Source organism: Sarcophilus harrisii, chromosome 4 (genome assembly GCF_902635505.1).
Source record: "Sarcophilus harrisii chromosome 4, mSarHar1.11, whole genome shotgun sequence".
NCBI lineage: Eukaryota > Metazoa > Chordata > Mammalia > Dasyuromorphia > Dasyuridae > Sarcophilus > Sarcophilus harrisii.
In genome coordinates, this window is record NC_045429.1 from 457,206,043 (window position 1) to 457,308,565 (window position 102,523).

At 41.2% G+C, this 102,523-nt stretch overlaps 3 protein-coding genes across 8 annotated transcripts; all 3 read left to right on the forward strand.

Moving 5' to 3' along the window:
- Positions 1–4,114: 4,114 nt before the first annotated feature.
- Positions 4,115–26,326, forward strand: LOC100919870 (zinc finger protein 271). Of its 6 annotated transcripts, none has more exons than XM_031968202.1 (6): positions 4,115–4,177; positions 4,617–4,779; positions 6,122–6,210; positions 11,072–11,198; positions 13,338–13,433; positions 21,873–26,326. In XM_031968202.1, the coding sequence occupies exons 2-6, from the start codon at positions 4,728–4,730 to the stop codon at positions 24,485–24,487; spliced, it is 2,979 nt and encodes a 992-aa protein (XP_031824062.1). In that variant the 5' UTR covers positions 4,115–4,177; positions 4,617–4,727; the 3' UTR covers positions 24,488–26,326. The 6 variants fall into 6 exon arrangements, with proteins under 6 accessions (XP_031824062.1, XP_031824068.1, XP_031824065.1 ...); XM_031968205.1 differs by having other exon boundaries at positions 4,124–4,160; XM_031968204.1 differs by having other exon boundaries at positions 4,143–4,194.
- Positions 26,327–32,530: 6,204 nt separating this feature from the next.
- On the forward strand, positions 32,531–48,675 carry LOC100920131 (zinc finger protein 569-like). The gene is made up of 5 exons (XM_031968209.1): positions 32,531–32,843; positions 33,184–33,260; positions 41,128–41,254; positions 43,123–43,218; positions 45,850–48,675. The coding sequence occupies exons 1-5, from the start codon at positions 32,786–32,788 to the stop codon at positions 48,147–48,149; spliced, it is 2,658 nt and encodes an 885-aa protein (XP_031824069.1). The 5' UTR covers positions 32,531–32,785; the 3' UTR covers positions 48,150–48,675.
- Positions 48,676–61,159: 12,484 nt separating this feature from the next.
- On the forward strand, positions 61,160–90,354 carry LOC100920392 (zinc finger protein 208-like). The gene is made up of 6 exons (XM_031968210.1): positions 61,160–61,260; positions 61,579–61,654; positions 61,861–61,937; positions 63,993–64,119; positions 66,254–66,349; positions 79,633–90,354. Exons 2-6 carry the CDS (start codon positions 61,621–61,623, stop codon positions 86,754–86,756), a joined length of 7,458 nt encoding a protein of 2,485 aa, XP_031824070.1. The 5' UTR covers positions 61,160–61,260; positions 61,579–61,620; the 3' UTR covers positions 86,757–90,354.
- The last annotated feature ends 12,169 nt before the right edge of the window (positions 90,355–102,523 follow it).

Consider the following 102,523-nt stretch of genomic DNA (forward strand, 5'->3'; position numbering starts at 1 on the left):
ACTAGATGTCCTTGTATTTCTGCAGCTCAGGTCAATCCTAGGATTGCTCCGGACATATATGCAAACTCTCCCTCCCAGGGATCTGAGATGGCCAGGATTCCCCTGTGGAGGTCTCCCTCCCCAAGTTCATTTCTTCAGTATCCTTCCAATTATTCCAAACATTAGGGGAAGGTTCTGTCTTGCCAATTATAGGGTTACTAATATACCAAAGAAAGGGGAGGCCATGCTAGTTTGGTTAGTAACAGGTTTGGGTTTAATAGGATAAATTGGATTAACTGGGAAAGCTAATTCACAAGAGTCCAGTCCTCCGGAGTAGCAGCAGGAGAAAGTAAAATATATCCCTGCACTAGAGGTCAGGCCAGGTATCATACAGAAGCACAACAAAGAAGGCACAGTGCCAGAGATGGCCCAAGGGCACATGCAAGTTCTTTTATGGGAGAGTTGGGATTTCTTTAGATGTTTACATTTACTTCAGTAAGTTTTTTTTTTTTTAACATTTTTTTTACATTCCTTGTGTAGTTATAGGTCAGGTTTCCCAGGTTCTGATTCCCACTATACAAATCTCCATCATTCTGATGGTATAATTATATATAATTGTACATATTATATATATGCCATAACTTATCCATTCTTTGGTTTTTGGAGATTCCCATTATTTGCCACCTCAATAAGACCTTTAAATATTGTGCATATCCATACAGTTTTAAAGCAATCTTTGTTTTGAATCCCTCCAAGATCAAGCTGTTTGAAAAATATATCAAGGCAAGGATTTTCTTAGTCAAGAAGAATGGGACCTACTGGAGAAGTACAGCCATCATTGGGTACCTGTGAGTCCAAGAAAGAAGGTCAAATGTAAAGCCAAGAGACTTTGTATTATACTAAGGAAGTCTGTTCATTGTATAGCAGCCTTCAGTTTCCTAGGGTAAAGATATTTTTTCCCTTTAAATATTCAAATCCCCTCAAAAGAATCCACACAGCCAATCAGCAACATTTTCTTGAAACTTAGGATAGATAACTAAAATAGAAGTAGTAGGATAAAAAAAGATGGAAATCATCCAAGGGAGAAAAGGGGATTACTGTATTTGGAATGTAACTGGCATAATTTATTACAAGAAAGTCTTTCCCATTCAAGGGCCAGAGATAATTGGGAAGTATCCAAATCGGTTTTACAATTTTGAAAGAAGTCCTTTGAAACAAATTTGCAGCGTCTCTTCTACAAGGACAAATAATTGTTACAGCAGTAGATGAAGTCATTTGCTTTACTATGTCCTTGAACAATTTGTCCCATTTTATTTCTCCTTCAGTAGGGGTTGGAGACTTTCTAATATTAGGCCACCAGGGGGTTGAGATTAGTCCAAGGAGGTGTTATTTATTTATTTATGTTTATTAAAGCTTTTTATTTTCAAAACATATGCATGGATATTTTTTTTCTTCTCTTTTTTTTAATTATAATAACTTTTTATTGACAGAATCCATGCCAGGGTAGTTTTTTACAATATTATCCCTTGCACTCACTTCTGTTCTGATTTTTCCCCTCTCTCCCTCCACCCCCCTCCCCCCCCAGATGGCAAGCAGTCCTATATATGTTGAATATGTCGCAGTATATCCTAGATACAATATATGTGTGCAGAACCAAACAGTTCTCTTGTTGCACAGGGAGAATTGGATTCAGAAGGTAAAAATAACCCGGGAAGAAAAACAAAAATGCAAACAGTTTACATTCATTTCCCAGTGTTCTTTCTTTGGGTGTAGCTGCTTCTGTTCATCCTTGATCAATTGAAGCTGAATTAGGTCTCTTTGTCAAAGAAATCCACTTCCATCAGAATACATCCTCATACAGTATCATTGTTGAAGTAAATAATGATCTCCTGGTTCTGCTCATTTCACTTAGCTTCAGTTCATGTAAGTCTCTCCAAGCCTCTCTGTATTCATTCTGCTGGTCATTTCTTACAGAACAATAATATTCTATAACATCCATATACCACAATTTACCCAACCATTCTCCAATTGATGGGCATCCATTCATTTTCCAGTTTCTAGCCACAACAAACAGGGCTGCCACAAACATTTTGGCACATATAGGTCCCTTTCCTTTCTTCAGTATCTCCTTGGGGTATAAGCTCAGTAGGAGTACTGCTGGGTCAAAGGGTATGCACAGTTTGATAACTTTTTGGGCATAATTCCAGATTGCTCTCCAGAATGGTTGGATTCATTCACAACTCCACCAACAAATGCATTGATATTTTCAACATGGACCCTTGCAAAACCCTGTTTTCCAAATTTTTCCCTCCTTCCCCCCCCCAACCCTTCCCCCAGATGACAAGTAATCCAATATATGATATACATGTTAAAATATATGTTAAATCAATATATGTAAACATATTTATACAATTATCTTGCTGCACAAGAAAAATCCGATCCAAAAAAAAAAATGAGTAAGAAAACAAACCGCAAGTGAACAACAACAAAAAGAGTGAAAATGCTATGTTGTGATCCACGCTCAGTTCCCACAGTCCTCTCTCTGGATGCAATTGGCTCTCCCCATCATAAATCCAATGGAATTGACCTGAATCACCTCATTGTTGAAAAAAGTCATGTCCATCAGAGCTGATCATCCCTGTTATTGCTGTGTATAATGTTCTCTTGGTTCTGCTCACTTCACTTAGTATTAGTTCATCTAAGTTTCTGCAGGCCTCTCTAAAATCATCTCGCTGATCATTTCTTACAGACCCATAATATTCCATAACATTCAGTTTCTGGCCCTACAAAAAAGGCACAAACATTTTTGCACACGTGGGCCCCTTTCCAAGGAGGTGTTATGGGATATGGCTCTTCCTCCTCTCCTCCCCCCAAGCCGATTCCACATTGTTCTCCAGAATGGCTGGCCAGGTTCACAACTCCACCAGGAATCCTCCATGACCTGCTTTCCTACAGGCCCTCCCGCATTTGCCATTTTCAGGACTCAGTTCGTCCCGGAGGCTGAAGGTGGTAGAGCAAACCACCCTGGGAAAGGACTCCACGATAGCGGAGGAAACAAACCCGTGGACCCGTCACCAGAGCTGAAATACAAGTTCTGAGGCCAAAGAAGAGATCCCCAAATGGGTGGCAGAACAGCAATTTCTGTCCTTCCTAAATGCGCAGAGAGGAGGAGTGGCTGGACAATGACCAGTAGGGAAAGTACATTCTGCTTCCCTTGCGGGGAAGGAGCCCGTTATACCCGCGAACCCCACATCATTGCCCTTCTCTGCACACTCCGGGCCAGCTCAGCTTCGCCAACACTTCTTGGCCCCTGAGGCCATTCCAATCTATCAGCTGGTCATCAATCGACATTTACTGAATTCAAATAGTGTCCACCTGAGCAGACACAGTTAGGGAAACTGAGGCAGACTAAGGTTGGATCCGTTCTGGAGAGTGTCCCCCCGCACTACCTGCCTCCATAATGGCTAGCGATGGCAAGGCCTTGGGGTCACCCACTTTCACGATCTCCTTTCCAAGCTCACAAGCCACCAGGAGGGAAATGCCATTCTGTCCCCACTTGTAATCACAACGGGGAGGGGGAAGGGGATTCCCAAAGAATCCGTAAGGGTCTTGGGGGGAAGGGGAAGAGTGTCTGACTCTGCTCCTTCCCTTCTAGGAGTAGCAGGATAGACTCTCCCAAAGTGCGGGGCGGCAGTGGCGGGAAAGGAGGGGAAGGACAGTTATTACTGCTTAATTGACGGTGACCGCGGATTCTTCTGGGAGATAAGGTCCAGGGCCCGGACTCCATTTCCCAGAATGCTTCGAGAGGCTCTTCCGGGCGTAGGGCACGTCGCTCTTTTTGCCTTTCCTGTGAGGGTTGTGGCAGAGCGCGTTGCTCTGTGATACTTTTCCGGTCACGCTTTGACCAAGTTTGGTACCTGACGGGGCTCTAGTTCCCTAGAACCGCTGGTTGGGTGGGTGAGTGAGAAAATCAGCGCACACAGCGAGCCCAGAACTTTCCTAATTGCCCTGACTTTAGCTCCCGAGCCCACACCAGAGGACGTAGGACTTAACTGAAGAAGAGCGCAAGCGCCGAGTCTCTGCTTCCGTTTCCTCTTCCTCCTTTCTAACTGCGGGAGAGCGCTTCCTGGGGGGGCAGGGCAGATTGAGTGCGCAGGCGCAGCTCCTGGCGCGCGTTGCACGTGGGTGCGAGCCAGAGGTTGTTTGGGGACCAGGGTAGGGGGCGGTGCGTGGAGGTTGTGTGAGGCGGTGGGTGTGACTGTTTGTGGGGGGTGGGGGAGGCGATTGCATGTGTATGGGCCAATGCGTGTGTGTGTGTGAGAAAGGGACTCGGTGTGTGGGGGAGGCCGCAGTTTTTGTGTCCGGGTGGCTGTGGCTGCTGGGGGCGCTGGTGGAGCCCCTGAGGGCCGCGGGGGAGGGGGGTGGCCACCCCCGCACCCTCTCCAGCCTTACGCCGGGGGCTTTGCCGTGACTAAAAGCCTCCCGCGTTCTGGTCATTTCTGGGCCGCCTCTCATCCTGTAGGGATTGGGGGCGGGGGGAGGGGTGGTAGCTCTCGAGGAGCCCCCCGCCCCGCTTTCCTAGACAGTGAAGCCCCTCCCCAGGAGGAGGAAAAGAGCCTTCCCCCCCCCAAACCCAGGATCCCGCCATGCAGAAGGAGCCCATCCTGGCAGGCTCCTGACCCTCCTAGCACCCAGTGGGCTACAAGGCTGAATTCAGAACCCCGAGAAACAGCGAGGAGGGGGCGGCCATGGAGGCGGGGGCGGCCCTGGAGGCGGGCGCCCTCGTGCTTCGGGACCGAGGTGAGAATGGCTCGGGGGCGGGGAGGAGAGGGAGGATGACGTAACTGTCGCCCCTCCGGCCCCGCGCTCGGGCTGCCTCAGTCTTCCTCCTGGACAATAAGCACGCGTCGCGTCGGGAAGCGCCTCCTGGGCTGTGTGCAGGCCCCTGGGTGAGGGACCCTTTTGTCTGGTGCATCCTCGCAGTAATTAGCATCTGGAGAAGGGCAGAGAGCCGCGTGGGGGGGTGACCCCGACCGTGGGACGGAGGAAGCGGAACGACTTTGTGAAGGGAGACGGGGCTGTGCTTTACAGGAGGACTTTGTGTAGGGAGACGGGGCTGTGCTTTACAGGAGGACTTTGTGAAGGGAGACAGCGCTGTGCTGTAAAGGAGGACTTCGTGGAGGGAGACAGCGCTGTGCTTTACAGGACTTTGTGAAGGAAAACGGGGTTGTGCTTTACAGGAGGACTCTGTGAAGGGAGACAGCGCTGTGCTGTAAAGGAGGGCTTCGTAGAGGGAAACTGCTTTATAGGAGGTCTTTGTAAAGGGAAACTGGACTGTGCTCTATAGGAGGACTTTGTAGAGGGAAATTGGGCGGTGTTTTACAGGACTTTTTAAAAGGAAACTGGGCTGTACTTTACAGGAGGACTTTGCAGAGGGAAATTGGGCTGTGCTTTACAGGAGGACTTTGTGGAGAGAGACAGGACTGTGCTTTACAGACTTTGTAAAGGGAGACAGAGCTGTGCTATAAAGGAGGACTTTTTTTTTTCTTTTAATTTTAATTTTTTAATCAGCTATTTTTATTTTTTAATAAAGCTTTTACTTTGAAAACATATGCATGGATAATTTGACAGCGCTGACCCTTGCATAGCCTTGTGTTTCAGATTTTCTCCTTCCCCCCACCCTTCCTCCAGGTGGCAAGTAATTCAATATATGCTAAACCTGTTAAAATATATGTTAAATCCAATATGTATAAACATTTTTATACAATTCTCTTGCTGCACAAGAGAAATCAGCTCAAAAAAAGAAAGTAAATGAGTAAGGAAACAAAATAACAAGTGGACAACAAAAAAAAGTGAGAATGGAGGACTTTGTAAAGGAGATCTGGGCTGTGCTTTCTGAGTGGACTTTGTAGAGGCAAATTGGGCTGTGTTTTACAGGACTTTTTAAAGGGAAACTGGATTGTGCTTTACAGGAGGACTTTGTGAAGAGAGACAGGGCTGTGCTTTACAGGACTTTTTAAAGGGAAACTGGACTGTGCTTTACAGGACGACTTTGTGGAGAGAGAGAGGGCTGTGCTTTATGGGAGGACTTTGTAGAAGGACTTTACACTTAGAATGACTTTGACTTTTTTTCTTGGAGCAGCTCATTCTCAAGCATTGGCTCTTCCCCAAAATGGGACTACAGAGAGTGAGGCGGGAGTGACTTTTGGGTTCCTGACAGCAAAGATTCAGGTGAGTTAAAGTTGACTCAGGCTTTCTTTCCTGTGTACTTTTTCATGTCATGTATCTATTCTAAGAGTAACATTTCTTTCCTTTCACCTCTCAGTGTATCCAGTCCTTCTGAAGCCTCTAACTGTTCTGATCACAGACAGAGAAGTCAGATCAACAGAATTGGAATATCTCCAAATATATTATATAAATTAGGAAGTTTTAGGACAAATGTATGTGATTTGAAAAGCAGTTACCTCTTATGCTGGTAGATGAATGGTGAGAGATTAGCATATAAAGGTTAGTCAAAATGTTGTACTAGTTGACTAGATTTCAATTAAGATTTTTGTCCTTAAAATTTAGCAAACATTTATAAAGTTGATCCACAGGCAATACCCTGATAAAAATGAAACTGCCCTTGCCCCCAAGGCTCTCACATTTTGCTGTAGGATAGACTTAAAAGCAGGAAAGATACAGGTGAAGGGGTATAATAGAAAGAAGGAGACAGATAGGGAGAATGCAGGAGAGAGCAGGGAGGAAGGAAGGAACTAGATCTGAGACAAGGGGAAATAAAAGGCATTCTTCATTGGTACTTCATGCTGGCACTGCCATTCTGGGTATCATGAATTTCGTGGAGCCCCACTTTTTAGGTAGAGGATTAACAAGCAGGAGCGTATCCAGAGGAGAGTATACAGAGTGGATCTCGGTGATGATGATGTCAAATATTTACATCAGTTGAATGGGTTAGTGTTATTTGGGTTAGAGTAGAGATGACTGAGTTAGAATGGGAATGTTTTGCTAACTCCTTTGAAGAGATTTCATAAAGAAAACTTAGGCTTGATCTGCTTGGGCACTGAGTACTTAACTAGAAGCAGTTTGGCTTTTCTGACAAAAATATCAAAGTATGGAATGAGTTGCCAAGACAGAGTGGAGCTCGTAAAGAAAAGGCAAGGTCACCTTCATCAGCAGTGCTGTATAGTGGGATCTTAAACAGGTGTTTCTTGAACTTAAGGCTTCCAGGTCTTAATCCAACTCAATGATTCTTTTATTATGAGGATAATAGGAAACCATAGCCATTTCATAGCCAACAGGGACATTGGAGCCACCATATTCATACTCTAAATTTACAAACTATCCCATGGAGCATGGGGAAGTAGAAATTACAGTGAAGAAAATTTTAAAAAAGCATCTGGAATAAGTCAGATATTGACATCTATTCGGGAGGACATATGGTATTGTGAGCATTGAAGGATAGGCTTCCAAGAACCCCATGAAAAAACATTTTCTAGCTACTTGGAAAAGTCACCAAATATTCTAGAAAAAGCTAGACAGAAGATTTTAGGAAACATCTACAGACCTATAGAATTACTTTCCCATCTCTACAAAATATGTGAGAAAAAAAATGCCCACATAACAGGGTGAGAAAGCATGAGAAGGGAACAAGCAAAGTCTAACCCAAAAGTACTCTGCAGGAATGATTGCCACCTCAGTTTAAAATAGAAGTCATTAAACTGTAGACATAAGGATCCCTGTGGGCCACATGTTGAATTAAAAAACTACGTATGAACATGATTCACAATCTGTTATATTTTTGTTTTTGGAAATAATCAGATTAAGTGACTTGCCCAGGCTTGTCATCCAGCTAATAATTGTCTTGAGGACAGATTTGAACTCTTGCACCTCCTGATTACAGGCCTGGTGCTCTCTCCACTGCCCATCCTGGCTGCCCCTTGTTCTCTTGTCCGATTACATTTTAATCTATGTTTGCCACAGTGTAGCCTGGCTGCAAGTTTGGTACCTGTCTTATAGTATACAACGTGTCGCTTTAGTGAAAGATGCAGAATAAAAAGTCTCCCTGAATTGATTGTTTACTATAAGTTAGTGTTTCATCCTATAGAGTAAAAATGTGACATTGAAACCTCTTAACAATGTGTGTACATCAGAGAGGCTAAGGGAATAGAAGCTTATTTGGTTGATATAACAATAAAGATAATATTTGGATGATCTCTGGGTTATTAATGTCAAGCATGGCTTCAGAGAGGGAGACACTATAATCATAGGGATTGTCTTGCTAAAGATTATCAACGAAATATAATGTATAGAAAGTTTGAGATGTAATTTCTGTATAATAATCATATTAATACTAGCATATTATTAGTAAAAGACTGGTAGTTTGGCTGTCTCTCTTAAACCAAAGACCAGTGTGGAACCCATTCAACTCTTATATGCCCTTGGAAGAATGGGTGTTCCTGGAAGAATAGGTGTTCCTGAAAGTAGCAATTGACTCTGATTGGTTAACACATAAGGAGAAGAATAAATGTTATGAGAGTTGGGGCCAGGACTATAACATTCAGTTTTAGTTGAAGAGAATTACTTGTATTGATATCACCCATCTGACCCATCTTATGTAAAACACAATGGGCTGGAGTCTATTTATCTTTTGAAAAAAATCTGAGTTCTTCCTTTCAGTATCAGCCCAGTGCTTCAAATTCTGCCTGAATAACCTACCAGAGCTGATTTCTAAATGAAGAAATAGAAAAGGGGAAAAACTTGGGTCCTAATTCATTAATTAGTTATTAATACAACAAAGAAATAATCATTCCTGTCAAAAAGATATTTTCCAAATACTCTTTCTCATAGCACATTTTTCTCTGGCTTCATTAAGACTCGGCACATTGGGCAGCCTCCTGAATGACTCAAAGTACTTTGACCTAGATATTCCCACCGGAAAAGCCAAGGCTGGGAAAAATGACTGTTGTCCAGAATGTGAAAAGCAGTTACAGTTATTGGCCTTGGTATTAGGCCATAAATTAATATAGTATGTTCAGATAGTGCAGTTTAAAAATGAAATAAATCTATACTTAAGCAAATGGAAGAGGGCAGCAGAATAACATTTGGGAAACTGTTGTAAATAAAATGGAACTAAAATTATATTTTCCAATTACATGTAAAGATAGTTTTCACTGTTCTTTTTTCTGTAAAATTTTTGAGTTCCAAATTTTTCTCCCTCCCATTATACAAATGCAGTCATGTTAAACATAATTCCACATTAGTCATGTTGTAAAAGAAGAAACAGAAAAAGGAAAAAACCATTTTAAAAAACCCCACAAAGTGAAAATTATATGCTTCAATCTGCATTCAGACTCCATCAGTTCTTTCTCTGGATGTGGATAGTATTTTCCATCATGAGTCTTTTGGAATTGTCTTGGATTATTGTATTGCTGAGAAGAGCTAAGTCGATCATAGTTGATCATCACACGATGTTTCTGTTATTATATACAAGGTTCTCCTGATTCTGCTTACTTCACTCAGCATCAATTCATGTAAGTCTTTCCAGTTTTTTCCCTGAAATCTGCCTGCTCGTCATTTCTTATAACACAGTAGTAGTATTCCATTCCATTCATATACCACAGCTTGTTCAGCCATTCCCCATTTGTTGGGCATCCCCTCAGTTTTCAATTCTTTGCCGCTACAAAATGAGCTGCTATAAATGTTTTTTGTATTTGTGAGTCCTTTTCCCTCTTTTATGATCTCTTTGAGATACAGACTTAGTAGTGATATTGCTGGATCGAAGGGTATCTGTGCAACACTTTTAATGACCTTAGGCTTCTGCATGAAATAAAACATCACCATTGTTTTCCTAGTGGTTCATTATGGCTGTGAATCATGCACTACCATTGTCTCAGAAGAATTCATATTTTGAGAAGACTAAAGGGCTACAGAAGGACATGAGATGGGTAAACATTGCAGCATATTACCAGTAAAGAATTGTGCCTAAGAATCACCGCAAGAGTTGTCAACCCAAAAAGTATGACTGGAAATTGAGGTGGACAAGTCACGCAGGGAGAATGAGGGATGAGAGAGGGCTGTCTCCCAGGCTGCCCAGGTAAACCTATGTGAGAAGAGAGAAGAAGGTTCCTGCTTATTGGTTGGAGCATTTGTGGAGGTCTTTGGATGATGGAAACAAAGACAATGCACGCTGAGGAGATGTGCTTGGATTCCAATTGTGGCCATTGCAGAGAAGTATCCTTACCAAGAAAGTCAGAGAACCCTGACATATTGGAGAAAAGCTTTTCCTTAGAACTGGGCACTGTTTGATCTCTTTATATTGTAAGTACTTAAATGTTGTCATAATAAGGAGGGCAGGATTTTATTCCAGGTCTCCACAGTACAAAGGAGATGGTGACCCAGGAGAGAGAACAGCATGTTATTAGTGCTTGGAACCAGGAAGAACTCTTCACTTGTTAAACCCTTTCTGGTATACCACCACTTGAATAAATCTCTCTAGAATTAGTAGGTGATCAGTGAAGGAGAATGAAAACCCAAAGGGTAGACATTAATATTTGGAGTTTGATCGCCATTGTAAGTGTTATGTATGTAACAATCAGGTGTTTGTGAATCCTCTGGTATGATTTGGGGATCTTAAGGTGTGACTTCTGACCTCCCTGGCTTCTTTTAAGTCCCAACTAAAATTCCACTTTATAGGAAGCCTTTTCCAATCCCTCTTAAATCCAGTGCCTTCCCTTTATCATTTATTATTATTATTGGTTATTTATTCTTGATATAGCTTGCTTTGTTCGTATTTGATTGCATGTTGTCTCCCCCATTAGATTGTAAACTCCTTGGGGGCAGGGTTTTTTTGTTTGTTTTTTGCCTTTTTGTATCCCTCGTGCTTAGCATGGTGCCTGGCATATAATTGGGGCACAATAAATGTTTATTGTTTATTGGTTGAGGTCATGATTTTCTTGGGTTTACTTGCAGAAGGGATTTGCGAATGTGAATTTGAGCTACTGAATCTAGTCCAAATGGAGACACTCTAGAAGTAGGTAATGAAAAAGCATTTGGAGGAATGTTTTCTGGTTAAGCAGTTATGGGTTTGATTTAGGAATCAGTGACATTCAAAGACGTGGCTGTGGACTTCACTTGGGAGGAGTGGGAGCATCTGGATCCTGCCCAGAGGGACCTGTACAGGAATGTGATGCTGGAGAACTACGAGAACCTTGTCTCAGTGGGTAAGCGCCCTGTCTGTCCCAGGACTCCTATTCTTCCATAAATTTGCTATGTCAGGTTCAGCCCATGAGCTTCCACTCTTATGATTTAATAACTAGCGTTTGTGGGAACGCCTGTATTTTTTCACTCTCATCATGTGACCAGCTCAATGTCTTTTCTGCTCACGTTTCCTTGATTGTGTCTTTTATTCCTATTCTTTGGAATTTCTCTTTGAGTATGTGTGTTGTACCTGTTCAAACCCACTGCCTCTGGTGTGGGATTCACCTTAAGTCCAAAAATAGTGCTACATATTAAGAGTAAAAGGGTGGGCCTTTCTTTCCATTAAAGGAACTTGGGAATTCCCCAAGACAGAAGAGCTCGGCTTCCCTCTCTGCTCTCTGAGGATGTTCGGCCCGGGTTTGAGGATATGAGCCAGAGGAGATGGGTGGACCTGCCCTCTCCTGCTCCCCCACTTCTTGCCAGCCTCCTTCACTGGTTTTTTGCCAGGGCTGCGCCTACCCGTTGGGAATTTCTCCCAAGGCTCAAGCCTCCTCTTCTCCCAGCTGTAAGATGTGGTTGGATGCTCTCACCAGCTCCGAGGGATTCAGTGTCCTTTCTCTATACTGATCATTCTTGGATCTATCCAGCCTCTGCTGACCTCCAGGATCTTTTCTCCAGCTGCTTATTGGAAGCTTCTAGTGGATGTCACGTGGACGTTTTAAGCTTCCAAAATTGAACTCCGATTTCCCTTCACTCCCAAATGGAGAAACAAAGGCAAAGCTCTGGGCCAAAGCTCTTTATTAAAGGGACCTAGATCCCTCTAAAGGAGGGAGCCGCAGATCTTGCTGCTGTTCCGAGATGTCCACTCTTTCTTGGGTCTTATGTTTATGGGATTGGGCAGCATACTTACTTTCCCCAACCATCGAGAACAGCTGCGCAGAGTGCAGAATTCCTGGGCTGATTGTGCTGTGTGAGTAGAAGATTCTCGCAGGTCCCACATTGGGTGGAATCTGCTGGCCTTGGTGGGCCCCTGCCTAGGGAAGGTGGACCCCGCTAATGCTGCGGGAGCTTCAGTGGGGTCCTCCTGCCACCTGGACCTCCTCCTTTGTCCCATCCTGTGGGCCAGTTGGTTCTGCCTTCAGATCCTCCCTACTCCAGCTCTCCACCCGGGCAGGCCCTGCTTCCCCCACACCAGCACTGCTGGTGCAGCAGCTTCTCTTGATTTCTCTGCCTCCAGTCCATCTATTTCTCCGAGGTCCAATTAGGTTTTCTTCCTAAAACTCGGATCTGATCCTGTCCCATTCCTTTTCCCTCCCCAATTGAGTAAACTCCAGGCTCCTTGTTACCTCCAGCATCAATCCTCAGAAAATCCCTACATAATCTGGCCCCCAGCCCCTTTCTGGTAGTCTTATTCTTCACTTGGGGATCCCAGGGCACTGGCTGCCTTGCCACTCCTCAGACAAGGACATGCCATCTTCCGCCTGTTTTCAGTGGCTGCCCTGCATGCCTAGAACTTTCTTCCTCGTCTTTGTTTTTTGGCTTCTCCAGCTTCTTCAGTTCCCAGGATTTTAGCCGTTTTCAGCTAAAATCCTCCTGTTCAAGAGAAGCCTTTCTTGATCACCCTTAATTCTAGGGCCTTCCCCCTTTTTTATTTTGTGTGCATGTGCAGCTCATGTATTTATATTCCCCCATTTGTACACAGCTGTTGTCTTCTTCCATGGGATTATGAGTCGGTTTTTGCTTTTCTTTGTATTCTCAAAGGTTAGCACAAGAGAAAGCTTGATATATGTTGGTTGGTTTGATTTGACTTGAAGGATGGTTCACTGCGGGTGGTGAAGGCTCCCCATGCTTTTGTCCTGGTTGCATCAGGTCTGGACCATTTTGAGTCTTGTGAGCTGATTGTCACACAGAAAAAGGACACAGGGAAAAAGACCATAGTCTGTTGTCCAGATTACGTTTGGGCAAACCACCCAAACACCGTTCTCTAGCATCTGGGACAGACAGTACAGGGTAGGGAGGTGAGGAATTTGGCCTAGAATTATAATCCATGTTCTCTTAGAATACAGAGGGAGTTAGTACCACCCTCTGAGCTTCCTCTGCCTCTTATTAGCTCTTAGATGTCTTCCTGATGTGATCGTGTTCTCTTTTCTCCCCATATATAGGAATTCCTGTCTCCACAATGGACATGGTCTCCCTTTTTGAGAAGCGAGAGGCGCCATGGATGCCAGAGGGAGAAGTCTCCAGTGGCACATGTCCAGGTGAGTGAAAATCAGGCAAATGGGCCTTGTTGCAAGGAACCTTGAGCTAGATTGGGTGGGTTGCTGAACTTTTGTGATGATATCATGAGGATATGACCATTTTATAGTTCTTGTTTATTCCTTTCTAAAGAGACGTCTCCATGTAATGTCTCTTCTCTCTGTAGCCCTGCTGGCTTACATTTTATAACTCCTTGGAATTAAATGGATTTGATGTATCCCAGAAATGTATTCATCTGAATTCTTGAAATTATTGGAGAGTAAGAAGAGGGTTTGTTTTTTTTTTTAGCTTTTGTTTTTTGTTTATCATCTTTTAAAATTCTGTTTTTTTAAAATGGCTTTACATTTTTAAATTTATTTTTTCCCTGCTAAAAATTTCTTTGTGTTATTCTACACTTTACACCAACAACAGTGAACATTTACACAAACAACTGCAAAAGAGAACATCTTATGAAATGGCAAGTAGATGTTCTTCAAGTTTCCAGGGTTTTTAAATAATACGAGAAATTTAGCTTTTCATTCTCAAACTTGTGCTTGTTTTCCCCTAAAAGAAGGTTATGTTTTGTGTGTTCTTTTAAGTTCTCATTCCTCTCCTTTATTCCTTTTTTAGGTATCACTCTCAATATTCTACTATCCCACATACTCTATAATAAATAACTGAAATCACACAAAACAAATTTATGCACTCACCCACCATGTTTGGAAGTAAATGTATGCCTCATTCTGATTTTCTCACATCAATTTCATGCTTCTCCTGCTCTCTCACCTGCCACCATAAGCCATCCATCTATGAATCTAGAAAAGTAACACATCAATTTAGTATAAAAATAGTGTTCCACATTTGTCTCCTATTGCAGTGAAGAAGAGAGGCAGCAGACACATTTTCTCATCTCTTCTTTAGGCCCAAATTTAGTTATTATAATTATGCAGTGTTTGATTTGGGGTTTTTCTCCTTTCTTCCCATTTATCTTGTTTATTCACCAAATATTTTGTTTTCCTGGTTCTGCTTATCTTACATGGTATCAATTCATGTCTTTTCTTGCATCTCAGAATTTTTTATCATTTTTATCGTTTTCATGGAATGTTCAATTATATTAACATACCATAATTTTAAAAAACATTCTTCCCAGTCAGTGAGCATGATCTCTTAGCTCTTAGATGCTGTTAGGAATAATTTGTATATGGCACCCCTTCTGTCTTTTACTTCTTTGAGATATTACATAATAGTGGGATCTCTGATTCCAAGGAGATGCATTTTCTAACCCTCCTTCCAGGGTACTCTCCAGAATGGTTGAGACAGTTCAAAGTTCTTCCAGTAGTCAAATAGTGTGGGCATCTTGCCATAAAAAAACTGAGAATGTGACTAAAATGCATATACACGTTAGCCCAGAGACCCCACTACTAAGCATATATCTCAAGGAGGTCAAAGACAGGAAGAAAGGTCCCATATATAGTCCTGTTTTTGTTCCACAGTTTACCTTAAGATCCTCAATCTTTTGTTCCTTCAAATGAAGTTTCTTTGTTGCATTGCCTCTATTAAAAATGCCCTGCATGCATAAATGTAGGTACATATTCATACAGCTATACATATACATGTGCATATACATACAGCTCTCCATATATGTTTGTGTTTCTATATACATACAGCTCTCTGTATATGTTTGTATTTCTACTATTTATAGTATTATAGTTTTTATGCATGTTGCCTGATTTAATTGATTTCACTTTGTTTCAGCTCATATAGTGTATAGATATATTTATGTATATGGTGATATACATAGATTAAAGGTATGGCCTTGAAGTCTCTTCCCATATTGATGTAGGGTTCTCAACAACTATACTTTGAGACCAGTCATTTCTGAGTCTTGATTATATTTTAAGTCCTAATCTTAAATTCTCCATCTTTCCTACAAGAATAGTATGACTTGTTTTTTTTTTAAATCAAACACTAGGTTTCAAACTAGGTAAAGCATACTTAAAGCATTCCCCTAATTTATTGATTAATAGGTTTCCCGTCTCGACTTTGTCCTGCCATCATAGGATAATGGTGGCTTTAGAGGAGAGAGTGAGGCTGACTACTTCGTGCAACTTTTGTCTCATTTAAATCCAATTTATGCAGAATCAAAAGACATCGCTATTATTTTAGCAGTGCCTGGCATGACTTCTTTGTGAAACCTTGCTATCTCTTTTTTCTGTAATATTTTATTTTTCCTAATTACGCGTAAAACTTTTTTTTCAATATTTTTAAAACTTTTAAGTTCGAAATTCTCTCCCTTCCCCTCCTCCTCACCTTCTCATTGAAAAGGCACATGTGTATTTATGCAAAAATTTACATAACTCATATTGTAAAAGAAAATAGAGCTTCCCCCCCAAAAAAGGCCTCAAGAAAAATAAAGGTTTTTTTTGTTTTTTTTTTAATTATACTTGAATGTTCATTCAGACTCCATCAATTCATTCTCTGGGATATGGATAGCATTTTTCATCAGAAGTCCTTTAGAGTAGTCTTGGATCATTATACTGCTGAGAATAGCAAAGTCATTCACAGCTGGTCATCCCAAAACATTGCTGTTACTTTGTATTTAGTACGTTTCACGTTGCTTGAGTTCATGGAGGACTTTCCAATTTTTTTTTTTTTTCTGAGCGCATCCCATTTCCCATAGAACAGTAACATCACAAACACATACTGCACTATATTGAGCCATTCCCCAGTTGATGGGTATCCCTTCAATTCGTACTTTGCCCTGAGAAAAGAGCTGTATAAATATTATCATATATATGGGTCCTTTTCTCTTTGTAAAAAAAATATCTTTTGGGATACACATCTAGTAATGGTATTAGTAGATCAAAGAGTAACTTTGATTTTATAGCCCTTTGGGCATAGTTCCAAATTGCTCTATCGAATGGTAGAATCAGTTCGCAATTCTACTAACAACGCATTAATGTCTCATTTTTTCCACATTCCTTCCAATATTTGTCCTTTTCCTTTCCTGGCCCATTAACTAATCTAACAGTTATGAGGTAGTATTCATAATGGTCTTAATTTGCATTTCTCCAATCAATAGTGAGTTGGAGTGTTGGTTTTTTAATATGGCTATAAATAGCTTGATTCTTCCTCTGAAAACTTCATATGTTTTTCTCATTAAACAATTTGGGTGTGGCAGCTAGGTGGTGCAGTGGAGGACCTGAGTTCAAATGTGGTCTTAGATACTTAATACTTCCTAACTGTGTGACCCTGGGCAAGTCACTTAACCCCAATTGCCTCAGCAAAAAAACCAAAAAACAATTCTGGAATGACTATTTTTTTATAAATTTGACTTAGTTCCCTATACATTTGAGAAATGAGGCTTTCATCAGAGAAATCTGCTTTTTTAAAAAATGTGATGTCCCAAATGCTGTCATATCCTTATATCTCACATACAAATCTAACATGGAAACAGTGACTATTTTTTTGCATTTGTGGCTGTATTTGTATACCACTGAGTCACTATGGATGATAATTGAAAAGTCATGGAAAATAGAAGGGGAATGACCAAAAGATTGAAGAAGAGCAAATGTTATCCTAACCTTCAATAAGAGGAAAAGAACTGTATGTAAACAATTTGCCCTTCAATTCCTCAAAAAAACTAGAAAATATTATTCAAGGAATTAAGCATATATCTAGACAGAAAAGCAACAATTAAAAAGAAACAGCAAAATTTGTGATGAATAGATCAGAGATGAAGAGAAAATGTGACCCTCAAATACAGGACTCAGGAGGAGGATGGGGGAGAGGGGGTGGTAATCAGAAAAATCAGGCAATTATAAGAGACAATAAAAGTTAATTTGTTTATACTCCCCACATGGGAGGATACATATAGATCTAAAGAATTCTCATTAGAAAGAATATAGGTAGATAGATAGCTAGAGGGCATATGTACTTGTACAAAGTAACAAGAATATTATAAGAATGATCAAGTAACAGGAATATAAGAATGATCAACTGTGAAAGACTTAACTACTCCGATCTAAACAATGATTTATGACAATTCCAAAGGACTCATGATGAAAATTGCTTTCTATCTCTAGAGGAAGAATAAAGAATTCAAGTACATTATGAAATGTATGTGAATGAAAGGATAATATCTAAAAGGAGAAAATTAAAGGATGAAGAGGGGAATGTACTAGAAGAAAGGAAAAGGGAGAGGATGGAATGCCATAAATTATCTGTTATAAAAGAAGTTAAAAAAAAAAAAAGCTTTTATAATGGAGAGGAAGAGAAAGGGGATTGAGGGGGGCAGTGAAGTGAATCTTACTCTCATCAGAATTGGCTCAAAGAAGAAATAACATACACACTCAATATAGGTAGAGAAATGTACCATCCTTCAGGAAAGTAGGAGGGAAGGTGATATGAGAAGGGGAAGTGAGTAATAGAATGGAGGGCCTACAGGGGGAAGGAGTGATCAGAAGCAAAACACTTTTGAGAAGGGATAAGGTGAAGGGAGACAGAATAAAGGGCAGGGGGAGGGGGGAATATAGTTAGCAATAGTACTTGTGAAAAGTATTTTGAAGCAAGTTTAAATCTTGTGAAAAGGCACTTTATTTTTATATTATCAAACATTGTTCTCTTATAATGACTTTTTCCCTCCAAAATAGATAGGAATATTCTTTCTTTCTACAGTTGTTATTTATAACTATCATTTTCTTTAACTGTATATATGTTAGATTTTACAGATACACAGCTCTCATTGGAAGAGTGATTTGGATAGATATCTTTGCTGTAGCATGTACATGTAGGGAATCTATAGGCCATGACACTCCAGCCATGAATACGTATGTTAGAATCGGTGCATTGAGGGGTATCTCATACTTCTAATATTGCAGTCTTGCAACTATCTTCCACTGCTGTTATCGTGTCTCTTTTTTCCCCTCACCTCATCACTTCTCTGCCACTGTACTGGTTATTGCATTTCCACTATTCTTTCTTCCTTGCTTATCATCAGCTTTGATCTTTTCTTACACTCTGTTGAAAATCCACAGGAATAGTAAAACTTTGCCCTGAAGAGAGGATCCAAAGGAAATCATCCAGCTCTTTGAACTCTATCATCTTTTGGGTTTGTATGATTAGTAAGCCTGTCCTTATCAAAGGAGGACTAGAGGTATTTTCAGCTAGATCTTCCATTTGTTGACTGTTTTCATCTGCTTGTCATCATGCCTTTCTTGTTCATACAGACCACATGGTTGAAGAAGGAGAAAAGGCTTGTGAATTTGTCCCATTACTGTCCAAGACACAAATCACTCACTTCTTTCTATGGATAAGTTAAAACATTTATATGTAATTATAATTTTTTTCATTTTAATAATCCATATGAATTTTTAGAATTTATAACGCCTTTCTTCAAAAGATTAGTAAAATAGCAATTCCACATAATTGAAATTCATGGAACTTTAGAGAATCACTAAACTTTAGTTTTTGGACAAGACCTTTCCATTTAGTTCATACTGATAAAAAAAATGTAATCTGTAGCACAGTGGATGAGTGACCATTCAGATTGTGCCTAGAGAACTTCAGTGAGAAGAAGCTTGTTACTTTTTTTTTTAACTTTTTATTTTTCTGACTAAATTCTTGCCCTTCCTCCAGTCTTTCCCCCATCCATTGAGACTACAAGCAGTTTGCTATCCCATATATATATATATATATATATGCAAAACATATTTCCATATCAGTCATGTTGCAAAAAAAGGAAGAAAAAGGAAAAGAAGTAAAGTGGGAAAAAATGCTTTAGTCTGTACTTGAATTCTTTATTCTTCCTCTAGAGATAGAAAGCATTTTTCATCATGAGTCCTTTGGAATTGTCATAAATCATTGTTGAGATCTGAGTAGTTAAGTTTTTCACAGTTGATCATTCTTATATTCCTATTATTTGATCATTCTTTATAATCTTGTTACTTTGTACAGTGATCTCCCCTTCTGTTCATTTCATTTGACGTCAATTCATAGAAATCCTTCCAGGTTTTTCTGAAAGCATCTTGCTCTTGATATCTTACAGAACAATAGTATTCCATCACAATCACATTTCACAACTTGTTCAGCCATTCCCCAGTTAATGGGCCTCCCTCTCAATTTCTAATTCCTTGCTGCCACAAAAAGCTGCTATATAAATATTTTTGTACATGTAGGCTCCTTAACTTTTTCTTTGATTCCTTTGGGGTACAAGACTTGGTAATCCATTATATCTTTAAGTGTCCTGTGACACTTTGAGAATGTTTTATTAAGAAATTTTATTTATTTGTTTTTGGGAATTTAATGCAGATTTGCCTTTTTGCCAGTGTATTCACTGATTCCTAATTTTGAACTTGGGATCACGCAGACGAAGTTTAATAGGTTTTCTACATGAGAGCTCTTCGCTAAGTTTACAACAATTATGTTCAAAAGTCAAGAATATAAAGGGAATTAATGAGAAAAAATGCAAAGGAAGGTGGCCTAGCTGTACCAGACCTAAAACCATATTTATAAAGTAACAATCATCAAACAATTTGGAATTGGTGAAAAAGTAGAGTGGTGGATCAGTGGAATAGGTTAGGTGTACAAAACAATAGTCATTAACTGTAATAAAGTCAAAATCTTACAGAAGTTGAGGGATATCTTAATATGTAATTGAAGAGATAAAAAGCTATTAAGTTAAAAAAAGACAATAATTATTATATATTCCCCATAAATCTTTTACAGAGGCAGTGTAACAGAGAGGTCTTAAAATATGGTAGTCCTAGGTTTTTGTCCTGCTTCTGACACATCTGGTTTTATGTCCCTGTAAAGGTTGCATTTATTTTTTGGTGCATCAGATGGTTTTTCATTAGTAGTGGAAATTTTTATGTGGCTTTCTCATTATCCTAACAAACATGTCTGGTGGGGGAAAAAATTGTCGTCCAGGGTAAACTTACATCCCTTATTCCTTCATATTCTTTACAAGATCCAAGGTAAACTCACTATGCTTATTACTCTTGTTTATATCATTATTCTTTTGATAACATAGCTCCAGAACTAAGTAAAATATTACAGATGTGGTTTGACTGGGGCAAGACTTTGACCTTCATTTTTTTGCTTCTCAGAATATCCTAACATAATATTAGCTTGATTGGTGGCCATGTGTACCACATTTATTCTGTTGAGTTTTCAAGTTCCTAAAGTCCTTATACCTTTTTTCAGATGCACCTTCTGGCTACATCTTCCTTGTTTTGTACCTTTCTAAATGAGTTTTTCACTTGAAATGGAGGACTTGACATTCATATCTATTAAATGGATTAGTTTTAATTCCTTGATTTAGCCTATTAATCTCTTTAATTCCTAATTTATATATATATATAGCTATCCCTTCCAGTTTTGTGTCATTTATAAATTACATTTGCTAATTGTATATTCCTTCATTCAAGACATTGGTGTAAACAGGCTGGTATTTTTGAAAATAATGATCCCTTATTACATTGAATGATAATATTAATCACAGCAAGCAGTCATGTTTAGGTTTTTGTCATTTCTTATTTTTGTTTAAAACCTTTTGCATATTAGATATGTGATATGTGATACTTTTCTGGACTGCTTTTAAAATTATGTTGAAATATTGTATCTGAACAAAAAAATAATGGTTCTGTGAAAGTTGTATTTGATGTAAAATAAAATTTTGGAGACTAATAAATATTGGGGTTAATTTCCCTTTTCCCTACTGTTTTTTTTTTTTTTTTTTGGAAAAACAAAATACTTTCCAGAAACATTGTTTTTGTTCTTTGAAATTTTGAAGAATCTCAGTAATAAGTTGTTCCCAGAAGTTTAGATTTTGAGATCTTGTCACTTGTGTCTGCATAAATTACAAGTTGAATAAATTACCAAATGAATAAATTTTCTGAGCTAATTCCCCTCATTCTATGTGTTTTTTCTATTCTATATTACCAAAAGTACTTATGTTTTTTTTACTGAGTGTTGTTTTTGATAACCTCTTTAAGTGCTTTCTTATGCCCTTGCATGTAATTTATTTCGTTCTGCTTAGCTAGTTGCTTTGTTGGTAACTTCTCATCTGTTCTTATTATTTTTTTTTAAACATAAGTGAGACCTTAATTTCTTTAAAGATCCAGATAAAGTATAAACTCTTGGGCAGGAAACCTTTCTATATCTGCTACTGTTTTCCATTGAATTTATCCTTTTTGTAGCTTATATTTATAATTTATGTCTGTGTTGTTGATCCCATTATAATCTAAGCTTCTTAAGAACAGGAACTGTTTTTGTTTTTTCTTTGTATCCCCAATACTAAGCACAGTTCTCCATAGTTAGTAAGAACTAAATATATTTCTGGACAAATTGAACATCATCAGTCTCAATGATGTAAGACAGAAACCAGAATTTGCTCTTAAGATTCTCTCTCTCAGAAAAGCAAACAATGAATATTGACTTAATAAAACTTTTTTTTTTTTCAGATTCCTGTAATGAGAAGACCAACTTTGAACCCAAAGATTCAAATCCAGGGCAGGCCTTTCGCGTGGGAATGTCATCCAAGATAAGACTGGGCAAGGATACAGAAGATTGGCGTTACAAGATGAGAGAAGCAGGTGAAGGTGATGTTAAGATAGAGGAGCTGAAGCCTACCCAAGAGGGACAGTGGAGACAAGAAATAGTCACTCCCAGAACAGTGTACAATCAAGTACATGTACCTCAGCACAGTGCTCGAAATGTTATTTTTGTGTCAGACTTAGTTGCGACATCCAAAGGGATAATGGGAGAAAATCTCTACAAATGTAAGTCCTTTGGAAAGAATTTCAGGGGTGATTTTCCTTACTTAATTACATATGATGCATTCTCCCTCCGAAAAGAACTTTTTAAATATACCAAATGCAAAAGGCCCTTTAGTTACCATTCAGACTTAATTAAATTTCATAGAATTCACGCTGGAGAAAAACGACATGAACAGAATGAATGGGGAAAATCCTCTGATAGAAGGTTAGATAGTATTGAATATCAGAAAATTCATAGTGGGGAGAAAAACAACAAATATAAAGATGAGAAAGTTTTTGGCTATAGGGAAAGTTTGAATAAACATAATGTAATTTATACTAGAGAGAATTTCATTGCATATAATGGATGTGGGAAAGCTTTCAGTGATGAAATCCTTACTTCACCTGTAAGGATTCACACTGGAGAGAAAATTTTCTCTGAAGCTAATGAAAGTGAGAAAACTTTCAGTGTGAGGGGAATTAATAATAGAGGGAAATCCTTTGTGTATGATGAATATGGCATAAGCAAAAGGGAATCGCTTATTATGCAACAAAGTATTCATGATGAAAAGAAACCCTTTGCATATAATAAATGTGGAATAGGCTTCCAAAACAGCATAAACCTTAATTCCTATCAGAAAACTCATGCTGGAGAGACACTTTTTGGATATAATGAATTCAGGAAAGACTTCAAAAAGAGTGGGAATCTTACCACACAGCAGGGATTTCATATTGAAGAGAAACCCTTTGCATGCCATGAGTGTGGGAAATGCTTCAGACAGAGTGCGTATCTTGTTATCCATCGGAGAACTCATACAGGAGAGAAACCTTTTACGTGTAATGAATGTGGGAAAACTTTTACCCAAAAGGCAAGCCTTATTACTCATCACAGGACTCATACTGGAGAGAGACCCTTTATATGTAGTGAATGTGGGAAAACTTTTACACAAAGGGCAAATCTTATTACTCATCACAGGACTCATACTGGAGAGAAACCCTTTGCATGCAGTGAATGTAAAAAAACCTTTACTCAGAAGTCAAGCCTTATTACTCATTACAGAACTCATACTAGAGAGAGACTCTTTGCATGTAATGATTGTGGGATTGCCTTTACCCAAAAGGCAAACCTTGTTGCTCATAGAAGAATTCATACCAGAGAGAAACCGTTAGCTTCTAATCTACGTGTGAAAGGCCCTCAAAAGAAAAGACTTAGCCATCAGGGGACTCACACTGGAGAGAAACCCTTTACATGCAGCGAATGTGGAATAAGCTTCCGATACAAAGTAAACCTTAGTATCCATCAGAGAATTCATACAGGAGAGAAACCCTTTGCATGTCACGAATGTGGGAAAGGCTTCAGACAGAGTGCACATCTTAATACCCATCAGAGAACTCATACAGGAGAGAAACCCTTTGCATGTAATGAATGTGGGAAAAGCTTTACCCAAAGGTCAAACCTTAATAGCCATCAGCGAACTCATACTCAAGAGAAACTCTTTGCATGTAATCAATGTGGGAAAACCTTTACCCAAAAAGGAAGCCTTGTTACTCATCAAAAGACTCATACTAGAGAAAAACAGTTTATATGTAATGAATGTGGAACAGGCTTCCTACATAGAGTAAGTTTTATTGTTCATAAGAGAATTCATACTGGAGAGAAACCATATATATGTAATGAGTGTGGAAAAGGCTTCAGGCAGAGTGGACACCTCATGATCCATCAGAGGACTCATACTGGGGAGAGACCCTTCTCTTGCAATGAATGTGGGAAAACCTTTACCCAAAGATCAAACCTTACTAGCCATCAGAGGACTCATACTGGAGAGAAGCTCTTTGCATGTAATGAATGTGGGAGAGCATTTACTCAAAAGGGAAGCCTTGTTACTCATCAGAGAACACATACTGGAGAGAAACAATTTGTATGTAATGAATGTGGGACAAGTTTCCTTCACCGAGTGACCCTTATTATCCATAAGAGAACTCATACTGGAGAGAAACCATATGCATGTCATGAATGTGGGAAAGGCTTCAGGCAGAGTGGCCACCTCATTACCCATCAAAGAACTCATACTGGAGAAAAACCCTTTGTCTGTAACGAATGTGGGAAAACCTTTACACAAAGGGCAAACCTTACCAGCCATAAGAGAAATCATGCTGGAAACAAACGCTTTACATGTAATGAATGTGGGAAAACTTTTACCCAAAAGTCAAACCTTAATACACATCGGAAAACTCATGCTAAAGAGATGCATAATGAAAGGGAGAGATCTTTTACTCAGAGGATGAACCTTAATAGCTATCATAGAACTTTGACAGGATAAAAGTCCTTTGTATAATTAATATAGAAAGGGTTTCAGGCAGATTAGATATATTATTACACAATAGAGAATTAATCCTGGACAGACACTTTATATAACAAATTTAGAAATGTCTTCCATGGGAGGGAATAATACCTCCTTGTATATTAGAGCACTTATACTGGAAAAAGCACTAAAATGTAATAAATAGAGTTGCACCAAATTTTCATTATCACTGTGTTGGGTGGAATGTCCTGGGTATCTGTGCTTCGCTTTGAATTGTGTAACATTTTAATGATGACTTGTATAAATAGTATACTCATCAGATTTTCAGATGACTTGTAACTGAGATAGATAGCTAACACTATATAAGAGAGCTACCTAACAACATTGTCACACCATTGGGCTAAAAAATGAAAATCAGTAGCAATAAATGCAAATACTTAGAGTAAGGTACAAAAAACCCTACTTCACAAATGAATGTTTCTTAAGTACTTACTTTTTTCCTGGCTGTAGATATAAAGAAATGCAAAGTAGTTGTTGGCATCAAGGAATTGACATCAGATGGAGAAGGCAGCATGTAAAAGAACTACGTACATAAGAAATATACAAACTAAGTGGAAGGTGATTTCTCATTCCTGGGTGGAGGTAAGGAAGGGGAAGATACAGGTATGAGGTAACCCATGCAAACCCACAGGTAAAGATGAGGGAGTATTGTGTGGGTAAGCAGCTAGTAAGCAGACCAGCATAACTAGATCAGAAAACCTATAGAGTAGAGCAAAGTGCTCTCTCTCCATAGATACGAAAGGTAATTTCTTCCTTGTTCCTCTAATTTGCTTGTAATTTCGCCCATTATATCTAAATCCCATATTCACTTAGAGTTTTTTGTTTTCCTTGGAGTTGTTTTTTTTTTTTTTTAATCACATGTTGAGTCCTTAGTAGTTAGGATCTTTGAGTTTATCAGAAATATACTTTTATTGGTTTGCTTCTCTGTGTTGCATATTTATTCTCTTTTAAAACAAATAGTTTTAATAATAATGCTTTGTAATAATTATGATTGTGCCCTTCTATATCTCTTAACACTCAGCACATAGAAGAAGGTGCTTAATAAATGTTTATTTTATTGAAAGACTGATTTATTTTTCAGGCAACACATTTTTAAAAACTCACTTCTCCCCACTCTCATTAAGCAATTTTTTTTAATAAAAAAAATCCTTAATACATGACTGCATAATCTGGCAAAATCATTTCCCGTTGTCTGTGTCGAAAATGTATGTTTCTCTGCATTTAAAGTACGTTTGCTTTTCTGTGAGGTGGGAATTGTTATATTTCATATTAATTTTTGGAATTGTGGTTTTTATTTGTATTCATAAGACTTGTAACATCTTTTGAGAATCGTTTTTTCCTATAACATTATTGTAAAATATGTTCTAGTTCTGTTGACTTCACTTTGCATCAATTCACAGAGATCTTTGTTTACTGTGTAACTATTCACTTTACCATTTATTACGGCAAAATAATATTCCATTACATCATTATGCCACAATTTATTTAGCCATTCCCCAATAGGAGGAATTCCTTATTTTTGGCTACTACAAAAAGATCTGCTATAAATATTTTTGTACATATTGAGATTTTTTTTTTCCTTGTTGACTTCTTTGGGGGTACAGAGTTAGTAGTGATCTAGCTAGGTAAAAGCTCAAGCACATTTTAGTAATTTTTGGATCATAACTGAATTGCTTTCCTGAATGACTGAACCCATTTTACCAGCCCCATCATAAGTGTACCAGTGAGTGTATTTTCCCAATAGCTCCTTCAGCATCATTTTCTACATTACTCATCTTTTCTAGTCTGATAAATATGGAGTGGAAATTCAATATTGCTTTAATTTACATTTCTTTTATTGGCGATTTAGAACATTTTTATATGATTCTTGGATAAATGGGATTTCTTTGAAAACTGTCCATAGCAAGGAGTCAAGTTTGACGTGTGAGACATTCACATGGGATATTAGCCAAAATAAAAGTCTGTCTGTCAAGTGATAGCCTCTGCCATTCCAAGATGAGCTAAGTCAGGGAAGATGAACCAGAATCAGAGGAGGAACCAAAAGAGAGAAATCATACCACTTCCGGAACATCTTTTTGGGAGAAGTTTGAGTCTTGAGTCAGTCTTTGTTGGAGTTATGGGAGAAGGTTCCCATAAATCTAAGATAACTTGGAAAGAATGTTCACATGTAATTGCATTAACATGCTCTTAGGAAGCAGTAATAGCTGAGTGCCAGGCACTGTGCTAAGCTCTTTGATAATTGTTACCATTTGATCTTCACAACAACCCTGGGAAGTAGTTGCTATCCTTATAGATGAGGAAGCAGAAGTGTATGGAATTTAAGTGACTTGTCCAGGATCATACAGTTAAGTGCCCAAGGCTGGATTTGAACTGTTACCCATTGTTCAGTATTACATACAGAAAACCTTTTAATTACCTTGGAAACTTAATTAAATTTCATAAGAGTACATCTTGCAACACAATATGAGCAAAATAAATATAGAAAAAGCCAAATCTTTTATTTTAAAGAAGTAGTGCTGTAATCAAAAGGGAGGAATGGGTTTGGTGAAGGAAGGCTGTACTACTACTAGGCACAAGTCAGAAATCTCAGCATTGAATTAAATCTGCTTGGTATCTATTTCAGTACCTTCTGCTCCCTTGACAACATCCTCTGACCAGAGGACAGGACCATAAGCTCCAGAGCCTTTTTTTTGAGAAAGGGCTCATTACAGGCTTCCCCGCATTGTCACCAGCTGCATCCCTTTTGGACTTCTCTATCATGCCTTCATGTCTAGGACCTCCATCCCCTTCTCCCCTCCCTTTCTTTCATCATCTTTTATGTGTTGTCTTCCATTAGACTGTAAGGTATTTGAGAACAGGAACTGCCTTTTTAAAAATGTGTTTGTATCCCTAACACTTGGCAGAGTGCTTAATGCTTACTGTCTAATGGACATTTTTTTTTTATTACTTTGTCATTATTTTAAATCCAAATATTTCTAATGGAGAAATGTCTAAATTGACATTCCCCTATGTTCTCAGGACACTGCTCTTCCACAGCAATTTGATGTAACATTACGTCACAAAATCATAAAACAGTTCTAGATTAACATTTTATTTTAATAAATCTAGTCAATCATTCAGAAATCCGGTGGAAAATTATCTGAGTTCATTTGTCTTTGATCACTCCCCTTAAGATCTTCTCCTCCAACCCCTAGCTGGTAACAGGTAATTTGAAGTTCCTCTAATTAATATTAATACTGTAATCTTTCCAGGAGTTGAGAAAAGTCTGATCACTTCAGGGTATGGGGAAGGTAATGATTTTAACTATAAGAAAATTTAAATTTCATCATTACTCAATTCATTTTCTGAGAAAGGTTATTCTTGACTTTTTATTCAATTTCCTAAGAGCAATCAATCAACTTTTATTAAGGCCTACTATGTGCCAGGCACTGTGCTAAGTGTTTTTCAACAATTATCTTGTTTGATCCTTACAACAATCCTGGGGAGTGCTATTTTTTTTTTTCCTTCGGTTTTACAGTTGAGAAAACTGAGGCAGACAAAGATTGTGATTTACGAAGGCTTAATTACCCAGTAGATTGGCCAGATTTAGACTTTCTCCAGATCCAGCATTGTATCCACTACATCACCAGGAATTGGACAAAAGCGTTTTCTTCATATTTTCAAGTGAACTAAAAATGTTTTTGTTTTTTAGCATGCACTTGTACAGCACCACCCAGCTGTCCTGTGGATCTCTCCATCGTTCTCTTCAATACCTTCCTTCTTCTCTGCTTCCCTTTGTGTATTGTCTTCTCCCATTAGATTGTAATGTACTCCAAGGCAGAGACTGCCATTTGTATCCTTGGTTATTATTGCTGTGCCTGGCATATAGGAGATACTTAAATGTTTATTAATTGGTTGATTGCCACGCAGAGTTGAATTGGCAAATTGTAAGCCCCTCACCTTCCTGTAACAGATTCTTCCAGAGAAGTCAGGAGAAGTATTGTTGTTCTGGACTCCACCTTAGCTTTACTGAATGGTGGAAGGACTGTCTTTGTTCCCGATGATTGCTAGAAAAGGCCAGCAGAACCAGAACTGATTGGAGTGCAGGGGTAGTGGCCATGCCCTCCAGACCCAGGCCACAACCCTTTGCTTTCTTCTCTTTCTTCCCTAAATTATATCCCAGGGAAGCCAATATCCCTGATCTAGCTGTCCTAAAGGACTTCTTTTCCCAACAAGTGAGAGGTAGGAAAGAAAACACTTCCTCTCCACCCTTTTTCTATAGTTGGAAGGCTACCTTTAAAGGTTTGGCTTTTTTTTTTTTTTTTTTTTTTTTTGCTGAGGAGGTAATTGGGGTTAAGTGACTTGCCCAGGGTCACACAGTCAGGCAGTGTTAAGTGACTGAGATCAAATTTGAACTCAGGTCCTCCTGACTTCAGGACTGGTACTCTAACCACACTGCCACTTAGCTGCTCCAAGGCTTGTTTTTCTATGTGAGATGAAGCTGCTTAAATATTAGTCTTTTACTATCATTTTTGCCAATATCTTTACAGGTTCAGTTCAAAATTTAGAAAAGAGTTCTTTTGTGAGGGCAAAGAATTAGAAACTGAACTGGTTCTCATCAATTGGGAATACTGAGCAAGTTATAGGATATACGTGTGATAGAAAACTATTGTGCTGTAAGAAATGATGAAGGGGATGGTTTTAGAGAAACCTGAAAAGACTTGTATGAAAAGATGCAAAATTCAGTGAGCAGAACTGATACAACAGTTTATACAGTGATAACAATATGGAAAACATAAATCACTATGAAAACTGGGAAGTCTGATCAGCATAGTGACCTATCATGATTCCAGAGGACTAATGACGAACTCCTCATCTTCTGATAGAAATAAAATAAGAGTATTGAATGAGACTTTTTTTTTTGACATGGGGTACACAAAAAATTTGTAATGATTGACTATCCACATTTATGACTGGATTTTGCTTTTCTTCCTTTCTCAATGAAAAGAAAGGAGTAATGGTTTCAGGAGGGGAAGAAGGTAGATTTTTGCTGACTTCAGCATAGATATGTGTTCAGGGAAGACTTAGTTTTGACCAATATATGTTCCAAAGACAGCTGATGTGCCCTTCCCAAAAGCAATGGAAGTATAGATGTATATATACTATGCTTGCATGACTCAAAAGACATCATGACGACACAGTGATGTCATTTTGGTCCTACTATGCTCACAAGAGATTCTCAACTTAAATTCCTGGGAGAAAATGGGATACCATCATATTGATAACTAATTACTAATCTGGGATCCACCCTTTTCCTTTTGTTAAGTAAGGCTCAAACTTTTCTGAAAAGGTCCATTTCTGCAGGACATGGCAGGAGTAATGCGTAATTACTCCTAGCATGTTAATGAGGTTAGGCAGGCCCAACTGATTTCTATTTATAGGATAAACAGAATCCATTTTGGGTGAATCGTTGCCTGGGGAAGAAACCTTGGTCCCCTCTCTCCTGTTGGGCAGGCTAGCTCATTAAGGAAAATCCAGCCCTTGAGAATCCATCTGGGGTGGGGGTGAGGGTGAGGATTGATTTTTTTTTAAATTATTGTTATAGCTTTTTATATACAAAACACTTTCATGGGTAATTTTTCAACACTGACCCTTGCAAAAACTTAAGCTTTTTTTTTTTTTTTTTTTTTTTTTAAGATAGGCCCATGGGGCAGCTAGGTGGCGCAGTGGATAGAGCACCAGCTCTTAAGTCAGGAAGACCTGAGTTCAAATTTGACGTCAAACACTTAACACTTCCTAGCTGTGACCCTGGGCAAGTTATTTGACCTCAATTGCATGGCCAAAAAAATAAATAAATAAAGATAAGCCTATTTAAGTATTCTATTTTCTCTTATTTTAATTTGAACAATTTATATTTTGTAAACATTCCATCCATTTCATTTAGATTGGTCCATAACTGGGCAAAACAGCTAATAATTGCTTTAGTCTTTTTCTTCGTTGGTGATGAATTCACCCTTTTCGTTTTTGATATGGGTAATTTGGTTTTCTTCATTTTGAAAATCAAATGAACCAATTTTATTTCTTTTAGGAGACCAGCTTCCACTTGGTTTTGATTACTTTCGAGTTTATTAATCTTGGATTTTCAGGATTAACAATTTAGTGTTTAATTGAGGATTTACAATTTGGTTTTTTTCCAATTTTTAAAAAATTACATGCCCAATTCATTGATCTGCTGTTTTTCTATTTTACTGATTTAAATGATTACTGTGGGTCTCTCCCCGGAACTCCGAGTCAGGGACTCAGACCCGCGAAGCCCCAAAAGCCGACGGAATCGGCCCCGAGGACAGTGCGCAGACGCGGGCGCTCTAGCGTGGGAAATTTGGGACTCGGTGCCTTCTGGGGGATGAAGTCCGGCCGAGTGCGTGCCTGGCAGGAGCCTTCTCTTTCCGGACTCCATTTCCCAGAAGGCGCGGTGCCTCCTCGCCTGTTGCATGTTTCCTCTGGCGCTCTCTACAGCACGACGCAGGGTAGGATCGGTCTTCCAGTGTTTGGAGTTGGGAGTTACGAATCGCCATCCGACCGGGGAAGTCCGATTTCCAAACTTGGGCTCTTGGTGCGGCCCCGAAAGGCTGAGCCCTGCGTGGGGAGGGAGGGACGGGAGGAGTGCGCATGCGCGGTGGCTTTCTCTAGCCCCGCCCCGACCGCGGCGGCCGCCTCGGATTATCTGGGGAGGAGGGGAGGGCATAGCAGCCATTAGAAACGCGAGTCCGCGTGGGAGCGTGCGTGACTGTGCGTGTAAGTGTCGGAGCTGAGGGGACGGGGCACCGCACACACTCACCCCCAAAGGGCTCCGGGTTTTTGGCCGAGGACCAAGGCCCGGCGTGGGCACAGGCACTCCCCACCCGCGTGGAAACGCCCCCCACGCACACGTGCACCTAGAGGCTCAGACCCCCCCCCCCAGACACGCACACAGCGCCCCCGCGTACCGGGCACCCGTGTGCACACGTGCTCACCCCGGCTCTACAGTGCGGGCACACATGTATGCACACAGCACAGTGTACCCAACACATCTGCACACCCCGCACACACGTCACAGTGCACACAGTCATCCCATGGGCGCACCTCACACCCTGCATGCACACTCCTGTGCACACTAGTGCACGCGCCCACGTGTGCGCACACGCCACGCAAGCACACCCCTGCGGCACACATGCACGTGCACATCACTGCACACAGTCATCCCATGTGCACACATACCCTGCATGCACATGCCTATGCACACCACAGTGCACACGCCCACATGTGTGCACACACAGTGCGCACACGCCATGCATGCACACCCCTGTGGCACACATGCATGCGCACATCACTGCACACAGTCATCCCATGTGCACACATACCCTGCATGCACATGCCTATGCACACCACAGTGCACACGCCCACATGTGTGCACACACAGTGCGCACACGCCACGCAAGCACACCCCTGTGGCACACATGCATGCGCACATCACTGCACACAGTCATCCCATGTGCACACATACCCTGCATGCACATGCCTATGCACACCACAGTGCACACGCCCACATGTGTGCACACACAGTGCGCACACGCCATGCATGCACACCCCTGTGGCACACATGCATGCGCACATCACAATGCCCACATATGCCACACACGCATACACCCCACCCCACATGTCCACTCCATATACATGTGTGCATGTGCACATCCTGCACACCCACACCACAAGGTACACACCTCCCCTGCACACCCTGCATGCATACACCACCCATGCCCGCATCACCCATACGTGTGTGCGTGCACACCCTGCGCCACACCCATGCACACCCTCATGCACATGCCACACGTGCACACACTGCACGCACACCCTGCACCACACACGTGCACACACCCCCATGCACACATCACAGTTAACTCACATATTACCCAAGCATATACCACACCACGCATGGGTGCGCACACCACCTCCCCCCCCTGCATCATATACGCGTGTGCACACAGAAGTTGCTTTTCCCCAGTGGAGGTCCTAGGTGAGGTCAGGCCCCTTCCCCCTGAAGCCCTCTGGGTGGCTGCACTGTCCAGCCAGGGCTGGATCATCCAGGCCAGAGGGGAAGGCCCTGATGACGTGACCTTGCCTCTGAATCCCCAGGTCCCCGTTGTCCTGGAAGAGGAAGGCAGTGGGGGCTTCCCTCAGGAGGAGACCCCCCCTCCGAGAGTCTACTGAGCTCCCTCTCTCTGGTGCCAGGGGCCCCAAATGCCGGACAGAGAAGGGGTGACCATGGAAAACCTGGCCCAGATGCTTGGAGGGAGAGGTGAGCAAAGCTGGGGGGCAGGAGTGAACTCCATTCTCTGTCTCCTCATGTCCTCTTCCTCTCAAATGAATGAACCTTGACTGCCCGGCTCTCCCAACCTTTGCCGGTTCATTCAATCATTGAAGATTGTGGATCGGCACTGCCTGTACCCCGTTTACACCTTCCTGCTGAATGGTTGGGGGGGTCCACTCAGAGGGCTCCCCACCCCTTTTACCCTCATGTGGGACCCTCAGCAAACACAGTTTCATGACATGGGCAGCTTGGGGAGAGGATCAGTGAGAGAAGGCTCTGTGGGGAAGCCCTGAGGCAGGCTCCTCCCTTCTGTCTTCCTCTCTGCCAGGTGCTCTCCGTCCCCAGCATAGGGGTGCCATGGGCGAATCACCAGGGACTTCTGGGGACCTCGCCAGCGGCTTTCAGGTGAGTTGGGGGCTCTTCCTTAAGCATCACAGGTCTTTGTGTGGACCTGCACGTGCAAAGAATCCAAGGCTCAGTCATTCCTCCCGGAAGTTCGGGGTTGTTTGATGGGTGACACAGTGTAGACTGAGTGTGAGAAAGAAAGTGTAGACACACATTACGCCATTAATGCTAACAGAAGTCATTTATAAATGGACAAATTGTAGGTTGTAGATGCCTTAGTAAGGGGCAGTTTCTGTTTTCAGCATTAATTATTCTAATTATCTCCCTAACGTTGAATTGTCCTTGCATCACTGGTATAAATCTGACTCTATTATGAAGGCTGATTTTGGAGATAAATAATTGGAGCACTTTTGCTAGGATTTTCTTGAAAATTTTTAGATTGATATTCATTAATGATATTAATGGTTTTTCTTTCTTTGTTTGACTTAGGTTTTAAGATTTTATCTGTCTTGTACAAGGAATTTGGTAGAATCCAGTCTCAAATTCTTGTAAATAGTTTGTGTAATATAGGTATTAATTATCCTTTAGTCAGTCAATAAGCAGTGATTAAGCACCTCCCTTGTGCCTGGCACTGTAGTAAGTCTGAGATACAAAAAGAGGCAAAAGACAGTTCTTGCCCTCACAGAGCTTACAGTTTAATGGGGGAAATAGCATGGAAACAGAGCAAAGCAAGCTCTCTACAGAAGAAAAAGGAAAGAGAGCTCAGGAAAGGCACTGAAGCTGAGGAGGTGGGGAAGGCTTCCTCTACAGGGTGGGGTTTTAATTGAGTTTTCTATTTGATGTTCCATTAATTTGAGTATTTTATTCTTTTGCAAGTAATCCTCTATCTTTTTGAGTGCTCAGGATTTTTTCCATATAAATGTATGTAGTAGGTTCTCATTATTCTTTTCATTTCTTCTGTTTGTTGTGATTTACCTTGTTGGTTATTAAAAATAAATTTAATTTTCTACTCTTCTTTTTAGTCATATTGATTAAAAAGTTATTATCCATTTTATTATTTTCAAAGGCTTTGACTTTTAGTTTTGGATTTTGTTGATTAATTTCTATTTCTATTCTAGTTTTCACGATTTCTTTTATGATTCTTTTGCTTTTGTTATCTTTCTAGTTTTTGTTGAGTTTATTCTCTTTTTTAAAATTTCGTTATTGTGTGAATGAGCAGACAAATGAAAATGCATTTATTAAGCTCTTCCTATGATTAGATGGCCGAGTGGGATGCACAGATGAACCCTCGTTTGATCTCTGGGAATATAGCAGATACAGTAGACTGTATGGATTAGTTTGTCCATGCTCAGTCACCCTTTTCCCTGGAGATGTAGATTCTGTACAACCTTGGTTTGGAGGTCAGGTCTCAGTGGTAGAGGGACTGTTGTCTGGGACTGCAGTGACACAAGGTTTGGGGGCAAATCAGTGGCAAGTTGTGAGAGGTCTTGAGTGAGTGATTGGTCTATGTATTACAGGTTCTGATTTTTCCTCTCTGTGCTATTCTAGCTGCGTCAGAAATTTTGGTCTGTCATCTCATTATTATCATGTAACTATTCATTATTTCTATGATTTATTCTTTGATCCACTTATTTAGGATTTCATTATTAAATTTTCATTTAGATTTGCTTATTATTACTACTTTTATTACTATTATTATTTTTATTATTATTATTATTTTTATTTCCTCATAGTCACTCATAGTCCCTCATAGTCTGACATAGTATGACATTTTGTTTTATGAATATTTATTTGAAATTGTTCAAATTTCTTCTGAGTGGAACCTGAACCAAATTAAAATGCATTTGAGAATTGTTTGAAAAAATAAATAAAAAACACTGCAACATAGTGCTAATTTGTGCTTTTCTAAGTTAATTTGGAGCCTTTTTATTTGTTTGACACCTACTGCCCTAGAATATATTCTATATTTTTATAAAAGTGCTGTCCAGTGCTAAAAAACATGTACATTCTTAGTGGTCTCAGGTGCCATATTTAACTCTTAATTATCTAGTTTATTCACCTCTATATTTCTCTTTTTGTTTCTCATTATTTTAAATTTCTCCATCAATGAAAGGAACATAAAATTCTCTTACTTATTGTATACTATTGTCTTTTAAAAATTCAGTAAATTTTTTCTTTATGAGTTTAGATCCTAGGTTGGTTGGTACATTACATATAAGTTTAATGCTGATGTTGGTTCATAGGATCATTGGGTACAGAACCAGAAGAGAGGTCGGTGGCCACTTCCTTAGCTGAACAGTGATGATGTCTGGCTCGAGTAGGAAAGAGAATTAGGGTCACAGGAGAAGAGGAGCAGAAATGTGTAGGGGAAAAAGATCACAGATGCCATTAAATCCAGCTCCCTCATCTTACAGATGAGCAAACTCAGGCTCTGGGATAGGGAAAAGGGTGGGACTTGCCCAAGGTCACATAGCTCATAAGCATCAGAGACAAGTTTGAAGCCAGGTCCTCTGACTCCAGAATTAATACTTTCCCCCTGTTCTACACCTGTACTTCCTTTAGACATAATATAATTTCATGTTTATTCTCTGTTGGTATTGTGGATTTTTATTTTTATTTTGTCCACTTGCATAATTGCAACTTCTTTTTTTCTTTTTCTTTTTTATATAGCTTTTTATTGACAAGATATAGGCATGGGTAATTTTTCAACATTGACAATTGCAAAACCTTTTGTTCCAAATTTTCCCCTCCTTCCCCCCACCCCTTCCCCCAGATGGCAGGTAGACCAATACATGTTAATAAATGTTAAAGTATATGTTAAATACTATATATATATATATATATATATATATATATATATACATACATACATACATACATATACATACAGTTATTTTGCTGCACAAGAAAAATAGGGCTTTGAAATAGTGTACAATTAACCTGAGAAGGAAATCAAAAATGCAGGTGGACAAAAACAGAGGGATTGGGGATGCTATGTAGTGGTTCACACTCATTTCCCAGAGTTCTCTCACTAGGTGTAGCTGGTTCTCTTCATTATTGAACAAATAGAACTAATTTGGTTCACTCATTGCTGAGGATGGCCAGGTCCATCAGAATTAATCATCCTATAGTATTGTTGTTGACGTATATAATGATCTCCTGGTCCTGCTCATTTTATTCAGCATCATTTCATGTAAGTCCAGGCCTTTCTGATCATTTCTTACCAAACAATAATATTCCAGAACACTCATAGACCACAATTTATTCAGCCATTTTCCAGCAGATGCGCATCCACTCAGTTTCCAGTTTCTTACCACTACAAACAGGGTTGCCACCAACATTTTGCACATGTGTGTCCCTTTCCCTCCTTTAAGATCTCTTTGGGATAGAGTCCCAGGAGTAGCACTGCTGGATCAAAGGGTATGCATAGTTTGATAACTTTTTGAGCATAGTTCCAAATTGCTCTCCAGAATGGCTGGATGTATTCACAACTCCACTAACAATGTATCAATGTCCCAGTTTTCCCACATCCCCTCCAACATTTCACGTTATCTTTTCCTGTCATCCTAGCCAATCTGACAGGTATATAGTGGTATTTCAGAGTTGTCTTAATTTGCATTTCTCTGATTGATAATGACTTGGACCAGCTTTTCATATGACTAGAAATAATTTCAATTTCTTCATCTGAGAATTGTCTATTCATATCCTTTGACCATTTATCAATTCTCTATTTTGGAAATGAACCTTTGACTGTAAAAATGTTTTCCCAGTTTATTGTTTCCCTTCTAATCTTGTCTGCATTAGCAACTCCTTTTTTTCCTGATTCACATGATACATAGTTATTTTTTCTAGCTTCTTATTTTGATTCTCTTTATCTTTTTAAAGATGTGTTTTGTATCAGCCACAAATTGTAGGTTTTTTTTCTTATACATTCATTTTATCCATTTATTTACCTTTCATTTTATTGGTTTAATCAATTCTCATTTAAAGTTGTGAGTGTTAGTATTGCTTTAAGAAAAAGTTCAAGGTTCTTCCTCCAACTTCTGGGAGGTTGGTGGTGGGTTTGTTCCTTTTTCTGAAAAGGATTTCTTTGCTTTGTTCTCTTAATCTTGCTCGCTTCCTGTGCAGACTGAATTTTTCTTCTCGGATTCAGGGCCTCTGTCCGTCCTTTGTCATTTCTTCTGTAATCTCTTTGTCTATTTGGGCAGCTAGAGCCTTGAGAGGACGGCTTTGAGCTGTCACTTCTGCTTGATTTGTAGGTTTCGGGTCTTGTTCCGTCATCTTTTCTGCCTCATTTTCAGCAATATCCATTCAAGAGGGAAGCCCTAGAGGTGATGGCAAGGCCAGCGGTGGGTGTTGCCGTGCCCCAAATCCTGCAGTATAGCTCTGCCCCTGTGGTCCCCAGGCTCCTTCTTCCCACGGACTAGGGCCTTGTCCTCCCATCTCTCTGGGGAGTGGCTGCACTGAAGCTTCTTGCTCTGTTTCTTTGGGCAGGATGTTCAGATAACACAAGACTATTCTGTATCCACTAGAAACTTCAGAAAGATAATGAAATAATATATTCTGGCCAGCAGGAGAGTTCAAAATGCAACAAAGATGAGTCCCTGAAAACCTGAACCTCATTATCAACATGAAGGAATAGATTGGAGTTGGAGACATTCCTGAAAACAGCCTTTCCCCACCATTGAAAAAGAGAGGCCCAGGGCAGCTGGGTGGTGCAGTGGATAGAGCACCAGCCTTGAAGTCAGGAGGACCTGAGTGCAAATCTGGCCTCAGACACTTAACACTTCCTGGCTGTGTGACCCTGAGCAAGTCATTTAACCCCAATTGTCTCAAAAAAAAAAGCCCTTAAAAAGCACCCATAAGAATTCTGAAGAGTTCGATTTTTTCCAGCCCCCATAGAAAATCCAAGATGGTAGAGAATGATGACATGACGGGAGTTGGAAGTGCATTGAGCCTGGAATTGGATGTGTTTGGAGGAGAACAGGCTACTCTGGGACTGGGAAAGTAGGCCATGCCCTGAATGACTCTAAATGTGTATCTGAAACAGAATTCCATTTTTTCACACCACTGTTTTTCTGTTGATGCATTATTGTGGAAAGCCATAGGCCATTTCCTTTCTTTTTTTTTTTTTTAACGTATTTATTTTAAACTTAAAACTTGGGAAACAAATTACCTTGTATATAGCAGAACAAAAGAGAGGATTCAAAATATAAAGTAATGAGTTTCCATTTCCTTAATCCTTGTATAATAAATACTACTGCTTGTATTCAGAGTGGTCCATCTTTTATTTGCTTACTTACAGGTTTGGTTTTCTTCTTTCTTTCTACTTTATTCTGTTTTCCCTTCACTCCCCTCCTGCTCCAAGAAGGTTATACATAAACAAAAATAAATACAGAGACAAATTCTATGTGGTTGTGTATACATTGTGTAACTGTAGCATTTAATTTTTAGTATCTATCTTGATTTGCTTGATCTCCTCTACCATGGTGAAGACTCAGCAGATGTAAGAAACAAAATATCTTACCATGAACTCCTCTGGCTGACAGTACAAGAAAGATTTATTTGTTGCAAGAATGGGTGCCTAGGTTAGTAGACACACTTTAGAAACAGCAAAGGCTGTGTTTGGTACTCTGTCCAGAAGTGCAAGTCCCATCCGCGTTCTCCATTCATTGGCTATTACAGAAATACAAAATGTGAATCTCCACCCCTCAGTATATAGCCTGTCTCTGCCCACAAAGAGCTTCCATTCTTATTATGAAGATAAAGAAGGCAGAGTCCAAAGGGCTCCAGTTGAAATCTAAAATCTTCATCATTTTTTCATTTAAGTTTTATTTCCCCAATTTAATTTTCATAACTCTGGAAATTCAATCACAATCTAATTCTCACATCTGGGAATCAGAATCAGCCAAGCAGGAAACAAACCCAGCATCCCTTAAGCTGGACATATAAAAATTTCATAGGTCACTTCTGAATACCCCAAATGGGGCCAGTGAAAGCACAGTAGGGCAAATGTGTGAATAGACTCCAGCCTATTTCCAGTGAAGAATTGTGCACAAGCAACCCTCTTTGTAGTGGCCAGAAACTAGAAACTGAGTGGATGTCCATCAGTTGGAGAATGGCTGAATAAATTGTGCAATATGAATGTTATGGAATATTATTGTTCGGTAAGAAATGACCAACAGGATGATTTCAGAAAGTCCTGAAGAGACTTACAGGAACTGATACTGAGTGAAATGAGCAGGACCAGAAGATCATTGTACACGGCAACAAGAATACTATATGATGATCAGTTCTGAGGGACGTAGCCATCTTCAACAATGAGATGAACCAAATCAGTTCCATTTGTTCAATAATGAATTGAACCAGCTACACCCAGTAAAAGAACTCTAGGAAATGAATGTGAACCACTACATAGCATTTCCAATCCCTCTGTTTTTGTCTGCCTGCATTTTTGATTTCCTTCACAGGGTAATTGTACACTATTTTAGAGTCGGATTCTTCTTGTGCAACAAAATAACTGTTAGGACATGTATGTTTATATTGTATTTAATTTATACTTTAACATATTTAACATGTATTGGTCATCCTGCCATGAGGGGCAAAGGGGGAGAAGGAGGGGAAAAATTGAAGCAAAAGGTTTGGCAACTGTCAATGCTGTAAAATTACCCGTGCATGTAACTTCTAAATAAAAAGCTATAATATAAAAAAAAAAAAAGACCAACAGGATGATTTCAGAAAAGACCTGGAGAGACTTACATGAACTGATGCTGAGTGAAATGAGCAGGACCAGGAGATCATTATATACTTCAACAACAATACTAGATGATGACCAGTTCTGATGGATGGGGCCCTCTTCAACAATGAGATGAACTAAATCAGTTCCAATAGAGCAGTAATGAACTGAACCAGCTACACCCAGTGTGAGAACTCTGGGAAATGAATATGAACCACTACATAGAATTTCCAATCCCTTTATTTTTGTCCGCCTGCATTTTTGATTTCCTTCACAGGTTAATTGTACACTATTTCAAAGTCCGATTCTTCCTGTGCAGCAAAATAACTGCATGGATATGTATACATATATTGTATTTAACATATACTTTAACATTTAAAAAAAAGGATTGTACACAAGGATATTTTAAAAAATGACTAGAAAATAATGGGAGGAGAGAGAGGGGGAACAAGCATTTATGAGGCACCTCCTGTGTGCCAGCACTGTGCTTTACAGATGTTACCTCATTTATGAGATTCTTTATAAAGGCAGAACAAGGGAAGAGATTGATGGTCCCCATCGTGCCCTTGTATAATCACAGACTCCAAGGAAGGTTGCTGGTACTTTGCTTTGATTCCTCTCAAGCTTTTCTGGTGGATATAGGCAAGGTCCATGTAGGCCGAGGAGGTGTGGGTGGCTGTAGTTATCTGCGACAGGTTCTCTCCTAGGATGTAATACACCTTGGGGTAGGTCCTGTGTGTCATAGGGAGGGGGTAGGTGGTGGTGATCCCTGAGAAAGAGCAGAGTGCTCCAGCCTGAGAGAGCATTTGCACCTCCCTGTCAGTCTCCCCAGAATGTAGAGATCAGGCTGGAAGTGGTTACTAAACACTGCAGAGTAAAAATTAATATAATTAATGTTGGAGGTGTGACTGCCGAGTCGGCATTGTGCATTTGGTATTTATTTGTCTTAAGATAGCTTTAGGACTAATGTGCATGATTTTCTTGGGGTTCGCTTAAGAGAATACATCAGGGTAAACTTAGTGAAGGAAAACAATTTCTATGCTATGGTCAAGCACAAAGTGAGACCCAGAGCACCCAGCCACTTAGAAATAGAATAGAATATTCAAAACTGAATGCTCTGCAAACTGTTTTCTTGATTCCCCACAGTTTGGGGCTCTTGAATTATGATTAAACAGGAATTTTTTGATTCAGGAATCCATGACCTTCCGGGATGTGGCTGTGGACTTCACTGGAGAGGAGTGGAGGCGCCTGGAGCCGGCCCAGAGGGCCCTGCACAGGGACGTGATGCTGGAGAACTACCAGAACCTGGTCTTTCTGGGTAAGCGTGTCCATCCTCTAGGGATGCACTTCCTGGTCACTGGCTGTGAGTACACTCAAATCCTGAGCTAAGTCTACCCTTGTTCTGTGCGAATGTTCAAGGCTGCCTCTCATGGGACAGGAACTCCATTCCTTATGTAAAGGTAATATCTCTGTTCAGTCTTCCCAGGTAAAAAGTGCCCCATAGCTTCATTATCCTGGCCCTGAGGCTGCAGCATCCCCAGGATGCTCAGGTCAAAAATGTTTGCTAAAATACTGGAGGAATCTGAAGGCTGAGCCCTGCCGGAGGCCCTCCGGGTCCCTTTCCCAGGGATTTCTGTGGGTACTTTGGGGCTCTGCTTTGTATGGATTTTTTTTTTTTTTTTTTTTTTAGTTTTGGCTAATGAATGGTCTCTTCATTTTTTTTTTTTATTTAATAGCCTTTTATTTACAGGATATATACATGGGTAACTTTACAGCATTAACAATTGCCAAACCTCTTGTTCCAATTTTTCACCTCTTACCCCCCCCCACCCTCCCCTAAATGGCAGGATGACCAGTAGATGTTAAATATATTAAAATATAACTTAGATACACAATAAGTATACATGACCAAAACATTATTTTGCTGTACAAAAAGAATCAGACTCTGAATTATTGTAAAAATTAGCTTGTGAAGGAAATCAAAGATGCAGGTGTGCATAAATATAGGGATTGGGAATTCAATGTAATGGTTTTTAGTCATCTCCCAGAGTTCTTTTTCTGGGTATAGCTAGTTCAGTTCATTACTGCTCCATTAGAAATGATTTGGTTGATCTCGTTGCTGAGGATGGCCTGATCCATCAGAACTGGTCATCATATAGTATTGTTGTTGAAGTATATAATGATCTCCTGGTCCTGCTCATTTCACTCAGCATCAGTTCATGTAAGTCTCTCCAGGCCTTTCTGAAATCATCCTGTTGGTCATTTCTTACAGAACAGTAATATTCCATAATTTTCATATACCACAATTTATTCAGCCATTCTCCAACTGATGGACATCCATTCAGTTTCCAGTTTCTAGCCACTACAAAAAGGGCTGCCACAAACATTCATGCACTTGTATGGATTTTCTTTTTCCTGGATTGGAAACTCCATGAGCTTCAATTAAAGTTCCATCTTCCCATCAAAGTTGTCTGCACACAGAAAGCACTCAATAAAGCATGGTGAATTACAAAAGAACTTCCCCTTCCAGATCACTACTTCTCACGACTTCACTGGGTCCCGTCGCCTCTAAGACCTTGGTGTTCAGAGTCCTTCACCATTCAGCTCTGCTCTTCTTTCTAAGCTGATCCACATTTTTCTCCTTTGGGCATTCTACAGCCATCAGAAATGGCCTTTTTCCTTTTTATCTCATATACAATTTGCTTTTCCTTTTAAGGAAATAAATCAATACATTGCTTTCAAAGTTGTCTTGTATTCTATTTTCATCTGCTTTCTCCTGCATTCTGTAAAAAGGCTTCAATGACCCTCCCTTTGATGTCTCTTTATGTGTCTAGATATTGTTCCTTCAAGAGAATGCTGGCCCTTTGGAACAGTGATTTTTACGTGTTTTCATCCCTCATGTCTTGCCTGGATCTTGGCTAATGTCATCAGTTGATTGGAATACTTGAATCTTAGTTGAGATGTGTGGGGAAAAGTTCTTAGTCCCTAAGCATGGATTGGGTCAAATGAAGGCAGTTGGGAAGCCAACCACCCTCGGAATATAAAACCCCGCCATCGATTCAGGGGTCCTGTGCCGCCCCCTGGAGCCCTCCTAGCTGCTTTCTTTTCCATTACTAGATCCACATTCTTGGATCACTTTCCAAATTCCCTTTTTCAGCACTTGATGATTTCTGTGCCTATTTGTAGGACTTCCTGTTTCCAAGCTGGATGTGATCTCCCTGTTGGAGAGAGGAGAAGCCCCTTGGAGGCCCAAGGGAGGAGGCCCCCCTGACCCTTGTCCAGGTAAGTGAGTGAGGGAAAAGCAAGCAGATGGGAGCCATCTCCCTATTGAGCGGGCAACCGTCCCCAGCAAGGTGGCCATACCTCTGTCACGTTGGACCATGTGCGCCCTCTTCCGAGCTGATTCCCCGATCTCTTTCTCATTTTTCTCTTAGGAAATGAGGCATGTGTTTCTCCTGTGATGTAAAGAAATGTCAAATTTAGTAGCTGTCAATAAAATAAGTGGGATATGAGTCTCCCTCTAGCTTTGCTTTTGACTTCTCTGCATTTTCCAGTCTATTTCTCTCCCCTGTAAGGGGAAGTATATAAAATAACACCCACAAAAATCCGGTTCAGTCAAACTAGCTCCGATGTGCTCAAACTCTGAAGATAAATGCAGTTTTCCTCTCTCATGTCCTCTCATGCCCTTTAGTACCAAGCTGCTTGGACAAGTCTCAGAAAATCAATCATGAAAAGCTCCCAGCTCTGTGAGAGAGAATTGCCTGTGGTCTCCTTCCACCGTGACACTTTCTTAGCAGGGGAGAAAGAAGACAGTGTGAGCCCCTTCCCCAGAGGAGGGCTCCCCTGGGGAGCAGTTTGGAGTTGGATGGAATGAGAGGAGTAGGTCTGAGGCCCAGTGAAGCAGCAGGCAAGTGATAGGGATGCCACAGGACCAGAAGGCCCATGAGGGGCCCTGCAGAGGGAAGAGCTGTCTCAGTCCCATGTGGCCCAACTTTAGGGATTCTCTCTCATGTACCTGTTTTGTTTTTTTTTTTTTAATTTTGTTGAAGTCTTTTTTTTTTTTTTAACATCACAATTTCCCTCAGTATCCTTCTCTTTACCCAGAGAGCTACCTTATGATACAAATAGTATCTTTATAAAGATCTAAAACAAAGGGGCAGCTAGGTGGTGGAGTGGATAGAGTACCAGCCCTAAAGCCAGGAGGACTTGAGTTCAAATCTGACTTCAAGACATTTAACACTTCCAGCTATGTGACCCTGGGCAAGTCACTTAACCCCACTTTCCTCAGAGGAAAAAACAAAAGATCTAAAACAAAAAAAGAGAGAAAATAGAGGGGGGAAAATCAATATAATTTATCCATACATTAAAAAAAAATCCAAAAACTTTTGGCCTCCCCCTTCTGCAAAGGGATGGGGTGGGCTATGTTCTCATATCGCTTCTTTTGGGCCATGCTTTTTTTTTTTTTTTTTTTTTTTTTTAAACAAGATTTTACAATTTACAAGATTCATTTTTGATTCTTTTTGTGGTTCTTTCTGTGTGCATTATTGTTATTGTGTATTTTTTTCTTGTCTTCATATTCACTCTGCATCAATTCATTTAGTACTTTTCATGTTTTTATCATGTTTATCATTTCTTACAGCTTAGTAACATGTTATATTTTTATAAACCACAGTTTGTTTAGTCATTTCCTGATTGATGAATATTTATTTTCAATTCTTTACTATCACAAAAAATGCTGCTAAAAATATTTTGTTGCATATGAGACTCTTCTTATTAATGACCTTGTTGTGTAATAAGCTCAATAATGGAATCTCTGGGTCAGAGTATGGATGTTTATTCGATTTACTTAAATAATTCAGTTTTCTTTCCAAAATTATTGTACTGACTTGGAGGTCCACCAGCAATGCACTAATGTGCCTATTTTCTCACATTCTCTCCAGCACTGACTATTCCCTTGCATGCACCTGTTCTTACCACTGATATATATATCCATGGTGAAAAGTTTTATGGCTACTGTGGTTATTAGGCCATTTTGTTGAATGTCTTTGCTTTTTATTGTGTCATCTGGCTGACTATTAAACTTAAGCACACAGGTTGGGATTGATGAACTACCCAGTAATTTTAGGAACCTGGACATAGACACACAACATACCTCGAACCTGGATCAATAATGTCTCTAACAACCCAGCTTTTGAGTTCAAGTGGCAAGGTTACCAGTAGGGAGTGCTATAGTTATTTTTGAAGAAGATCTGAAAGGCAGAGCAGACTTCTGTTATCTCTCATGTCTTTCATCATGATTGCTTTTTAAATCATGTTGTCATATTTTTAAAAAGTGACAAAATTATGTCTGGTTGAATTGAATTTGTTGTTTTCTGCTTTTGGTATTCGGTGAACATCTTGCATCTTTTTTTTGGTGTTTTGAGAATTTTTAAAAAAGTTTCTGAAATATATTAAGCAGATTCTTTTGCTTTTTACAAATTGGAGAAAGAGCAGTAGTTCAAGATTTTTCCTAATTGCTCGGGATTCCGGGTCCATCACTTTTAGCTACCTAAATTGCAATTTGTTTTCCAGCTTCCATTTTCTAATATATTTTTTCCCCTTCCTGTATGGTTTTTCATATACTCTCCTGAAGAAAATATTTTAGTTTTTCATGATTGTTGTTTTCTTAGGATATGTATGAATGCTTCCGCTTTCCTAGAATATAATTACTTTAGTGTTTAGTAGACAGGTGTTCGGTTCATATCTTCTCCCCTGCTCTTGGCTTCAGTTCCTTCTAAGTAGCATTTGTTCAACTTAAGTCAAATTATGTATTGTTCTCTTGATGAAAGAGATGGGAACTAGAACTTATCCTAAGGAAGGTTCCTTTCTCTTGTGGCCAATGGTAGGCAGTAACTTTTTAAACATTTCTTTCAGATGCCCTTAGTCAGGAAACCAGATTTGAAACCAAAGATGCAAGTCTGATAAAGTTCCTTTGCATGGAAGAGTCATCTAACACAAGACTTCCAGTGAATATTCCCTGGCATTCCAGGACAACAGAGCCAATGGAACCAATGGGATGTGACATTAATTTAGAGATACAGAAGGACAACCAGGAGAGACAATCCAGACTAATAACCATCCCACAGACACCAATTTTAGATGAAATGACTGTACCACATCATAATACTTTGGGAGGAAGTTTTAATCTGGCACCAATCTTTGTCCCACCATGGAGAAATCCTGTGGAGAAAAGTCTCTGTAAATATAAGACCCTTGAAAAGCAGGTAAAGGATTTTTCAGACTTGCTTTTATGCAGTGCTTTTTCCTTAGGGAAGAGCCTTTCTAAGAATGACAGATACAAGAAGCCCTTTAGTTACCATTCAGACCTAATTAAATTTCACAGAACACATACTGGAGAGAAGCTCCATGAGGACAATGAAAGGGGACGAACTTTTGGCAAAAGATCTCGTGTTGCCGGGTGTCCGAAAATTCAAATTGGAGAGAAACGTGAATGTGATAAATATGGGAAAACCTTTAGCCACCGAAAAAGATTGATGAGAATGAAGACTATTAATACTAGAGAGAAGTCATTTGAATGTAATGAATGTGGGAAAGTCTTCAATGATAATAAAATATTTGAAAACCATAATAGAATCCATACTGGCGAAAAACCTTTTGAATGTCATGAATGTGGGAAAGGCTTCAGCCAGAGAGGAAACCTTATTACTCATCAGAGAACTCATACTGGTGAGAAGCCATTTGAATGTAAAGACTGTGGAAAAGGCTTTAGTCAGAGAGGAACTCTCATTAGCCATCAAAGAACTCATACTGGAGAGAAACCCTTTGAATGTCATGAATGTGGGAAAGCCTTCAGTGAATGGGGATCTTTTAATAGACATCTCAGGACTCATACTGGCGAGAAGCCCTTTGAATGTCACGAATGTGGGAAGGGGTTCAGCCAGAGGGGCACTCTCATCAGCCATCAGAGAACTCACACTGGAGAAAAACCTTTTGAATGTCCTGAATGTGGAAAAGCCTTTACTTCAAGTAATGGACTCAAAACACACCAGAGAAATCATACTGGTGAAAAACCCTTTGAGTGTCATGAATGTAGAAAAGCTTTCAGTGAGCGGAAGGTACTCAGAATCCACCAGAGAACTCACACGGGAGTGAAACCCTTCGAATGTCAGCAATGTGGGAAGGCCTTCGGTGACAATAACGTCCTCAAAAGCCATCGGAGAACGCACACTGGAGAGAAGCCCTTCGAGTGTCAGGAGTGTGGCAAAGGCTTTAGTCAGAAAGGAACGCTTATTAGCCATCAGAGAACTCACACTGGAGAGAAGCCCTTTGAGTGTCGGGACTGTGGCAAAGGCTTCAGCTGGAGAGCGAGCCTTATTGCCCATCAGAGAACACACACTGGAGAGAAACCCTTTGAATGCCGGGAATGTGGGAAAGGCTTCAGACAGAGGGCAAACCTCACTACACATCAGAGAATTCATACTGGAGAGAAACCTTTTGAATGTAACCAGTGTGGGAAAGCTTTCAGTAAGAGTAATATTCTCAAAACACATCAAAGAACTCACACTGGATTGAAGCCATTTGAATGTAATCACTGTGGGAAGGCTTTCAGTGATGGTAATGTCCTCAAAAGCCATCAGAGAACTCATACTGGAGAGAAACCTTTTGAATGTCGGGAATGTGGGAAAGGCTTTAGTTGGAGAGCTAGCCTCATTACCCATCAGAGGACTCACACTGGGGAGAAACCCTTTGAATGCCATGAGTGTGGGAAAGCCTTCAGTGAGTGGGGCTCATTTCATAAACACCAGAGGACTCACACTGGAGAGAAACCCTTTGAATGTCCTGAATGTGGGAAAGGATTCAGACAGAGAGTAAATCTCATTACCCATCAGAGAATTCATACTGGTGAGAAACCTTTTGATTGTAATGAATGTGGAAAAGCCTTTAGTGAAAAGGGACACCTTATCAGACATCAGAGAACTCATACTGGAGAGAAATCCTTCGAGTGTGATGAATGTGGGAAAGCCTTCATTGAGAGGGGCTCCTTTAATAGACATCTGAGAACTCATACTACAGGGAAACCTTTTGAATATAGTGAATATGGGACAGCCTGTAGTCAGTGGGGAACCCTTGTAATCCATGAGTCAACTCACACTGGAGAAAACTCTTTGAATACATTGAATGTAGGAAGGGATTCAGATAGAGGACAAACATAGACTTAACGGAAGGTTTAGTTTAGAGAAAAAGAAGATGGGTGGAGAAAACAAACTTATTAGACATAAGAGAATTCAGAGAGGAGAGAAATTATTTTAATATTTTATGTATTTATCTTAAATATGAAAACCTCCAGTGCCAGTAAAATAACTTATATAGTGATACTTATATAGACACATGTGTCTCTGTGTAATGCAAAACAACTTTGAACATTATTTTTTAGAAATCTAATCAATGAAATAATCATTTACGTGGATTCAGTTGTAATCAGTTGAGAGAAGACAGTGAAGTTTCTGTGTATTAAGTGTAGGAAATATATTTTCATACACAGGGGAAGGGACTTTGTTTTGTTTAACTATGCTTACCAGAGGGGGATTTTACTTGGAGTGAGAGGAGTTGTTAGATGAGAACAAGGGGCCAGTAACTGTTTTGTCTGTTCAGTTTTTTCAGTTGTGTTCAGCTTTTTGTGAACCCATTTGAGGTTTTCTTGACAAAGGTACTGGAAGGTTTGCCATTTCCATCTCCAATTCATTTTATAGATGAGGAAACCGAGGTGAACAGGGTTATGTGACTTGTTCAAGATCATCTAGTTAGTAAGTATCTAAGACCAGATTTGAACTCAAGAAGTGGACATCAGAGCCAGTGTTCTATCTGTCATGTCTCAGCTGCATTGTGTCTAGTAGTAATAGTGATGCTTAAAAAAAAAAAAGTGTCAATGACATATTTAAAAATACAGAGAAGAGAGCAGAAAGAATTTCAGACAAGCAGCACATAATTCTTTCTCTTGTAAAATTTAATATTTGCTTACACTATCCATAATGTAATTTTACTTTGAAATAATATCCTCTTTTTTTGTTTTTTCTATATGTAGTATGTAATGAATTTAATAACATTTGAACAAAATAATAAAGATTCACAATTTCACGTGCAATCTTCTTTTTCTGTTCTTTGTATCTTTATGTTTAAGATGACAAAATAATTTTAATGGAGGAGTGGGGGAATCCCACTCAGCCAGATGATCTGCTTCATTTTTCATCCCAGCATTCATGGTGAAGAAAAATGCTGTAAATATTATGAATGTGGAAGAGGCTTCATTGCATCCCAGGACTCAGACTCCAGAGAAAAGTTAGTGCTCCAGGTCAGGGGACGCAGGTCCCACGGAAGGCTCCTGGGGTGCTCGGCTGGGAGAGAGGGGAAGCACGTCCAAGTCCGGAGTCAGCGAGGGCTCAACACTGATGCCCCTGAAGCGCACATTCACTGGGTTAAGAAAACAAACCCCAGGATGGCAGGATTCTGGGTCAGTCAGCATGCTTGGTTCTGGAGGTGCTGCTTGGATGACACTGTTTCAGGTAGAGAAGTGGGGAAAGAGGGCTGGGTGGCCTGGGAAGTACCTCAGGTCCTCCATGCTGTTCAATGGCCTGAGGGGCCTGAGGAGGTGCTGTGGGAATGGTTAGTAGTGCTCACCGGCCTTCTGATCAGCCTCCGGTGGTTTAATGGTCATCTCGGTGCAGAGGACAGCCAGAGACGTCATAGAATGGGGGATGTGTGCATGTGTATGTGTCTGTGTGTACATGTATGTGCATGTGTAAATGGTATGCATTGTGTACATATGTGCATGTGTGTCTGTTGATAGGTATCTTAAACTTAACATGTTCAAAACCAGCTCATTCTCTCCCCCCAAAGCTTCCTTTTGTCGGCGGTGCCATTTCCCTTTGGTTTCCCCAGGTTTCAGTCTTCTCATGATCCTCTCCCTGTGTGGCCAGTTAATTGTAAAACTCGCTGTTCCTCCCCTCACTCCACTTGAGTCCCTCTTGGTCTCTCTCCTTGTGTTCTCATCACCTTGATGAGCCCCCTTTGAATGGGGCTCTCTGACTCAAGGCCCTCGGTGCTTGCTCACTAGAGCACAGATCCTCGCACTCAGTTTTCCTTTAGGATACAATAGAAACAGAAGCTTTTAAAGCCCTGCACAAGCTGGCTGTGATTTCTCTGTACTGTTCCACTGGGCCTCATTCCCCTCAGGTTTTCTTATGATTCAGGCAAGATGACCTTTGTTTTGTTCCTCACACGGGACCCTCCATCTGTCTCTCTTCCTCCCTCTCGTCCCCCTTTGGCCATCCCTCATGCCAAAATGAATTCTCTGCTGCTCCTGGTCCTTTCTTTCTTAAGAGGAAAATCAGACTTTTCCTGATTCCCCCAGCTGCTGCTCATTGCCTGAAAGAGAGGTGAGGGCCTCCCAGGCCCAGAAAGAGCCGTACATTTTCAGACATAGCTAATGGGTAGGATTTTTTGGTTAGAGAAGATTTTTGGCTTAAGAGATACTTCCCTTCATCTACCCTCCACAAAAGAAAAGAGACTCAATACAGCAGTTTCTTAAAAGGTGCAGAAAGAAACCCAGGATTCAGAGACATAATCAATCATCAGAGACTTAAAACTGTAGGATTTATTCTCTAAATTTGACAAGAAAAGCAAATGAAGATTTATAATTTCATATGTAATTCTTTTTTTTTTATTCTTCCAATACTGTCAGCAGCCATAGCAAAATGTTTCAGATGGTTAATCACAATAGAAAATGCAGATTAAAACAACTGAAGTTTCACCTTAAACACATCACATTGATAAGGATGATAAGTGGAAAATGATAGCTTTTAGGGGGGCTATTGGAAGACAGCACATTAAGGGACTTACATTAGCCCAACCATTTTGGGAAAGCTTTTTAGCTCTATGCCTCCAAATCACTAGATTTGCAACTACCCCTTGACCCAGTGATAGCATTACTAAGCATATAACTCCCCAATCCATGAAATATAATCGTTCTGTAAGAAATACTGAAAAGTAAAGAATCCAAGAAACCCGACAGATTCTGGGGAAATACCCATAGTATCTGTGTAGACTCAGGGCCTGCTCCAATTACTGACAAATCGGGACCCCGGACCACAGCTACTACTTCCCTAAAGATGCAAGGGTAACCTGGAGGATTCAGGGAGGGAATTCTCCGATACTTTTGTTCCTAGGCTCCTTCCAGTGTGTTCTCTCATTGATTATCAGTTGACATCAATTAACTAGCCAGATGTGTGGAACCTGCCCTGGAGTTCTTCATCTATGCTGTATATAATGTAGGTACAAAACAAATAAAAGGTAGTTTGGGGGAGCAGCAGAGGTAGAGAAGATGGCACTTTGAGGGAAGCCGGGGATTCCCTGGGATAAAGTGAGAAGGGAGAGCCTATGCAGAGTTACAGAGAAGGACTCCGAAGGTGATGTATGCAGGTAGACTGACAGGATGGGATCACAGCCTGCAAGAAGCAAAGTCAAGTTTAAGACGAGGTCGGGAAGGTATTTTATGGCCTGTTTGAGCCCAGAGGCACTAGGGAGCCACCAGAAATCATTGAAGAGAGTCTTTAGCTAATTCTGAAAGCGCCCCCCCCCCCCAATTTAATCAGTATTTACTTAGATTCTTGTGATTTAATGGGTATCAGTGAAGGTGAATGAAATAGAATTGTTTAATTTAAAGAATGAGTTATGTTGACTACGATTAATCAACCTACCAGGATGGCGATATTCATTGGATCCAGCCTATAAAGCCATCCTGTGTCAGTTAGGCGTGTTCCAAGGCTTTCTTAGTGCTTGCCCCTCACCCAACCCTCTGCTTGAAATAAAGTGCATCTGCCTCAGTAGGACCCCGTTCACCCATGAATCACTACTGCCCCTCCTCAGTGGCTTGTGGGTATTTTTTATCCTTTGCTTTTAATAGTGTTTCATTTTTAACTGCACGCAAAGATAATTCTCACCATTCTCTTTTATAAGATTTTGAGCTCCAGTTTTTTGCTTGCCTCCCCAGGCACAGCCAGCAATCTGACATGAATTATACATGTACAATTTTACTTCCACTTTAGTCATGTTGTGCAAGAAGAACAAAAGGGGAAAACCATGAGAAAGAAAAAGCACAGTGGAAATAATCCGCTTTGCTCTGCATGCAGACTCTAGTTCTTTTTCTGGAAATGAATGGCGTTTTCTACCATGTAAAACGCTGTAAAATCAGTACCTCAGTCCTTTAAGACATGATTGGCCAAATGCTAACCTTTGGCGACCTTTGGGAAATTCTTGTGGCAGGATCTGGAACCCTAGAATTCTGCTGACAAGACCCAGGGCCTTGCTGACGTGATGGGTCTTGGTGCCCTTGATGGTCCCCCAGTTGCCTCTGAAAAAGGAGTTGTGATTGATGGACAGTGCTCTTAACCAATCACAGGAGATTAGCCCCTCATAAGAGTTTCTCTGCTTCTGAACAGATCTCTAAGGACTGAGGGACCTCCTAGGGGGACTCCCTGAGGTCAGCCCCTAAGTACTGGGGTCCTTGACCTTGAAGAAGATATTAAACCCAATTGCTTAGGACCCATCAGACTCCCTGTTAAATTGATTAATCATGCTCAGAGCTCTGCCTCTGTGACTTTTGTTACAGGTTGTTATAGATTTTTGTTACAGATTGTCACAGATTTTGTCACGGATTGGTACAGATTTTGTACAGATTTTGTTACAGATTGGTACAGATTTTGTCAGATTTTGTACAGATTTTGTCACAGATTGGTACAGATTTTGTCACAGATTTTGTACAGATTGGTACAGATTTTGTCACAGATTTTGTCACAGATTGGTACAGATTTTGTCACAGATTTTGTACAGATTTTGTTACAGATTGGTACAGATTTTGTCACAGATTTTGTACAGATTTTGTTACAGATTGGCACAGATTTTGTACAGATTTTGTCACAGATTGGTACAGTTTTGTACAGATTTTGTCACAGATTTTGTTACAGATTGGTACAGATTTTGTCACAGATTTTGTACAGATTTTGTCACAGATTGGTACAGATTTTGTCAGATTTTGTACAGATTGGTACAGATTTTGTCACAGATTTTGTACAGATTTTGTCACAGATTGGTACAGATTTAGTCACAGATTTTGTTACAGATTGGTATAGATTTTATCACAGATTTTGTACAAATTTTGTTACAGATTGGTACAGATTTTGTCAGATTTTGTACAAATTTTGTTACAGATTGGCACAGATTTTGTACAGATTGGTACAGATTTTGTCACAGATTTTGTACAGATTTTGTCACAGATTTTGTTACAGTTTTGTACAGATTTTGTCACAGATTTTGTCACAGATTTTGTACAGATTTTGTTACAGATTGGTACAGATTTTGTCACAGATTTTGTACAGATTTTGTCACAGATTTGTACAGATTTTGTTACAGATTGGTACAATTTTTCAGATTTCAAGATTTTGTCACAGATTTTTACAGATTTTTCGATTGGTACAATTTTGTCAATTTTTTAACAAATTTTTTATTTCGATTAACAGATTTTTCCAGATTTGCAGATTTTGTCCCAAGATTTTGTCACATATTAATTTAAGTTTTGTCAGATTTTTTACAGATTGGCACAATTTTGTCCAATTTTGTACAGATTTTTTTTAAGATTAGCAGATTTTTAAATTTTACAGATTTTTCCGAGGTAAGATTTTATTACAGATTGGCACAGATTTTTAACAGATTAAAGATTTTGTAAGATTGGTAATTTTGTCACAGTTTTTGTCAATTTGGTACAATTTTGTCCAAATTTTTCAGATTTTTTTAAGTTGGATTTTGTCACAGATTTTGTACAGATTTTTTTAATTTACAGATTTTTCACAGATTTTTGTACAGATTTTTCACATATTTACAGATTTTGTCCGATTTTACAGATTTTTTTACAGATTGCTGAATTTTTGATTTTTTACAGATTTTTTTACAGATTTAAGATTTTTCGATTTTAAGATTTTTTACAGATTGGTACAGATTTTTTACAGATTCGATTTTTTACAGATTGGGTACAGATTTTGTCAAATTTTTGATTTTTCCGAATTATCAGATTTTGTCACAAATTTTTTACAGATTAGCCAAATTTTTCCGATTTTTACGATTTTTCACAGATTGGTACAGATTTTTCCAGATTTTTTTACAATTTAAGATTTTTGTCCAAATTGGGTACAGATTTTGTCACAGATTTTGTACAGATTTTGTTACAGATTGGTACAGATTTTGTTAAGTTGTCACAGATTTTGTCAGATTGTTACAGATTTTGTTATAGACTCGTTACAGGTTTTGTGAGTCACCTGTGATCTTTCAGTTTACTGGTTGTGCAGAGGTTGGATTGGAAGGAGAGATGAGGCCAAAAAAAAACAACTCTTCCCAGGGAGAGGAAAGGACATAAGGTGGAGATAGAAATGACAGGATTTGGCCCCTCCTGCTGCTCTCTGTGACTGTCCAGGCGTTGAAGGCAGGCCTCACGCTGGGATATTCATGGCCTTGTTCTCACTATCTTCAAAATCTGCAGCCTTGAAAATATTCTTTCAGGATAACCTTGTTATAGTCCTTGGAAATCTTTTTTTTTTCCTTTCTAATTTTGAGCTTAAACATCAACAAACAGCATCTCCTTATACCCGGCAGATGCAAGAGGATTCTTTAGAAAGCTGTGGGCGGTTACACATAACTTGCCTTATTATATAGACTAAATTCTAACCATTTCCAAACTGCCCTGTCACTGTGCTACCTTCTGCATTCAGAATATAGCAGGCACCCACTCTGAGTCAGACACTGTGTTTGGTTCTGGGGAGCCAAATGAGGATGGTTTAATGGGGGATAAAGGAAGAAGGAAGGGGAGAGGAGGAGACCAGGTGGACCCTGGGGGCACGGGGCAGGTAAGGCAGCCTCAATAGGCAGGAAGAGTTAGAAAAACTCATCTTCGACTTCAGTCTCAGATACTTCCTAGCTGGGCGACCCTGGTCCAATCCGTTATTCTTGTTTGCTTCAGTTTTCTCATCTGTAAAATGAGCTGGAGAAGAAAATGGCCAACCACTCCAGTGTCTCTGCCAAACATATCCCCAGTAGGGTCATGAAAAGTCGGACACAACTGAAAAATGACTGAACGGCAACAAGGAAACATGTGGGGCAGCTGGGTGGTAAAGTAAATAAAGGAACAGACCTGGAGTCAGGAAAACTGTATGACCTTGGGCAAGTCACTTAACTGCCTCAGTTTCCTTATCTGTCAAATGAGATAGAGAAGGAAACAGTAAACTATTCCAGTATCTGCCAAGAAAACCCCAAATGGAGCCATGAAAAGTTACATGTGACATGTCTCCTCAGGAGGTGGGGGCAAGCTTCCCCTCCTGTCTTCTCCATCTGGCGGGCAGTCTTGTTGGGCTCTGCAAGGTTTCCCCCTTTCTGCTGTCCTCCCTGGCAATGTCTAAAGTGGTCTCGTTGGCCATTTCTTGTGGCCCAGGGATGCTCCATTACTGTCCCATTTAGCTCCCCCCCCCCACCCCAGATGTCTCAGAGAAGGCCTGAGGAACCTCCTAGGAACCTAGTGCTTTTCTCTTCCTGCTGTCCCCCATTAAGTCCCCCCCCTTCAGGAATTTCATTTATGACAGGCTCCCCCCCCCATTGTCTTCACTCTTAAGCATGACCCCTCCCCATTCCTACTTATTCCTTGCTGGTGTTTCTATATGAAACTGTTCAGGCCTGTGTGTGAATGGGCAGCGCTCTGTCCAGGCCAGAGAAGTCCCCCCCACGCCACGCATAGACACACTTCTCACCGCCACAGCAAGGGGCACAGCAAGGGCCACCCCTTCTTTCTCCTTCCCTCCCCAGTGTTCTTCCTTGAAGATCCTCCCTTTGCTCCCTGCAGACTCTCAGGACAGAGCCATTCCCTTCTACTTTTTCTCGTCCGTCTCCTGCAATATTTTTTGGCCACACAAAGCAAAGCTTTGGCTTAAAGCTGTGGGAGCACTCGCACCCCGACTCGCCTGCAGCAAGGGGACATTTTGCTCCTTTCCCCAGGTGAGAATGTTATCTTTACGTCTTGGTGCCTTCCAAGTTGCTCAGCTTGCCTTTCTGAGTCTATTGGGATTCTTGTCTTTGCATTTCACAGTTCCCATTCTGCTCGGGTCTTTTCATCAGTGATGCTCCAGAACCCCGAATTCTGTTACGGGCCCAGTCGCCATTCCTCTGGCTCTCTTTCTCTCCTCTTTCTTTCCCCTTTCTTTTTTTCTCCTTCTTCCTTTCTCTTTCCCTCCACCCTTTCCCCTCTTTCTCTTTCTTCTCTCTGTCTCTGTCTTTCTGTTTCTCTCTGCCTCTGTGTGTTTCTGTCTCTATTTCTTTCTGTTTCTGTGTCTCTGTCTCTCCCCCCTCTTTCTTTGTCTCGGTCTTTTTGTTTCTCTCTGTCTCCATTTCTCTCTGCCTGTGTGTCTGTTTCTGTGTCTTTTTTACCGTCTGTCTCTGTATATGTCTTTGTCTTTATCTCTGTGTGTCTCTCTGTCTTTCTGTTTCTCTCTGCTTCTGTGTGTCTCTCTGTCTCTATTTCTCTGTTTATATGTCTCTCTTTCTGTTCTGTTTGTCTCTGTCTCTGACACACACAGATGGTTTTTTTTTTTTTTTTTTTAGATTTTGACAAAGATTTTATTTTGGCAAATTCTTTTTTTTTAATTTAATAGCCTTTTATTTACAGGTTATATGTATGGGTAACTTTACAGCATTGACAACTGCCAAACCTCTTGTTCCAATTTTTCACCTCTTACCCCCCCACCCCCTCCCCCAGATGGCAGGATGACCAGTAGATGTTAAATATATTAAAATATAAGTTAGATACACAATAAGTCTACATGACCAAACTGTTATTTTGCTGCACAAAAACAATCAGACTCTGACATTTGTACAATTAGCTTTGAAGGAAATCCAAAATAATGGGCATAAATATAATTGGGAATTCAATGTAATGGTTTTTAGTCATCAAGGTTTTCTCTGGGCGTGGCTATTCAGTTCATTTCTGCTCCATTAGAAATGGTTGGTTGATCTCGTTGCTGAGGATGGCCTGATCCATCAGAACTGGTCATCATAGTATTGTTGGGTTATAATGATCTCCTGGTCCTCTCCATTTCCTCAGCATCAGTTCGTGAATCTCTCAGGCCTTTCTGAAATCATCCTGTTGGTCATTTCACAGAACAATTATTCAAATATTCATATACCATAATTTATTCACCATTCTCCAAGTGGACATCCACAGTTTCAGTTTTAAACCACACAAACAGGGCTGCCCAAAAATTCGTGCACATACAGGTCCCTTTCCTTCTTTATGATCTCTTTGGGATATAAATAAAATGTGGATCAAAGGGTATGCACAGTTTGATAACTTTTTGAGCATAGTTCCAAACTGCTCTCCAAAATGGTTGGATTTGTTCACAACTCCACCAACAATGCATCAATGTCCCAGTTTTCCTGCATCCCCTCCAACAATCATCATTATTTTTTCCTGTCATCCTAGACACACACAGATGTTAAGCCCAACTTTACAGGGTGTTACTCTTCATGGGATGCTGACATACTGTACCCCAATGATCTTGACCCACATGTAGCAGTGACTGCAATATTAGGTGGCCCTAGCTTCAGTCCTGGCTCTAATTGTGCTTGGAGCTTTTGGTTCAGAATGTTTGCAATTTTTCTTTAATATTTTCTTTCCTTCAGGATTTTGGCTCTAATGTTTCTGGGACTTTTCTTTTTGGAGCTCTTTTTTGGAAAAAGTTAATTGCTGGATTCTCTCTACCTTCATTTGCCCTCTGGTTCGAGTAAAACTGGAGAGTTTTTATTTATGGTTTTTAAAAAGGTAGTGTTTGGGATTTTTGGAAATCATAATTGTAAGGGTTCCCATTTATTCTTAAAGTATCTCTGAGGGAAATTGCCGTAGTATCTTATTAGTAACCAATTAATAATTTGTGATCCAATCTTTTCCTTCTATTTTTACAAAGACCCCATTATAAAAAGGCCAGGAGGGCACGACTGAGTAATGTGAGCTCTGCCAGCCCCCAGAGCATCTGCTTTAGCTAGTCTGGGCTGGGCCCTCTGAATAGAAGCCCCACTGAGCTGGGGCTACCACCCAGAGAGATTCACGTGTTCCTGGGCCCTTAATTAGAATGGGGGGAGGGAGGGTCTGGTTCATGAAGGAAAAACAAAACCACAGAGAACTTGATGCTGGTTCTCCCCTTCCCAGAGGGGGCTCAGAACTCATGATGAAGCCTCATTCTGTGGCTGGGAGGGGTTGGAGAGTCTTAGCCCACTTCCTCATTAAATGTACCAAGCAGGCTTGCTCTTTTTTGGGGGTGGGAGGTGTCTCTAAGGCTCTCTTAGGTCAGACGGGTAGTTAATAGGTCAGAGACTCCTTTTTTTATCTTTGACTATAGAGAGAAATCACTATCAATTTATTATTGACTGGCCTAATTAAGAAAAGTGATTTTTTAATCTCCCCAAACTTTGTCTCTCAGAATGCTATTGGCAGCATCTTGCTCTACCTTCCAGGTCAGTATATGTGTGTGTATACATATATTTTTGTATGCGTGTAGTACACACCTATATATATATATATATATAGGTGTGTACTATATAGCCATGTATATAGTATACATGTATAATATGTATAATGTACATACACATGTGTACATATATGGGTGAATGTGCAGATCAGATATTTAATTTTCTTTTTTTTTTATTTTTTAATTTAATTCTAATATTTCTTGCTGTTTCCTGAAGTCAGTGGATTTATTTGGTCTACTCTGGTTTTCAGGGAGTCTGTTCCTCAGAGAACTTTCCCACCTTTCCTACTTGCCCTTCCAATAGTCCCCTGTACCCCAGCCCAGTGCGGGCCACAGAGTAAATGGGCGCTTAAGGCGTCTCTAATTGCCTTTTTATCTCTTGCTTCATTTTTTGGGGTATTTGGCAATATTGACAGTGGCTTCCTCTTTCTTTTGGGGGGTCCCTAGCACTGGTCGCATTTGTCTTCTGGAGGGTTCTGTCTAAGTGGCGACATCATGGTCCTCAATTCCCCTGTTGTCATAGCACCCTCTCCATCCCTCTCAGAGTGAAGAAACCCGAGTTGTGCCATCTCTCCCAGGTGACCGGCCACTCTGTACCCCTCCCTGGTTTCCCCCCCCCCCATTCTGCTACGAAAGTCTGGAACCATCTGACAAGATTCTGGGATCCCTCATCAGGGTCGGGGGGAAGGGCCTTTTCTGGGGCTTGATGCTGTAGGGCTCCCAGTTCCCTGGGGCAGGGCTCCTGGGCTCTGCCTCCCTGGGCTCCACCTCCCTGGGTTCCAGCTCCCTGGGCTCCGCCTCCCTGGGTTCCAGCTCCCTGGGGCAGGGCTCTCTGGGCTCCGCCTCCCTGGGCCCCGCCCCCCTAGGCTGCACCCCCCTGGGCTCCAGCTCCCTGGGCTCCGCCTCCCTGGGTTCCAGCTCCTTGGGCTCCGCCTCCCTGGGTTCCAGCTCCCTGGGGCAGGGCTCTCTGGGCTCCGCCTTCCTGGGCCCCGCCTCCCTGGGGCAGGGCTCCCTGGGCCCCGCCTCCCTGGGCTCCGCCTCCCTGGGTTCCAGCTCCCTGGGGCAGGGCTCTCTGGGCTCCGCCTCCCTGGGCCCCGCCCCCCTAGGCTGCACCCCCCCTGGGCTCCAGCTCCCTGGGCTCCGCCTCCCTGGGTTCCAGCTCCTTGGGCTCCGCCTCCCTGGGCTCTGCCTCCCTGGGTCCCAGCTCCCCGGGCTCCGCCTCCCTGGGGCAGGGCTCCCGGGGCTCCGCCCCCCTGGGTTCTAGCTCCCTGGGGCAGGGCTCTCTGGGCTCCGCCTTCCTGGGCCCCGCCTCCCTGGGGCAGGGCTCCCTGGGCCCCGCCTCCCTGGGCTCCGCCTCCCTGGGTTCCAGCTCCCTGGGCTCCGCCTCCCTGGGGCCGGCCCGGCCCCAAGGCTCCATGGCTGACCCCTCCTTGGCAGAGAGTGGCCTTCAGGAATGGACCTTGAGCCCAGCTGCGCCTTTGCCCGCAGTCTAATCCTCGAAGGCCGGGGGGCTCGGCCAGGAGCAGGGGGTGTTTGGGGAACCCACTCCTCCCGCGACTCTTGGGGGTCTTACATGCGATGACTGTGGGGGTGGTGGCGCATCACCCCTGTCTCATCCCCTTTCCCCCCCAGAGCGGGGGCTGGGCCATCCCCCGGGGACTGCGGGATGGGGCACGTGTGAGTTCGTCCAGGACCCTCCCGATTTCGTCCTGCGTCTTAGGGACGCGCTTAAGGGTTCGGGATCCTGCTCCCGCGTTTATAGGCCTGTTTTGCCTCTACTTTGCGGGTTACACTTTGGTCCGCGCTCTCGTTTTTCCGCCTCGCTTCCCTGGCGATGTTTTCAGGCGCTGACGTCACTCATTATTCACCACAAGCCGGTGGTTCTCGTTTGCCGCTTTGCTAAGGGAGGCCAAGGGAATTTTCTCGAGGATCTGTAGGTTCACCCAGAAATGGGAGGGGCTCGTCTCCCACTCTCCGCACCGAGCCTTTCCCGACAGGTGAGGTCGCCTCTTAGCCTCTCTCCCCACGCACCGTCTCCTGCAGCCCCCGCTCAGCCAGTGGCACTCCATCTGCCCTCAGTGCGCAGGCGCCAGCCTTCCCTTTCAGAGGGAGGACGCGGAGGCTTCTGGGGATTGTAGTAGTCCACGTGGCACCCGCGAGCGCCTTCCCGCTTCCCGGGGTCTGTGACCATAAATGGCAGGCGGTCTGGGGTGTCAGTGCTGAGGGTGCCGGGCGCAGCGGTGGTGTCACTCATTCTGACTGCGTCCGAGTTTTCATGACCCCCTTGGGTGCTCTGCCATTTCCTCCTCCAGCTCATTTTACAGATGAGGAAACTGAGGCAAAGAGGATGACGTAAACCTGTCATGCATCTTAGAGCTAGTAAGAGTCAGAGCTCGGATTCGGACTCGGGTCTCCCTTGGCTCTATACCCTGTGCCCCCTAGCGGCACCTGTCAGGCATTGTGGGAATGACTTTTCCGGGCTTGAACTTGAAGCCTGTGGGGGTGGAGGCCAGCGAGGAGTGGGGCGCATGCGCAGGGCCACCCGGGCTGTTGCCGCAGAGGCCTCGGAGGCGGCAGGAGCGAAGCCAGCTCGGGCTGGGAGGGCGGGGGAGGGAGCGAGGGACAGAGAGTGCGCAGGCGTGAAGCAACAGCTGCCGCATAGCCCGGGGCCGCACAGCCCGGGGCACGTCCGCAGGAGCCGGCACGGGTGTCAAGGGTACAGAAGGGCATTTGTGCTAGCGGGAGCCCCCGGGGGTCTCAGGGCGGGTCTGGGGGCTGTGCGCGTGTGGGTGGGAGAGCGCAGAGGCGTGTGTGCAGGGGCTGAGAGGGGGCGGGGAAGGGGGGAGGGGTGCGCAGTCCGGGCTCCCCCCCCAGCCGATGTCATTCATTCTGCCCCAACGTTCCCGAGGCCGGAGTGACAGACGCAGCTGTTGAGGGCTGGGGGGAGGGGCCGGGCGCCCAGGTGGCCAGTCCGGAGGGGGCGGGTACAGTGGGGGCGGGGCGGGGGCCAGTCATCCTGCCTTTGAGCCCCCAGGTCCGAGGAGGGGGGCTGCCGGCCCCGGACGTGAGGAGGACCATGGAGGACCCGGGCCCGAGGCTCGAGGGGAGAGGTGAGCTTTGGGGACCGGGGTCCGCGGGGCGGCAGCGGCGGAGGTGGCGGGGTCCGCCGGCAAGGCTCTCCCAGCCCGCTTCGCCAGAGGCTGCCCCCCCCCCCCGCATTTATTAACTCCTGGCCACGCACCTCGCCACCCGCCTGCGTGGGGGGGCCCCGGGGGGAGGTGGCGGCGGCCCCCCTGACGCTCTTCTCCTTTTGCAGGGGAGTCCCCGAAGGAAGGGAGGCGGCGGCGGAGACGGAGGAGGGACAAGGAGCCGCTGGTGCCCCTCCACCTTCAGGTGAGGCCGCGGGGGGTCGGGGCCAGCCCAGCCCCCTCCCTCGGGGGGGCAGCGGAGCCACGTCACTGCCTCACTGGGGAGGTGCGTGGCTCTGCAGCAACTGGGGCTTCGGCGGAGCTGCAACGCTTCCTTGGCAGCCCGCCCCCTCCCCCCCCCCCAGCACGCGCGGCGGGGTCCGCAGAGCCGGGCTAGCCTGGCGCCCCTGCCCCGGGGAGGGCGTGTGCGGAGCTGGCGGCCCCGACCTGGGCGCCCCGGGCGCTGAGCAGAGGGGGGCTGTGGGGAGTGGCGGCCTGGGTCCCTGTGGTCCCCGCCCCCGCCCGTCAGGTGGATGGTGCGGGGGAGGCCGGCGGGCAGCTCCACGGGGAGCCCCGAAGTGTCGGGGAGGAGGCGTGCGGAGAGCGGGCAGCTGGGGTCCGAGGCACCCGGGGGTGCGGGGCGGGAAGAGAGGCTGGCGGGCAGCCGGGAACGGGGGGGGGTGCCTGCGGGGAGCGGGCGCCCCGGGACAGGGGGCTCCGAGGCCACCCGGGATCAGATGGGGGGCAGCCTGGCTCCCTCCCCCTCTGCCTCTGAGAGCAGCGCGCAGCGGAGGGGAAAGCTCCGGGGAGAGCCAGTTAGACCAGATCGCGGCGAGGAGGCAGCCGGGGCGGGAGCAGTGGGGGGGCGCCCGGGAGCTGCGGGGAGCAGAAATGATAACAAATAACCCGGAAAGAGCCGCTCCTGGAGGGCAGGCACAGGGCTGGGGAGGCCCGGGAACACTTGGGGAAGAGGCCGAGGCCCCTCTGCTTCTGGAGGAAACCCGCCAGTAACTACCCCGTCCTGCGGCTCCTTTCCCGTGTCCCCAGAGCTTTCCTTTGGGGGGGAGGGAGGGTTAAATGACTTGTCCAGGGTCACAAGCTGGATCTGAACTCGGGGCCCGTCGCTAGGGAACCCCCAGCGGCCCCTACAAAACCTTTCCGTGAAGCGAGAAGGACATCAGGGTCTGCCCGCGGGATTCCGCGCCCCGGGCGGTGGGGCAGGGGGTGCCAGGGGAACAGAGCTCCCAGCGGGAAACTGGAGCGCAGCGGCCGCCCCGCCCGCCAACGGGCGCTCCAGGCTAAGGCCCCGCAAAGTGACCGGTGCCGCACAAACAGAGACGGTGCGTTCTGTCCCACGGAGCCCCCCTGCCGCCAGGGGGAGCCACACGGGTCTGTCCCAAGGGACTCCCCCTGCCAGGCCGGCCTGTCCTGGGTCCCTCGGGATCCGCCACTGAGTTTGTGCTGATCATCCCCAAAGGAGAAACCAAAGCTGGGGCTCCACGTGTCCAGAGGCGGCAGGGCGATGCCATCGGGCCACTGGGGACCCTCCAAGTCTCGCCCTTTACTTGTTAGGGAACGATCCACTGGGCCCCTGAGCGACCCGAGTATTTTCTAGCGGCTCCGCGGCCGGGCTTGCAGGAGGGGCAGGCTGGGACTGGCCACCTGTCTGGTGGGGGAGGTAACAACTCCTGGGCCTCCCAAGCACATTCAGAAAGCAACGATTGGGGCCCAGAGGACACATGACACTCTTAACTTTGCACTAAATCAGAGGGAAATCTCACTTCCTCAGCTCAACTCGAGGCCTTAGAAGGGGGCTTCAGGCCGATGCAGACTCGGTCATAAAGTCAGAACCACATCAAATCTTTGCGGAATCCATACAGTAGAAACTAGTAATAAACAGGCGACGTTGTCATGCAGCTGCATCCTAGGCCTCTGCAAAGTGAAGGGATTGGTGACTTACTGCCAGTGTTAATGACGAGCCCTTCATGCCCCTTGTGGGATCCTGCCTCCTGAGAGAAGACGCGGGTCACTGAGGGCCGTAAAGTCACAAACTAGGAATTAGTATTTACAGCGTGATTTCTGGCGCCGTCTGACTGTCCGACTCTGGGGTGAGGCTTGGGGTTTTAGGAAGAAAGGGTTCGTGTGCAGGGCAGTGGTCGGGGACAGGCTGAGCAGTTAAGGAGGAGGAGGCCGAGGGCGGCCCTGAGTGAGGGGCTCTGGGGTAGGGGAAGAGCAGAAGTAACTTGCTTGTTTGGCGCAGGCTTCGATGACGTTCCAGGACGTGGCCGTGGACTTCAGCCGGGAGGAGTGGAAATGCCTGGACGATGCTCAGAAGGCCTTGTACCGGGACGTGATGCTGGAGAACTACGAGAACCTGGTCTCCCTGGGTAAGTGCGCCGCCTTCTGGGACTCGGTGCCCGGCCCTGGGGGCACCTGCGGGGGCCGTGGCTGGTCTGGGAGCTTGGCTGGGGGTCAGGGGTGTTTCAGGGGTGTCCAAGACCAATCAGCCAGTGAACATCGACTAGGCAGTCACTGTACTGTGGTCGGTCCTGGAGATGGGACAAGAGACAAAAGCTAGCCTCTCCTTGAGAAACTTAGTCTCCTGAGGGGACGAAGAATAAATAGGAGAGAAAGAACAGAGCAAAGAGGGGTTGGGAGAACTTCCTCTTTGGGTGGGACTGGAGGAAACCAGGGAGGTCTGGAGTGGGAGTGGGAGGCAGAAAGTCCCTGGGGCCACAGACGGAGAGCCTTGTGTGAGGAACACCCTAGAGGTGGTGTGGCTGGATCAGAGTCCCTAAGGAGGCTGGAAAGGTGGGGGGACAGGGGAGGAAGGGCTTGGAATGCCCAGCAGACCTCCTGCCTTTGGGTCCTGAAGCTCAGAGGGAGGCCCCCGTGAGTACAAGGTTGACACGGTTGGCTCTGAGCTGCCTGGAGGATGGGCTGGACTCCGGCAGGGGGTCTCCCCAGCAGCTGTTGCAGGGGACAAAGGCCAGGTGAGGCAGTGTCAGGGGAGAAGGGAGCATATGTTAGAGAGGTTGGGGGGGGGTAAGATCAACAGCCAGTAGCACAGACATTGGGGGGGTGAGAGAGATGAGGGGTCCAGGCTGAGTCCTGGCTTGGAGCCTGAGCCCTCTCTGGGAAGGTGTGAGGAGGGGGAGAGAGAAGGTGTGTCTTTAAAGAGATTAAAGGAATTAAGAGTAGGCAATGAGGAAACCAAATGCTCACTCTTTGCAGATGATATGATGGTGGACTTAGAGAACCCCAGAGATTCTACTAAAAAGCTATTAGAAATAATCCACACCTTTAGCAAAGTTGCAGGATACAAAATAAACCCACATAAGGCATCAGCATTCTATATATCACTAACAAAACCCAACGGTCAGAGTTACAAAGAGAAGGTGTGTCTGGGACCCCGTGTGTTTAAGATGGCCGCTGGATGTCCAGTTTAAGGAAAGCCAGAAGAGAGAGGAGATTGGAAGTCACCCGGAGATAGTGGCAGGAAAGGGAGGTGCCCGGAGACGGTCACCAAAGCCAGGGGAGCTGATGGGATGGGAAGAGAGTCCCGGTTTCCTGGTCCTAGTTTGTTAGTCCTTTCCTTTGAACAAAAGGTCACTTGTGCTGCTTTGGAGTTTGCAGCAGGGAGGTCCAGCTCCCCTAGATGGGATTCTCCTTATGTTATATTGTTATTTATTTTGTTAATCTGCTTCCCTCTGGAACTTGCTCAAATTCCTCTGGGAGACAAGAGAATGCTTGCTCCAGAAAACTTTCTTTTTTTTTCTTTTCCTTTTTTTTGCTGAGACAATTGTGGTTAAGTGACTTGCTCAGGGTCACACAGGCAGGAAGTGTTAAGAGTCTGAGGCAGGATTTGAACCCAGGTCTTCCTGCCTTCAGGGCTGGTGCTCTACCCACTGTGCTCCCTAGCTGCCCCCCAACTCCTTCTCAATAGTTTCCCCCAAGCGCTTAGTCTCAGTGTCATTTCCCCCAGACTGTCCTATGAGGAGAGCAGCTCCCAGTCTCCCTTTCACAGTGCACCCATCCCAGCGCCCTTCCCTGCTCACAGGAAATGTGTCATCAGCACTTACTGGGCTTAGAAACATCCTGAGGTCCAGTCTGGCCACCATGTCCCCTCGCTGGAGAGCCCTTGCCAGCCCAGCCGGCACACTCCCCGCCAGCCCTTGCTCGGCTGACCCGAAGCCTCCCCTCCCCCAGGTCTGTCCTCACACCGAGGGCCACGAAGGCTTTTCCTCTGGGACCACCCGGGGCTGTGGTCCTGACGAGTGCCGGCCCTCTGGGGCAGCCCCGACTCCACCCTGGATTTGCCGAGGCTTCTGCACTCGGGGGGGGGCGGCCCCCCAAAAGGAGCCCGTTGGCTGGCGCTCAGACCCCCGGATCTCGGGGGAGATTCTGGGAGGGCATGCCCTGTGGGAGTGGGGCCCTGTCTCACCGCCAGGCGCCCTTACAATGTAGGACTGAGCTGTCAGGGCCGCAGCCATCCTCAGAGTTCTTTTCTTCCTCATGCAGGTTTCCCTGTTTCCAAGATGGATGTGATCTCCCTGCTGGAAAGAAGAGACACCCCTCGGAGGTCGAGGGAGCGCAGCCACAGAGAGCCCCGAGCAGGTGAGTGAGCGACGGCAAAGGGGGGAGAGGTGGCTGGGCGGGGCTCCCCAGAGGCCCGAAGGCCTGTGTCAGAGACCCCTCCAGCCACAGGCGCCCGGAGCTGCTCGCCTCGCTCCGGTCCCTGTTTTGTTTCATCTGATGCGGGGAGTGAGATATAGCCCTTACTGCTTTTGGGTGTTTTTAAAGTCTTTGAACATTGAGTAATCACGAGTTTTTTTAAAAAGCCACCGCTTTGCTGCTAATTTGCTACAAATATCCAAGGATTTTAGTGTCTCTGGGTCCTTTCTTTTGGTCATTGACCTCCTTTGGGAATAGCTCTGGTAGTCCAGTCCTTAGGTCAAAGTGTCAGGACATTTTAGGCATTTTCTTTGGATCATTCCAATTGTTTTCCAGTATAACCGGGCCAAGTCCTAACTCCACCCAAGGCGCAGTAGTGTGCCCTGCTTCCAAAACGCCTCCCTTGTCATTTTTGCCCATTTTCAGGGTGTCAAGTGAAATCAGTGAGTTAACATCTTTATGAAGGGATTACTGCCTGCTAGGCACTGGGGCTACAAATAAAGGCAAAGTCCTTTTCCCCAGGAACTCCCGCTGTATCAGGAGAGACACACCATGCAAATCACTGTTTTACTACAAGATCTATACGGTACCAGCTGGTATAGAATTCTCTCTCACCCTGCAAGAAAGTGGGAGGGGAAGGGCGTAAGAAAAGAGGTGCAGGTGATAGGAAGGAGTGTGGATTGGAAGCCAAACACATTTGAACAGGGTTCACCCTCTCAAAGGAGAAACAGAGAGACAGAGACAGAGAGAGAGACACACAGAGACAGAGAGACAGAGACAGAGAGAGACACACACACACAGAGACAGAGAGACAGACAGAAAGAGAGAGAGAGACACACACACAGAGATAGAGAGAAAGAGAGAGAGAGACAGAGACAGAGAGAGAGAGATACAGAGACACAGAGAGAATAAGCACAGAAAAATAGGATGGATGGAAATCCATACTTAATGATCATAACTGCAAAAAAGTTACAGCAGGTTTCTCTGGTAAAGATCCCATTTCTCAAATATATAGAGAATGGTGTCAAATTTATAAAAATAAGAGCCATTCTTTAGTTGGTAAATAGTCAAAGGATATGAACCAGCAGTTTTCAGATGAAGTAATCAAAGCTATTTATGGTCATGTGAAGAAACCTCTAAATAGCTGTTGATTTAGAAAAAGGCAAATTAAAATGACTCGAGATACCACTCCTTAGCTACCAAATTGGCAAATACAACAGAATATGAAAATTTTGGAAAAAAGGTGGGAAAATGGAAACACTCATGTACTCTTGGTGAAGTTGGATCCTGACTCAACCATTCTGTAGAATAGTTTGGATCCGTGCCCAAAGGGCTATAAAACCATGCACATCCTTTGACCAAGTAATACCACTCACTACTAGGTCTTTATCCCAAAGAGGTAAAAATCACCCAGGAAAAGGACTTCTTTATACAAAAATATTTATAGCAGCTCTTTTAGTGGTGGAATGTCCATCAGTTGGGGAATAGTTGTTCAAGTTGTGGTTTATGATTGTGTTGGAATACGATAAGAAATGACAAGTAGGATGCGCTCAGAAAAACCTAGAAGAACTTACATGAATTGATGCAAAGTGAGATGAGCAGAACTAGGAGAACATTATAAACAGTAACAGCAATATTGTGTGATAGTCAAGTGGGAATGACTTCGCTGTTCTCAGCAATCCAATGATCTAAGCCAGTGCTGAAGGACTTATGATGAAAAATGCTCCCTTTTTTTCCCCTTGGATTTTAGGGTTGTTGTTTTTTTGGTCTGTGTTCTTTCACAACTTGACTCACATGGAAATATGTTTTGCCTGATTGCACATGTGTAATTTATATCAAATTGCTTGCCTTTTTAATAAGGGGCAAAGGGAAGAAGGGAGGGAAAGAATTTAGAACTCAAAATTTTCAATACATACTAAAAATTGTTTTTACATGTAATTGGAGAAAAAAATAAAAATTTAACTAAGAAAAATTTATACAGTGTAAATGGGAGTGGTCTCACAGGGAAGTCACCAGCTATTTGGTGAAGGAGGGAGGGAAAAAAGAGAGACCTGAAAAGGGTAGGATTTGAGCTGAATTTTGAAGGAAGGCCAGATGAAAAGAAGGCTTTCTAGGAATGCATGAAGGACAGCCAATAAGTATTTTCCCCTTTGGTTTCTTGGGCCCTGGAATGTGGAACACTGTTTTTCAAATCAGGCTTTTTTAGTTTGTTGGTTAGTGTTACTGATCTGTTGGTATAAGTTGGAAAATGTTGGATGTAAAAAGAAAAGATATCAGTGACAAAATATTTTTTAAAATGCATAGATACAATTGATATGAAGTGGTTATATAGCAGTCTATAAGCTTTCATCGTTTTCAGTTATTGTAAGTTTAGATTAATTTCAACAAGATAGAAGAAATTTGTACTGAACTGTTTTCTTCTGTGTATCTTTTTCTTAAAATTGTGGTGGTTTTTTCTTTTTTCTTTTTTCTTTTTTTTAACATAGTTGGTGTGTTTGTATTCTTCTGATTCTGTTCTCTATAGTTGGTCAAGCATTTATTAGGCACCTACTATATTCCAGGTACCTAGCTAAAGAAGAGTTGGGGAACAGAATTAGGGGCAGAATTGGAATTAATTATAAATGGAATTTGAAACAGAATTGGGGTTAGAAACCTCAGAATTAGGGATTGTTAGGTGGAATATTGCAATCATCCAATAGACTTGCGTGCAAGAAGTCCCTCCTCCCTCCTCCCTCCTCCCCCGTATTCTTTGATTCAATAATCCTGGCCTGTTAGCTCTGCAAAAAACAAGAACCTCTACATCTTGGCTCCAGGCATTTTCTCTGGCTGTCCCCCATATCTGTCATCCTCTTCCTCCTCACCTCTGCCTCCCTAGTATAGACTCCCCGACTTCCTTCAAGTACCAGCTAAATTCCTGCCTTTTACAAGAAACCTTCTAATTCTTCCTAAATTCTGGTATCTTGCCTCTGTTAATTATCACCTCTTTCTCCTGTATTTAACTAGTTGGTATAACTTGCTTATCTTCTCCTTCATTAGATTGTGAGCTTGTTGAAGGGTAGATTTTTGCCTCGAAGAGATTAAGTGCTGGATAAATGCTTATTGACCCACTGAAGTGAGGAGATCCTTGAGACATGTGGACCCATGTGGGAGGCGGTGACAGTTCTCTAGGGAAGTTGTTATCCACACCTGGATTGAGATAGGAGCCCTTTAGAGAGGAGGAATTGGATGAAATAAATGATGTGGAGATGGAAGCAGTGGGATCAGACCAGTAATTGACTGGCTGTGTTAATTAAGGGAACGTAGGAATTTGGGAGACTGGAGGATTGATGATGTCTGCTGCACAAAGGGGACGTATGGGGAGGAGTGAATGAGAGAAGAGAACATGGGCTTGAGATGTCTCAGGGACGTTCAGTCTGAAAGGTCCCAGAGGCCTTGCCTGAGGAGGGCCTCGGGCTCAGGGGGGAGCCTGGGACTGGTGGAGATACAGTTAGAGAAGGAAAGCTCTGTCTGGGATCTGATGAGGTGGAGAACGGAGGAATGATGGCCCTGGGACAGGATCATGGGGGGCTGCTCTAGCCAGGGAGCAGGAGGAGGCTGTAAGGAAGAGGGTCCACAAGAGGAAGCAGAGAAGTTATTGTTGTTGATGAGATCCTGGGAACATAAACCTAGGCGAGACAGAGTGAGCAACAGGTTCAAGATGGGGACTGAGACAAAGACCATCAGATTTGGCAATCTTGGGATTTGGGGCAACTTTGGAGAGGAAAGTTAGTTAAGTGATGAAAGCAGAATTCAGATTGCAAAGGATTAAAGAGTTAGGGAGAGGAGAGGAAATCCAGGCAGTGAATGCGGACCACCATTTTTAGAAGTTTTGCTTAAAAAATGATTGAGGTCACAAATCTGTTGGAGAAGTTAAGATGAAATGAGGGCTTGGCCTTGGTAAGGAAGAGGATCACCAAATGATTTTTAAAGAATAGGGGAAAGGAAGAGGAGAGGGAATGAGGTTTCAAAGGGTTTTGAGATTGGGGAGAAAAAAAGGAGGGATTTCATGTCAAATGACCTTAATTTTCTGAGTAAAGGAAAAGGTAAGATCTTCAGCTTAATGGACCAAAGGCAGGTTGGGTGGGAGTGGGGAGACAGTGAAGAGAGAAGATATGAGAAGCTTTAAGAGAAGGGAGATTTGGAATAGTGTCTGTGCACAGAAATAAAGTTAAATAAAATGATTGCTTTACTGCAGTGAGAGCCTAACTGAAGTTAGTGTGACTTTTTTTCATTTTGTGTGTGTGTATTTAAATTTGACAAATACCAAACAAAATGAGCATCTCTATATACATAGAACAGAAAAAAAGTATTTCACATTATGATGTATATAGCTTGCTCTTTTCTTTGAAAGTAAAACAAATTCACCACTTTTGTAACCTCTGTAACTGTTTGTCTGGGATTCCTTCTTTCCCTTCCTTTTATCCTCTTTCATGCATTAAAAAAAAGTTCAGTGATTTTTTTTTTCTTCTCTTCCCCTCCCTCAACCCTATCTCTTATCTTCCTTCTCTTCCCACACTATCCCAACAGTTGAAAAAAAGAAATATAAAATAACCAATTTTTTTTTTAACAAATTTACATAGTTAAGCAAAATGAATTCCCCCAGTGGCCATGTCAGAAAACGTGTACTTCATTATGCTCTGCAGAGAAAGGGGAATCTTATCTTTTCTAGACTTGGTTGGTTTTTTTTTTTATTTTACCTTTTTTTACAGGAATATGCATGGGTAATTTACAGATTAATTCCAAACCTTTGTCCAATTTTCACCTTACCCCACCCTCCCTAGATGGCAGGATGACCAGTAGATTTAAATTATTAAAAAATAAATTAGATACAAATAAGTAACATTACCAAACTGTTATTTTGCTGTACAAAACAATCAGACTCTGAAATATTGTACAATTGCTTGTGAAGGAAATCAAAAATGGGTGTGATAAATAGGGAAATTCAATGGTTTTTGTCTTCCAGAGTTTCTTTTTCTAGGCATACTGATTCAGTTCATTACGCCCATTGGAAATGATTTGTGATCCGTTTGAGGATGGCCTGGTCCATCAGAACTGGTCATCATATAGATTGTTTTGAAGTATAAATGATCTTCTGGTCCTCCATTTATCGCATGTTTTAAGTCTCCAGGCCTTTCTGAAATTATCCTGTTGGTCATTTCACAGAACAGTAATATTCCATAATATTCCATAACCAATTTATTCAGCCATTCTCCAACGTGGACATCCATTCAGTTTCCAGTTTCTAGCCACTACAAAAAAGGGCTGCCAAACATTCGTGCACAAACAGTCCCTTTCCTTCTTTATAACTTCTTTGGGATATAATCCCAGTAAAATTTTTGGATCAAAGGGGATGCACAGTTTGATAACTTTTTGAGCATAGTTCCAAACTACTCTCCAAAATGGTTGGATTCGTTCACAACTCCACCAACAATGCATCAATGTCCCAGTTTTCCCGCATCCCCTCCAACAATCATCATTATTTTTTCCTGTCATCTTAGTCTTGGTTGGTCATTGATCCAAATTCTCAAAGCCTTGCTTGTTTTTACAAGATCATTGTTCCATTATTGTTCTGGTTCTGTTCTCTGTCAGTTCATATAAGTCTTCTCAATTTTCTCTGAAATCATCCCTTTTATCATTTCTTACATTAGTAGACCATAATTTGTTCAGTATTTTCCAGGTGATATCAGAATAATCTAAGTTTCTTTCTCTATTACAAAAAGAGATGTTAAAAATATTTTTGTACATGTGGGTCTTTCTTCTCTTTGATATCTTTGGGATAGAGACAAATGTTATCCCTAGATCAAAAGCTATCAAAAATGACATAGTTTCAAATTACTTTCCTGAATGGATGTACTATTTCACAGCTCCAGCCACAGTACCTTCATTGTACCAATTTTCTAGCAGTTTTCCATAAGTTGTCATTTTCCCTTTTTTTTTTTTTTTTGGCCATCTTTGCCAATCTGATAAGCATTGAGGTAGGAACCGCAAAATTAAATGAATTTCTAAATACAAAGTTAGCATAATTGTATTACTTATACTCTATTATTTTGTATTCTTATTTATAATTTCTTTTAACATAATTATAATTGAGTTTATTCAATCATATTTAGCCATTTTCTAATTGTTGAATACATGGTTTATTTCCAGGTTTTCCTATTATAAATACTACTGTTATGCAGTTTTGTAGAGGGGTCTTTTCTTCATCATTCCCAGGATATACTATTGAGTAGTGATGTTAAATTGAAATAGAAAAGAGTCTCTGTGGTTGCATGTTGACTTAAAAAATTACAAACTAGGGGCAACTAGGTGGTGCAGTGGATAGAGCACCAGTCTTGAAGTCAGGAGAACCTGAGTTCATATCTGATTTCAGACTTCCTAACTATGTGACCCTGGGCAAATTACTTAACCCCAATTGCCTCAGCCAAAAAAAAAAAATTACAAACTAACATGCTATATCGTAATTATATTTTATCTGTTTTGTTCAAACATTTCCCAATTATGGCATGTGGGAGTCTGTAAGTTTGATACCTCTATTCTTAATAGTGATATCAGTAAATCCAAAGGTATGAATAGATTATTTGTATTTGTTTTTTGATTGCATATTTCATTTTAAAAATTGGATTATTCCATACCTCTTACACTTATCTCATACTTTGTTTATTTCTTCATCTCTCCACTGTTAAATTTTATAATACTTTAATGTATTTTGTGTTACATTTTAGAGTTTTTCTTTTTTATTTAAGTTTTTAATGATTATTTGATAATTTGACGTTTTCTTGTGGTGTTTGCTAATTTGTATAGCTCTTTAAAATGCTTTTTCCTTTTATTCTTACATCATCTTCATTTCCAAATATGTTTTCTTTCCCTCTACTATTCAATGAACCATTACTTACAATAATGAATAAAAAAGAAATTTTTAAATAAATGTTCAGAAAATTACCCCAAATATTAGCTAATCCTGACAGTCCTGTGTATATGGTATTATACAACTCAGAGTCTCCACTATTACAAAAAGAGAAAGGTTAATTCTCTCATTTCTTTAGGGTCAAGAGATCATTATCATTGTATGTGTGTGTGTGTGTGTGTGTGTGTGTGTATACACACACATACATATAATGTGGTGTATGTATGTTTGCTTATTTATGCATATATACAAACCCCCAAAATATACATATCCACAAAATGTGTGTATATCATTTTTATCTTGCATACATGTATGTATACATGAGTGTATATGTATGTGTATATATACATAGATATTTTATATATATGTGTGTTTTGATATATACATCTACATACATCCATACCCACACCCTCCAAATTATACTTTTTAAATTCTTATCATTTATATTGTAGATGTGTTTTTTCTTCCTGGTTCTTTTTATTTCACTCTGAATCAAGTCATATAAATCTTTCAGTACTTCTCTGAATTTATTTGGTTCATTGATTATTGTAGTGGAGTGCTTATGTGGTACAGTTATATATCATGGTTATTTGTTTGGGCATTTACCAGTCATTGAGAATCTTTTTTTGTGTCCAGTTGTTTGTTAAAACAAAAGGTGTTATTATGTTTATTTTATTTTTTTTAATAACTTTTTATTGCCAGAACCCATGCCAGGGATAATTTTTTACAACATTATCCCTTCACTGATACATTGTTGGTGGAGTTGTGAACGAATCCAACCATTCTGGAGAGTAGTTTGGAACTATGCTCAAAAAGTTATCAAACTGTGCATACCCTTTGATCCAGCAGTGTTACTACTGGGCTTATATCCCAAAGAGATCATAAAGAAGGGAAAGGGACCTGTATGTGCACGAATGTTTGTGGCAGCCCTTTTTGTAGTGGCTAAAAACTGGAAACTGAGTGGATGCCCATCAGTTGGAGAATGGCTGAATAAATTGTGGTATATGAAAATTATGGAATATTACTGTTCTGTAAGAAATGACCAACAGGATGATTTCAGAAAGGCCTGGAGAGACTTACACGAACTGATGCTGAGTGAAGTGAGCAGGACCAGGAGATCATTATATACTTCAACAACAATACTAGATGATGACCAGTTCTGATGGATCAGGCCATCCTCAGCAACGAGATCAACCAAATCATTTCTAATGGAGCAGTAATGAACTGAACTAGCTATACCCAGAAAAAGAACTCTGGGAGATGACTAAAACCATTACATTGAATTCCCAATCCCTATATTTATGCACACATGCATTTTTGATTTCCTTCACAAGCTAATTGTACAATAATTCAGAGTCTGATTCTTTTTGTACAGCAAAATAATGTTTTGGTCATGTATACTTATTGTGTATCTAAGTTATATTTTAATATATTTAACATCTACTGGTCATCCTGCCATTTAGGGGAGGGGGTGGGGGGGTAAGAGGTGAAAAATTGGAACAAGAGGTTTGACAATTGTTAATGCTGTAAAGTTACCCATGTATATATCCTGTAAATAAAAGGCTATTAAATAAAAAAAATTTAAAAAAAAAAACAAAAAAAAAACCCAACAACATTATCCCTTGCACTCACTTCTGTTCCGATTTTTCCCCTCTCTCCTTCCACCCCCTCCCCCAGATGGCAAGCAGTCCTATACATGTTAAATAGGTTACAGTAGATCTTAGATACACTATATGTGTGCAGAACCAAACAGTTCTCTTGTTGCTCAGGGAGAATTGGATATAGAAGGTATAAATAACCCGGGAAGAAAAACAAAAATGCAAGCGGTTTACATTCATTTCCTAGTGTTCTTTCTTTGGGTGTAGCTGCTTCTGTTCATCTTTGATCAAGTATTATTATGTTTAATATATATTCGACTACTTACCATCTGCAGGGGTCCTCAAACTTTTTAAATAGGGGGCCAATTCACTGACCCTCAGACTGTTGGAGGGCCAGACTATAGTAAAAACAAAAACTTTGTTTTGTGGGCCTTTAAATAAAGAAACTTCATAAACCTGGGTGAGGAGGATAAACATCCTCAGCTGCTGCATCTGGCCCGCGGCCATAGTTTGAGGACCTCTGATAAGGGATGGGGTGGGGAAGGGAGGGGAAATTGGAACACAAGGTTTTACAAGGGCTTATGTTGAATAATTGTCCACACATATGTTTTGAAAAATAAAAAGCTTTAATAAAGAAAAAAATGAAAACAAAAGGTGTTATTTAAATACTTTGGTGTATGTGTTAAACACACCAAAGTGTGTTATAACTTTTCTTCATCTTAAGTATGTGTTTAGCAGGGTGATTTCTGGATCCTTGATATGGCTTTTGTAATCACTCTTTCAGTATAACTCCAAATTGCTCTCCAAAATGGTTAGACCAGTTCACAGCTCTATCATTAGTATTTGCCTGACTTTCCTTAGACACGTATATGTATAGATCTAGACTAAGAACTCTCTCTGCCACCCCTATAAGTCATAAATGGAAAGGTCCTATATGCATTCATTCTTTCAAAAATTTTTTTTCTTGACTTATTTTTCCTTAAGATTCTGAACTTTTTGTTTTTTCAAATGAATACAAGTGAATTTTGTTATTATTTTGTTTAACTCAATGGATTATCCCCTTGATAGTTTGATTTGTAGTGTATAGAATGGAGAGATGAAAAACTTACAGTAATGTGTGAATTCTTTTTTTCTTTATTTTCATTATTCCTGTGTTTCTCCTATGACCTGCATAAATATAATATGTGCAGGGGTATTTACTTGGCCTTAGTTAGTTACAGGCCTATATTTATTTAACCTAAGTTGGTGACATTTATCAGTGTTTGACATTTATCAATATTTAGTCTATTAGCTTGACCACTGTCTGCTTGATTATCTAAACCCTGAAGAGCTGATTTTCTGTTTCCTAGAAATCAAGTGATTTCCGGAAACAGAAACTTCCATTCCAATCTCTTCAGATAGCAACAACCAATTAGATGCCTCCCCTCCTCCCTCTCAATGCTCTCTTACTTGTGATGTAATCTCTTGTAACAAAATCTATAAAAGCTGTGTACCTTTACTAATTCTTCAGTCCTCCCACTGTGAGCTTATCTCGTGGTGGGACTGCTCATTCTCATGAGAATTTAATGAATAATCTTTCTGCTTTCTACTTTGAGTGAGTAGTCATTTTGGGTAAGGGTCTTTTTACATCCCACACAGTAGCATATTAAGTCTATAAATTAATTTAGACAGTACCAGCATTTTTATTATACTTACCGGGCCTAAATATAAATTCTTAATTTTATTAAAATGTTTTGGAATTGTATATATTTGAGCCTCAAATATGTGCCTTTGTAGATTGAGTCTCATATACTTTTTGCCTTACGTATTTATTTTAATTGGAACTTCCCTTTTAAATATTTACTCATAGTTTTTTGTTATTGCTATATTGAAATGTTACTGATTTTTGTGGGTTTATTTTGTATCCAATTTTATTCACATTATTAATTTAGTTTCTTTACTGATTCTCTGGGGTTTTCCAAATAGACCACTCTATTATCAGCAATGGGACTACTTTAGTTAATCTCTTTATTGATGTTTGTCTTTAGTTTCCTTCTCTTATATTATTTATCAGTGGAATTTCTAGAATAACATCACATAATACTGGGGAGTTTGCCTTGGTCTGGTAGACTCCAGCTGAGGTCCTACCACTATCAAAAAAAGCTAGATCAGGGTTTCTTAAACTTTTTCTACTCACAGTCCTTTTTCACCCACAAAAATTTTATGTGACCCTGGGTATATAGGTATGTAAAATAGGTATACAAAACAAACATTTACTGATAATAAATCATAATTTCACAACATGCCCCACATTCAATTACAGGACCCTACATGGGGTTCTGACTCACAATTTAAGAAGCTGGGATCGAGATCAAGGTGTTGGTCTGAGAATACACCAATGAAATCCCGGTCCTTTTTTTTTTTTTTTTTAAAGTCTTCTTCCCAGGTTAAAATTCCCTAATTCTTTGTACAGAATTCCACTCTAGGATTCTTTAGCCATGCTAGTTGGAATTATTATGTGACACCACAAACTAAATACAGTATTACAAATGTGTTTTGGCCTGGATAGGATTTTTGACTATTCTCATCCTGCACCCTGTGAAGTTTGATGTCGTATTAGCTTTGTGATTGTCATGTAAAATGTTTCATGTATGTTGAATTTAAAGTTCACTAAAACCTGCCTATATTTTCAAATGAACTCTCTAGTCATGCCTCTTCTCCTCTCCCCACTATCCCCCCCCGCCCCACTGAGGAAATGGATTTTTGAACTCAAATGTAAATTTTTGCATCTGTTTATTATATTTCCAGTTATTACTTTCAGCCACTGATTTGGCCTTTTGAAATCTTTTTGAATCCTAGCTGATACATATATTGTTAGTTTTTCTTCCCTGTATGTGTGTGTGTGTAGAGGGAGGGAGGGAGGGGAGGAGGGAGAAAGAGAGAGAGGAAGGAAGGGAGGAAGGAACAAAGGAACAGGGAAAGAGAGACAGAGAGAATCTACTTTTTGCTACCCTGAAAATGAGTTATAAGCTGCTATGACTATTTTAATCCTATAATCTTTTTACCTCAAAATAAAACCATATATTAAATTGAACATGGTAACTCTTCCTTATTTGTCTATATCATACCCCTTCTGAATTTCCTTCTCTCTATAGTGTATTTAGAAATGTTTTCTTGCTATTCTTTTTGTTTTCATATCTATTAATATACTATAATTTATTCAGCTACTCCAAAGGCACTCTGTTATTTCAAGGATTAAGTATAAACTCAACTATTTGGCATTCAAAGTCTTTCATAACCTAGTTCCAACTTACCTTGCTCCCTTTCTGTTTCTCTATACACTTCATTTCAGATACTTCTATCTCTTATCTATCTTTGAACTGAGTTCCATGATTATTTGAAATTGGAGAAGGAAGCCTTTTCAATTCCATCTCTCAGAATACTTAATTTCCTTCAAGGAAAATTTTATTTTATTATTATTTTTAAATTTTTTTTGTTATATTTTTATCCATTTATTTTTAAATTATTAATATATCTACGTGTTTAAATCAGATAGGAATATTTTATTTATTTATTTTACAGGACAAATTTTATTTTATTTTATTTTTTATTTATTTTAAAGAGGCTACAGTATATCTTAGATATAATATATGTGTGTAGAACCGAACAGTTCTCTTGTTGCTCAGGGAGAATTGGATTCAGAAGGTATAAATAATCCGGGAGGAAAAACAAAAATGCAAGCAGTTTACATTCGTTTCCTAGTGTTCTTTCTTTGGGTGTAGCTACTTCTGTCCATCCTTGATCAATTGAAACTGAGTTAGATCTTCTCTGTCGAAGAAATCCACTTCCATCAGAATACATCCTCGTACAGTATCGTTGTTGAGGTATATAATGATCTCCTGGTTCTGCTCATTTCATTCAGCATTAGTTCATGTAAGTCAAGGAAAATTTTAAATAAATTCCTTTCCTGTTTCCTATCCCCTAGCTGGTGGTGCCTTCTCCTAGAGAAGTGCTTATAAACAACCCTCTGTGGTATAATGTATATGTGGTATAATTTTATGGACAATATACTTTTGAGCTTCATCTACATTCTTAATGTCTTATTCATCACTTTCAGTCTAGAGACAGTAAACAAAGAAAAATCACTCCAGATTTTTAGCCTTTGCTGATTTACAAGGTAAATAAATGCTCATGCTGAAAATTTAATATTGACTCTCCTGAGCTTGTTCCAGCATCCTGGCTCTCCTTATTCTCTCTCAGATCTTTTATCTATTTTGTACTTGAGACAACATGACTTTTATTTTTCCTGTTTGAATTTCCTGTAATGCTATATAGTAATCTTTGATAGTTTAATTAGTCCTGAATCTGTATGTAAGTGTAGGTAATAGTGTCATTTTTTTTTATTATTATCTTGGCCAGCCTTTATATTTATTGACCAACCACTTTGTTTAATATATTTTATTACATAGTTCAGCCATGAACATTTAATATCACTCCAGTTATTGAAGACTTTATGTTTAAAAAGCATCATTTGTCTATTATTTCACCTGTCTTTTATTTCAGTTCTTCCTCAACAATGTTTATTTTACCTGTTTCAAACTGAGCATTGTTTCCTTGATGGAAGTAAAATAAACTGAACTTGCTGTCACCAATGTTTCTTTTTGTCAGTACAGCCAAAAAATAGTTACTTGTTTTATTTCTTTCAGATTCCATTAATCAAGAGCTCAGATTTGGAACCAAGATAACAGATCAGATGCGGGACTTTTGTATGAAGACATCATCCAAGGAAAAACAACCAAAGGTTCTTCCTTTGCATTCCAAGATGACAGATGCTGGCAAATGTGATGTTAATTTAGAGAAACAGAAGGGAAACCCAAAGAGACAATGCAGACAAATAACAATCACTCCCAGAAAAACTGTTAGTAAAGGGAGGGCACCCAGCAAAAATTTTAGCTTGGGGTCAGTTCCACTGTGGAAAAGGAAAAGTCTCAGAAAATATGAGACACGTAGAACAAGTGTTGGGCATTTTTCAGGTCTAGATATAAAGAAGAACCTTTCTAAGTATAACAAATGTAGGAAGCCTTTCAGTTACCACTCAGACCTAATTAAATTCCATAGACTACATGGTCGAGCAAAATTTCATGAAAATAATGAATGTAGAAGAGCCTCTGAGAGACAATCAAATCTTGCTAAAAAATTGGGCATTCTTACAAGACAGAAATATTACAGACGTAACAAATATTGGAAAGTCTTTAACCGGAGGGGAGAACTAATTTATCAGAGAATTCCTCCTGGAGTAAAATTCTTTGAGTGTAATGTGTGTGGGAGTGCTTTTAAAGACAAAAAAATGCTCCAAAAACATGAAAAAATTCATACTGAAAAGAAACATTTTGAATGTAATAAATGTAGGAAAAGCTTCAGCCGAAAAGAAAATCTTATTACTCATAAGAGAACTCATACTGAAGTGAAATCCTTTGAATGTGATGACTGTGGGAAAAGTTTCACACGAAAGGTACATCTTGTTAGACATCAAAAAATTCATACTCGAGTGAAATCATTTGAATGTAAAGAATGTGGGAAAATCTTTGGTGAAAGGGGACACCTCAGTGTCCATGAAAGAACTCATACTGGAGAGAAACCTTTCCTGTGTAGGGAATGTGGGAAAACCTTCAGTGAGAGTAAAGCTCTTAAAAGCCATGAGAAAACTCATAGTGGAGAGAAACCCTTTGAATGTGATATATGTAGGAAAGCCTTCAGTCAGAAGGGACACCTGATTTCTCATCAGAGAACTCATACTACAGCAAGACCTTTTGAATGTAATGTATGTGGGAAATCCTTCAGTCAGAAGGGACACTTGGTTTCTCATCAAAAAACTCATAAATGTAATGAATGTGGGGAAATCTTTAGTGATAGTAATGTACTCAAAGACCATCAGAGAACTCATGCTGCAGAGTTCTATGCATGTGATAAATGTGGGAAAGGCTTCATACAGAAATCATACCTTGTTAAACATCAGAGAACTCACAATGAAGAGAAACGATTTGAATGTAATGAGTGTGGGAAAGTCTTTCGTACAAAGGAACACCTTGACACACATCAGAAAACTCATACAGGTGAGGAAACTTTTAACTGTAGGGATTGTGGGAGAGGCTTCAGCCAGAGGGAAAATCTTGTCAAACATCAGTCAACTCATACTGGGGAGAAACCGTTTGAATGTAATGTTTGTAAGAAATCCTTCAGGCAGAGAGCACACCTGGTATCTCATCAGAGAATTCATACTGGAGAGAAACCCTTTGAATGTAATGAGTGTGGGAAAGCCTTTAGTGAGAAGCGAACCCTTACTAGACATAAGAAAACCCATTCTGGAGTGAAACCTTTTACATGTAATGAATGTAAGAAAACCTTCAGTCGAAGGACAGGCCTTATTATCCATCAGAAAATTCATACTGAAGAGAAAGGTTTTGAATGTAATGTATGTAGGAAATCGTTCAGTCAGAGGAGACATCTACTTTCTCATCAGAGATCTCATGCTAGAGAAAAATCTTTTGAATGCATTGAATGTGGGCAAACCTTTGATAAGAAAGAGATACTGGAAAGTCACCAGAAAATTCATGCTGAAAAGAAACCCTTTACATGTGATGAATGTGGGAAAGGTTTCATGAGGAAGGCATACCTTGTTAGACATCAGAGAACTCACATCAGAGAGACACTCTTCAAGTGTAGTGAATGTGGGAAAGCCTTTGGCCAGAAGGTACAACTAATTTATCATCAGAAAGTTCATGCTAACACAAAAAAATTTGAATGTAGTGAGTGTAAGAAAGTCTTTGGTGACAAGGTACTCCTTAGTAGACATGAGAAAACTCATTCTGGTGTGAAACCTTTTAAATGTAATGAATGTAAGAGAGCCTTCAGCCAAAGGACAAGCCTCATTATCCATCAGAGATCTCATTCTGGAGAGAAACCTTTTCCATGCAATGTATGTGGGAAATTTTTCACCCAAAAGACAGTCCTCATTTCTCATCAGAAAATTCATTCTGGTGAGAAACCCTTTACGTGCAATGAATGTGGGAAAGGTTTCATCCAAAAGCTAGTTCTTATTAGCCATCAGAAAACTCATACTGCAGAAAAACCTTTGACTTGTATTGAAAAAATGATTTGTACTGAAAAAATAGTGACTTGTACTGAGAAAGTGACTAGTACTGAGAAAGTGACCAGTACTGAAAATGTGACCAGTTCTGAAAAGGTGACCAGTACTGAAAAAGTGACCAGTACTGAAAAAGTGACCAGTACTGAAAAAGTGAATAGTACTGAAAAAGTGGAAACCTCCAGTAATAGTAAAATGCCCCAAAGCCAACCCAAAACTAATTCTGGAGAGAAGCGATTTTGTTGTGGTGAATGTGGGAAAGGTTTTTGCTGGAGAGCAAACCTTATTCGACACCGGAAAATTCACACTGGGGAGAAACCCTTTGAATGTAACGAATGTGGGAAAGCCTTCATTGAGAAAAATTATCTCGTTGCCCATCAGAGAATTCATACTGGAGAGAAACCCTTTGAATGTAATGAATGTGGGAAAGCCTTCAGTCGAAGAACAAACCTTATTACCCATCAGAGAATTCATACTAAAGAGAAACCTTTCCCATGTAATGAGTGTGGAAAAGCCTTCAGTAGGGGTAAAGCCCTCAAAAAGCATCAGAGAATTCATACTGGAGAGAAATTTTTTGAATGTAATGTATGTAAGAAGGGCTTCACTCATCGGGGCCACCTGGTTTCTCATCAGAGAACTCATAAGAAAGAGAACCCTTTCTCATGTGATGAATGTGGGAAAGTCTTTAGTCGAAGGACGGTTCTTGTTAGACATCAGAAAACTCATTCTGGAGAGAAACCTTTCTCTTGTAGTGAATGTGGCAAAGCTTTTGGTGAAAGTGAAACCCTCAAAAGGCATTGGAGAGTTCATACTGGAGAGAAGCCCTTTGAATGTAACGTATGTAAGAAAGCTTTTAGTCAGAAGGGACACCTGCTTTCCCATCAGAGAACTCATTCTGCAGTGAAACTTCTTGAACATAGTGAAAATGGAAAAACCTTTCATAAGAAGGATAATCTTAATACCCTTCAGAGAACTCATATTGGAGAAAAACCTTTCGCGTGTATTAAATGTAGGGAAGCCTTCAGTGATATTAAAGAATTCAAAAAGCATCAGAAAATTCATACTGAAGAGAAACCTTTTGAATGTAATATTTGTAAGAAAGCCTTTAGCCAGAAGGAACACCTGATTTCTCATCAAAAAACTCATACTGCTGTGAAACTCCTTGAACATAATGAAGGTGGGAAGACCAGTGAGAAGGATCGTTTTACTACTCAGCAGAGAACCTTTACTGGGGGAAAACCTTTTGCATGTACTGAATGTGGGGAAACCTTCAGTGACAGTAAAGAGTTCAAAAAACATCAGAGAACTCATAGTGGAGATAAGTCTTTCACACATCGTGAAGGAAGGGAAGCCTTCAGCGAGCGTAAAGACCTCAGAAAACAGCAGAGAACTCATAGTGGAGACAGATTTTTCACGTGCCTTGAATGTGGAGAAGACTTCAGTGACAATGAAGCCCTCAAAAAGCATCAGGATATTCATATTGAAGAGAAATCCTTTGAATGTATTGTGTGTAAGAAAACCTTTAGTCAGAAGGAGCACCTCATTGTTCATCAAAAAATTCATACCTCGGTGAAACTTCTTGAACGGAATGAGGGTGAGAAAACCTTCAGTGAGAAGGATCATCTTAGAGCGCAAACTGGGAGAAAACCTTTCACACATTGTGAATGGGGGGAAGCTGTCACCGAGAGTAAAGACCTCCAAAAACACCAGAAAACTCAAAGCGAAGACAAATCTTGCACTTGCCACGAATGTGGGAAAGCCTTCAATGACATTGAGGCCCTCAGGAAGCATCAGAAAATCCATACTGGAGAAAAGCCTTTTGAATGTAATGTATGTAAGGCAGCCTTTAGCCACAAGGAACACCTGATTTCTCATCAAAAAACTCATACCTCAGTGAAACTCTTTGAATGTAATGACTGTGAGAAAACTTTCAGTGAGAAGGATCATCTTATTACCCATCAGAGAACCCATCCTGGGAGAAAATCTTTCATATGTATTGAATGTGGGGAAACCTTCAGTGAAAATGAAGCCCTCAAAAAGCATCAAACAACTCATTCTGGAGAGACACGCTTTGAATGTAATGTGTGTAAGAAAGCCTTTAGCCAGAAGGAATACCTGATTTCTCACCAAAAAACTCATACTTCAGTGAAACTCTTTGAACGGAAAGAGAGTGAGAAAACTTTCAGTGAGAAGGATACCCTTAGTACCCATCAGAAAGCCCCCACTGGGGGGAAACCTTTCACAGGTATTGAATGTGGAAAAACTTTCAATGAGAGTGAGACCCTCAAAAAGCATCAAACCACTCATTCTGGAGAGACACGCTTTGAATGTAATGTGTGTAAGAAAGCCTTTAGCCAGAAGGAACACCTGATTTCTCACCAAAAAACTCATACTTCAGTGAAACTCTTTGAACGTAAAGAGAGTGAGAAAACTTTCAGTGAGAAGGACTCCCTTAGTACCCATCAGAAAGCCCCCACTGGGGGGAAACCTTTCACAGGTATTGAATGTGGAAAAACTTTCAATGAGAGTGAGACCCTCAAAAAGCATCAAACCACTCATTTGGAAGAGACACGCTTTGAATGTAATGTGTGTAAGAAAGCTTTTAGCCAGAAGGAACACCTGATTTCTCACCAAAAAACTCATACTTCAGTGAAACTCTTTGAACGTAAAGAGAGTGAGAAAACTTTCAGTGAGAAGGATCCCCTTAGTACCCATCAGAGAATCCATACGGGAGGAAAACCTTTCACATGTATTGAATGTGGAAAAACCTTCAATGAGAGTGAGACCCTCAAAAAGCATCAAACAACTCATTCTGGAGAGACACGCTTTGAATGTAATGTGTGTAAGAAAGCCTTTAGCCAGAAGGAATACTTGATTTCTCATCAAAAAACTCATACTTCAGTGAAACTCTTTGAACGTAAAGAGAGTGAGAAAACTTTTAGTGAGAAGGATCCTCTTAGTACCCATCAGAAAGCCCCCACTGGGGGAAAACCTTTCACGTGTATTGAATGTGGGGAAGCTTTCAGTGAGAGTCAAGACCTCAAAAAACATCAGACAACTCATACTGGAGATAAATCTTTCACATGTAATGAATGTGGGAAAGCCTTCGGTGACAGTGAGGCGCTCAAAACACATCAAAAAATTCATACTGGAGACAAACCCTTTGAATGTAATGTATGTAAAAAAGCCTTTAGTCAGCAGGAACACCTGATTGTTCATAAAAAAACTCATGCTTCAGCGAAATTCTTTGAATGTATTCAGTGTGAGAAAACATTCAGTGAGAGGGATCATCTTATTATACATCAGAAAATCCATGCTGGGAGAAAACTTTTCACCCGTCGTGAATGGGGGGAAGCCTTCAGCGAGCGTAAAGACTTCAAAAAACATCAGAGACCTCATAGTGGAAAGAAATCTTTCATATGCCATGAATGTGGAAAAACCTTCAATGAGAGTGAAGCCCTCAAAAAGCACCAGAAAATTCATATTGGAGAGACACGCTTTGAATGTAATGTGTGTAAGAAAGCCTTTAGTCAGAAGGAGCTCCTGATTTCTCATCAGAAAACTCATACCTCAGTGAAACTCTTTGAATGTAATGAATGTGGGAAAACTTTCAATGAGAAGGATAGTCTTACTACTCATAAGAGAACTCATAGTGGAGAGAAATCTTTCACTTGTAATGAATGTGGAAAAGCTTTCAGTGAGAGTGAAGCCCTCAAAAAGCATCAGAAAATTCATACTGGAGAGAAATCCTTTGGCTGTAATCAATGCGGGAAGGCCTTTGGTGAGAAAGAGCACCTTATTACACACCAGAAAACCCATACAGGAGAGAAAGCCTTTGAGTGTGGTGAATGTGGAAAAAGCTTTAGCCGGAGAGAAAACCTTGTTAGACATCAGATAATTCACACTGGGGAGAAATCTTTTGAACGTAATAAATATAGGAAATCTTTCAGCCAGAGGATGCACTTCATTTATCATCAGGGAATTCATGCTGGAAAGAAACCTTTTGAATGTAGTGAGTGTGGTAAAGCCTTTAGTGAAAAGCGAACCCTTAATAGACATCAGAAAACTCATACGGGAGTGAAACCCTTTAAATGTAATGAATGTAAGAAATCCTTCAGTCGCAGGACAATCCTTATTATCCATCAGAGAACTCATACTGGAGTAAAACCTTTTATGTGTAATGAATGTGGCAAAGCCTTCAGCCAAACAGGACATGTCATCCGACACCAGAGAACTCATACTGGAATGAAACCATTTGAATGCAATGAATGTGGCAAATCCTTCAGCGAGAAGGATCATCTTATTACCCACCAGAGATCTCATACTGGAGAGAAACCCTTTGCATGTAATGAATGTGGGAAAGCCTTTAGCCGAAGGACAATCCTTATTACCCATCAGAGAACACATACTGGAGTGAAACCCTTCGAATGTAATGAATGTAGGAAAGCTTTCAGCCAGCGGGGACACCTTATTTATCACCAGAGAATTCATACTGGAGAGAAGCCTTTTGAATGTAATGAATGTGGAAAAGCCTTCAGCTGGAGAGCAAACTTGCTTACTCATCGGAGAACTCATACCGAAGCCAAACCCTTTGCGTGTAAAGAATGTGGGAAAACTTTCATTGAGAGGCAAACCCTTTTTAGACATAAGAGAACTCATGCTTCGCCAAAGTCCTGTTCGGTGTAATGAATGCGGATAGGCTTTCGGTGAGAGGCAGACCATCATCAGACAGAAGAGAAAGAATACGGAATTGATAGCCTTTGATTTTTCATTAATATGGGAAAGTCTTTAGTGAGAATAAAGTACTAAAAAGCCACCAAAGATGTCAGACTGGAGAGAAAGGGTACTGTTCCAGGGAGAATAACTGGGTTGTTAGAACACTTGACAAGATGGTCTGGTTGAAAGCTAGATATTATCCTATATGTGTACACACACACACACGCATATATATATATAAAAACATATACATGTATGTGTAGGATGATATAGGATATATATACTATACATATGTAACCCCAGTGCAATTTGCACTCATTCACCAATCATGACTCTTATCTGCTTTTTCTGCCCCCACTTCCAATTTGTTTCCATCTGCCTTTCGACACCAAACTGGATGTCCAGTAGACATCTTAAACTAACTATCTCCAACCTACAACTCATGTTTTTCTCTAAACCTTTCTCCCTCCTACTTTCCCTATTTGCATCCACCAATCTCTCCGGCTCATAACCCAGGAGTCACCTTGAACTCACTCTTTCACGTGTCCTCCTCCCTGCCCCCAGTATCCCAATCTATTGCCAAAATCTGTGGATTTTACTTCTGCCACATCTCATTTGTGCCCACTTCTCTCTGACACTGCGCCACCATGGTACTGCAGACCCTCATCACCTCAGACCTGGACTATCAATAACCTGCTGGTAGATCTGACTTCATTAAGATCTACCCTTCCTTCAGTGATTTTCCCAAAGTGAAGGTCTGCCCACGTCACTCCTCTATTCCAAAAACTCCAGCGGCACCTGTTGCCCCTATGATCAGATACAAAATGCCCTGTTTGGCATTCAAGCCCTTCCTCACCCAGCCCCTTGTACTTTTTTAGTCTTAAACTCACTCACCACCATGTCCTCGCTGATCCGGTGACCCTGCTCTCATGGCTGTTCCATGAACAAGACCCAGCCATCTTTGATCATTTCCAACTACTGACTTTCCTGGTTTCCTTTAGTCCCAACTAAAATTCGGTCTTTTCCAGGAAGCCTTTCCCAAATCCTCTTAATTCTAGTGCCTTCCCCTTGTTATTGCCTCCTCATCCTGTACATAGCTTACTTTGTACATATTTGTATGTTATTTCCCCGATTAGGTCCTCAGTTCTTGCGAGCAAGGACCGTCCTTTGGCTTTTTTTTTTTTTTTTCTTTTTATGCTTTGAACCTGGCACACAGTAGGTGATAAATGTTTATCAGTTGACAAAGAAAACACAACAGAACCCCCAAGGAGGAGTTCAAAAGATGAGTAAATCAACTCCCTCTAGGCCTGGGGTCCTGGTTTCTGGACGTTTTGCTCATGGGATGCCCTTGCAGATAGGGGCAAAAGGGCAGCAACAGGCCTGTGGCAAGGTGGACAGCTGTGTGACTGGATGGGATGGATGGTATCTTCACATCCCCAGATACCATTAGGGACAGTAGAATTCCACAAATCAGTGGAGCAAATGTGACTGAGTCAGGATTTGATTTCTCGATCATTTTCCCCAAACTACTGCAATCATTTCTGTTTACTTAAGGGTAAATTTACCCATGTTTTCTTTCATTTTATTTTTTATTCTATGTAACAACAAAAAGAAGAAACCAAGAATAAAATCCATGTAGAACAGTAAGTTTTATTTATAGTTAAAACAAATGTGTATATTTTCACATGACCAAAAAAGGTCTCTGCTTCCGTTGCCACTGCGCTTCAGCTGCTTTTTCCCTTTGCCCCTGTGAACTTCCATTTGAGGAAGGGCCTAGAGCCATCTTTTGTTCTCTGAACTTTATCACCAGGTTTGCTCTCTACCTTTTCAGTTTCCTTTTATGTGTTGTCTTATTAGAATGTAAACTCCTTGAGGGCATGAACTGCCTTTTTGCTTCTCTTTGTATCCCCAGTACTTAGCACAGTGCCTGATACATTGTAAGTGTGCTTAATGCCTATTGACTTGGATATTTTCTTTATATTTATATGGATGTGATATTGTTGTTTCTTATATAATCATCCTCAGTGGGTATATTGTTCTTAGTCTTTACTCTTCACTTTGTATTATTTCATACAATTTTTTTTTCTTCGGAATTATCAGATGAGATGATAGTGGATTTTACGAATACCTGATTTCAGATCTGACTGCAGATGCTTTTTAGCTGTGTTACCCTGGGTGGGTCATTTGGTTTCAGCTTCCTCAGCTATAAAATGGGGATAATAATAGTACCTACTTCCCAGGGTTGTCATGAGGATCAAATGAGATATTTGTAAGTTGCTTGACAGAGTGCCTGATGCATGTAACCTGGCACTGTGTAAATGCGAACTTCTGTCATCGTCATCTTCATTATTAGATATGTCATATCTTAGGACACATCATTATTATGTTATTTTTATAAAAATGTGTTTACTCATTTCCCTCAAAGAAAATGAAGGGGGAGTTTGCTATTAAGAATAATGCTTCTATGAGTATTTTTGTGCAAATAGATTCCCATATCCCTGCTACTGCTATTGTATCTTAATGCATGAGATCTGTGTAAATGCTATTGGGCATGGGACTGAATTTTTATGGTTCCAAGATAGATTCAGGTCTTTTTTTTGGTTGGAAAAGTCCCCGACATCAGCCTGATGCATCATATGCCATCATTGGCTCTTCTGCGGCCATCTTCTGCTATTGGTGGACCCACAGTTACTCTCATAGCTACCAGTCCTTCTTTTGCCAAGCTATATTATTCATTCATTTGTTTCATTCTGTCATTTTCTCCCCACTGTGACTTCTATATTTCTTGTACTAGAAAAACTCATTAAGATGACATTGTCACGCTGATTTTTTCAGTGTCTTAAAAAGCTGACTTGCTAGATAGCAACAAACATAATCGTTTTCATGTACAAATGAAGAGAAAAAGAGGGGCTTAGGGCCGTCTCTGACCCCTCCGGTGGTGACCAGACTGCCTATCTCTTGACCCTAAGCCTTTCCAGAAGGTATCACGAATAGCCACCAGCACCAGAGCTCTGCGTCCGTCTTGCCTTCCCCTTTTGCTCAGGCCTCTTGAGTCCTCAGCTTCTTTCTGATGCGATGGCGCTCCCTCTGGCTTTACTGCCTCACCTGCCCCTTTCCCCGGAGATCCTCTAAGCCTTACCATATGCTGTGCCTCGATTCCCTAAATCCGCCGGCCCCACCCTCTCAACTACCTAGATGAAGGTCTGTCGTGTGGGACCTGCTGGCCTTGCCCTCTGCCCCGCTGCTGCACCCGCCTGCTCTGCACCTGAACCATCTTTGATGTGCTAAGAGTGTGAGCTCTTCAGGAGCAGGATAGGTCTTGATTTTTCTATTTGTATCCCCAGTGCTAGCCTAATGCTTGGTGTATTGTGAGCACTTACTCGATGTTTATTTATAACCGTGAATCTTTTTAAAAGATGAATTCTGAACTTAAACACCAGTTAAAAGCTAGCATTTCCATATTCATAATAGAACAGAAACAAGATTTCATATGAAACTGAATCTCAATTATTTTGGCTTGTGTTTGTTTGTAACTATATAATAAATTAAAATATAACTTTCAAAGTTGTCTTGCTTGTGTGTGATTTTTGTCTTCTGCTTTTAAAAATAATGCGTCAGTACCATTCTTTTCTTTCCTTTTTTTTTTTTTCTCTGTTCCTAGTCCTCTCCCAGTTTCCAATTTATAGGAAACAAAAAACCTCATAACAAATTCACATTGTTGGACAAAACAAATTCCCATATTAGCCGGGTATGGCAAGATATGTCTCCTTGTAGAGGGCAGCTTTGTCAGGCCTCTAGCATCGATTCTATTTCTTAAAAGTTTTTAAGGAGATTTTTTTTTTGTCATATTATATAAATTATGCTCCTGGTTCAGTTAACTTCATATTACTGCAGTTCTTAGAAGTTTTTTCAGGTTTTTCTGAAAGCAACCACTAAGTCATGGGATAGTAATCCCTCATTCATATACCACTGTTTATTCAACTATTCCCCAGTTGAACTATCTATATATTTATGTGCATTTATGTGTATGTATATATACATATATGTATGTGTGTATATCATTTATTCTTAGCATGACACATCAATCACATCTCGGCAGAAGAGCTTGTGGTCAAGTAGATGCATGACAACACAAATGAAGGGAAACACAGTAGTCACTAGCCAGTGTCCCCCATTCAGATCGTTATCATGGTTTTCCTTTTTTTTTTTTTTTTTAATTTTTTAAACAACTCATTTCAAGCTGTCCCTTAAACATAATTAACATTAGCAGATCTCAATTAACAAACCATCCCTTTTATGATTAGACATTTTGGTCACTATCACTTAATTTTCTGCAAAGTATTATTCAGCTCAAATACATATGGAAAGTACCGACTTCATTAAGATACTTTTTTTTTTTTTTTTTTGCTTATTGTATGCAGTTTTCATTCCTCGGCATACAGTCAAAAAAAAAAAAAAAAAGGATTAAATCAATATACAATAGAACAATTCCATACTAGTATCTTTGCCAAGAAAACCCCAAAGGGACTCATGAAGAGTTGGACACTGCGGAAATGACTCAGTAACAAACTACAAACAGAACCCCAAAACAAAATTTCCATCTACAACAGTATTAAGATAATACTTTAAAGCCAGATAAACCTTGAAGGTGCTGAATTCACTATTTTTTTTTTTTTTTTTTTTTTGCAGGAAGCATGTACATTAAAGTCTGCCCTCTCTCACTATCCTTATATTATTCCTTTCTCCTGGATTCACTGGAAACATAGGCTACCAGTTACTGATTCTAACAATAGTATTAATAGCCAAGCCTCCCACCCCTACCCCCACATCCCCATTGGGGCTGTCTAAATGAACTAAGATGAATTAGAAAATATATTTAAATTAGATTCAGTCTGAATAAAACCACAACACATACATCTCCAAGCATTAATTTTTCGTGGGAAAAGTTTCACATAAGGTAGGGCTTGGTTTACTCAACTCTTTTTTTTTCTGGGGTTTTTTTTTTTGAAGCTTTTTATTTTCAAATTATATGCAAGGATAATTTTTCACCATCGATCCAATTCCTCCTCCTCCCCACCCCCTTCCTTAGATAGCAAGTAATCCAACATATTCAACATATTTTTTTTTCACAGTATTTCCGATTCAGGTATCTGTGCAGACATACTATAAGGCACATAAGTGTCATGATTTCCATGTTTTATTACGAAAATAAAAGGGATGAAGTTTAGAATCAAGCTACCTGGCCCCTTGTTTGGGCATCTCCTCTCATTTCAAAATATCACCACCCCTTAACGTCCTGCATCTTCTCACATCAAAGATGTGTTGGCCACAATACCTTCAAGCATCGGGCCCATCATGTTGGCTGGCCTTTTCCCCTCCTTAAAGCCGGCTTTCTTTGGCCATCATGGCTGCTCTGCTTCCCACCAGAGCCCTTTTCCTCTGTAGGTAGAGGGAGTCTTTGCCCTTTAAGTCCTCCCCTGGTGAAGCTGGTGAAGCTGTGCTTCTGCGGGATGCTGGGAGCAGATCTGTTGTCCAGAAGAGCTCCACAAATGTTCATCGAACAACGTCAGGCCCGGGGCTGGATGCTCAGGACACACGGACAGAGAATTCCATTCAGGAAACAGGTAGTAAGTGCCATGTGCCAGTCACTGTGCTGGGTGCTGGGAGTGCAGAAAGGCAAGGATTCCCTGCCTGCAGGGAGCTTACTGTTGAGTGGGGGAAGCAACACGCAAACAAATACATACCCAGTGAGCTGGGAACGGGATCAATAAGAAATAAGAGCTTCCTAGAGGAAAGGCTTCCTGTAAAAAGCCAGATTTTAGTTGGGACGAAAAGGAAGCCAGGAAGTCTGGGGTTGGGGTGCAGGGGGCAGAGCCCAGGAAAATTGCTCCCCACTCACCGTGCATTCTAATGGGGAGACAAGTCCTTATAGAAGTGTAGCCGCTTCAGTGCTGTGATTTAGCTTTTGTTTTCAAAGAGGGCAAAGGACCTGGGTGAGGAGGGCAAAGTTGGACCTGCAGGTAGACTGGATTTAAGGGAGGCAGGATTGCCCACAGTCATCAGCCTCTTTCCTGGAAACATGGAAGTGGGATAACAGCCAGGATGAGAGCTGGGTGAAGGTGGAGGAGCAGCCTCTAATTCGAGCCCTGACACTGGAGAACCCCCCCTACACCCACAGCTTCCCTGTAAAGTCAGACACAAACACACTGGGACTTTCCCCGTCTCTATTCTAATATATCACAGGCGGGCACAGGAAATCAGTGGGACAGAACACTGGTGCCCGAGTCAGGAGGGTCTGAGTTCAAAGGTAACCTCAGATACTTGACATTTAATGCTGGCCAGATCATCACTTAACCCCAGTTGCCTCACAACAGAAAAAGAAGAAATTCGAGGGGAATTTTTCATGTCATTGATGACACAAAGACCAGCAGATGACATAGGAAAAGTTTAGAAACTTAGAAATGATATAGAACTATATATATTTGTTTTTATATATAATTTTGTTCCAATATTTAGTATTGTTTCATAAAGTGACATTTCTGTTAGGGTTATTCTAGTTTTCAGGGAGACTAGTTCTTGGTAAAGTACTACTTTCTTTTCTAAACTACTTTCTCCTTCCATTCTTTTCCTCCAGATTTTTGGTTTCTTTAAATACCTAAATACCTATTTATTCTTCTAGATCCAGAGTTCCTGAGGAAAATCCTTTTTGTTTTCCTTGGAGTCTTTCTGAAGTTAGAGTTACTCTCTCCTTGGGGAGATTACTCACTATTCCAGCTTTAATCCCCGCCTCGGGGCATTGTGACAGGACCAGGGTCTGCCCCATGCACCTTTAAGGGGGTGGTTTGCACTACTTTGTCTCACTCTGGGGTCCCCAGACTCTTGTGATAACCACCAAGTTCTACCAAGTTAGATGATCTTCCCTGTTTGGAGTCCGGAGCTCATTTTCCTTTTTTCCTCAATGAACTTACTGTTTGATAAAAATTGCTGGGAAAATTGGAAACTAATATGGCAGAAACTAGGCATTGATCCATACTTAACACCGTACACCAAGATAAGGTCAAAATGGGTTCATGACCTAGGCATAAAGAATGAAATTATTAATAAATTAGAGGAACATAGGATAGTTTACCTCTCAGACCTGTGGAAGGGGAAGGTCTTTATGACCAAAGCAGAACTAGAGATCATTACTGATCACAAAATAGAAAATTTCGATTATACCAAACTGAAAAGTTTTTGTACAAACAAAACTAATGCAGACAAGATTAGAAGGGAAGCAATAAACTGGGAAAATATTTTTACAGTCAAAGGTTCTGATAAAGGCCTCATTTCCTTTTTTCCTCAATGAGCCCAGTTTTTCTTGCCACCAGTTCCTGCCTTGCTCCTAGGCCACCTCCCTGGCTTCTCCCTCAGTTCTCAAGAGCTGCTCCACACAGACAGGGTCATTCCCCACATCTCGCTGTCCCCCTCAAGTGTCCCACTTCCATGTCCACAAACTCGGAAATGCATTCGTTTTCTTCCATTTTATCATTCCAACATCGCTTCATCCTCACCATGGCCTCCAATCCTTCCATCCCTCACTTCTTTCCTGGGCCATCTGGACATGAGGTTCTAGGTCTGGACCGCCTCTCTACCCTCCCCCATCTCACACCACTAAATCAGTGCAACTCTAGGCTACTCCCCTCCCTTTTTGTTCTTTGTGCTAATCCCACAGAACTGTCATAAGTCACAAAAACTGGTTGACTGAATCCCCTACCAGTTTGGGTTTCATAACCTCACCTGGGCCCTCCCAGCAACAGGGCAATCCTTATACCTCCATAATGAATTTGATTCTCTGCTCACTAGTGTCTCTTCTAAACTTCTCATTCCTTCCCAAGCCTCTCGTTGAATTCTATGTCATATTTCTTTTTTAATAGTATTTTATTTTTTCGAATACATGGAAAGATAGTTTTCAACATTCACCTTTGCAAAACATTGGGTTTCACATTTATCTCCCCCTCTCTCCCTTTCCCTCTCCCCAAGAGGAGATTGGGTTAAACATGTCTCATGTCATATTTCGCTGAAAAAATTGAAGATGTCTTTCTTTCTGTCCCTCCCTTTGTTCTCTCACATAAAGAAATTATTCTCTTGCCCAGGCAAATCCTTTCCCAGGGATCCTTGATCCTACTAGAGCTTTCCTTTCTGAGAAGATGGCACTCACCATCATTGCCACTCACATATTTGTAATCTCTTCTAACCTTCTGTGCTTTCTGCCTGCTGCAAAGAAGCCATGTCTTCCCCCACCTTAGAAAGTACTACCTCAAATTAGTATGGCAGAAACTAGGCATCGACCCACACTTAACACCATACACCAAGATAAGGTCAAAATGGGTTCACGACCTAGGCATAAAGAAGATTATAAATAAATTGGAAGAGCATAGGATAGTTTTACCTCTCAGACCTGTGGAAGAGGAAGGAATTTATGACCAAAGAAGAACTAGAGATCATTAGTGATCACAAAATAGAAAATTTTGATTATATCAAATTGAAAAATTTTTGTACAAACAAAACTAATGCAGACAAGATTAGAAGGAAAACAATAAACTGGGAAAACATTTTTACAGTCAAAGGTTCTGATAAAGGCCTCATTTCCAAAATATATAGAGAATTGACTCTAATTGATAAGAAATCAAGCCATTCTCTAATTGATAAATGGTCAAAGAGTATGAACAGACAATTCTCAGACAAAGAAATTGAAACTATTTCTAATCATATGAAAAGATGCTCCAAGTCATTATTAATCAGAGAAGTGCAAATTAAGACAACTCTGAGATACCACTATCCCTCCCCCCCCCCGGCTCCCCCCCCCGTCAGATTGGCTAGAATGACAGGGAAAGATAATGCGGAATGTTGGAGGGGATGTGGGAAAACTGGGACACAGATACATGGTTGGTGGAACTATGAATAGATCCAGCCCTTCTGGAGAGCAATTTGGAACTATGCTCAAAAAGTTATCAAACTGTGCATACTCTTTGATCTAGCAGTGTTTCTACTGGGCTTATACCCCAAAGAGATACTAAAGGAGGATACTCATATGTGCACGGATATTTGTGGCAGCCCTCTTTGTAGTGGAAAGAAACTGGAAACTGAGTGGATGCCTATCAATTGGAGAATGGCTGAATAAGTTGTGGTATATGAATGTTATGGAATATTATTGCTCTGTAAGAAATGACCAACAGGAGGATTTCAGAAAGGCCTGGAGAGACTGACAGGACCTGATGCTGAGTGAAACGAGCAGGACCAGGAGACCATCATATACTTCAACAACGATACTGTATGATGATCAATTCTGATGGACATGGCCATCCTCAGCAATGAGATGAACCAAATCAGTTCCAATAGAGCAGGAATGAACTGAACCAGCTACACCCATTGAAAGAACTCTGGGAGATGACTATGAACCATTACATATAATTCCCAATCCATATATCTTTGTCCGCCTGCACTTTTGATTTCCTTCACAGGCTAATTGTACACTATTTCAAAGTCTGACTCTTTTTATACAGCAAATTGTTTGGACATGTATACATGTATTGTATTTAACTTATACTTTAACATATTTAACATGTATTGGTCAACCTGCCATCTGGGGGAAGGGGTCGGGGGAAGAAGGGAAAAAGTTGGAACAAAAGGATTTGCAACTGTCAATGCTGAAAAATTATCTATGCATATATCTTGTAAATAAAAAACTATATAAAAAAAAAGAAGAAAAAAAAAAAAAAAGAAAGTACTCCCTTGGCCTGACCCCCCGCAACAGCACTTGATAGCTTTCCTCCCCTCTGAATCGGAATTTCTCAAAGAAGCTGTCAGGAATCCCTCTGCTCTAAACTTTTCTTTTTCTTCTAAGCCCTTTTTGCTTCTTCATTCAACTGAAACCAGCCTCAAAGTACCAATGAGCACTTTTTAAACTCAATTTCATTTTATTTTCAGTTCCACATTCCCTCCCTCTTCATACTATTGAGAAGGAAAAACAAAAAGGAAAACATCACAAGTATGTATGGTTATGCAAAACAAATTACATAATTACCCATGTTCCAGAAGTAAACCTGGAAGGAAGGAAGGAAAGAAAGAAGGAGGGAGGAAGAAAGAAAAGAAAGTGGAAAGGAAAGGAGGGAGGGAAGGAGGAAGGAAGAAAGGAAGAAAGGAAAGAAGGAAGGAAGGAAGGAAGGAAGGAAGGAAGGAAGGAAGGAAGGAAGGAAGGAAGGAAAGGATGAGGATAGGAAGGGAGAAAGGGAGGGAAGGAAAAAGATTCGGAAGATAGGAAGAAAGGATTAAGAAGATAGGAAGGAAGGAAGATAGAAATCATGGAAGGAAGGCTGGAGACAAAAAAGGGAGGAAGGAAGGGAGAGGAAGGGAGTGAGGAATGAAGGGAGTGAGGAAGAAAGGAAAGAAGGCTTTTTATTTTATTTGACTTTTTTATTAAAGCTTTTTATTTTCAAAACATATGCATGGATAATTAACCCTTGTAAAACCTTGTGTTCCAATTTCCCCACCCCTGTTCTCCCACTCGCTCCCCTAGATGGCAAGTAATCCAATAGATGGTAAACATGGTAAAAATATGTTAAATCCAATATATGCATAACATATTTATACAATTATCACGCTGCACAAGAAAAATCAGATCAAAGAAAAAAATGAGAAACAAAATAAAAAGCAAGCGAACAACAGCAAAAGAGTGAAAATGCTATGTTGTGGTCCGCACTCAGTCCCCGCCCTGGGTGTAGCCGGCTCTCTCCATCACAAGACCATTGGAAATGGCCTGAATCATCTCATTGTTGAAGAGCCCCTTCCATCAGAATTGATCATCATATAATTGCTATAATAATGATCTCCTGGTTCTACTCACTTCATTCAAGATCAATTCATGTCAGTCTCTCCGGCCTCTCTGAGATCCTCCTGCTGGTCGTTTCTTACAGACCAATAATATTCCATAACATTCATAGACTAGAACTTAGTCAGCCATTCCCCCACTGATGGGCAGCCACTCAGTAGGAGCTTTAAATCAAGTAGATTATTTTTACATTATTGCTGTCACTTTATAAACTCTTTTCCTGCTTCTGTTTACTTAATTTTGTGTCCGCTCATATAAATCTTCCCAGGTTTTTCTGACACCATCCCCTTCATCATTTCTCACAGCCCCGTCATATTCCATCCCATTTCTATGCCAGTTTGTTTGGCCGCGCCCAGTTGATGGGCTCCCCCGTTAGTTTCCAATTTTCTGCCACCAGAAAAAAAGGGCTACTGCAAATATTTCTTTCTACATGGGTCATTTTCCTCCTTCTTTGATCTCCTTGGGGCAGAGGAAGAGCCAAGAGGATGAAGAAAAGGCAGGTTCACCTGAACTGTCCAAACCCCCCCTTGTAAGAGTTATCTCGACGTAAGTGTCTCAAAACAGATTCTGGGGCAGCAAAAGCCACAAATTTCCCAACAACGTGGGTTTGCGGGACAGTCCTATCATGCCGGGGTAAGAGAGAAGTCCATTGCAGACCCAGCAACCAAGCATCGGGCCTGGGGGACAAGTGACTCAGTAGCAGCTTCCAGGCTCTTGGTTCACAGATGGTGAGGGAGGAGGACAGCCGGGCAGACGGGGACGCCTTTGCCAGCTCCTCGAGGAGGATCCCGGGGCATTTCCCATACTTGGCCCAGGCCACGGTCCTGGCTGCAGCCCCGGGGTAAGGGGGAGAACTAGCATCCCAGGGGAGTGGGGACCTTCTGCCCACTGGAGGTCCCTCAGCTGGTGTCTCCTCACAACCTTGAACTCTGTGTAATGTAAAACTTACAGTTTCAAGACCGTTGGACAGCACAGTAAGTTTCTAATCTTGGAGCAAGTTTGGGTTTGTTCTCCACCAATAGTTTGACATCACAACTGGAAGCCCTGATGATTAACCCAAGAAGCCTCCAGGCTTCTCCATGGCAACGGAGGCTGAGCAAGTTTCTGAGCTCCCAGGATGGAGGTGAGTGTGTCTGGCCTGTGTGGGATGAAAGGCCCGGGGAGAGCCCGAGCATCCTGGGGGCGACTCTGCTTATAGCTGCTCCTGAAGGAGGAGGTCTCTGCTTGTCCAGAAAAATAGGGGGCTGAGTTTGGCCTTCTCCTGGGGAATTATTCCCTCCCCTCCTCCCTCCCCCCTCTCTTTTCCTTTCTGTCTCTCCCTCCATTCCTCTCTCTTCCTCCCTCCCTCGCCCCCCCTCTCTATCTCTCTCTGTCTCTTTCTTTCTCTGTCTCTGTCTCTCTCTGTGTCCCTCTGTCTCTGTCTCTGTCTCTCCTTCTCTCTCTCTCTCTCTCTCTCTCTCTCTCTCTCTCTCTCTCTCTCTTCTCTCTCTCTCTCTCTCTCTCTCTCTCTCTCTCTGTCTCTCTCTCTGTCTCTCTCTCTCTCTCTCTCTCTCTCTCTCTCTCTCTCTCTCCCTCTCTCTCTGCCTCTCTGTCTGCCTCTCTGTCTCCCTCACTGTCTCCCTCACTGTCTCTCTGTCTCTCTCCATTTCTGTTTCTATCTCTTTCCTTTTTCTTCCTACAATTCTCCCTTAATCCTCCTGCAATTATTAAAAGACTCCTGCAACTATTAATATTGGAAGGTAAAATTGGGTGAGCACAGGCAGTAAAGTTGGAAAATAAAAATGAGGCTTCCACTTCAGAAATTCTCCTGTGTGCACAAAAATGTATTTATCTTGGGAATTTTAAAGGGAAAAACCAGGCTGAGCCATAAAAACTGGCATTAAAAAAAATTGCAAAACGTGAGCTTAGAAGAGCAGGAAAAATTAATGACGTTTCATACCTAAAACAACTATCTGTTAATGTATTACAATTCTGATGCTAAACTTTCTTTCCTACTAAGTAAAGACTTATTTCCACTGACTTGTTAATCAGATTTTCCTTGGGAGATAAAGTTTTAAAATGCAAGCTAGCTCTGTATTCTCAGACTCAACCAGGTCAAGGTTACAGAGATGAAGACAGACAAAATACAAAGGAAATGTTTTTCCTGGTTTCTAGAAATGTATGTATGGCCTTGGAGACTAAGTGGGTAACATCTTTATTGTAAATCTATGATTTTTGGTCTGAATGGTTTTTATAACTGCTGACATATGTTAGTGGGTTATTTTGGGGGGAGCTTTGCAACTCTCTACGACCAAGATTACAGATTACATGTAAGTAGCACTTAAGATTTTTCTTTCCTTATCACCCTCTCTCTAGGAGGGTGAGAGATTCATAATTTTAATTTCACTGCCTAGAGAATGCTAAAAAACAAACAAACAAAACCCTTAGAGCAAAGAAAAAAGAAAAAATGGATTGTAGTCTGCAGTCGTTAGGCCTTCTCAAGTGAAAATTGATTCTTAGGAGAATTATTTACCTTGCTACTGTATTTTCTTCTGTGAATAATTCAACAGAATTTAATAGTTTCGGTAAAGTGGAAGTGCCATCTGAAAGAAATTTAAATAGATTGTGCAAATCGCGATATAGAGTCGATTATTCCATGGTATAAGAAAATTTGTACAGTGTTAGATTGGGATGTGATTATTCAAAAAAAAAAATTGAAATGGATGGACTAAGGAAAAGTAGTGAGAGTAAGTGAAGTGTTAAATAAGAAAGAGCATTTGAAAAGAAAGAGGAAAATTTGAAGTTTGGAGTCTTTCATCAAAATCTATTGAAAGAGAATGGTTAAGCAAATTGAGAAGGATGGGTTTAAAATTAAAAACAAATAAACAAACAAAAAAGTTGGAGTTTATTTGTCCTGGCAGTGTGAGTGAAAGATTGGAAGTAAAGGATTTGGAAAGAGAGATTTGAGTTTTTGTTGTTGTTGTTGTTTTAATATCTTTAGATTAGGACAAGAGAAACTTTCTGTGCTTAAATGCCAATTACCAATTTAGGATAGAAAATAGCATACTAAAATTCTGTTCTTGAAGGACAATCAGAAGGGTGTATTCCAATGGTACTCAGAGGGGAGATAAGAATTTGAGACTGCCATAAATCTTTGAAATTGGACTGACTAAAACCAATGGGCTCTAAAATTTGGGGTGCCGGTAGCTAATGACTCTTGGAAAAGTTGAGGTTTTGAATTATACCACTTGTAGTAAAAATAGAGATTTGATTTGAATTTTACCTAAAAGTAAATTATAATATGGACATTCAAAGTGAGATGTATTTTCCTGTTATGACAATTTTGATATTTAATCCTCTATAGGGAGATCAGACCTTCATATGAAATACATCTGATACTTGGCATTAAGGTGATATGCTAAAAAACTGCATGAATGAGAAGTGAATGAGTAAGTGGAGTTGCTTCAGAATTGCTCTATACTGGTTTTTGAATGCAATTAATATAGGATATCAGATTGACAGATGGATGAAGTGATTTTCTGTGTAGGATGATTCAGAAGGACATTCACCTGAATTGATGTTATCTGACTAGCAAAGTTTTGTTTGTTATTTAAATTCATAATATTGTCTATATTATTGTTAGGCTTCTAATTTTTCTTGTAGAGCGATTTTTGAAAATCCTTGTATAAGAAATGCTGTTAATCATATATTTTAACATGTATTGGAATACCTGCTGTCTAGGGAAAGCAGTGGGGGGAAGGAGGGGAAAATTTGGAACAGAAGATTTTACAAGGGTCAGTGTTGAAAAATTACCCATGCATATGTTTTGTAAATAAAAAATTATAATTTTAAAAAAAGAAGAAAAAGAAAAAAAAAGAAATGCTAATTCCTTATGCTAATGTTAATTTGAAAAATAATATCCAGAGGGTGATACAATGGTGTCATGAGAAAATTAGATCCTCTTCTGATCAGAATGCTGTGAAATCATGAATGTAAGCTACCAGTAGAGACTGTTTTCATTATGGTTACAAAAAAAAAAAAAAAAAAAAAAAGGTCAAGCATTTAATTGGGTTGTTTGTTTTCAATTAATAATTATTTAGTGTTTGGAAAAAGTATAAAGATTAGATTGTTTTTACTAAGAACTAGAATACATACATAAAGAAGGCTTTCAAATGTATTTATTAAGAAAAATGAGTTTAATTTTTACAGCTAAAGGTTTTGATAAAGGCCTTATCTCCAAAACATATAGAGAATTGACTCTAATTTATAAGAAATCAAGACATTCTCCAATTGATAAATGGTCAAAGAAGATGAACAGACAATTTTCAGATGAAGAAATTAAAACTATTTTTAGTCATATGAAAAGGTGCTCCAATCATTATTGATCAGAGAAATGCAAATTAAGACAACTCTGAGATATCATTATACACCTGTCAGATTGGCTAAGATGACAGGAAAAGATAATGCTGAATGTTGGAGGGGATGTGGGAAAACTGGGACACTGATGCATTGTTGGTGGAATTGTGAATCTATCCAGCCATTCTGGACAGCGATTTGGAACTATGCTCAAAAAGCTATCAAACTGTGCATCCCTTTTGATCCAGCAGTGTTACTACTGGGCTTAAAACCCCAGAGAGATTTTAAAGAAGGGAAAGGGGCCTGTATGTGCCAAAATGTTTGTGGCAGCCCTCTTTGTAGTGGCCAGAAACTGGGAACTGAGTGGATGCCCATCAATTGGAGAATGGCTGAATAAATTGTGGCATATGAATGTTATGGAATATTATTGTTCAGTAAGAAATGACCAGGAGGATAAATACAGAGAGGCCTGGAGAGACTGACATGAACTGATGCTGAGTGAAATGAACAGAACCAGGAGATCATTATACACTTT

What these genes read in the sequence shown, in the direction of transcription:
- LOC100919870 (XM_031968202.1), top strand. Translation starts at nt 4,728, where the DNA reads ATGGAGGCGGGGGCGGCCCTGGAGGCGGGCGCCCTCGTGCTTCGGGAC. An exon ending in TCCTGACAGCAAAGATTCAG is followed by an intron (nt 6,211 to 11,071) that starts GTGAGTTAAAGT and finishes GGTTTGATTTAG; the next exon opens with GAATCAGTGACATTCAAAGA. An exon ending in CGAGAACCTTGTCTCAGTGG is followed by an intron (nt 11,199 to 13,337) that starts GTAAGCGCCCTG and finishes CCCCATATATAG; the next exon opens with GAATTCCTGTCTCCACAATG.
- LOC100920131 (XM_031968209.1), top strand. Translation starts at nt 32,786, where the DNA reads ATGCCGGACAGAGAAGGGGTGACCATGGAAAACCTGGCCCAGATGCTT. An exon ending in CCAGAACCTGGTCTTTCTGG is followed by an intron (nt 41,255 to 43,122) that starts GTAAGCGTGTCC and finishes GCCTATTTGTAG; the next exon opens with GACTTCCTGTTTCCAAGCTG. An exon ending in CCCCCCTGACCCTTGTCCAG is followed by an intron (nt 43,219 to 45,849) that starts GTAAGTGAGTGA and finishes CATTTCTTTCAG; the next exon opens with ATGCCCTTAGTCAGGAAACC.
- LOC100920392 (XM_031968210.1), top strand. Translation starts at nt 61,621, where the DNA reads ATGGAGGACCCGGGCCCGAGGCTCGAGGGGAGAG. An exon ending in TGGTGCCCCTCCACCTTCAG is followed by an intron (nt 61,938 to 63,992) that starts GTGAGGCCGCGG and finishes TGTTTGGCGCAG; the next exon opens with GCTTCGATGACGTTCCAGGA. An exon ending in CCACAGAGAGCCCCGAGCAG is followed by an intron (nt 66,350 to 79,632) that starts GTGAGTGAGCGA and finishes TATTTCTTTCAG; the next exon opens with ATTCCATTAATCAAGAGCTC.